The sequence below is a fragment of the Marmota monax genome, unplaced genomic scaffold, assembly GCF_021218885.2.
Source record: "Marmota monax isolate L192 unplaced genomic scaffold, Marmota_monax_Labrador192_F-V1.1 WCK01_AAM20220418_F8-fsc00131, whole genome shotgun sequence".
In the NCBI taxonomy this organism is placed as follows: domain Eukaryota; kingdom Metazoa; phylum Chordata; class Mammalia; order Rodentia; family Sciuridae; genus Marmota; species Marmota monax.
Genome location: NW_026693141.1, coordinates 4,341,285 through 4,478,833, shown reverse-complemented (window position 1 = coordinate 4,478,833; position 137,549 = coordinate 4,341,285). Strand labels below are relative to the sequence as shown.

The 137,549-nt window shown below is 37.7% G+C and overlaps 2 protein-coding genes and 1 long non-coding RNA gene across 4 annotated transcripts; 2 read left to right on the top strand and 1 right to left on the bottom strand.

The window, feature by feature from the left end:
* Positions 1–18,172: 18,172 nt before the first annotated feature.
* On the top strand, positions 18,173–80,224 carry Klhdc10 (kelch domain containing 10). The gene is made up of 10 exons (XM_046455065.2): positions 18,173–18,443; positions 46,781–46,867; positions 64,436–64,657; positions 66,073–66,227; positions 68,393–68,541; positions 69,983–70,067; positions 71,556–71,622; positions 72,148–72,195; positions 74,164–74,303; positions 75,220–80,224. The coding sequence occupies exons 1-10, from the start codon at positions 18,278–18,280 to the stop codon at positions 75,427–75,429; spliced, it is 1,329 nt and encodes a 442-aa protein (XP_046311021.1). The 5' UTR covers positions 18,173–18,277; the 3' UTR covers positions 75,430–80,224.
* A 5,450-nt stretch (positions 80,225–85,674) lies between these two features.
* Positions 85,675–96,217, top strand: LOC124099817 (uncharacterized). Its single transcript, XR_006854102.2, has 4 exons — positions 85,675–86,179; positions 91,027–91,142; positions 91,995–92,056; positions 95,410–96,217. It is a non-coding gene; the product is annotated as an uncharacterized LOC124099817 (long non-coding RNA).
* Positions 96,218–104,464: 8,247 nt separating this feature from the next.
* Tmem209 (transmembrane protein 209) lies at positions 104,465–137,214 on the bottom strand. Of its 2 annotated transcripts, none has more exons than XM_046455121.2 (15): positions 137,103–137,214; positions 135,994–136,130; positions 135,809–135,867; positions 134,799–134,930; positions 134,022–134,263; positions 128,274–128,475; positions 122,489–122,664; positions 121,798–121,869; positions 120,680–120,776; positions 117,227–117,352; positions 114,373–114,470; positions 112,394–112,508; positions 112,207–112,304; positions 110,377–110,450; positions 104,465–105,873 (listed from the first exon to the last, which is right to left on the bottom strand). In XM_046455121.2, the coding sequence occupies exons 1-15, from the start codon at positions 137,103–137,105 to the stop codon at positions 105,819–105,821; spliced, it is 1,686 nt and encodes a 561-aa protein (XP_046311077.1). In that variant the 5' UTR covers positions 137,106–137,214; the 3' UTR covers positions 104,465–105,818. The 2 variants fall into 2 exon arrangements, with proteins under 2 accessions (XP_046311077.1, XP_046311078.1); XM_046455122.2 differs by lacking the exon at positions 137,103–137,214 and adding an exon at positions 136,948–137,082.
* Between the last annotated feature and the right edge of the window lie 335 nt (positions 137,215–137,549).

Here is a 137,549-nt window from a genome sequence, read left to right as displayed (position 1 = left end):
AGGGATTCACACTAGTTCTCTATTACTGACCTATATTCCTGGACCCCTCCTACCGGGTGTTTTGTTTTTAGTACCAGGCATTGAACCCAGGGGTGCTTAACCACTGAGCCATATCCCCAGCCTTTTTTGGATTTTATTTAGGAACAGGGTCTCTCTGAGTTGCTTAGGGCCTGGATAAGTTGCTGAGGCTGGCTTTGAACTCAAGATCCTCCTGCCTCAGCCTCCCAAGTGGCTGGGATTACAGGCATGCGCCACTGTGCCTGGATCCTTCCTACAGTTTAAAAATTGTGATTATAAATGCTCCAAAGAAGACCCACCTAGGGTATAACAGGAAGACCTAATTTGGTTTGCAGTTTCTTCTGAGAGAATCAAGCTCAGAGCTGAGATAAATGAGATTGCAGAGAAGAAATTAAAACAGAATCTTCCAACACTTTAGTTTGGAAGACTGATGTGACTGAACAATGGTCAAAGAGGAAAGTGGGATTTCCTCTACTCTTCCAGCTCACTTTAATGGGCTCTTGACTCCTGTTTCCCACCCTTCGGGACCTGCAACCTATTGATCTAACTATCTTTCTACTGTTCCTAACTCCAACACCACTCCTGTTTCTTCTCTCCTTAGCCATCTTAAATTCATTATTAAATATTGTCATTGCATCTTTGCAAAATATGAACATCCGCTGAGGATTAGTTCATAGACTATTAAGGAATTACTGTTGATTTTCTTGAACCCGATAATGGTGTTGTGCTTATGTTTTTGTTTTTGTATGCTTGTGATACTGGGGATTGAACCCAGGGGCACTTAACCACTGAGCCACATGCCCAGCCCTGTTTTGTATTTTATTTAGAGATAGGGTTTCACTGAGTTGCTTAGGGCCTCACTAAGTTGCTGATGTTGATTTTGAATTCACAGTCCTCCTGCCTCTGCCTCCCAAGCCACTGGGATTATAAGCATGTGCCACTGCACCTGGCTTGACACATGTCTTGCTGAGTGGTTATGGTTTTTAAAAGTCTTTTTAATCATAAAGTATTTATGGGTGAACTGGTGTGATGTGTGGGATTTGCTTTGAAATTCACCAAAAGAAAGAAAGAAAACAGGAAAGAATAGATGAGAAAAGTTTGCAAAATGTTTTCAACAGTTGGATTTGTGTGATAAGAGTTATGGGGTTCATCATATTATTCTTTCTTCTATATAATATGTTTGACAGTATTGTAATAAAAATCAAAATAAAATAAATCAGGTTAAAATTACATTCTCTTGAATTCCCTTTCAATTTCCCTGAAGCTCTCTTGGTTTTGTTATTATTTCTTTGTTAAATTCGCACTGGTGATTGAACCCGGGAGTATTGAGCATGCTCTAGGGAAGCATTCTACTCTATGCCTTTTTTTTTTCTTTTACTTTTCTTTTTTGGTACTGTTACTGGGGATTAAACCCAGAGGTGCTTTATCACTGAGGTCCATCTTCAATTCTTTGTATTTTGGAGTTTTCCTAAATTGCTGAGGCTGACCTGGAACTTGTGATCCTCCTGCCTCAGCCACCTGAGTCACAGGATTGCAGGTGTGCATCTCTGCGCCAGATTATCATTCCTGTTTATAGCCCCAGCACTTTTTCCCAGCCTGAAAATTTAGTAGGCCCTCAGGCTGCGTGTGTGTGTGTGTGTGTGTGTGTTTTGCTTTGTCTTTTTTCTTTTTTGGAACTGGGAGTCAAACCCAGGGCTTTGCAAATGTGAGGCATAAGCTTTGCCACTGAGTTACATTTCAGCCCTGTGTGTGTGTTTTAATTATTACAATTATCTCCAACCACTAACCATGGTAGGAAGATTCCGTGGTAGGAAGAAGTCTAGAAAATAGGTGTACAGCCCATTCTACTACAGTTTTTGGGAGTTACAGGGTGCTAGATTCCATCTTCATTGTTCCCACACAATCCCCTCAGAACATTTGTGAAGCATTCTGATTTACCTGAAACACTCCATGGGGAAGACCTGCTTATCCTCAGACATAGCATCACCCCATTACAGATATCAAGAAAACTGCGCCTTAAGATGCTCTGTCTGACCCTTTTCCCTGCCGTTGTTGTATAAGCAGAGCTTGGGGAGTTGAGAAGTAGGGGAGAGAATTCTGTCTCTTTGTACATAATTCTCTGTATTTCCTGTGCTTCAGCGTGAGTGCAGGAATCTTCAGAGCACACAGGGTGGTATATTCTCACTGTCCTTTCCTTCTTGCTCAAGGTTCCCTTCTATTTAACAAAATTTACTGAACCACAGAATCCCTGCTTCAGAATAGTTTGTAAAGTAGTGAGTGGTTCATTAATCAACAAAGGTGGAGGGTGGGAGTGGTCATGGTATAGAGGGTCAGAAAGAATGCTTGATTATGGAAGTAAGACAAAAAACTCAAATAATTTTAATTCAGAGCAGGTCCAATACATACAAGGCAATGTGAGTGTGATCAGAGTTGGGAAGAAACTACCCTGGTCTAAGTTAGCACTTATTAATTGTTTACTTATTAATACGGAAAATATTTATTGAACACCTACTATGTACCAGGTACAGTTCTAGGTGCTGAGGACAGGCAAGGAGCTTAGATTCTAATCAGTGGTAGAATTCAAAAAGTTACAAGTGCTACAAATGGAAAAATATGAACTGTTGGTTCTTTTTGTCCTCATTTCAAGTTCTATGTACTCCAAAGTTATATTGGCTAGGAAAAAAACATGATCCTTTGAGTAACATGGACACTAAAATTTAAAAAAGGAAAGAAAAGACAAGAAAAGGAACTGAGTTCCACCCTATCCTTTTTTACAAAAGGTGCAGGGAAGCAGCTTTAGGCAAAAAAATTTTCTTGTTATCAAGTGAAGTTTAGGCTTTGTTTTTCATTTTGCAGTACAGGGGATTTAACTCAGAGGCACTTCCCCACTGAGCCACATCCCCCATAGTTTATTTATTTATTTATTTTAGCTGTCCGTGGACCTTATTTTATTCATTTATTTACATGTGATGCTGAGAATTGAACCCAGCGTGTCACACATGTGAAGCAAGCACTCTACCACTCAGCCAAAACCCCAGCCCCATACTTTATTTTATTTTAAATTTTTTTAGTTGTAAATGGATCTTTAAATTAATTAATTAATTAATTTGCTTATTTATATGCGGTCCTGAGGCTCGAACCCAGGGCTTCACACATGCCGGGCAAGTGCTCTATCAGTGAGCCACAACTCCAGCCCCATACTTTATATTTAATTTTAATTTTTAAAAATTTTGAGACAGGGGCTGGGGATGTGGCTCAAGCCGTAGCGCGCTCGCCTGGACTGCGTGCGGCCCGGGTTCGATCCTCAGCACCACATACAGACAAAGATGTTGTGTCCGCCAAAAACTAAAAAATAAATACTAAAAATTCTCTCTCTCTCTCTTAAAATAAATAAATAAATAAATAAAATACAGGTATTGTGTCCAACTACAACTAAAAAAAATATTTAAAAAAAAATTTTTGAGACAGGGTTTCACTAACTTGTCCAGCCTGGCCTCAAACCTTCAGTCCTCCTGCCTCAGTCTCCCGAGTAGCTGGGATTACAGACCTGTGCCACCATACCTGACTCACTATACTTTTTTTTTTTTAATAATTATTTTTTAGTTGTAGTTGGACACAATATCTTTATTTATTTATTTTTATGTGGTGCTGAGGATCGAACCCTAACCCTCCACCTGCTAGGTGAGTGCTCTACCGCTGAGTCATAACCTCAACCCCTATACTTTTTGATATCACAGAAGTCTCTGTTGATTTTGGTGTAAAGTAGGGAAAAAAAAAAAACCAACAGAACCTTTGTTTTCTTTCTTTCTTTCTTTCTCCCTTTTTTTTTGGGGGGGGACCAGGGATTGAACTCAAGGACACTGGACTACTGAGCCACATCCCTAGCCCTATTTTGTATTTTATTAGAGACAGGGTCTCATTGAGTTGCTTAGCACATTCTGTACAATCCCCTTAATGTGATAAATAAAAATTGAATACCTGCATTGATTTACACACGCATATGTAAATACATGAAAAAAAATCTGGAAGGATAGACATCAAACTATTAACAGGATTTGGGAAAGGAGAGTAATATTGTGGGGAGAGTGAAAGAGTTTAACTTTTTCTATATTTTCTTTTATTTATTGAAGAATATTTACAATAAAGATGCTTTTTTTTTCAATGCTGGGGATTGAACACAGGGCCTCATGCATGGTATGTAGTCGCTTTGCCACTGAGCCACATCCCAAGCCCTGCATTCATTATATTTTAAAATTAAAATTTAATTTAAAGACACAGTAGAGTTACCCAATGCTATAGTTGAAACATGTACCCCCAACAAGGTTCATGTGTTGGAAACTCCAAACTCATATGTTAATGATATTTGGAGGTGGGGCTTTAGCTAGGCAATTAGCATCAAGGGAGGTAATGGAGGGTGAACTTGGTGGCATTAATGGCTTTGTAAAAAGAGGAAGAGAGACCTGAGCTGGCCTGCTTGCTGTGTTTATCATGCATCCCTATCATGTTATGATGCAACAAGAAGGCCCTCACCAGAGGCCATGCCATGACCTTGAACTTCCCAGCCTTCAGAACTATGAGCTAAATAAACCTCAATTCTGTTTCTTTTTGTTGTTTTTGTTGTTATTTTTAGTTATACATAACTAAACCTCAATTCTTATAAGTTACTCAGTCTGCGTTATTCATTTATGACAACAGAAAATGGACTCAGACACCCATACATCTATTGGCTAATATGGGGATTATTAAAACATTATGTATCTTATTTCATTTCTCCTAGCTGACTAATTTAAAAGCTTTTTACTTCAAGGCTTTATTTATTTTTTAAAGATAATTGAACTTAATAGTTCGCAAAATTTTTCCAGGGAGCAATCTTCTAAGGTCAATTTAATGAAATGTGACTTGGTGTTTTAATCAAATTGTCTTGATCCCATTGTAGTTAAGTCAGTGTTATTGAAATCTGCATTAAATAAGTATCTAAACCAATTATTGCTGAAACTGGGAACTGGAAATAATATCTGGACTTCAAGTTCAATTATTGAAGATGTTAAAAAAAATGCCCTTTTTTAAATCTAGAACTTTCTATTAGGATTGCTGAAGGAAGTAAATACTCAAAAGTCTCATTCACATAAATTAAAAATCAGTTTTGTTTTCAAGCACTGGCTTTTTACTTGAAACATTAGGACACTGTGAAACTTACTCTTGGACAATCTGCTGTAATGTCAGGCTGGTTTCATTTGACATGGGAGCCTATTTAAATGCTACATGGCAGCCATCCTCCTCTTTTTATTAGCTTGTAATACCTAAAGTGATGATGCCAAGTTAAAAAAATTATTAAATAGCTTTTAAAAAATTAGTTCTGTTTTCGTTTTCCAGTTACAAAGCACCCTTATGAAAACATTGCTTTTATTTGTTTCTTTTTTGTTTGTTTATTTTTGCAGTTCTAGGAATTGAACCCAGGGTACCAAGCATGCTAGGCAAATATTCTACTACTGAGTCACATCCTCAGACCTGAGAATTATCTTTATAATTGATGGTTATAAAACCATGGGACTTACTTAGTATTAGAACTGTACTGCATTTAAATCATAGTCTAAGCAGGAATTCCAATCTTTAGTTTCATTCACACATCGTGTCACGTGGGAGATATTTGGGAACGGAGGTTTTATTCTTGAGGTTGTTGCCTATAGGCATCCCCCACCCATGGCAATGGAGAGACTCCCATATAAATTCTCAACCAATTTATTGAGCTTAAATGATCTTTGAAAACATAAATCTTTCTTTCTAAAGCCTTCAATGGCTTCTCGCTCCATTAGGATTCAATCAAAGCTCCTTGATGAGACTTACCTTTCCAATGTCATCTTAAGCAGAATTATTTAACTCCTTCCCCACTCCAGAATGAAATCGTGGTTTTACCTTTGTGTAGCAACACTCAAGCTCTTTCCCCAAAAACCTCAAAGCCAAATTTGGAGGAGGATAGAGGGAAGTCAGATGATTGGTCCGGAAATATTTATTCATTTCATTTTGGAGTTCTGGGGATCAAACCCAGGGACTCACACATGCGAGGCAGGCATTCTATCACAGAGCCATATCCCCAGCTCAAAATACTATTTGATAAAGAAAAATAAGTTCTAATGTTTATGACACAGTAGGCTGACTATAGTTTGCAACAATTTATTACCTATTTTATAAAGATCAAGAATGGAAGAGAGGAGTTTGAAATACCCCTACACAAAGAAATGGTTAAGTATTTAAGAATAAAATACTTAAGAATAAAATAGCTATTTTATCTGATCTGATTATTATAAATTGTAGAAGTTGTGGCTCAGTGGTAGAGTGCTCGCCTAGCATGCACAAGGGATTGGGTTCAATCCTCAGCACCACATAAATGTAAAATAAAGATATTGTGTCCACCTAAAACTTAAAAATAAATATTAAAAAAATAATTTGTATATGTGTATTGAATTATCACGTCATACCTCATAAATATGTATAATTGTGTGTCTTTTTTTTTTTTAGAAAGACAAGTTTAGTTCTTTCTGTCCAGAGGTATACATAAAAAACATATGGAAGTAACCCAACCTGGTGGTACATGCCTGTAATCCCAGCTGCTCAGAAGGCTGAGGCAGGAGGATCACAAGTTCAAAGCCAGCCTCAGCAACTTAGTGAGACCCTCTCAAGATAGAGTATTGAAAAAAAGAAAAACGGGGTGGGGATGTGGCTCAGTGGTTAAGCGCCCCTGGGTTCAATTAAAAATTTCAGATCCTTTTCTTAAACAGGGCTCAAGTTTTCCAGCTTGTGGAAATGTAAAACTTTGCTAAACATAATCATTACTTACTCCAATATTGATCAAATACCTGCCTAAGCATCAGGAGAGGGACATTAAAAGGTGCTATAGTCCATTGTTATGGTTTAAGTATTAGGAGTCCCCCAAAAGCTTGTGTGTGAAAAATGCAAGAAAGTTTAGACGTGAAATGATTAGGTTATGAGAGTTTTAACCTAATCAGTGCATTGATTCCCCTATAGGGATCGACTAGGTGGTAACTGTAGGTAGATAGGGGTGGTTGGAACAAATGGGTCACTGGGGTGCCTTTGGGGTATCTATTTTGTCCTTGTTGAGTGGAGCTCTCTCTCTGCTTCTTGGTACCATGTTCCTGGCTGCTTTTCTCCCTCACACTCTTCTGCAGTGATGTTCTGCCTGCCCTCCAGCACAGAGCAACGGAGTCGGACACGGATGGACCGAGGCTTCTGAAACAGCGAGGTCCCACACAAACTTTTTCTCCTGAAACTGTTCTTGTCAGGTCTTTTTGGTTACAGTGGTGGAACACCTGACTAAAACATCCACCTTGTCCTCCAGAGCACGGCTGTCCAACTTGAATATCTACGGGTAAGATTTTTCAAGATCTTCCAGGTTCCTTTTACACCCATCCCCCAAATCCCACATTTTTTCCCCTTTAAATTAAGATACTCTTTCTTTTTTCAGAACAGTTTTAGGATCACAACAAAATCGAATGGAAGGAAGAGTCTCCGCCTCCCCCCCCCCCCCCCCCCCCCCCCCGCCGTGCAGCCTCCTCCTCCTCCTCCTGCATCGATACCCCACACCGGTGTGTGGCTCATTTGTTATAAGCAAGGAACCAATAGTGACATGTCATTTTCAGCCAAGTCCACGTTAGTGCAATCTAGAATTGTTCTTTTAAGAACTAAATCTTTTTTTAATGAGGAAAAAATTCAAATACACACAAAAAGAGAGAAAATGAAAGTGGAATAACCATCACCTAGCTATATTAAGCATCAACTCACAGCTATCTTTGTTTTTTTTAGAATGATTTTTTTAAAAGTTGTTGATGGACCTTTATTTTATTTATTTATGTGGTGCTGAGATTCGAACACAGGGCCTCACACATACCAGGCAAGCGCTCTACCGCTGAGCCACAACCCCAGACCCTTTGTGTGTGTGTGTGTGTGTGTGTGTGTTAATGGGGACAGAACCCAGGGCTGCTCTACCAATGAGTTCCATCTCCATCCCTTTATATTTTTATATTTTTATTTTGAGACAGGGTCTTGGTAAATTGCTGGGGCAGGCCTTGAACTTTTGATCCTCCTGTGTCAGCCTCTTGGGTCACTAGGATCATAGGGTGGGCTACCTCTTCTGTCATCCTGTTTAGTCTGTACTCTCATCTTGCCTCCAAAGTCCTCCACCAATCCCGTCCCTGATTATTTTTAAGCACATTCTAGACATCATAGTGGCTTTTTTTTAACCTATGAATATCTCATTGTGCTTCTCTAAAAGATAATATCTCTTTTATACAAAACCTAAAAAGAGTAATGATTCCTCTTGTCCAATATTCAATTAAATTTTCCCATTTAAAAAACTAGTTGGTTTGTTCTAATTAATATGCAAACATTGCATTTGGTTAATAATGTCTCTTAAAACTCTATTATTCTGTAGATTCTCATTTCCTCTTTCTTTTCCTTGCAAAATGACATAATAGAAAATAGATTATAGAGATTCCTATAATGTATGTCTTGCAGATTATACCTGCCAAGTCTCTCTCTCTCTTTCTTTTTGGTACTGGGAATTGAACCTGGGGCACTCTCTAAACTATACCCCTGGGCCCCTCCTTCTTTTTTGGAGACAGACTTTCACTAAATTGCTGAAGCTGACCTTGAATTTGAGGTCTTCTTGCCTCAGCCTCCCAAATGGCTGGGATTATGGGATTATGAGAGTGTGCCATCATTCCAGGCCTCTTTTAACATTTTTTGTTCCATTTTTGTTTTTGCTTTTGGTGCTTGAGGTTGAACCCAAGGATTTATGATTGCTAAGCACAAGCTGTATCACTAAACCATCCACAGCCCTTCTCTAAATCTTTGTTTACTGTAAACTTGCAGGTAGAGCTAAAGGTTTTTTTTTTTTTTTTTTTTTTTAATATTAGAAAGTTGCATCCATCAATGTTTTTTTTTTTTTTTTTAAAGAGAGAGAGAGAGAGAGATAGAGAGAGAGAGAGAGAATGAATGAGAATTTCAATATTTATTTTTCAGTTTTTGGCGGATACAACATCTTTGTATGTGGTGCTGAGGATCGAACCCGGGCAGCACGCATGCCAGGCGAGCGCGCTACCGCTTGAGCCACATCCCCAGCCCGAGCTAAAGGTTTTATTTTATTCTGATTCATGTTTTTGATCAGACTACTTTATAGACAGATCATTGTGCATACTTCTATCAGCAGGTAGTACTGTGTGATAATTGGTTTTTGCTATGCTAGTAGACATTGATTATCATTGCCTAAATCTATTATTTCTTTTTTTTTTTTAAAGAAAGAGTGAGAGAGAGTGAGAAAGAGTGAGAGAATTTTAATATTTATTTTTTAGTATTTGGCGGACACAACATCTTTGTCTGTATGTGGTGCTGAGGATCGAACCCGGGCCGCACACATGCTAGGTGAGCGCGCTACCGCTTGAGCCACATCCCCAGCCCCTAAATCTATTATTTCATTGGAGGTTATCCCCTTTCCATTTCATCTTTGTTTTATTTCATTTTGTTTCTTGTGAAATTGACTTGTTGATGAGATTAAGCTAGATATTTTGGAGATTGTTCTTATGAATTTGTTCAGTTGTTTCCTATTAATCTAACTTCTTCCTTTGTCTCATGAAATTTCTATAAATTGAACATTAGAGCTTGAACCTTGATTAGATTCAAGTAAATATTTTTGGCAAGATTACTTCATAGGTGATATCATGTACTTACTTTGTCCTATTAGCACATATTACCTGGTATATCCTTATTTTGAAGACTCCTCTACAAATCATGTCATAGCCATCAATGTGTACCTACCTTTCCACACTAAAGAATATATAGTCATAACCGTTTCGAAGAATTTTAAAATAATTTAATAATTTATTTATTTAGTGTGTGTGTGTGTGTGTGTGTTTGTACTAGAAATTGAACCCAGGGGTACTTAATCACTGACCACATCTCCAGCCCTTTATATTTTTATTTGGAGACAGGGTCTTGCTAAGATGCTTAAGGCCTCTCTAAGTTGCTGAGGCTGCTTTTGAACCCTCCATTCTCCTGCCTCAGCCTCCAAATGATTCAAAGTTTTAAGAATAAATTATTCATTTTGTTTCTATAGTCTAAATTTGATTTCATGTATATATATATATATATATATATATATATATATATATATATATAAATATATCTGATGATTTGCAGTTGACTGGTTCTTTTTTAAAATTTTATTTATTATCTGTTATTGTTGTTACTTGCTAGGGTTGAAACCCAGGGTTTTGGTCATACTAAGCAAGTATGATTATTTTATTCAGGTTTTACATTGGTTTCTGTGACCAAAGGACCTGACAAGAACCATGCAGAAGGGGAAAGCTTATTTTTAGCTCATGGTTTCAGAGATTCAGGTCATGGTCACCCAACTCAATATCTCTGGGTTAAAGGTGAAATAAAACATCATGACAGAAGAGCTTGGTGGAGGAAAGCAGGTTAAGACTCGAAACCAGGAAGGAGGGAGGGAGGGAGGGAAAGAGTGAGAGAGAATGAACTCCAAACTATAAAATCTCAAAGCACACCCCCAGGGACCCACCTCCTCCAGCCACATAGTTACCTGCCTATAGTTATTGCCCAGTTAATCCCTATCAGAAGATTAACCCATTGATTAGGTTATACCTCTTAACCTAATCTTTTCACCTCTGAAAATTCTTTCATTGTCTCAAACATGAGTTTTTGGGGACAACTCTCATCCAAACCACATTGATGGTCTTATTTTTTGTACATTCTTTCCCCTCTTGCTGTTTTCATTAGGAAGATTTTCTAACATATATAAACTAGGCAGAAGAGTGCAATGAATCCTCGTGTACTCATCACCTGGCTTCAGTTTAGGCTGATGGTGTTTCATCTAATTCTTCATCCACTTCTCACATCTGTGTCATTTATGATTTTGTTCTTGAGATATAATTCTTATGCCTAAAATTTCCCCCCTTTTTATTTTTTGGTACTAGGCATTTAACCCAGGGGTACTCAACCATGACACATCTCTAGCCCTTTTAATTTTTTTTTTTAAGATGGGAGAAGAAACGACCCATCCCAAAAGGAAGGCCATACCCTAATGGGATTTTTTGGTACTGGGGATTGAACTCTCAGGGACACTCGACCGCTGAGTCAGATCCCCAACCCTGTTTTATATTTTATTTAGAGACAGGGTCTCACTGAGTTGCTTAATGCTTCGCCTTTGCTGATGCTGGTTTTGAACTTGTGACCCTCCTGTCTTAGCCTCCCAAGCTGCTGGGATTACAGGCGTGTGCCACTGTGCCTGGCTGTACATATTTTTGTATGTAAATATGTTTTAATTTCTCTTAGAGATTTACATTGGAGTGGAATTACTGGGTTTTGTATTATTTCAAAGCAAATGATTGACATATAATTTCATCCATGTATATTTCAGGATATATCTCTAAAAGATAAGGATTATTGTTAACATAACCACAAATCAGCTCTTAGCAAATATAAAAAAATATATATAATTCCTTACATCTTATCAGATCCTAATGTTGAGAAATTAGAAATCAACGTGACAAAAACCTACAAAAACTGAATAAATACATAGAAATTGAAAAATACACTTCTGAATGATGAATGAATGATAAAAGAAATTTAAATATTCTTAAACTAAAATGAGAATACAACATATCAGAACCTCTGGGACACTTTAAGAGGCAGCTCTAAGAGGAAATTTTATAGCTATGAGTGACTACATAAGAAAATCAGAAAGATTCCAAATAAACAATCTAAATATGCATCTCAAGGCCCTTGAAAAAGAAGAACAAACCAATTCTAAAACCAGTAGAAGGAAGGAAATAATTAAGATCAAAGTCAAACTCAATGAAATTTAGAATAAAAAAATACAAAGGATTAATGAAACAGAGTTGGTTTTTTGAAAAGATACACAAGATTGATAGGCTCTTAATCAACCTAACCAAAAGAAAAAGAGAAAAAACCCAAATTAATAAAATTATATATGAAAAAGGAGAAATCACCACAGACATCGCAGAAATCCAGTGGATCATTAGGAATTATTTTGAAAATTTATACTCCAATAAACTGGAAAACTTAGAAAAGTGTGTACATTTCTAATCAAATACGATCTGTCAAAACTGAATCAAGAGTACATACAAAACCTAAACAGACCAATAACTAGCAATGAGATAAAAGCAGTAATGAGATGCCTTCCAACAAAGAAAAGCCGAGGCCCAGCGTGGTGATGCATGCCTGTAATCCCAGAGGCTTGGCCAGGGAGTCTGACACAGGAGGATAATGAGTTCAAAGCCAGTCTAAGCAATGGTGAGGTGCTAAGCAACTCAGTGAGACCCTGTCTCTAAATAAAATACAAGATAGGGCTGGGAATGTGGCTCAGTGGTTGAGTGCCCCTGAATTCAATCCCTGGTACAAAAAAAAAAAGAAAAAGTTCAGGACTAATAAATTGTTAGCTGAATTCTACCAAGCCTTTAAAGAAAAACGAATGCCCAAACTCCTCAAATTATTCCATGAAATAGAAAAGGATAAATGCTTCTAAGTTCATTCTATGAAGCCAGTATTGCACTCATGCTAAAACCACATAAAAATACATTGAGGAAAGAAAACTACAGACTTGTATCCATGAGGAACTTAGATGTGTATGTATATATATATATATATAGTATATATATATATATATACATATATATGTATATATATATATATATAGTGTGTGGTGTGAAGTAACCTTTATTTATATTTTATTTATTTATTTGTTTATTTATATGTGGTGCTGAGGATTGAACCCAGTGCTTCACACATCCTAGGCAAGTGCTCTACCACTGAGCCCCAACCCCAGCCCCATAGATACAAAAATTCTTTTTTAAAAAATATTTTTTAAGAGAGAGAGAGAGAATTTTTTAATATTTATTTTTTAGTTTTCGGTGGACACAACATTTTTATTTTATTTTTATGTGGTACTAAGGATCGAACCCAGCATCCCGCACATGCCAGGTGAGGGCGTTATTGCTTGAGCCACATCCCCAGCCCCCCAAAATTCTTAATATAATATTAGCAAATCATGTTCAACAACATATAAAGAAGGTTATACACCGCAACCAAGTTAGTTTTATTCCAGAGATGCAAGGATGGTCTAACATTCACAAATTAATGAATATAATTCATCACATAAACAGAATTAAGGAAAAAAATAACTTAGTTATCTCAATAGATGCAGAGAAGTCCTTCAACAAAAGTCAGCACTCATTTATGATAAAAACATTGAAGAAACTAGGAATAGAAGAAACCTTGACATTATTAAGGCTATATATGAAAAACCCAAAGACAACCTCATAGTAAATGGGGAAAAACTGAAAGCATTTCCTTTAAATTTGTGGATAAGATGAGACTGTCTACTCTCATCACTTCTATTTAATGCTGTGCTACAATTCTATCCAGAACAATTAGGCAAAAGAAGGATATATAAAGGATAAAAATAGGAAAGGAAGAAGTCAAATTATCACTGTTTGGAGATGATAGGATCCTATAGCTAGAACTAATAAATACATTTGACAAGGTAACAGGTTCAAAATTAGCATACAAAAATCAAGAGCTTTCCTATATATACCAACAACAAATCTACTAAGAAAGAAAAGAAATTGGAGAAACCTAGGAATAAATCCTACCAAGGAGGCAAAAAACCTCTACAATGAAAACTATAGAATGTTGAAGAAAGAAATTGAAGAAGACCTCAGAAGATGGAAGACCTCCCATGTTCATGGATAGGCAGAATTATTATCGTTAAAATGACAATACTACCAAAAGCTAGGCTTTTTAATTTGATGCCATCCCATTGCAATCCCCATCAAAATACCAATTAAATTTTTCATAGAACTAGAAAAAGCAGTCCTAAAATTCATTTGGAAGAATAAAATACCCAGAATAGCCAAGGCAATTCTGAGCCAAAAAAGCAATGCTGGAGGCATCATAATACCTGACTTCCAATTATGCTACAGAGCTATAGTAATAAAAACTGCATGGTACTGTCATAAAATCAGACAATAGACAAATGATACAGAATAGAAGACCCAGAGACAAACCCACACATCTACAGTTATCCGATCCTTCATAAAGATCCCCCAAATATAGCTCTGTGGTAGAGTGCCTATGTATGAGGCATTGGGTTTGATCCTCAGCACCACATCAAAATAAATAAAGATATTGTGTCTATCTACAACTAAAAAAATATTTTAAAAAAGGATCCCAAAAACATACATCAGAGAAAGGACAGCCTTTTTAATAAATGGTGCTGGTTGTTCATATGTAGAAGAATGAAACAACACCCTTATCTCTCATCCTACAAAAAAAAATCAACTGAAAATGGATTAAAGATCTAGGAATTAGACCAGAAACTATGCAACTCCTAGAAGAAAATGTAGGGTTAACATTCCAGCATAGAGGCACAGGCAACAACTTTCTCAATAGGACCCCAGAAGCTTAGGAAATAATGTCAACAGTTGATAAATGGGATGGCATCAAATTAAAAGGTTTCTGCACAGCAAAGGAAACAATTAGGAATGTGAAGAGAGAACCCAGAGAATGAAAGAAAACTTTGCTAGCTACTCTTCTGGCAGAGTGTTAATATCTAGAATACTTAGAAAAGTCAAAAAACTTTACACCCAAAAAATCAAATAACTCAATTAATAAATGGGCAAATGAATGAAACAGACACTTCTCAAAAGAAGAAATACAAATGGCCAATAAATGTATGAAATAATAATGTTTGACATCATTAGCAATTAGGAAAGTGCAAACCAAAACTACCCTGAGATTCCATCTCACAGTAGTCAGAATGACAACCATCAACAATATAAATAATAATAAATGCTGGAGAGGATGTGTAGAAAAAGGAACACTTTTAAACTCTTGGTAGATTGTAAATTAGTTCAACCACTGTGGAAATCTGTATGGAAGTTCCTCAAATGACTGGGCATGAAACCACCATATGACCCAGCTATATCACTTCTCAATATTTATCCTGAAGAATTAAGTCATCATACTATAGTGATATACGCTTACTCATGTTTATAGCAGCACAATTCACAATAGCCAAATTATGGAACCAGCTTATGTACATTAATGGACAAATGGATAAAGAAGATGTAGTATATATACATAATGGAGTTTTACTTAGCAATAAAGAGAAATAAAATTATGTCATTTGCAGGAAAATGGATATGTCTAGAGACCATTATGTTAAGCAAAAAAAGTCAATCTCAGAAGGTTAAGGGTCATATATTTTCTCTCATATTCAGAAACTAGAGAGAGAAATGGAAAAGAAACAAGAGGGGATCTTATGAAAATCAAAAAGAGATAAGTAGAGGGATGAGACCAAGGTGAGGGAGGTAGGGAGGAAGGAGGAACTGGGGGAGGGAGTGATATTGACCAAATTATATTGTTATAATGTGTATTGTGTGTATGTACAAATATGTAACAACAAATCCTGTCACTATGTACAACTATAATGCACCAATAAAAAATGTGGGAAAGAGAAAAAAAGACTGGGGATGTAGTTCAGTGGTAGAGCACCCAAGAAAGAAATTTAGTGTTGGAATTTCCAATATTGTCATTAATGCTTTTTCCTCAGTTGATGTGAATCAGGATTCCTATAAGGTCCACTACAGCACTTGGTTGTTATGTTTTTAAGTCTCTCTTTTTTGACAAGTTCATTTATTAATTTTATTTCTTCTTCTTAAATATACATGATAGAATGTATTTTGACATATTATACACACATGGAATACAACTTATTCTAACTAGGATTCCATTTTTGTGGTTGAACATGATGTAGAGTTATACTGGTCATGTATAACTTGGTGGATGCGATTGATAAGGAACATAGGATCTTGACAACTTCACTGAGATGTAATTCACATACATAATTCAAGATTTAAAGTGAAATCAATCTTGTTTCATCTATTTTGCCATCCACTTCACCTTTCTCGAATTATTTAAAATTTCTTTAAGATATAATTGATATACCATATAATTCATCTTTTAAAAGTGTACATTATTTGGTGGTTTTTAATATATTTAAAAAGTTTTTAATATATTTACCATTGTGATTCAGTGATTTTTAGCATATTCACAAGGTGGAACACCCATCAGAAGTCTATTTAATTTGTAGATTTCCTCCTCTAAATTTCTTTTTTTCTTTCAATTTATTTATTGAAGAAACTTGCATGTTGTTGAATTTCTGTAGTAAACTTTGCTGTAGCATCTTTTAACATTCCTTTGTATTTCCTATAAATTGGTGTTGTATCTAGATGTCTGATGAGACTCAGGTTAAATTATTTTCTGCAAGATTTTCATAGTCATGTTTGTGTTCTTTTTTATTTTTTGGCAAAGGGGATTGAACCAGAGGCACTGAACCACTGATCCACATTTTCAACCCTTTTTAATATTTTATTTAGAGACAGGGTCTCACTGAGTTGCCTAGGGATTTGCTGAGTTGCTAGGGCTGGCTTTGAGCTCCCCACCCTCCTGCCACAGCCTCCTGAGCCGCTGGGATCACAGGTGTGTGCAACCACAACCTGCTATGTCTCGCCTCTCATTATGTGAGGTTAGCAGTGGTTAAAACTCAATGGGTAGATCTCTTAAATTTATTAGGGGCTGCAAAATGGTGGTATTCTATCAACCCTTGTTTATTTACTGTTTGGAATATTCCTATAAAAAGAACAATGTTATTCAGCTACACCTTGGTTATTGAGCGGTATAATTTCTTAATTTTGGTTTTCCTATCTTAGAGCCATAGGTCTATTTCTTTCAGGTCTCAAACATTTTCCTAAGCAGTGCTATGGGGAAATGTTCATGGTAACTTAATGGCTACGTACAGTACCTCTCTTTCCTGCAGAAACTGAACATAGGAAAATAACCACGCGGCGCCTGAAGGTGGCGATCTAAAACTTGTACATCAGGGTCTAAGGGTATTTGCCCTCAGCTTCGGCAGAGTTTCTCCCTTTTTCTCCGCAACACGTAAGGTTCTCTGATGTGAAACACCACGGGAGAAAAATCCATCAGATCCAAGAACCTCAAAAAGTTTTGTTTGCCTTAAGGAATTTATATGCTTTTTCCTTATTCGAAACATCGGTCTGTGTTTTCCCACTTGGAATTGCGCCCCCTAAATTCAAAGCCAAATTTTCTGTTCAATTTTGGAACAATAGGAATTTCTGATCTGCATATCTATATCTTTCTTCGATCTTGGTCATCCGTACCTGTTCCTGTCATTTATTTCACATTCTAATTCTTATTGTACACATTCTAAGCCGATTAACATTTTCTGCGAGCAAGAAGGGGTTGATTGAACAAAAACATTTACATGGCCATCAGTCATCTATGAGGATATCTTTTTCTTGGCACATACCGCCGGGTGTCATTTCAAAAAGCCTTTCCAATGTGATAAACCAGAACATGTTTCTCATCAGGGTTTTAATTGCTTCTATCATTACTGGTAAGACTGAACATTTTCCCATGTTTGTTAAAAGGTTTAAAGCTGTTTGCTTGGGATGTGGCTTATATCGGGATTAGTTCAGCTAGTCCCATGGAAAGACAAGACAAATGATGAAACCCAGGAATATCTCGTTTTTACATTCAAGCTTCGACTCCGCCCTGAGTTTTCCTCCCTTTCCCAGCGAGCCCTTTGTGTGTGCCAACAGTCAAGGGATGGGCTCTTCATCTGTAAACCTGGCAGCAAAGTGTGTCGCCCACAAATATGTGCATTATGTGCATTGCCTGCTTCTGAATGCAATGTTTATGGCAAAGAGTTCCCGAGTCCTAAACATGTCTGGAGAACAGCGGTCTCCGGGAGTCTTTAGGCAGGCGTGGCCTCGTTCATTCGGGCTTCGATTGGCCCGCCTGACCCGCAGGAGTCGAGGCTACGCGGGCTTGCTCAGCGCGGTGGATGCGATTGATAAGTGGCTGCTTCTGTCTTTCTCTCCCCACACTTTTTTTTTTAGCCATAGCTATGGTTACCACGTCTCTCTCCGCCTCCCTCCACCTACCAAGAAGACGACTGCCCATTGGCGCTCTGTCACCAAGGTCGTTAGTCATTGGTCCCTGGTGAGACCGGGCGCTCCCCCTTTCCCTGTCTCCCCGGTCTCTTGAGGAGCCCAGGAAGAAGGCTCCGCTGGTGCCGGCGGGTCAGGGACTGCCGGGACCAGGCTGCGGCAGTCGTTAGCGGGTCATGTCGGCCGCCCAGGGATGGGACAGGAACCGCCGGAGGGGAGGAGGAGCGGTCGGCGGTGGCGGCGGAGGTAGCGGGGCCGGCGGGGGCAGTGGGGGCAGCGGGGGTCGGGGGACTGGCCAGCTCAACCGCTTCGTGCAACTCTCCGGGCGGCCGCACCTGCCAGGTGAGTCGTGGGACTGGGTCGTGACAGCTTGCGGGTGCGGCGGGAAGGTGACTGCTCCCCTGTCTTTTCTCCCCGGCTTTCTTTTCCTTGGGAGAAGGAAAGGGAGGCCCCCACGCAAAGCAGAGAGAATGGGAATCAAAGAAAAGCAAAGGTGTCTTTGAGGTCAGGGAGGGAACGGGAGCACAACGAAGAAAAGTATTTTTTGCCCTGTCAGAAGCTTTCTGCGGAGAGTTCTGTCTCCTTCCCAAAGAGAGATCACTGTCTCGTTGACATTCCCAAATGTTTCGCTTACTCGGTTCCCAATCTCTTCCCCTTCCGCAGTTTGATCTTGTGAAAGAAAGACTTTGGCGCCTAGCTGTGGAATATTATGTCAAAAAAGAGTGTTAATTAAGGAAAAGAGACGGAAGAGCATTCCAAGGAGCGGTTTTGTTACACACACGCTCACACACAAAACAAAAAACCACCCATGTGTGTAAGAGTTGGGTATCTGAAACAGAAGAAAAGAGTATGTGTGTGGTGGGGGCGGGAGGGGGCTTGTTGTCTAGGGAATGTATGGGAAAGAGAACCAAGGGGATTAGGGAAAACTAGTTGAATTCTTAATATTTTGAAATGCCCAAAGATAGAACGGATAATAGTGTGTAGATTTTAAAGGAGGAAAACGAAAATCGAGAATATACTTGGTGACAAAATTTTGCTTTGTCTACGGTATAAAAACAACTGAGAATTGGAAAAATGTACCCAATACAATAATTTCGCGTTCTGGCGTGTAGTACCTTATCTTTGAATTGAAATGTCTTAAAAAACAAAACCAGATCAAGTTATTGCATGTGTGTAGACAGTTTTAAAGAGATCCATTTGTGAGTATTCCACATAATAGTAAGAAGGTATGGAATTGAATGATCACAGACTGTCAAATGTGATATCGGGCAAGCTTATTTTTACCAAGAGAACTGTTAGGAATGATGTTGTTAATCATTCACCATGTTTTTTTGTGAATCATGTTGAAATTTATTATATCAGTGATATGTTTGTTTTGCTGATGAGTTTTGAGAACATGATGGTTTTTTATTTGTTTGTTACTGTGCCTTGTATTTCAGTGTAGTTAATGATTAATTTGAAGATAACAAAGGAAATTTCACACATTTCAAAAGATAATTGCCTGTGTTTATGATAGTGTTATTGATGTGTTCTAGAAATGTACATTATTCCATTTCTTTGTGCCATTGAAATTAAATTGAGGCATTGGTAAATAGTCAAATATATAAAATACCAGGAGTTGGGCTGGAAGTGTTAGTATCAGATGGGGCATCCAGAATTGCCACATATGCAATCTTTAACATGGAGAAGAAGAAAGAAGTAATCTTTTTTCTTATTCCAAATTAATAACAAAACCTGAATTTTGAGTGTTGTAGCGTAGAAGATAAATATCTTGGCAAGGACTATTATCAGCTTGCCCTCTACCACTGCAATTTGTATTTCTTGGGTCATGGATTAATTATTATACAGTGGGTTTAATGTGGGCATCAGGTCTTTTAGAACCTGATTGGTGCACTTCCCCACTGCCACCATCTGAGGGCAGTGGAAGCCATGATTTCAGATAAGGCCTTAGGTGTGGAACTATTTCTGCATTCTCTTAGCACACAAGGCCAAAAACAGCTATTTGTCCAGAGGTAAAGATAAAATGTGTCCAAACTGTGAAAATTAGGAAAGTGGGGTCATCAGTCTCTTCTTTCTGCTTGCTTTTTCCTAACTGATACTTCATTTCTCCTTCCCTGTGGCCGTTTTTCCCTCATTCTCAAAATCGGGGAAATATCTGATATCTCAATATACACCTTGAAATTCTTTCATATTAATTCTTATTCTCCAAGGTACTACATTTTTCAGCCTTCTTACTTTTTCTTTGTATTCTATTTTGAGGTATTTCAAAAGATTTTGGGTGGTGGGGAAGAATAGGAATGTCTAGGCTTATTTTATGGCCGACCCTGGAGGTATAGCTTTTTTTTTTTTTTTTTTTTTTTAAATCACTGTAGGTAACTTTCTGTCTCCTTTAATTTCTAGTCCCATTTGACATTACTCATCCTTCTTTACCAAGATTTGTACACATTGGAGAAACCCTTTCTCTTCCTTTTTGCATCTCTACCCTATATCCAGCTCTCCATGAAACAAAACAGCATGGTCTTCATGGCGTGTACTTCTTTTCAGTGATACCCTCTTTGTCCATCCAATTATGCAAACCTGAAACTTGGGCAGCCCTGCTAATATTTTCCTCTCCCTCGCATTTCAGGCGTCATTACTCAAATTCCCTCATTTTAGGTCTCCCACAGTAGATTTCTAAGCAATCTCCCTGCTTCTGCTTTTGCCTTCCAGTTCAAATAGCATATCAATATCTTCACACATACACACACATGCACGCACGCACGTGCTTGTGCTATTTATGTAAAAAATGCAGTTTTATACATGCAAATACGTCACACTCATATAGATTTTAAAATTCTAAGTACATTGGCATTATATATAAGACATTGGGACTAGTGAATTTGATCTATTAGTTTGGTTCAGTTCCTATAGCCCCACTAACTCTGGACAAGCAGATAAAGTCAAGTTTTTTAGTGTGTAAAGTTGTGTCGACTCTGCATCCATTGTGAAAGCACAAACAATATTTTGTGAAGCTGAAACCTCCTTGCCTTTCTGCTCGTATATTAAATACAGTGGTGTTGATGTATTTGCCCCATAGACTAAGAAATTAATAGCTTCTTAGTCCTGGATAATTAGAAATCTCTGTGCACCCAGTAAGGAACAGGGAACAGTGCTTTTGTAGAATAGTATGCAGAGGGCAAGCAAGCTCAGAAGCAAGAAAATCGTGGGCTAATTGAATCCATGTTCCTATTATAATTTAACTGTGTGGGTTTGATTAAATGAAATATATTAGTTGAGAAAACAATTAAAAACATAATGGCAAACATAGGAAATGGAATACTAGCAAAGAGGAAGAAAATATAACAATTTGTAAAGCTGTGAAAAAATAATACCAAAATCATAAGTAATGTCTAAAATTCAAATGGTACAAAACAGCATATGGTAAGAGGCAAGTTTCTTTCTACATTTGACCTTAGCTAATTGGCTTCCTTCCCTAGAAACAAGCAATGATAAATTTCCTGTGTATTTTCCGGAATGGATGTGTGTGTGCCCGCGCGCGTAGATAGGAAGACTAAGATTTCTTTGTTTGGATGGGCATTTAAAATGTTAACAGTCTTGCTAAGACAGACAGTGATACAATGAATGTGCCTGTATGTATAGAATTTTGCACATAGTCTGAGTCTACGTTTAGGATAAATTCCTAGAAGTATAATTGCTGGGTCAAAATATAGTGTGTACTTTGATAAGATACCATCAAATTGCCCTCCATAGAGGTTGTGCCAGTTTATGTTCCACTGTCAGTTTTAAGAATGCTGGTGGCTTCCTTGTTCCCTTGGTAATGGAGTGGTTGTTAAACCTCCCCCCCCCCCCTTTTTTTTTTTTTTAAATAACCAGTTTAATAGTTTTCTTATCCATATTTTCAACAAGTATAAGAGCCATATTTGCCTTTATTTATAACGTCTCTTTATATTTTCTTATCCATTTCTTTTTTTGTTTTAAATGGAAATTTTACTTATTGTTTGATTGAAATGAGGTCTTGCTGTGTTGCCCAGGCTGTCTCCAACTCATGGGCTCAAGTGATCTTCTGCTGTAGCTTCCTGAATAGCTGGTACTGCAGGTGCGTGCCACCATGCCCAGCTTTTTATTCATTTTTTTTTCTTTCACTGAAAGGTTTTCTGTTGCTTATAGGAATTCTTATGTTTTGAGGAAATTAGTTCTCAGTTTTTAATATGAGTTGCAGATATTATACACGAGTTTTTCATTTGTGTTTTAACCTTGTTTGTGTATATTTTCAGCACAAATTTTAAAATGTAGTTAATTTTTTTAATATTTATTTTTTAGTTTTAGAGGCACACAATATCTTTATTTTTATGTAGTGTTGGGACCGAACCCAGTGCGTCATGCATGCTAGGCAAGCACTCTACCACTGAGCCACAACACTGCCCCAAAATGTAGTTAAATTTATCAGTGTTTTTTTACTTTCTAAAGTTTTGTATCATAAGAAAGATACAAATTCCAATTTGTATCTTTTCCTATTCCAATATTATTTCTAAAAATTAAAATGAATATTCTTATTGTTTTCCCTTGGTACTTAGATAATTTTATTTTTAAGTTAGATGTATCATCCGTACAAATATAAGTTAAGTATTGGGATAGGAATCCAATCTTTTTTTCAGGTAGCTACCTAGTTATCCCAGTATCCTATATTAAATGATCTCACTTTTTCCTACTGATTTGAAATCTTGACTATACTTTATTCCTACATGTAATTTGAGGTTACTATTGGACTTTTATCTACTTCTCAGAATTCTAGAAGTTTTTCTTATTTTCCAGGAAAACTTAGAATTAGCTAATCATGCCCCTCATATCCTGATTTTTTTTTTTTTCCTTGAGATGGTATCTCACTAGGTTGCTCAGGCTGGATCCGTCTTGTTTGGGCTCAAATAATCCTCCCAAGTGCTGGGACCACAGGCACAAGTTACACTTGGTTACTCTGTGGGTATATTGCTGATGGCACATTATATTTATAGACTGATTTAGAAATAGTTGATATTGTTTTGAGGTCCAAGTTCAAGGACAGAGTGTATATTCATTTTTTTCTCTCCAAGTTAGCATTCCTCAATAACTTTTTTGTTTTTAATTTTAAGAGGCATCTTATTAGGTTGCCCAGGCATGTCTGGAACCCTCCCAGACTCAAATGATCCTTTTGCCTCAGCCTCCTGAGTGCTAGGAGTACAGGGCCTGTGCACTATACCCGTCTCCTCAATGACATTTAATGTTTCTTTTTTTCTCCACATATTTATACATTTATTTTTCCTCCATACATTTATGCATTTATTCTTTGGTACTTAATCTTTTTTGTTATTATTATTATTATTTGGTGTGTGTGTGTGAGTTGGGGGAACAGGATCTCACCAAGTTGCTGAGGATGGCCTTGAACTAGTGATCCTCAAGTCTTTGAAGTCACTGGGATTACAGGTGTATGGTACCACACTCAGCCTTTTTTGTTGTTGTTATTGTAAGTGGAGTTTCTACTTCTGTTATCTTTTATATGATTGTTGGAATATGGGAAGGCTACCAAATTTTTTTTTTAAGGCTACCAATTTCCGAGTATTAATTTTATACAGTTGGAATTCTAATATTATGTGTAATTGTTTTTCTAGATAAAAACAATGACAGTTAAGTAATCGTATCATATCAAATAATGATAATCTATGTCTTCCTTTGCAGTTTTTATATTTATTTCCCTTTGTCAAATTGGTTTGGCTATTACATTTCAAATATATTAAATAAGATACTAGTAGACCTTTTTCCTGACTTCAGTAGGATGTTTTTAGTGCTTTTATATTAAGATTAGATCTAGCTTTGGATTGAAGTACATGTATTTTATGCATTAAAGTATTCAGTTGTTATCATTTAAAAAGTTTTCTTTTTTTAAATAAATGGGAATAAATTTTTCCAGTGCCTTTTCAGAATTTATGGGAATTAATGTATATTTTTTTTCTTTCTCTTTTTTTTGTTTTTGCAATGAATTGTTCTAATGAATTTACTGTTACTGAACTATATCCTTGCATTCCTGAATCAACTGCATTGTCACGGTGTATTACTATTTTAAATGTACTGCTGGGTTCCCTTTGCTAAACTTAGAAATTTTATGTCACTCCTTGTAAGCTAAATTGCTATTTTTAGTTTTCTTTTATTTTTGTTGGGTTATGCTTTTTTCATGGAAATTATTTCAGAGCTTTCTTTTTCTGTGTGTGTGTGTGTGTTGTTTTTTTCCCTGTCTGGTTAAATGTTATTAAAGTTAAAGGTTTGGTTAAAGTCCCTTTGCAATCATTTGGACCTTGTGTTTTTTTGTAGGAATGCAGTAGTAGCTGTTGGATAATTATATCTACTTCTATGATAATTTTGCTGCTAACAATTTATATGTTTGGGGGAATCTTTGATAATTTATATTATCCTAGAAAATTGTCCATTCCATTCAAATTTTCAAAATTGTGTGAAGTTGAGCAAGATATTCTTTTATTATTTAAAAAAAAAAAAGTGTTTTCCTGGGACTGAGGTTGTAACTCAGTGGTAGAGTGCTTGCCTTGCATGGGTGAGGCACTGGGTTCAATCCTTAGCACCACATAAAAATATTAAAAAAAAAAAAAGTTCTCTCCCGATAGGGCTCTACTCATTTAAACAATTTTTTTCCCTATATCTGATATTTACTTATTATCACTTCTTATCTTATATATGTGAGGCTTGGCCCTTTTCTTTCTATAACCAGAGTTCAGATTTCTAAAAATATGTTTTATTTTATTAATATTTTTCTTTCATTGTTTTAAATCCTTCCTTTAGTTTTTAATAGATTTCTTTTGTGGTGGTTTTCCTTTGTGGTACTAGGTATCTAACCAGGGCCTCATGTGTACGAGGCAAGCACTCTACCACCAAGCTATATCCCCAACCCTCATTGTGGTTTTTGATTGGTGTTTTTCTTGTGGCTAATGATATTAAGCATTTTTTCATATACTTGCTGGTTATTTGTATGTGTGGGTGATTTCCTCTTGGAAAAATATTCATTCAGATCCTGTGTCCAAGTTTTAATTGGGTTATTTGTTTTGTTGTTTATATATTCAGGTACAAGTTCCTTATCATATATATGGTTTGTAAATATTTTCTACAGTTCTGTGGTTGTCTTTTTACAAAGGATTTTAATTTTTGTGAAGTCTAGTATATCATTTTATTCTTTTGTTGCTCATGTTTTTGGTGTCCTATCTAAGAGTCCTTTGCCAAATACAAGGTCATGAAGACATCTCTGTGTTTTTCTCTAAGAGTTTTCTAGTTTTGCTGTTATATTTATGTCTTTGATCCATTTTGGATTAGCTTTTACATTTGGTGTGATGTGTAAGGGTTATCTCAACTGCCTATCTCATTGTCCTAGCAACATTTGTTTAAAAGATCTTCTTTCCCTTCTAATGGTCTTGCCACCCTTGTGAAAAATCAGTTGACTTTAAAAGCATTTGTTTATTTCTGGATTCTCAATTTTATTCCATTTTCTATATGTATACTCATGTGCCTGTAGCACACTGCCTCAATTATTATTGCTTTTTTTTAATATTTATTTTTTAGTATTTGGCGGACACACATCTTTGTCTGTATGTGGTGCTGAGGATTGAACCCAGGCCGCACGCATGCCAGGCGAGCGCACTACCGCTTGAGCCACATCCCCAGCCCCAATTATTATTGCTTTGTAGTAAGTTTTAAAATATCAGTCTTACTGTTTTACTCTTCTTTTTAAAAAAAAAAATATATATATATATATATATATATGTGTGTGTGTGTGTGTATATATATATATATTTTAGTTGTAGTTGGACATAATACCTTTATTTCATTTATTTATTTTATGTGGTGCTGAGGCTCTAACTCAGCACCTTGCAAGTGCTAGGTCAGTGCTCTACCATGAGCCACAATCCCAGCCCCTTTACTCTTCTTTTAAAGCATCATTTTAGCTATTCTGGGTACTTTGCAATTCCACATAAATTTAAGAATCATGTTGTCAATTTGTACAAAGAAGTCATTTGGGATCCTGATAGAAATTGCATTGAATTTTTAGATCAGTTTGGAAAATATTGCCATTTTGATAATGTTGTCTTCCAGTCCATGAACATGAGATAGTTCCCCATTTATTTAGCTCTTCTTTAATTTCTTCAACGATGTTTTGTGGTTTTCAGAGTCCACTGATGTTTTGCTTGCATTTTTCAATCCTGCTGTCTGTGTCTCTTGCTGTTTTCAGCAGTGTCGGCGCTTCCTTTGTGTTACTTCTGATAAAAGATTTCATTTCTGTATTGATTGAAGTTTTACACTTCCTTTCTGTTGCTCTGACTGCTTGTATTTCTTTTCTTTTTTACTTTTTCTTTTTCTTTTTTCCCCCCAAAGGGAAGCCTGGGAATTGAACCCTGGGGTGCTTTACCTCTGAGCTATACCCCCAGTCCCTTTTTTGTTTCTATTTGGAGACATGATCTGACAAAGTTGCTTAGGATCTCATTAAGTTGCTGAGGTTGGCCTCAAACTTGTGATGCTCCTTCCTCAGCCTGGGTCCCTGGGATTAAAACATGCCTAATTTCTTTCTCTTGTCTATCTTCCTTGAGTTAAAATCTCTTTATGTAATTTCTGCACTTGAGATATTACTAATTTTGGTGAAGCTTATTGTCTCCCACTTCCTATCACCACTGTTATAAAAGGAATATAAATTCATTACTAAATCTGAAAAATATAGAAAAATTGAAACCAGTGGAAATCATCCATAGTATATCAACATGTTAATATTTTATTTTCCTTTTAGTTCTTTATTAGTGAATTACTGAATACTATAAATAATTAAATATCACATTAGGAGCTTGAGATTCTCTTAAAACTGTTCAATATATAAATATTTTACTCACGAGGCTTGTTTATGTTTTCTGCTATTTTATTGATGGAATTTGTTTCTTCTCAGTTTTCTGTATGAATGATCTTTTATTTATTTTTTTTCCGGCCTATTTTACTTCTCTCTTCATAGCCAAGCTTTCAGAAAGAATAGACTTTGATGTTTTTTTTTTTTTTTTTTTTTAAATTTCTTTGATTTCTTCTCTTCAACAGAAAAGATTATAGGCTTACTTTAAGTCTTCATCTTTCCACTCAGGAACTCTTGTTAAAAATCTAGTAGATGCTTCGTCTTCATCCCAACCAGCTTTTCTAGTATTTGATTTTAACTACTTTTTATTCTAGATCCTGGGAGCACATTGTAATTAGACAAAATCCCTACTCATAAAGAGCTCTTAGTTATATTTTTGTTAATTGTGTGGGTTTAATTTAATTACATTAATTAAATTTATTTTTGGTACTGGGGATTGAACCCAGGGGCGCTCAACCACTGAACCACATCCCCAGCCCTTTTTATTATTATTTTACACAGAGTCTCATTAAGTTGCTGAGTGCCTCACTGGATTGGTAGGCACTCAACTTGTGATCCTCCTGCCTCAGCCTCCTGAGCTGCTGGGATTACAGGCTTGCATTACTGCACCTAGCTTCTTAGTTACCTTTTTATCTCTTGAACTTCCCATTAGTTTTCCTTTACATATCCCTTCATAATGGTATCCAAGAGTATATCTTTTTCATTTGTTATTTTTGCCTTCTTACTCTTTTATTTTTCCTGATAATGCCCAAATGTGTCTCCAACTCAGATTTCTCTTCTGGCTTCTTGGCCAATGGCTACTAGACATTTCCACCAAAAGACTGATAAGTACCTTAAATCCAGCATGTCCAGAAAACAGTTTCATCATCTTTCTTGTCAAACCTGTTCTTCCTGTGCTTCTTATCCTGACTAATGTTTTAATGGCTATATCATAGATTTAGTGAGTCAAATGAGAAACCTGGGAATCATATTAGATTCCTTCCTTTTTCTCACCCCTTATCCAGCTTAGTCAAAAAACTTGATTTTTTCATCCCTACCCTCTTTTCTTTGACCTTTCTATCTTTCCAACCTTATCATTTATGTTTTTGTTTTCTGCAATACTGGGGATTGAGCCCAGGACAATACTAGACAAGCACTTACCACTGAGCTACATCCCCCACCCTTTTTATTTTACATTTTTATTTTTATTTTACATTTTTATTTTCCAAGGTTGGCCTCAAACTTGGGATCCTCTTGTCTTAGCTTTCCAAGTACTTGCAGTTAATAGGTGTGTCACTATACCTGGCCTATGTTTTTCATTTTATATTTCATCTATATAGAAGAACTTGCAATTAGAGTACCATCCTCATAATTGTCCTCCAAGTCTTACCCACATGTTCTTTCAATTAATACAACATTTTTTTTGGTCATTTCTCTTTTAATGCAAATAATTTATTGAGTAGTTACTCTGGCTCTATTTTAAAGTATTTCATAAAAATTAACTTACTTATTCCTCATTATTTTCTGAGGTAAATAACTCTTACCTTTTTATGAAGAGGAAACTGAGACTTAGAGAAGCTCCCTAACTTGCTCAAAGTCTTTATTGCTGATCTATAGATGTCAGAATCAGGAATCACACCCAGTCCACTGGACTTTAAAGCCCCTGCTAGGAGCTGGGGAAGTAGCTTAGTGGTAGAGCTCTTTTCTAGCATGCACAAGGCCCTGGGTTCAATTCCTGCCACTGCAAAAGAAAAGAAAAGAAAAGAAAGAAAACCCATGTATTCTTCCTCTTTTTTGGCCACCATTTTGTTTTGTTTATAAAAAGGATCATAGTAGTTACCCTGAATTACAATTATTTGGTTTTGGGCTTGTGTGCTTACTAGTTATGGGCTCCTTAAAGGCAAAAAGTAATGTCTTCCTATCTGTGAATACCACCTGACTTGTAGCAGACTTTTATTAAATGTTAATTGGATGAATTAGTAATTGTCAGTATTTATAGTTATCCCTGCAAGAGAATGGAGCTTAGGTTATTTGACATTACATAAATCTATTTTATTTTTTACCTTGGAATTTAGCACATACAGTGTTCGTATGGCTTTTCCAAATACCTCCCGAAAATTTAAACTACAGTTTTAGGGACTGAGGGTATAACTCAATGGTACAGCATGTGCTTAAAGGGTGTGAGACCCTGAGTTCAATCTCTATCACTAAAAAAAGGTATGATTTTATGTTGAGTATTATCAGAAATGGCTGTACCATTCTTCCATCTTTTTTCAAAAAATATTTTTAGTTGTATATGGATACAATATATTTATTTATTTTTCTTTATGTGGTGCTGAGGAATGAACCAGGGCTGCACACATACTAGGTGAGTCCTCTACTACTGAGCCACAAGCCCAGCCCCCCCATCCTTCTATCTTGCCTTGATTTCATCTCCTCCTGCCTTTTCAAAAAATTTATATTATGATTACTTTTCTGTTCTATATGTTCATCTTCTTTATTTTTATTGAATTTTTCCTATAGCATTTGAACTTGCTTAAGTTTTCTCTCTGATCTCTTTCTTATGTAGCCGAGTTCAGGAAAGCATTGCCTAGAATTACTGTCTTCATTTGTCATACCCTTCCCATCACTTGTGTGAAAGGACTCCCACTAAAGTCACAAATAACTTTTGTGTGTCAAATCAAGTGGATGTTTTAACATCTCCATCTGACTTATCTCTCTTCATTTTGTCCTTTCCCCCTGGTTTCCCCGGTATCAGGTCTGGTTTTCTTTTTATGTGACTGACCTCACATCCTTGGTCTTCTTTGTTACCTCTTGCTCTTCTACCAGATTTTTATGAATTAGAGTCTCAAATCTTGGTCCTGTGTCCCCACTATTCTCTTTTCAGCTTATTTGAGGTGTTCTCTTCCAAATCCATAATTTTTTTTCTTTTTTTTTATTGGTTGTTCAAAACATTACAAAGCTCATGATATATCATCTTTCATACATTTGACTCAATTTCCCATTTTTACCCCAAATACAAATTGCAGAATCACATCAGTTACACACTCACGTTTTTACATAATGGCATATTAGTGACTGTTGTATTCTACCTTTCCTATCCCCTACTATCCCCCCTCCCCTCCCCTCCCATCTTCCCTCTCTACCTCATCTGCTGTTGTTCAATTCTCTCCCTTGTTCCCCCCCCTTTCCCCTCACAACCTCTTATATGTAATTTTGTGTAACATTGAGGGTCTCCTACCATTTCCATATGCTTTCCCTTCTCTCTCCCTTTCTCTCTCCCCACTCGTCTCTGTTTAGTGTTAATCTTTTCCTCATGCTCTTCCTCCCTGTTCTGTTCTTAGTTGCTCTCTTTATATCAAAGAAGACATTTGGCATTTGTTTTTTAAGGATTGGCTAGCTTCGCTTAGCATAATCTGTTCTAATGCCATCCATTTCCCTGCAAATTCTATGATTTTGTCATTTTTTAGTGCTGCGTAATACTCCATTGTGTATAGATGCCACATTTTTTTTATCCATTCATCTATTGAAGGGCATCTAGGTTGGTTCCACAGTCTAGCTATTGTGAATTGTGCCGCTATGATCATTGATGTGGCAGATCCCTATAGTGAGCTCTTTTAAGATCCTCAGGGAATAGTCCGAGAAGGGTGATAGCTGGGTCACATGGTGGATCCATTCCCAGCTTTCCCAGGAATCTCCATACTGCTTTCCAAATTGGCCTCACCAATTTGCAGTCCCACCAGCAGTGTACAAGTGTACCCTTTTCCCCACATCCTTGCCAGCACTTGTTGTTCTTTGACTTCATAATGGCTGCCAATCTTACTGGAGTGAGATGGTATCTTAGGGTGGTTTTGATTTGCATTTCTCTGACTGCTAGAAATGGTGAGCATTTTTTCATGTACTTGTTGATTGATTGTATGTCCTCCTCTGAGAAGTGTCTGTTCAGGTCCTTGGCCCATTTGTTGATTGGGTTACCAAATCCATAATTTGAAATTTCATTCATATACCATGTCCCTTTTTAACTTCTGCCAAAATCCCTCTTACGGGCCATGCACTTATTATACCACTTGTATTCAGTTTGCTGAAACTGAAATATGTGGTCTTTCTTTATTGTAAGGTTTGTGTCCTTTGATATCTCTTTTGCCTTTCTTGATCCTGTGGTCTGTATCCCTTGCTTTGTTTTCAGCAATGTCTGTGCCTCTGTTGTTACTTGTCATGAAGTTAGTTATTGGATAATTTTAGGCAGGGGAATGATGCAATATGATTTACATTTTTGAAAACTCCCTCTGGCTGCTAAATGGAGAATTGATTGTAGCAAATGGTGAACATGAAGATGGAGGCCATTTAGGAGACTGTTGCGGGTTTCTAAAAAGACATGGTCATTTGGATTAAGATACAGTGTATAGGTGGTGAGAAGGGGTTGGATATGAAATATATTTTGAAAGTAGCATTAGCAGGATTTTCTGTGAGATATGAATGAGAAGAATCATGATGATTCCCAAGGTTTGTCGTGAGCAATTAGATGGGTGATAGTGTTCTTGTATGAGATGGAAAAGACTGAATGGAACAGGATTATGGGAGTAAATCAAGATTTTTGTTTTAGTTTTGTTAAGCTTGAGATGTCTACTTGACCTCCAAGTAGAGGATACTGGGTAGCAATTTTCATATAATTTAGACTCAAGGGAAATGTGGAGGCTTGAATGTAAAATTTGATATTATTAGCATACAATGATATTTCAAACCATTGGATTGGATGAGATCATCAAAGGTAATTTTTTAGAAAAAATTGTGTAGAAAATTGTAACACTTGAAATTGAGAAGGAAAGGAAAAGCAGCAAAAGAGTTAAATTAAAGATAGGAGGAAGGCCGGAACTCCTTGGTTTCACAGATGATAAGAAAGTGTTTCAGGAAGGAGGGAGAGGTTACTTTGTCTGATATTGCCTGAGAACTTGAGGAAGATAAAGTTCTAAAATGGTGGACGCTATTACTAATAGTACAGTACTGTAGGCTATTACTATGGGTTTTGTAGGCTTTGTGGATTGACTCAGGAACATTAATTATTTACAGCATGGGAAAATATGTTCAGATTTTCAAAATAACAACTGACATATTAATTTAGAATTTAGAAATGCAGCCTAATTTTTAATAGCCTGTATACTTTGCTTTTTTTTTTTTTTAATATTGGGAATTGAACCTAAGGCCTCATGCATGGTAGGCAAGTGTTCTACTACTGAGCTACAGTTCTTTTTAATTTTTATTTTGAGACAGGGTCTTACTAAATTGCCCAGGCTGGCCTCCTGCATACCTGGCCTCCCTCATCTTTTTTTTTCTTTCTGGGGTACTAGGACGCTTTGAACTCAAAGGTGCTTAACCACTGAGCAACATCCCCAGCCCTTTTTATTTTTTATTCTGAGATAGGGTCTTGCTAAGGTGCTTAGGGACTTGCTAAATTACTGAAGCTGGCTTTGAACTTGCTTCTCCTGCCTCAGCCTCCTGAGCCACTGGGATTCCAGATGTGCACTACTGCATTGGGCCTCCCTCATCTATTTTTAAGGCCACTTCCCCTTCTTTTTAAAAATGACTTTAGTGGTTTTGAAACCTTAGTATCATTAGACTTTTACCTGTATAATGGGCAACTTGTAAAACATAAAGGTAATGCTTTTTTAAACATGTAAATATGACTTCCTGTTATTGAACTCATTTGTTTACACCCTAAAATTTTTTCATTGTTTTTTAAAACTGAAAGACATTGTGTAAACATAGTAAAATCTTATAGTATGTAAGGAGGGATGTGTTCCATTTGAGATCCCTTGTTCTCGGAGTCTTTGTCCCTAGAAGTATCATCTGTTAGAGTCTCTGGTCTGTCTTTCCAAAAATATAATTTATATATGTATTCATATGCATGTGTTACCTTTATTTTTAAACAAATTAGAGTACAACATTAGGTATTCTTTTTGCACCTATTTTTTTTAAAACTTAAAAATGTATTTTGGGAAAATTGTTCTGCATTAGCACATTTATATTTATCACATTCTTCTTCATGGCTGAAAGTATTATGTTGTATGGATGTACTATAATTTACCAGCCACCCAGTTGATAGATATTTAGATTTTTTCTGATTTCTACTATGTAAAAACATCGCTGCAATGCAAGGTGATAACTATTGACAACTTGCCCTTTGACATCTGTGTTTTAAAAGTGTACTTTAGATTATAGAGCTTTAAAACATATGTATCCCTTTGTTTTGCACAACCTTTCCCATCCAGCTTCTCTTTTAAGTCCTTATGTTTTATTCCCTTAATAATACTAGTTAGGCACTTTCATATTTACTTATAACCTATTAAGGGCTAGATGCTATTTCTGTCCCTGTTGTTTATAGGTAAAGAAGTCTAGGCAAAGGGTAAGACTTTGTCCAATGACATGTAGCAAGCAAGGGACAGAAACCAGGCAGAGTGTGGTTCTAAAATCCTTGCTCTTTACCACTCTGCTGCCCTCTTCTCTGTACCCTTTTCTTTCTTTCTTTTTTTTTCTTTTTGTATTGGGGATTGAACAGGGCACTTTAACACTGAGCTACATGTACCCCAATATTTTTTTTATGTTTTATTTTGAGAAAAGCTCTCATTAAGTTGCTGGGAGTCTCATCATGTTGCTGAGGCTCTGGCCTTGAACTTGGGGCCTCAGCCTCCTGAGTTACTGGGATTTCAGGTATGTGTGCCATCTTGCCTGGTTCTGTTCCCTTTCCTTCTCCGTTCTTTCTGTTACCATCACATTTAGGCTTTTATTACCTTAAACTGAACTATACTGATAATGTTTTTTGCCATTCTCAGGTTTTCTTTCCTGATCCATCTTGTAAGAATAAAATTAATCTTCCTAGTAAGGGACTGTAGTATTGCTTTCCAGATCAAAATCCTTCAGTGGCTTCCCGCCTCATTTAGAATCCAGCCCAATCTCATTCTCTTCCCTTTTATATTCTCTAGTCCTCATTAAATTTGTGTCTTGCTTTATTTAAGATATAAACATTGGGGTTGGGTGTTTTAGCTCAGTGGAAGAGTGCTTGCCTAGCATGTGTGAAGCCCTGGGTTCAATTCTCAGCACCACACAAAATAACTAAAATAGGGGTCCATCACCAACTAAAAAGTATTTTAAAAAAAGATATAAACATTGACTTGTCTGTAAGACTAGAAAGCAAAGAAAGAGAAGCTTGAGATTATAAATAATCTTTGGAGTTTCTTGAATTGTTTCCCTTTTTACACACAGTAGCTCCTTGCCATATGGTTTCATTAACAAACTGTCAACTCAATTAATTTGAACCAGATGTGTAATTGATCAAATGCTAACCACAAATATTTTGGTGTCACATAAAACAAATTACTTAAAAACATGTACAAACCCGAATATGAAATTTCTAATGTGTACTCTGAACTTGAGGTAAAATATATTTAGCTTTTACACACACATATATGAAGCCTTGAAAATCATTCAAGAATATAACATCTTAAAGTTAAATAAAAATTGGGGGTGGGGGCAGGTGTGGAGTATACAACCTGTAAACTTAGTGATTTGGGAGTGGGAGCCAGGAGGACTGAAGTTTGAGGCCAGCCTTGCAACTGAGTGAGACACTGTCTCAAAAAATAAAAAGGGCTGGAGATGTGGCTCAGTTGTTAAGCACCCCTGGGTTCAAAACCCAGTACCAACACCAAAAATATCTTTTTGGACTTTCTGGGCATGGTGGAAATTTTTTTTGTACCTAAATTATGATTTTAAGTCAAACTTACCTGTGATTTTATAGAAAAAAACACTTCAATGCAGAATAAATAAATAGAAATAAATACTTTTTTTAAAAAGTAATAAATAACACTTTTAGATACAATCATTTATCTGTTGGAATTTGCAGATTTTCTTTTGCTTAGTTCTGTAGTCTCACTTGCAGAAATAGGGAGGGGGATCCAGTGGCTCTAGAGAGGTAGGCATCTTTGGTGTTCTTTAAAAGGAGGGAGGTTGCAAATTTTTAGTTCAAAAGACATTATCATGATATATCAATTTAAAAATCCAGATTTCCTGTTTAGTATCCTACACCTACACTCCTTAGCACAAAGTCTTTACTTCAATGATTTTTTGGGGGGAGAAAGGTGATCCTCAGGACACTCAAGTATCCAGAAGCAACTGAAGACCAAATAATGTATTCTGAACATTTTTAAAATATATATTTTTTTTAGTTGTAGATAGACACAGGGTCTTGCTGGATGCTGAGGCTGCCCATGAACTTTCGATCCTCCTGCCTCAGCCTCCTAAGCCAGTAGGATTATAGGTGTGAGCTACCGCGTCCTCTTCATTTTTTTAAAACCTGGGGTCCATCAGTTCATGAGTTTATGGATGTTCTTCAAGAGATTATATTATATGTAAAAATTTATGAATATATCTGCATTTTTCTATGAAGAGAGCTAATGAGAGATACATATTTTATTTTTTTTTTTAATTTTAATATTTATTTTTTAGTTTTCGGCGGACACAACATCTTTGTTTGTATGTGGTGCTGAGGATCGAACCCGGGCCGCACACATGCCAGGCGAGCACGTTACTGCTTGAGCCACATCCCCAGCCCGAGATACATATTTTATATATATACATATTTTTATATATATATATATATATATATATATATATATATATACACACACACACACACACACACACATTTTTTTTTGGTATATATACACTTTTTTTTTTTTTTTAGTTTCATTGGAGACCAATGCCATCCTCCCAAAAGTTAAAATACCAGTCCTGCTGGGGTGGGCCTGGCACTTTTTGTTTTTGTTTTTATGTTATATATTTATTTTTAAAAATAAGCTCACAACAAGTCAGCTAATCTGGTGTCTTAGAAACCGTTACAAATAAGTAGTTATAAGGATCTTGGTATATTTGTGATTCCTTTAAGGATTGTAGAATTTTTAGTGCTTTGGAGACCATCTAGTATATATATATATGGTTCATAAGCCATATATAGTTAATTCTTCCTAAAAAAAGATTACACTGAGCCAAAGGATGGAGTTTTTATTTCAAAATGTATTTCAAAGCCTTAGCAGCCATTCATAAACATTAAGAATGTAATGACACTATTTTAAATCAGAGTGCTCCCAGGAATTTTTATGTTTATTAGATTCAGATTTAATATTTTAATCTAGCACAGGTTTATGAATTATAATACTTTCTGATTAATATATGTAAATATGTAAAAGTTCAGCTTGTTTCTTTAGAAGAAGAGTCTGAGAATTCAGTCATTCGTAAAGATAAGTAGTTTCAATATCACATCTGCCTGTGCCCCTTTGCTCCCCTAAAGACAAAAACTCAACTAATGAGACTATTTTTTCAGCAAAGGGATATTTGAATAACAAATATTATAAATCAAAATGACAAAGAATAATTTAAGATTTGAAAATATTGCTCAATGTGCTGTGATTGCTTCGTATGTGTAGAAGTTGTTCTATGACAGGCCTACCTTTTTATATAAAAACTGAATAGTGTTGGAGGAGGCAAGAGAATGAAGTGAAAGAAGCAAGATTGCAGCATGATGGGAAGGAGTTCAGTCAGCTGTGAGACTTTTTGTGAACAACAGAAATAAATAGCAAGCAACAGAGAAGGCAAGAACCAGAAGTTTCTATTCATTAATCCATTTGTTTCTCTCTTAAGAATAAAATTTTTTGAGATGATTTATAAACTGATACCTATGAAAATAGAATGTTTAAAATAAATATCTATAGTGTGGCTAAAGGTGGAAGAGATTATAGCATGTCTGATGTCTAGGGGCAAATAGTCACTTTGCCTCAATAACTTCTTAAAGTTCTATTTCTTGTGTTTGTGTTAGGGAAGTACCAGAGAAGAGAGTAAGTAGTCAACAGCTATTCACATCCTAGCTAGAAGATTCATAAAGGCATTAGAGTGCATGTTCAAGCTACCACAACAGTTGTTCTTAATCCATTTCTTAACTTCTAAAAACCCAAGGGATGGGAAATATTACCATTATTCTATTAGTTACAATGACTTACTATGGTTTTGGTTTTTAATGAGGAAGTGACATAGTATAATGGGGATAATACTAGAATCCTAGAAGAGAAGAGCAACTTCTTTGAGGGTTAGGGAGACTGTACCTACTTCTTGTTGAGAATCGCTGCCTTAATATTCATTATTTAACAAGTATTAAGTGCCTCTATTAGATGTATCTTTTCAGTTCCCCAAATTGCATTAACTAAGAGCATTATAGTGGTTAAGAGTAATTTAGGTTCAAAATGCATGAGTTTGAATTCCAAATTTTTCATTTGCTTCCTAAGTGTGCAAAATACTTTAATCTTATTGTGCCTTAGTTTCCTCATATGTAAATTGGGAATTATAACAGTATCTTTCTCATAGAATTAATGGAGAGGTAAGTTCTCTTAACAGTACTATTAAAGTTTGCACTTGTGACTAATCAAATCAGAACACAGGGCAATATAGCTTTCTAATTTATATTTTAGTTTGCACTTTTTCGGATAGCATTTTGTTTTAAAAATGACTTTGAGATGTAACTGTAGCCTCTAAGGAAGATTGTACATGAAAGAAGCTCAACAGAGCTAAGATATGGGTTCAGATTTTCTTGTGTTGAAAGGTGAAAGGTAGAAATTTAAAAATATGTATATGTAAGTGGTGGGCACAGGTACTCTATAAATGTTGATTCTTCTAAAATTTAAAAGAATGCTACTGGGGCTGGGGTTGTGGTTCAGTGGTAGAGCATTGCCTATCATGTGTGAGGCACTGGGTTGGATTCTTAGCACCTTATATAAATAAGTAAAAAATAAAGGTATTGTACCCATCTACAGCTAAAAATATTAAAAAAAATAAAGAATGCTAGTTATTTAACAGGTGGGTCATGCTAGCCCAAAGTTTGCCATTATGAAATTTTAAAAAAGATGTTTGTTCTCAATAGACCTTGTCCCATGGGTGCATTTGGGTAAAGTGAAGACTGGGTTTTAGACACTTAGCCTGGAGCTCTTATACAGTGAGCAACCAGTGCAACTCTGCAGTAATTCTGAATGTTATTAATTTATTTCCCTTTTGATTTTTTTTTTTTTTTTTGGTGTGTGTGTGTGTGTGGTGCTGGGGATTGAACCCAGGGACTTATACTTGCAAGGCAAGCACTCTACCAACTGAGCTGTATCCCCAGCCCTGCTTTTGAATTCTTTATAGATGCTGGATTGTATAGTTATACCACATGGCATAGCCTCCTAAGAAAGAATTTCTAGATTGTGTTCTCTATCAATAGTTTAATTATTACAGTGTTTATGATGTTTTAGATAAATAATTTTAAACATCATCTATCCTATATCCACTTAAATGCTTTTTAAATTCATATTTGTTTCTACTTGATTTTTATATTTTTTATTTTAAGATAATACAGGTTCCCGTGAAGTTTTAAGAAACAGTACTGAGAGATCCTTATATCCTTCATCCAGTTTCCCAGAATAATAGCATTTGTTAGTATTATACATTAATAAAGCAAGCAAATTGAAATTGATACAGTCCACTAACCTAACTCAGATTTCATTAGTTTTACATGCACTTCTTTGTGTGTGTTTGTGTTGAGTCTACATTTTTTTCCTGTGTAGATTTGTGTGACCACCACAGTCAAGACATGGAGCAATTCCATCACAAGCCTCCCTCTTGTTGTTACCCTTTTATAGTCATAGCCACTTCCCCTAGCAAACCCTTGGTGACTATTGATCTGTTCCCCATCTGTATAATTGTGTTATTTCAAGAATGTTGTATAAATAAAATCATATGATTCTGTAACCTTTTCACATTGACTTTTTTCATTCAGTATATCCACTTAAGAGTCTCCAAGTTGTTCACATATCAGTAGTTCATAGAGGTAACACAGTTTATTTAATTCATTCGCAGAAGGTCATTGGGTTCTTTTCATATTTTGGCTATTAGGAATAAAGTTGTTATGAACATTTGTATATATATTTTTGTGTGAACATAAATTTTCACTTCTCTGGGATAAGCCCAATAATGTAATCGCTGAGTTGTGTGGTAAGCACATTTAGTTTTGTAGGAAACTGCCATACCCTTTTTCAGAGTGGCTATACCATTCTGTTCCTACCAGCAATGTTAAGCCATCCAGTTTCTGTATGCTCACCAACATTTAGTGTTACCACTCTTTTAAAATTTTACCCATTCTGATGAATATATGGTCCCTAATCAGTTTTGATAAAACTGTATTTGGGCAAAAAAGAACAATTTTGCTGGTTTTAAGAAAGTCCAGATTAGCTGATGTTTCCGTGCCTTCATGTTACCATAGAATGAAACTCAGGTCAATTGACTTAGAAATTGGCCCCCAATAGTGTAGTCCTTTTGAATATTAGCATCACTGTCATCCACAAACCAAAGTCATCTTCATATTGTTATGTCCACAGGCAGTTTTGTTTTGCACATAAAAGGCACTTAATATGTATTTACAGAATAAATTTATATTGAGGAATGGATTTACTCATCTGTGAACATAGCAGTTACTATAAGGATGTTATAAAGTCCAACTATGTAGGAAGGATGGTTGCCAAGTCAGCTAGCCACAGGATTTTAGAGACTGAAAGAATGGTCCTTAAAAGGAAAAAGGCAATCAAAATCTCTCCTCTTCTGTATAGAGGCACCGTTTACTTAGATCTTCAGCTTCTCCAAGCAAGATTTTTAAATTTTCAACTAGGTGCAGTGGCAAAAACCTGTAATCCCAGCGGCTCTGGAGGCTGAGGCAGGAGGATCATAAGTTCAAGGCTAACCTCAGCAATTAAGGGATGCCCTAAGCAACTCAGTAAGACCCTTTCTCTAAATAAAAGATAAAATGGGGGGCTGGAGTTGTGGCTCAGTGGTAGAGCACTTGCCTTGCACATGTGAGGCACTGGCTTCGATCCTTAGCACCACATATAAATAAATAAAGATATTGTGTTCATTTAAAACTAAAGAAGAAAAAAGAAAAGAAAAAGGACTGGAGATATTGCTCAGTGGTTAAGGCCCCTGAGTTCAATCCCCATTCTCCCCCCCCCCCCCGCAAAAAAAAAAAAAAAGGATTTTGTAATTTTCAGTGTAAAGATCTTACACATTATTTGTTAAATTTATTCATAGATATTTTATGGTACTTTTTACTATTTGGTAACTTTTGATGCTATTATAAATAACACTTTAAATTTTTCATTTCATAATTATTTGTTGATAATTTAGAGGAATACACTTTTATCTTTGGATATTAACTTTGTATCCAGCAACTTTCTAAATTTACTTCTTGGTTCTAATTGTTGATTCTTTGGGATTTTCTACTTAAGGAACCATGTCATCTATAAATAACAATTTTACTTCTTTCATTTCAGTCTCTAGTCCTTTTATTTTTGCTTTTCTTGTCTTATAACTCTAGCTTGACTTTTCAGTACTTTTTATTGAGAGAACTGAGCATGCTTGTCTGGTTTCTGACCTCCAGTGAAAGTGTTCAGTATTAAGTATAATGTCAACTATAGGTTAATGATGTTCTTCTTCTTCTTTTTTTTAAATCAGGTTGAAGAAATTTTTTTTTCTTACTTTACTTAGTATTGAATTTTATCGAAAGCATTTTCTGAATCCATTGAGATTACCATATGTTTTTTCTTATTCCATTAAGGTATCCATTAATTAATAATACATTAATACATTGTATTAATACATTAATACATTAATTAATACATTAATACATTGATTAATTTTGGGGTGTTAAATCAACCTTACATTCTTGGAATAATTTTATTTGCTCATGACATATTAACCTTTTTATGTAACTTCAGTTTGATTTACTAATTTTTTTTAGAATTTTTGGGAAATGTTTATAAAGGATATTGACCTATAACTTTTAATGTTCTTAACAGGTTTTGATATCAGGATTCTAATCTCATAAATGACTTTTTTTTTTTATTCTTTGAAAATGTTTGTGTCTTACTTAAATACTTAGAGGAACTCACCATTGCAATGTTTTATACGATTCTAAAATTTGTATTTATCTAAAACCTGTATTATCACTTTCTATATCCTTTTCTGAACACAAAGTCTTTAACATTCTTCAGCTTTCCCTTCTCAAAACTCCTCTTTGTATTCCTGCAGGTACTTCTGTTGATATCATCTGAATCAAGAGTTTTGAATGTTAATAGTAAAGTTTTGTCCTTCTTTTTTCCCCCTTATCTGTGTTTATTTAGACTTGAAGTTTCTTCTGTTTACTCTTTTCTTATGCCTTGTTATTCTTAGATTATTATTTATTATTTTATTCCATATATATATCTTTGAATTCCCCCCAAACCCCCCACAGTACTGGAGATTGAACCCAGGAACCTTCAGCCTTTGAGCTACATCCCCAGCTCTTTATTATATTTTAAGACAAGGTCTCACTAAGTTTCCTAGCCTGGTCTTGAACTTGAGATCCATCTGCCTTGGTGCTCTGCTCCCCTCTATGTAGTTAAGTTACAAATGTGTGCTATTGTGACTGGCATTTTTTAGTAAAGATTCTGAGAGAAGCAAACTTTTGTGTACTTGCACATCCATAGTATCTTTTTCTCCTATCTTTGAACAAGAGTTTGGGTAGGTTTAGAATTCTAGATTTAAAAGTGTATCTCGTTGTCCCAGTAACATTTGTTGAAAAGATGATTAATTCCCCACTGAATAATCTTGTCACATTGTCAAAAATCAATAGATTAGCTGGGTGTGATGGCCATGCCTGTAATCTCAGTGGCTTGGGAGGCTGAGGCAGGAGGATCTCGAGTTCAAAGCCAGCCCCAGCAATTTAGTGAGGCCCTAAGCAATTTAGTGAGACCCTGTCTCAAAAAATAAAAAGGGCTGGGGATGTTGCTCAGTGGTTAAGTGCCTGTGGGTTAAAATCTCAGTACCAGTAAAAAAGGGAGTTCATAACCCACTTGAATCGAATGTATGAAATATGATATGTCGAGTTTTGTGAAGTTTTGAATAACCAATAAAAAAAAATCTCAGTACCAGAAAACAAACAAACAAACAAGGACAGTGGACTGCGCTGGATGCCATTGGTGCTCACCTGTGATTCCAGTGACCAGTGACCAGTGAGAGGCTGAGGCTTGAGGCCAGCTTGAGCAATTTAGTGAAAACCTGTCTCAAAATAAAAAAGGGTCAGGGAGGTAGGTAGCTCTGTGATAGAGTGCTTACCTAACATTTGAAAGGCCCTGTATTTGATCCCAAGTCCTACAGAAAACACAAACAAACAAAAAATTAAAATAAAACAAAAAATGAAAATTAAAAATCAATAGCCAAATGCATGGTGCACTCCTGTGATCCCAATTACATAGGGAGGCTAATGCAGGAGGATTGCAAGTTTGAGGCCAGCCTGGGCAATTTAGTAAGACCCAGTCTCAAGATAAAATCTTAAAAAGGGATGGGGGATGTAGCTCTGGTAAAGTGCCCTGGGTTCAGTCCCTAATACTGGAGGGAAAAACCAATAGACATAGTGTCTGAGTTTACTTCTGAACCCTCATTTCTGTTCTGTTGATCTGTATTTCTGCCTTTATGCTATTACTACAGTTTTGAATGCAGTTATCTTTGTAGTAAGTTTGAAATCAGGAAGTACAGGTCTTCCAGCTTCAAAATTGTTTTGGTATTCTGGGTTCCTTGCATTTCCACATGAAGTTGAGGATTAATCTGTTCATTCAGCAAAGAAAAAAAAAATAGCACGAGAGTGCTCCATTCTCCATTCTCTTTAGTATCTTAACTTTTAAAATACTTTCTACTTTTTCACGTTTGGATCTTAGGTTTATGCTCACTCATCCTTATTGGAGAGTCCTTGTTAGCCTTCTGTGAATGTCACATCTATCTATTGTAACAGGTCCCCACTGATAGTGGGAAGGGATGAGAGGGCAATGACACTGAACGTGTGATGAGATGAAGTGTATCAGTATGCCAGTCCTCTTTAGCATAGCTTTCCTTTATTCTGCCTAATTGTTAATATTCACACAGACAGGGCTCTGTTCTGTCTGTCCAAGCGTTTACACTCATTGTTCCTTCCCACACAGGACTCTTGTTGTCTGTTGCCACAATTCCCATCTGGGAGCAAATACCTCTATTCCACAACTCTTGACTTAAACAGGTGGAATGGGTGGAAGAGGTTAATCTGCTGTGTAACTTCTGTGTCACCCTCAACTAATTGTACTGTAAATTTTGTAAATTGTTTCAATTTTTCCTGCTGTCTTCCATCTCTGGGCTTATTTTACCCTGTGAACTTCTACCATTTGTCCTAGCCCTTTATTCTGGGAGTGTAGTATTCTAGTTTCCTCCTTCAGTCTGATTTTATCAGCTTTTCATCTTGTAGTGATTCCTCATAGTATTAGTCTTGCTTTCTTTTCTTTTCTTTTTTTTTTAACGTGTGTAAAAGCTTTTTTTTTTTTTTTTGCTTTCTTTTGATTATGGATTTTTTTTAATGGCTTTGTGTTATTTATGAGATGGGGGAAGCTGAGTTTGCTTGCAGTGTGTTTAGCTATCACCTTGATCCACTCAGTGACTCTGTATGTTGTCTTTATGGTGAAGTAAACGTACCAAAAGAAGAAAAAAAAATTTAAAAACTTCCAAAAAATATTGATGAAATAATTGAAGAAATTATGTTTTTTATTTTGATGAAGGTTGCAAGCAATCACAAATACAGTTTGGCAGTTTGAATGCATAAAATGAAAACTTTCATGAACAAAAGTTAAGACTAGCAGTGTATATGAAATTGAACAGGCATGTGTTTCTTAAAAAAAAAAAAAAGAGTAAATACATGTTTGTTAGTGCTAACCTGCTATTTGCTGGTTTACCTTTTTTCCTGCTTTTTGAGAAAGAAGAAAGGTGGGTTCCGAAGTCAGTGTGTACCTTGCCTGAATAACCTCCATAGAGACAACTTTAGAACTTGCCCATGACGGTCATGTTGGTTGTGAGAGAGAAATATGCCAAAAGTGTTTGAAAGAAGCTCTGAGAAAACATTTAAAAAAGGATCTTTTTTTTTTTTTTCTTTGCAGTGCTGGAGATTGAACTCAGGGTCTTGCACATGCTGGGCAAGAGTTCTACCACTGAGCTACACCCAGCCCAAAAAAGGATCTTTGATTACAGCTTTGGTTCATTAATTTTCAGTGTCATTTCCTCAGTAGTATTCTAAAGTAGTTTTAGATTTCAAATGGCAAATAAAATAATATGTTATAAAGCTTTCAGGTAACACATAAGGCGATGATTATCCCAACCCAATCATAACCACTATTAACACTTTTTTGTATGTTTCTTTCCAGTATTTTTAAAATCATACTTTAAAAAAATTACAGTAGTGTTGTATTGTTTTTCTTCTAGTCCAAAATAATGCCTATTCAGTGAGAGAGCTTAGAAAATAAAGACTAGCACAAAGGGGAAAAAATAGAAATCACTCCTAATAACCACCCAAAGATAACCACAATTAAAATTTGATGTATATTCTTCCAGTACTTTTTTATAAATATACACACTTTTTTCTGTACTAAAATATCACACTCTAATACAATTTTATAACTTGTTCATTTGCAATAGATTGTGAATGCCTTGTCATGTTAATAAACAGACATATATACTATTTTTAAGTGGTTAATAGAATATGAACATATTTAAGTATGTTTATTTAGCATACTTACTTAACCATCTCCCTATCATTGGACATTGAAAATGTTTCTAATTTGTTACCATTATAAGTAAACCATAGTTAATATCTTTGTCCATACATCTTTCTATGCATCTATGATTGTTTCTTTAGGAATAGATTCCTAGAAGTGGAATAGCTGGGTCAAAGGGTATGTACATTTTAACACTTTTGATACATAAAAATGTCAAATTTTAAGCTGATCACTTGTTAATAATCTGTCTTGTATTGCTACCTAATTGTTTTATGTGTGTCTTGTCTCCCTGATTAGAACATAAGCTTCTAGAGGGTAAGGGAAGTTTCTTACAGTGTGGCTTCCAGTGTTGGATTCAGGAGCCATCAACACATATCTTATTGATTGAAAGCAGTGTTTCTCCAGACTTTTGGATGTCATAAACTTATAAACTCAAACATATATTTATTTATTTTAAAGTAGACATAACCTTGCAAGTATTCTATTTTTCTAAGAAAGAGTATTAAAAAACAAAACCAATTACCATTTTATGTCACTATTATCCCATAAAATACAAAATATTGAATAAGAAAAAGTTTCAGATCTGTGAGAAATGGATAGGACTTAAAGCAACATTTTAGCTTTTTGAAAAACTTACTTCCTTGTCCATATTTTTCTCATTTTGTGTTGGGTTGGGGATCTTCATCTTAGCCTAGTGGTAGACTGTAGACCAATATTTGGGAACCACTGATTTAAAGATTTAGAGAATTAAAAGATAAACCCTTTGAAAGATAAATAAGTCTCCCCTTTACCCACAAATCCATTTCTCCACAATATTAAGGGCTTGTATGCAGGTAATGGCATTTCATTACACAGAATTTGTGTATCTCCATGTATAAATTCTTTAGTAAGCAAACTAGACCTCACTGATGGACATTGAAATATACCTCCAATTGCCAAAAACAAAGACTATTCTTTTTCTAGGGAATTTGAGACAGGGTAAGTGTGGTATAGTACAAGAAGGCAGGTTTTAGACTCAGAATGCCTAGGTTTGAGTTGTGATTCTGGCATTCATTTACTTAATTTTTCTTTGGCTTTCTTACTTATAAAATGATGATAATATCTTGTTCAGAGTATTTTGACAGTTTCCGTTACAGCACTTACTTGATTATAATGTTGTTATTTGCTTATACATCTGCCTTCCTCACCAGAGCCTATGCTCTTAAGGATAGGAGTCATATCCATCTTTTGCAACCCTGGATTGTAGCACAGGGATCTAGGCATAGCAGGTGCTTGATAAAATGACTATTGAATCAGTACAGGATTGTTGTGAGAATTATATGAGGAAATATATGTGAAAGTTCTTTTTAGCTTTATTCACGATACAAACATTAATTGTTGTTATTGTCAGTAAGAGCTATCCTTGGGAGCTCTCGAAACTTTGGGAAGAGAGAAAAATCACCCCATTTAATAGTTTCATAAATGCATTGCATTTTTTTCTGTTCTATAAGAAAACAAGTTTTAATTGGGGTTAATAACAAGCTAATGCATTTCCTGAGAAGGCAGATGAACTTCCTCCACTCCCTGGAAATGCCAAGATAGTAAATGTTTGTTCTGTTTGGTTGCTATCATATAATTTTAATTATAAGATCAACTTACTTTGTGCTTAAAAGATGGTGACCATTGATTTATAACTAATAAAATAAGGGTACCGAGCCGTGAAGACAACAGGAGCCTATGTTATGCCCAGTTAGTGTGGGGTAGGGCTCCTTTTTTGACATTCACTGACCTAAGAAAAATATGTTGTTTCTAATCTGTTTGCAAAGCTTCTGGTAAATTTTTGCCACAAGATGGCATTGGTGATTACTGAGTGCACGTACTATTGAACCAATCCCCCAGAAAGGTGCACACAATTGTTTACATTCTTGTGGGGATAAGAGTTTAAAATTTTTATCACTGCTTATATTAATTTAATTTTGACTTCCAAAACAGAATTAAATGCTACTGTACATCACTTTCTTTCTGTATTCAAGTATTGTTTTGTTTCCTGTTTTTCTGTCTTTATAACTACAGTAACTGTATTATTTGCCATGTGTTGTATGTGTCTGACTTATTGCTGATAATTGTGGTAACAGGTAAGAAGAAAATACGATGGGACCCAGTTAGGAGGCGCTTCATTCAGTCCTGTCCCATCATAAGGATCCCTAACAGGTTTTTGAGAGGTGGGTGATAACTAGCAAGAGATCTGTGCTTCATATGGGTTAAAGGGGACTTTGAATGAATTTTCTAAATCCAAAACTGTTTTCTTAAAAAATTGTCTTGAATAGCTAAATTTGAAGTAAGAAAAGTCTAGAACTTAGTTTTAAACCTGTGCTTCATATTGTCCACTGTTAGAACTGTAATTATAAGTTTTGGGAAGTTAGAATCTCTTAATATATATTAGATGGTAGAAATAAATCATCTCATTGATATCAGTGGTGTTCCACTGTAACTATATTAGAACTTTGAGTAAATAATCCATAAAATATGAATGTAGGAACAATTTTATAGATATGATTCCAAGGAAAAAATAAAAGATTAATTTATGTGATAGTATAAAATATCCCTTTTATGTTAGATCCCATCAATAAAAAGATAAGGGGGACATATTTGTATCAAATAGTTAATATCATGAGTATATAAAGAATTCTTATAAATCAATGTTAAAAGCAAATGCCCACAAGCAAAATAGGTAAAGAAATGTGAATAATTAATTCATAAAAAAGAAATGCCAATATATATTGATATATATCAATATATATATTTATTTTCACTGTTGTAAACATGACAACTAAAAATATAAGATGTTTTCATTTGCTAGGGTTGGCATACACTAATTATATGGGAAAACAATGCTCAGATGGAAGAAGTATAAATTTTATGCAGCCTTTCTGGATTCAATTTGGCAAAATGTATCAGAAACCTTAAAAATGTTTATACCCTTTGACTTGCAGTTCTTAGATTTACACATGTCACATTCCTTTTACTTTTTATTTTTTCCACCAAAATGTATCCAATAATTATGAAAAAAAATCTGGGGAGTTGGGGTTGTGGGTCAGGGGTAGAGCATACACCTAACAGATGTGAGGCACTGGGTTCCATCCTCAGTACCACATAAAAATAAAATAAAGGGCTGGGGTTGTGGCTCAGTGGTAGATTGCTTGCCTAGCATATGTGAGGCACTGGGTTTGATTCTCAGCACTGCATATAAATTAATAAAAAATAAAGGTCCATTGACAATTAAAATTTTTTTTAAAAAATAAAATAAAAGTATTGTGTCCACCTACAACTAAAAAGTATATTTAATTTTTCTTTTTTAAAAAAGAAAGAAAATCTCAGAGGATTGAAAATTCTAGTTCACACTGTTTTTCTAGATATAACAAATTGTCAGACAAGCATGTTGTAATTTAGACTTCATTAAATTACTTATAAACCAGTATATCTAATTTTAACTGAAGAGATTAAAACAAAAACCTAAGAAAAAATCCTGCAGCTGCTATAGAAGTTTCTGTATCTAGTGCCTAACCTATTTTTAGCAGCCAAGCTCCGGAGCATGAAAAGAATAAAACCAGGCCTAAATGGATCAAGATATGATTAAATAGTGTAGCATGCCACCTTTTAGAGTAAAATAATGTTATTGATAAAAATTAAGAGGTAATTTTAGCAGCATGTGATAGAAAAACCATTGTATACTTGTGGCCAAGCAGGCATCTAATTCTATAAAATATTTTCTTTATTTATAAATTGGAATGCTAATTTATTGATTCACAGTGAGAAATCTAACTTGGGCTGAATGAAGCATAAATTAAACTTTATTATTTAAATATATTATTTATGTTTAATCTTATTATAATTATGCTTACTAAATATAAGCATAATCAGTTTAATTAGGATATAGAATTCAGTATAATAATATAAAAATATAAACATAAAAAAGGAGTTAGCGAAATCACTGGTTATATTTGGATGGTGGGATTTTATTTTGTATAGTCTCTGTTTTTCCAATTTTTTAATCATGGAAAAAAAGATTGCACAGGTAAGTTTCATATTATTGGTTATTTGTAATCCCTAAATGCAAACAATGGCTGAGAAAGCTGGTCTTAGACAGTTCTGAGAAGAGTGAGTAGTAGTAAACAGCAGTAGCAGTCAAGATCATCAAGGACCTCCTTTAAATCAGTGGCCTTGTCTTAGTGCTCACCTTCTTTGAGCTGTTTGTAGTATTTGATGCTATGAACCAACTGCACTTTCTTAAATTTTTCTCTTCTTTTGGGTTGCATTGCTATAGGGTCCTAGATGTTTTCTTCTACCCTTTGGTTATTCATTCTGTTTCCTTCACTAGCTTCTTTCTTCCTACCCACTGAAGGTGGGTATTGGCTCCGTGTTCTGTCCTTTCCATGATCTCCCTTGGTTGTCTCATCAACTTCCTCAGGTTTAACTATCTTCATTTGTTCATTTGTTCATTCTTTCGTTCTTTCTCAGTTGCTTCCTGTATGTCAGGCACTGTCCTAGCTTGATGACGTATAGACGTAGAGAATCAGGTAAACAGACAATTACAAAGGAATTTGAGCATAATTCTTTGTGATAAGTGTTGCAGTGAGGCATTGTGGCAAAAGGGTACACAGAAGAGGTTCCTGGCTCAGCTTCAGGGGAGGAGGGGGAGAAAGGAGTGGCCCTCAGGATGACTTTTCAGAAGGGATGTGTTTATAGACTAGATGTTAGCAAGGGAAGGTTGGAGTGTTCCTAACCACTGGGACCAACAAGTTGCTTGAGTAAAGGCATTTACTCAATTAGCATAGTAGGAAAGGGGTGGGCAGAAGCTGGAGAGGGCCTGGCTCTAGTGGACACCAGTCAAGGAAAGTTCACGATCATATTTGGTTTTTTAGCCAGAGGAGAGATTTAATTGAAAGACCAGTTACAAAATTATCACAGTTATCAAGGTGAGAAATGACAAAGCCTGATTTAAGGTAGTTATAGTAGGAATGGAGGGTAGGGGATTGATTTGGGGGGGGGGTGAATTAGATAAGATTTAGTGATTAATTGAAGAGGAGGGAAGAATCAAAAAAGACACCATAGTGTCTTCACTAGGTGTTATGTAGGTAGACAAGAGGGTCAGGGTTAGGAAACACATGATAATTCAGGTTCATCTCTGCAAACTAACAGTAGTTCATCATTTAAACATTTAGTCTAAAAGTTTTTTGTTTTTCCCAGAAAAACCTCTTTGGTAGGCCCATTTCCACTTTGATTCTCTAATACTTAGTCTTAAGGATTATTTCCAGGGAAACTTCCCTGGCAAACCTGACCCCTCTTTGTTCTTGTGGTACCGTGTGTACCTACCTGTACTAACATTTATCTCATGGAATTATAGTTATTTCTTATCTGGGCCTCCCATTAGACTGTAAGCTCTGTAAGGGCAGGGACTGTGGGACAGTGCCTCTCATTTCTTTATCTCTAGTTTGTAGCATAGTGCATGTGTGTTTGAGTTGAATTATTTAAAAGGCTGCTGTCAGGGAATAGGATGGGTCTAAAGTTTTAGTATGTTCTCAGCTTCTCTCTGGTGGTTGTGACAGTGAACTAATGAACTGTTAAGAACATGAAAATGCTATTGTTTAATTTTTCATTAGGTTTTTTTCTTTTTAACTTATCTACACTTTGGAAATAGCCACTTTTAAGCCTCTCATTTTGGGAATCCTTTACCTTACCTCTTTTGGTGATTGAAGAGTTTCATTTGGCCTACTTTCTGACACTAGATTTCTTCACTAGATCCCGCATCTTCTCAAAATATATTTCTACCATTAAAAGTGAACAGTTCTGATGTAGTAAAAACGGTGGGTTTCCATCATGAAATAATGAACTGAAAGTACCCATTTACCTCTTCTACTTCTCAGGTATCACTAAAAATGGCAAAACAAATATAAGACAATGAATAAATCATAATTATATTTAACAAAAAAGGGGGGGGGGCTTTAAAGCCAGATTATTTGTGTCTGAATCCAGGCTCTGCTGTTCGCCAATTGTGTGACGTTGGGCAAGTTGCTTATTCTTATTTTTTTATTGCCTCAGTTTTCTTATCTATAAAATTAGGATGATGATAGGTGATGATAATACTTTGTATCTCCTAAAATTATGAAAATCAAGAGAAATAATGTATATAAAACACTTGGAATTTTTTACATTTAGCAAATGTGGAATTGATGTTAGCTGCTATCATTATTTTTATTGTTATAATACCAGGAATTTGGGGGCTAAGGCTGTGGCTCAGTGGTAGAGCACTTGCCTCACACATGTGAAGCACTGGGTTCGATCCTCAGCACCACATAAAAAATAAATGAATGAATAAAGATATTGTGTCCATCTGCAGCTAAAAATAAAAAATAAAAAAAAATAATACCAGGAATTTTAAGGAATTTCTGGGTAATCAAAAGTAATTGGAATTATTTTGATTAGGAAACCAGCACCAAATAAAATGCAATCCAAAATAGATTCTCCTGCTGCATGATGAAGTCAGAGAATCTCTTAGTAGGTCTCTTTCCCCAAACTCTAAATATAAAGTTAACAAGTTTAAGAAGAGGGATCAGGTTTGGGGATGATAAAACAATAGGGTAAATAAGTAAAGAACTGCCTACAAAACAGCTGCTTCTCCTACTTCCTCTCTCCCTCCTTTGCTATGAAAGAGCTCTAGCGATGGCATTGGTTCCTAAGATGAGGCATAAGAACAGCTTTTCAAGCAAAGAAGGGGGTTTACCTTGAGGTGGTTTGGGGGTAGGCATTCTAAGCAGGATCTGGAACTAGAAAAAGTGCACAACACAGATCTTTAAATAATGAACTTCCACCATAGATTGGGTGAGAAGGGTGGGACCCTACAATATAAATACAGTCTACCTTATTTTGGCAGCAAAAAGGAAAACAAACTGCTTTCTTTTTCTATACTTCTAAAGGGAAACCTGTCTGTTCACATACTGCTTACCTGCAGAGACCCACAAAAATTTCATTTGCATGTTTTGAAGACAGATAGACATAGCTGTTGAGAAAAAATGCTTATTTCTTATAAGTACTAAGTAGTATATGGTCCTTTCATTTATTAATATGAATAGGTGATCAAGGCTTACCAGAACTTTGGAGGAAAACAATTTGGAAGAGGGTGACTAAGATGAACAATTAAAACAACCACCTCGTGGTACTGTGATGATAATATGATAGTAGAATGTAACTTTAGGAAATCCTAATCACAAAAGATATCCTCACAGAGCCAAGAAGTGAATTGCATCCGTAAATAAAAAGTCAGCTGTTGGGAACTCGGATTGTGGCTCAGTGGCAAAGCGCTTGGCTGGTGCCTATGAGGCACTGGGTTTGAGCCTCAGCACCACATAAAAATAAATAGATAAAATAAAGGTATTGTGTGCATCTACAACTAAAAAAGATATATATATATCAACTGCCATAGATAAGAAGTAAAAGCTGATGCACTGGTATGTGTGCCTGTGGTCCTAACTACTGGAAGCCTGAGGCAGGAGGATCACCTGAGCCCCAGAGTTCAAGGCCAGACTGGGCAATGTAGTAAGATCCCATCTCAAACAAAATAGAACAGTTCTATTAGTTCTGTATTGAAAAACTGAAATATTTTATTGCTGAAATAAAAATTAGAAGTTAAATAATAGTCATGCTTAAATCCAGTCACTTTCATGAAATTAAAATAAAAGAAATATGCAGACCATGAAGTAAGAAAACCAATAGAAACTACATGAGGAAAATTCATGCTTTAAGGATAGATCTAAATGATAAAAATCCATTTCATAGGAAATTGAAAGTAAAGATCAGACTCTTGAAGGAAGAAAATACAGAAAAAATATTTTCCGATACTAAAGAAAGATTGAGTTTTCAAGTATGAAGGTTGTACCAAGGTCCAAGCTGGAAAATACAAGAACAAACCAACAAAAAGCACCGTTCTGTATGTTACTGAACTGCTTATGATTCCAGAGGTAGAAAACAAGTTACATAGAAAGATAATCAGACTGGCATGGTTTTCTTACCTATAGTATCAACTGCTAAAAGATAAATATGTTAAGTGTTCTAAGTGGAAATTATTTAGGAGATCAATTTTTTACCTAGCCTCACTAATATTTTAGTGCAGGTCAGATCAAAGTAAATAAGAACTCTGAAAGTTTATGACATATACACATTTTGGGAAAAAAAAATTTGAAGAGATACAGTAAAGTGAAAAAAAAAAAGATTTGGATATAAGTAGCACTAGTGGGCATTAAAACAGTACAATTTAGAATTGCATCTGAATAAAGATACCATGAAGCCTAGTACAATAGTTAAAGAGATATCTAAGAATATAGCAGAATAATACGAGTGTGTGTGTGTGTGTGTGTGTGTGTGTGTGAGAGAGAGAGAGAGAGAGAGAGAGACAGAGAGTGAGTATATATATGATATTTTGTAACTAAAACAAATTTGGAGTATTAATATTAAAGATCTTATACTTGGGGCTGGGGTTGTGGCTCAGCAGTAGAGTGTTTGCCTCACACGTGTAAGGCACTGGGTTCAATCCTCAGCACCACATAAAAATAAATAAAGTAAAAGTATTTTGTCCATCTACAACTAAAAGAATATTTTTTAAAAAAAGATCTTAGACTTTTGGTTTTAAAATATACAAATGGGGATGGGGTTGTAGCTTGGTGGTAAAGCACTTGCCTAGCACATGTAAGGCACTGGGTTTGATCTTCAGCACTACATAAAAATATATAAATAAAGGAATTGTGTCCATCTATAACTTAAAAAATTTTTAAATAAATAGATAAATATACAAGTGTAATATCTACTTATTAAAATTTCAAATAATATGGAAAGAGGGTAAAAGCAAGCATCCTTATTGCAAGTATGCACACACACACACACACACACAATGAATTTGTACAAATCAGTGAAAAAAACAAAACTATCTTAATAGAAGAATACCGAAGAGATTTGAGCAGACAGTTGCCCAAAAGGAAAAATGTAAAAGGCCAATAAAAAGACTGCCATGACAATAGCAGGTATTGGCATGGGTGTAGAACAGCAGGAGTAGAACAGCAGGAATTCTCACATGCTACTGGTGGATGTATAAATTCATACAACCATATTGACCTTATCAAGTAAAATACAGATTTCCATTAAGATTCAATTCTATTTCTAGGTTAATAGGTAAGAGAAATGTGGGCCTATGTACCTGAAAATATGTACAAAAATGTTTATAGCAACATTATAAGCCACAAACTTAAAATTATCCAAATGTCCATTCACAAAACTTAAACTGAAAAAGTAAATTGTAATAGATATTCATATAAAGAAATAATATTTGCAATGGAAAAACATTGATGAATCTCAGGAGGCTGAGGCAGGAGGATTGAAAATTTCAGGCCAGCCTCAGCAACTTAGTAAGACCCTGTTTCAAAACAAGAAATAAAAGATCTAGGGATATATTCAGTAACGCATCCCTGGGTTCAATCCCTGGTACCCAAATCCCCAAACTCCATAATCACAAATTTAAAAACCCAAAAGAATACATATTCTATCATTCCATTCAAATACACTTCAAAACAAGGCCAAAATAAAAAGTATTATTTAGGGATGCATATCTATGTTGAATAAAGCTATAAGAAGCTTGACACAGTGATATATGCCTGTAATTCCAGCTACTCAGAAGGCTGAGGCACGAAGATAAAGGGCCAGTCATAGCAATTTAGAAAGATCCTGTATCAAAATGAAAGAGAAAAGGGGCTGAGGATGCAGTTCAGTGGTAGAATCACCAGCACCCCCCACCCCCACACACACAAAGTTTTATGATAAAAATCTCCTTTAAAAGTTACCTCTAGGGCTGGGGATGTGGCTCAAGCGGTAATGTGCTCGCCTGGCATGCGCGGGGTACTGGGTTCGATCCTCAGCACCACATAAAATAAAAAATAAAAGATGTTGTGTCCACCGAAAACTGAAAAATAAATATTAAAAAATTCTCTCTCTTCTCTCTCTCTCTTAAAAAAAAAAAGTTACCTTTAGTAGTGAAGGGGGTGAGTCAGTGAGTGTTCATATCAAGAAGGGCAGGCAAGGGGTTCCAGGTGCTGTCAATAGTCTGTTTCTTGATCTCAAGAAACATGTTCCCTTTTTAGTGATTTATTAAACTCGACATTTATGTGTTTTTCTATTTCTTGACCTAAGTGATGATTACATGTTCCTTTTTAAATAATATGTAAAATTCTACATTTATATATACGTACATTTCTATGCATGTGTTAAATTTCACAGTAAAAAGGAACTAAATAATAAAAGCAAGGTCTTTTTCCTGTGTGCACAACTTACTCCCCTTTTCAGAGGTAACCACCATTAATAGGCCTGTTTCTTTGCAGACATGGTTTATTCTAAACGTTAATAGAAAATAAAACTTTTGTTTTCCAGAATGCATTAAGATACATATAAGATGTCAAGGATACATTTAAATAAAAAATAAATAAATAAAAATCAAATGGAGGGCTGGGGATGTGGCTCAAGCGGTAGCGCGCTCGCCTGGCATGCGTGCGGCCCGGGTTCGATCTTCAGCACCACATACAAACAAAGATGTTGTCTCCGCCGAAAACTAAAAAATAAACATTAAAAAAAATTCTTTAAAAAAAAAATCAAATGGAGTTTATCTGTGGATTATATTTAAAGGAAAAAGTGTGATTTTTCTGATATCAAAAAAGCATTTAATTAAGTTTGATATTCTGTGTTCATTGTTGAAATAAAGGTAGGCCCTTATATATGCACTCTTCAAAACAAATTTTATTTTTATTTTATATATATATGTATGTGTATATATATATGCATACATTATATATGATACAATACCTTTATTTTATTTATTTACTTTTATGTGGTGCTGAGAATCGAACCCAGAGTGTCACATGTGCTAGGCAAGTGCTGTACCACTGAGCTACAACCACAGCACCAAATTTTATTTTATTTATTTTTATTTTTAAATATTTTTTAGTTGTAGATGGACACAATACCTTTCTTTTCTTTTCTTTTCTTTTCTTTCCTCCTTCCCTCCCTCCCTCCCTCCCTGAGGATGGAACCCCGTGCCTCACACATGCTAGGCAAGTGCTCTACCACTGAGCCACAACCCCAGCAAAATTTTATTTTTTAAATAACCATACCCTTGGTCTGGCATGGTGGCACACACCTATAATCTAGCTACTGGGGAGCCTAAGGGGGGAGAACCACAAGTTTAAGACCAGCCTCAGCAATGTAAGATCCTGTCTCAAAATAAAAAGAACGGGGGATGTAGCTTAGTGGTAAAGTGCCTCTGGATTTAATCCCGTGTATGTGTGTGTGTATAAATTAATTATAAATTGATAATTTAAAATCAGTTTTTTTTTTAAATATTTATTTATTTTTTTAGTTTTCAGTGGACACAACATCTTTGTTTGTATGTGGTGCTGAGGATCGAACCCTAAAATCAGTTTATAGGGCTGGGGATGTGGCTCAAGCGGTAGCGCTCTCGCCTGGCATGCGTGCGGCCCGGGTTCGATCCTCAGCACCACATACAAAGATGTTGTGTCTGCCGAAAACTAAAAAATAAATATTAAAATTCCCCACCCCTCTCCTCTCTCTCTATCTTTAAAAATAAATAAATAAATAAAATCAGTTTATACATATATTTGTAAATTGATAAAAATGCTGGGGATGTAGTTCAGTGGTAGACCACTTGCCCTAGCATACGTGAGACCCTGGGTTCAATCCTTAGTTCTGCAGACAATAACAACAACAACAAAACAAACATACCTTTTCTGGTAAGGAAAAAAATTCATAGTCATCTAGGTATTGAAAAAAATTATTGTATTGTTAACATGTTTATAAGAAACCAATAGCCAACATCATATCTAACAGTGAAACATGCAAATATCTATCCTCATTTGAAAAAAGAGACAGAAATGCTCATTGTCATCTCCACTATTCAGCTAGAGGTTTCAGCTAAAATAACAGAAAAAAACCAAAAGGGGAAAAAAAGTAAAAAGGTCCATATATTGGAGAGAAAGGGCTGAAAATCATGATTAATAGTAATCTGATTTGATTTTCTACCTATAAAATTTGAGATAATTAATGATTGCCACTAGAGTTCAGAAAATAAAACATTTTTAATTTAATTTTTATTCCATAAATTGTAATAAAAATTACAATTTCAAAATGGAAGAAATATCAGTGGAGTAGAGAAAAAGGTGGTTGAGGGGGAGGGAGGATGGATGGGATATGGAAGAAGAGTGGAATGAATCTGACCTAACTTGCCTGTGTACATATATGAATATACCACTGTGAATCTCACCATTATGTATATCACTAAATTTTTAAAAAGTAAATAGCAGAAGGATCCGTAGAGTAGAGGGAAGGGGATGGGGTGGGAGGAGGGAAGTAGTACTAAGGACTGAATTAGAGCAAACTATATTCCATGCTTTTATAATTTATGTCAAAATGAATTCTGATGTTATATATAACTAAAAAGAACCAATAAAAAAAACTGCAAGAATCATAAAAAAATTTCTGTACCCTTCATCCAGACTTCCCAAATGTTAACATTTTATCTCATTTGCTTTATCCTGTTCCTTCTTTCCCCTTATGCATAACTCATAGGAACATAAACAGGCATATATGTATTGTTTTTCTGTTTAAGCTATTTGGGAGTGAGTTGCAGTTTCTTAGGCTTTGCCTTCGTGTGTGTGTGTTTGTATGTGTGTCTGTGTGTGTATGATTGGGGGTTGAACCCAGGGTCTCAAGCATGCTAGGCAAGCACTCTACCAATGAGCTGTATCTCCAGCCTTTTCTTTCTTCCTTCCTATTTTTTCCTCTCTCCTTCTCTTCCTTCATCTCTCCCTTTCTCTCTCTCTCTCCCTCTCTCTCTCTCTTCTCTTTTCTTCCTTCCTCCCTCCCTTCCTCCCACTCTCCCTCTTTCCCTTTCTTTCTTTCTCTTGATAAGTTACCTAGCTGGCCTCAAACTTGCCATGGAACTGCCTCAGCCAATTGAGGAGCTGGGATTATAGATGTGGACAATGCATTGAACTCTGACTTAGTCTTTTTTGACATTGATATTTTTGAACAATTATAGAATAGTCTATATACTGGTTATAGACTGTTCCTTAGTTTGGGCTTGTCTGATGTTTTATCATGATTACATTCTCCTCATGCATTTTGGGCAGGACTACCCCTGAAGTAATGCTGTGCTCATCTTATTGAAGTGATGTTGACTGATTTGTCCCATTACTGGGGATGTTAACTTTGATCACCTGGATAAGATGCTGTCTGCCCAAGGCACTTTTTATAGATTTAACAAACTGAAATTCATTGCAAGAGTAAATGGAAAAAAATAGCCAAGAAGTTTTTGAAAAAAGTAATAGGAAATTTTGTCCTACTCAATATTGAAAGATACTTCAAAGCTATAATAATTAGAACGGTAGTTTAATGCTATAGAAATAGGTGAATGGACAGTGAAACTGAATAGAGCCCAGAAGCCAATGTATATATATATGCATCATTTTAGTAAAGGTGCACCTAGAGCATGACAGCTATCTCAAGGATGCTTTGCTCAGCACTTGAAACTAATTTATGCTAACACTACAGTTTGTGATAGCAAGTTTCTTTTATTACTGCTGTCATAGACAATAAGATAACCGTATCCTAAGAAGCTAAGAGCTCTTTGTATATGCATCTCATACTGGATGTGGAGCTCCTGTGGTAGGAGACCCTTACATAACCAATAAGTAATATTGTGGGCTAGCATGAATGGATTGCTTTGGTCTTGAGCTGCCTGGGCTCTGGGAGCAGTAAAAAATTCTGCCCACTGATTGAGGGCAGGAGTCCGCTGAACCAGGCTTCCTTGGCTTTCCTGTCCAGGCTTCCAGGGGCACAACTGAAGACGTGTCTTTTATTGGAGAGATAATGGTGTATTTGGAAATAAGTGACCAATTATATATCTTTAAGCCATTTTGTATTTATTTATTTATTTATTTTTAATTAGTTGTTGATGGACCTTTATTTTATTTACTTGTAGGTGGTGCTGAGAATCGAACCCAGTGCCTCACACATTCTAGGCAAGCGTGCTACACTGAGCCACAACCCCAACCCAATATTTTGTATTTATAATTAGTACTTTTAGCAACAAAAGTTTTTTTATTTTTATTTTTTTAAATGCCCTCAGCACAAACGGTGAATGGCACATTTGGAGGTGGCTATATCTTTTAAGTAACAGACTTATTAAGCAATAAGTGTTATGTGCTACTTTATCTGTAAGCTTCTACATTTAAGATTGTGATGTGGCTTTATACTTATTATATATATATATGTGTATTTATATATAATTTAGATTATATATACATGTACATTCTTTAAGAGCAGTGAATTTTGTGCCCATGCTGATTAGACTTGAATATTAGGAGTTTCCTAATCCTACTTTAGAACCGTGAATTTATATGGAATAGGGATGGCATTTCAAGTGAGTGTAGTAGAGATGGCTATCCTTAAGTGGTTTGAGGACAATAGCCTATCCATTTTTTTGGATAGGGCCCTACCTCATGTAATACTAAAAAAAAGTTTTGAGTATAAATTTAAATTCTGAATATAAAATCAAAACTATGAAATAACTGGAAATAAATAACTATTTTATAATGGTGCATATATAAATAAAATATTAAAGCAAGGGAGCTATAAAAAATTGAGGGATTCAATTACACAAAACCTCTGTATGCTAAAAAATACCATAAACAAAATTAAAAGACAAGAAGTAAGCTGGAAGAAAAAAAATAATTTCTTAAAATCTGTGAGAAGATAACCTAATAAAAAAAGTGGGCGAAAGATATGATAAGGCAATTCCTAAAAGAAAAAATATAAATGGGCCAGTAAACATGTGAACTAGTAAAATCAGGGAAACGCAAATTAACCTGGCATCAATTTGTGCTCATCAGATTGGCACAAATGAAAAGGTTAAAGAGGGCGTGAATAAATAGATATTTCCATACACATTGCTGGGAGTATAAATTGGTCATCTTTTTGGAGAGCAGTGTAGCTCTATAACAATATTGTGTCTGTAATAATTTCAAATGGGTATTCCCTTAACCCAGAAATTCGACTTCCAGGAACACTCATACATTTGCATATGAATATGTAGAGAAAGCTTTGTAATAATGAAAATATTGAGAACAACCTAATCATCTGTCATATTATCTCACACAGCTAGTTTCATTCTGCCTCTGGGCTAGAAATTAAAACCTATTTCCCTGGTTACCATAAGTTCCTGCTTACTCCCTGGGGTTAAGAACAGTGCCTGCGAATGGAAAGAGAATATGACTCAGATAACCCAGGTACACAACCCTGCAACTGCCTGGTCTCCTCTAGCTAGTGAGTTTACCTCTGACCCTGGTGTTGTGTCACATGCCTGTAATCCCAGCAACTCAGGAGGCTGAGGCAGGAGGATAGATAGTTCCAGGCCAGCTTCAGCAACTTAATGAGACTCTGTTTCAAAATAAAAAAGGCTAGGGATGTAGCTCAGTGGTAAAGCATCCCTATGTTCAATCCCCAGTAATCCTCCCAATTAAAAAAAATGTTTATCTCTGTGTATAGATAATTTTTCTTTTCATTTTGTTGGTGCTGGATTTGGAACCCAGGGTCTCACACATTCCAGCCAAGTACTCAACCACTAAACCATATCTCGGCACACACATACTCCCCAGCCTCTGATGATTGAACTCAGGGGTGCTCTACTACTGAGCTACTTTCCTACCCTTTTTCCTGTGTTTTTATTTAAAACAGGATCTAAGTTGGTAAGGCTGGCTTTAAACTTGTGATCCTCCTGCCTCAGATTCCTGTGTCACTGGGATTCCTGGTATGTGCCACCATACAGGGCTCTAACCCCATTTTTTTTTTAACTTCTGTTTTTTTTTTTTTTTTTTTTTTTAAGGTGTAGTTGTACACAATGACTTTATTTTATTTATTTATTTTTGTGTGGTGCTGAGGATTGAACCCAGGTCCACACATGTGCTAGGTGAGTGCTCTACCGCTAAGCCACAACCCCAGCCCCTACTTCTGCATTTTTTAATAGGCATTCCCAAACCAAGTAACCCAATTCTATGGGTGATTTTATTAACAGCAAGGTAGTTTTTAAGAAAGGGATTTGTACATGGAGAATTTGGGAGAGCATTCGGAGACCTACTTTAGACTCTAAAACCCAGTTTCATTTTTGTCAATGTTGAGGAGCATATGCTGTATTCCATATAATGAAAATTAATGCTTAATATCCATGGTATTCACCCTGACAAATACCTCTGATTTATTAAAAATGAAGTGGCTCTCTAATATGTTAATCGCTCTTGGCTATAAATATGAGAAAGAAATCTAGTTTCTGACTAGAAAAAGAGGAGTGAGTCACCTGTGTACTCCCAGCTGTGAAACTCCTTGACAGGATGGTTAACATTTATCAAACATAGATCAGATGCTCTTTACTCAGTAGTTTAATTTGCATAGATCATGAAATTATTAACAGAGGCCAATAATAATTGGGTTAGACTTGCACTGTCCAATAGAAATATTATGTGGGGAAAAAGTTTTGTAAGTAGCCACATGAACAGTAAAAAAAAAAGTGATGTATATTTGAGATATTATTTCAACATGCAATCAACATAAAGACTAGAATTTCATTTTCTTTTTGGAGGTCTTTGAAATCCAGTGGGTTTAACGTAGTCTCAGTTGGACTAGCCACATTTCAAGTGTCTAATAGCCATATGTGGCTAGTGCCTGGCTATGGCATTGACCAACGAAGGGCCAGACTGTAAGCTCTAGAGGACATAGATAGTAATTGGTTTATCGTTGTATACCAGGAGCTGGTATACCATAGTACGTAGCTGCTGTCCAACAACATTTTTTAAATTATTTTTTATTTGTAGTTGGACACATACCTTTATTTTATTTATTTTTATGTCGTGCTGAGGATCGAACCCAGGGCTTCACACATGCTAGATAAGTGCTCTACTTCTGAACCACAACCCCAGCCCCCAATAACATTTTTGACTCAATGAGTGGATGAATGAACAAACATAAAATCATTATCTCATTGACTCAACTGTAATCCATGTGACTGAGTCATGTTTGTTACAGAAATAATTGGTAGTAAACGTATAATACCTTTCTTGCTGTATGGTCATTTAGAGAAAAATCTAGAATATGTTGTATTTCTTTTCATATTTGCTCAAAAATAGCTTTAAAAATTATCTACTGGCTGCAGATAATAGAACAAATAACAGAATTCTTTGAGTTCCTTTGAGTGTAATTGTGATTGTCTTGATATTAGTTCTTGGAAGCATTGCTGTCTTTTTTTCCCTGCGAGACTGAGGATTGAACTCGGGGCTTTATACATGTTAGGCAAGCACTTCATCACTGAGCTACATCCCTAGCCCATTATAAAATTTTATTTTGAGACAGGGTCTCACTAAATTGGCAAGACTGGCCTCAAACTTGCCCATTCTCTTGCCCCAGCCTCCCAAGTAGCTGGGATTATGGGCATGAGCTACTACACCTGATTTGCATTGTGTCTTGAGAAGACCATTTCATAATCTAATACCTATCCCCTAGATCATATCTTTCTCTCCCTTCCCCCTTCTCACCTTCTCTTTCTCCCTCTCTTCTTTTTTGGTTTGGTGGGGGAGATTGACCCTATGGCCTCACACAAACTAAGCACATACTCTACCACTGAGCCCCATCATCTGTCTCTTAAGCATAATAATATCAAAGTCCACAGAGAGTGGGACACTGTTTTGATGATCCCTGTCACTGTTGACTTTTACCAGAATTGAAGTCAACCAAACTTTGGACCTGTTAATATATCTCCAACTATTTTAGGTGTTGTGGGTGATATAGGATAATTATTACACATGATCTTTGTCTTTGAGCTATTCTCTATTTGGAGAGGAAAACAAGCTGATTAAATGAGTGGAGTAGAATTAAATGCAAATTAGCTGGTTCCTAACTTTGATCAGTGTTTTTCTTTGTGCCTAGGCTTGGTTATAGGAAGGTGAATACAAATACTTTCCTCTTCCCTCAAATAGTTCACAGCCTTCTGGAAAGATGCATATTTAAACCAATACACATTTTAACATAAATAAATCTGTAAAGTACAGTAATAATATCCCCACATATAGATGAGGAGGCTGAGGCTCAGTAAAGGTCAGTGACTTGCTCAAGGTAGAAGACAGAAAGAACCTGGATTCAGACCTGGATATGAGAAGGGTACTTGGCTCTTTCTTCCATACCACACTCTTCTGTTTTCAGAGCCCTAGAAAGAGAAACTGAATTCTTCATTTAAGGTAAATTGTGGCTCATTGGTAATTACACCAACTGATTTTAGTTTACTGCATGTTATATTCATGTATTTACATGGTTATCTTTTTAATTGTATACATCTACCTTAGAATATGAGGAGTATGGTCCCAAATCAGAAGGGCCCTAGGTCCTTAATGAGAAAGGGCTGCAAGGGATATTTGGAGGCATTTTATCTACTAGGGACTGAAGGGCCAGGCCAAGAATAAGGGAAGGACTCTGGGTTTCCCAAAAAGAGGGGCAAGAGAGAGAAAATAGGCCTTAAAATCCTGGGCCAAGGTCTTGGTCTTTGAGCAGTAAGGAACCATCAAATTTTTAGTTGCTCTAGATCTGTGCAAAATTTCTTTTCAGTTCTTATTTAAAAGCATACCCTAGAAAGTGGGATTTTGATTTTTAAAAAATAATGTAAGGCCTATATTAGGTTGGTGATGTTTATCAAATGTCTAACAGTACCCTACATATTAATTAATATTATACTGGAATCTATTACTAACATGTGAAAGTAGGTTAATCTTTAGGATAATAGACAGCTACAGTAGTGTATTGTTCTATCCCATATATATTTAAGGATCTTTGTTCTATAGTTCTTTAAGGGTTTATGTGGATTAATATAAAATTTGTAAGGATAATAGAAATAATATAAAGTTTTGGGTTTTTTTTAACTCTAAAATAAACTTAAAGTATATTTTAGTGAACTAGTTGATATAATTTAAACCTCAGAGAGCTTTCAAATATAAATTATAGAAATATCTTTTCTTAGTCTTACTTTTAATAGAATGAAAAATATTATTTGAGATACATGTAAGGATATTCTTTGTTAAATATCTGGAACTGTATTTAAATTTAAAATTTTTCTTTGACCCCTTGAAAGCCAGTTTTCTTTTAAAGTATATAAGTATATATTGTGGAAAAATCATAGATTTATGTGTGTGTATTTTTATTTATACATGACTCATTCACATTTGTGGTTATATTTATGTAGTTCTCTAATATTCACAGTTTAGTTTGCCTGTGTTTTTTTCTCTAAGGAAATAAGAAATTTATCCTGTTAGTTTTTAGATTACCAAGCCTCATTTCTTTCTTTTCTTGAAAATTCCAAGTTGTCAGCCATTTTCTTGAGTTTATCATGCTATGCAACCTTCCTTGGGAAATATCTTTTTACAGTTACTAAAATTTAAAAGTAGTCATATGAAATAAAAATGGAGACTAGCTCCTTAAATCTTAAGTAGTATGTGCGAATGTATAAAATAACCTAAACAAATGAAAAGTACATCCATGTTATAAATCTTACCTGATTCCCTTTTAAAGCTCAAATGGTTGTTATCCAGTTTTGTTTGTGCTTTCTATCTGGTGGGCCACTTGTGGAAAACGGTCTTCTTCTCTCCTAGGCCACAGACCTCCACCAGCACGCAGTGGACATCGTTGTGTGGCAGATAATACCAATCTGTATGTGTTTGGAGGTTATAACCCAGACTATGATGAATCGGGAGGGCCAGATAATGAAGACTATCCTCTCTTCAGGGAGCTTTGGAGGTATCATTTTGCAACAGGAGTATGGCACCAGATGGGCACAGATGGCTACATGCCCCGGGAATTGGCATCTATGTCACGTGAGTGCAAACAGTTTTGAATTTTTTGTTTTATGAAATATCTGAGAGTCCAGGTTCACTATCTACATGTTCCTTGTTAATAATTTATAACATTGTAATATGTTAAACCTTTTTAATATGCATTTTACTCTGGTAATAATATAGCGTGGTGATTTAGAATTAAGTCCTGAGTTTGAATCCATTTATATATCATTTTACTGCCAGATGTTTTAGCTTTAATTTCCTTACCTATAAAATTGGATTAATAATATCTCAGAGGTTTTAATAAAAAGCATCATAATATGCAAGGCAAAATGTATTCAGAGATCAATAAATGGGGTTATAATGATGAGAGTAAATAGCTATTGAAATACTTAACACACATTATCTGTTTAATCCTTACAGCATCCCTGTGATGCAGTTACTACAGTGATTGCCATTTGTACAAATGAAGAAACTGAGACTTTTAGAGAGTCCCTAAGGTTAATGGTTAAGAGTGAAGGTTCTGGAGCCAAACCGCCTGGGATTAAATCCCAGCTTGGCAAGGTTCTTTTTAGGAAACCCTCAGCAAGTTATTTGAACTGCTCTCCACCTCTGTTTAATCATCTATAAAAATGGGAGAGATAATAATAGTTCCTGCCTCGTAAAGTTGCTGTGAAAATAAAGTTAAGTTAGGGAAGTTAAATATCTTCTGAAGGTCACAGACAACTCTTGCTGGCTCTAGAGCCCAGCTGTTGACCACTATAGTGTATCAGTTTAAAATATGGTTTTTTAAAAAAGCCACTGAAATAATTCAGTGGTATTATTTTGAGAGATGGAGAAAACAGGCATGAGAGAGAGAAAGAAAAGGGGGAGAGAGAAAGGAGAACGTGTGTGTTGGTGGGGTGGCAGGAACAGAAGAGAGAGTGTTCCCTACAGGATATTAGTATGCAGTATATTAGTATAGTAGTATTTGATAAGGGATTAAGATGTCAGAAACCACAATTTAAATGTGGAGATCATTTCTCTGACACACACTGAATGATCCTGTACTCTCTTCATCCTGAGTCCCCTGGGGTTTATGATATTTTTGGTTTTCCTCTACTTTATCACATACTTGAACTGTCTTGAGCAACAGTGGCATATTATAGTTCATAGAACTCAGCATTGCTGTATACATGGCATTTAATAGATTTCATAGATACATACTGACTGTGTTATCATACTCCTAATGGTGAAACTATATGATATAGTCCACACAGTATGAATTATACCTTTTTCTGCAGAACTTTATAGTAGTTAGATGTTGGGTTGCTTATTAGATAAAATAGCCAATGGTTGGGCTAGCTTACAAGATCACTAGACATTTTTTAGTTTTTCAGCTATTCTGAGTTTGTGTGGGAACACATTCCAGGTAGCCAGCCAATACGTAAATGGAATTTGTGCTTCCTTCTCAGTTGTGCTGCATGGAAACAACCTGTTAGTGTTTGGAGGTACGGGCATTCCATTTGGTGAGAGCAACGGCAATGATGTCCATGTCTGTAATGTGAAGTACAAGAGATGGGCTTTACTCAGCTGTCGGGGGAAGAAACCCAGTCGTATATATGGACAGGTAACAGTCTGGCCAGTTACTGTGGTTGTATGTTCATATTTTTCTAGCGGTGTCAGGATATTTATATTGCCACTTTTTTAAGGGGGATGGTTACTGAGGATTGAACCTGGGGTGCTCTACCACTGAGCTACATACATCCCTAGTCCTTTTTTGTTTTGTTTTTAATTTCCAATTTTGAGACAGGATCATGCTAAATTATTGAGGCTGGCCTTGAACTTGCAATCCTTCTGCTCCAGACTCCCGAGTTTGTAGGATTACAGGCACGCAACATGCTGCTGGTCTTTTTTAAAAATGGAGAATGAATTCAGTATGATTAATATTTGATTTTTCAGTTCTGATGTGAAACTTTAATTTTGCCATTTCTCTCCTTTTTCCTTCACTCTTTGTTTCTAATCCAGTTTAGGGCCATCATCTAGGCCTGTTTGGAAGTTTCTTTAAATGTTAGAACCTCACCTCATCTCCACACCAAATGAGAGACTGGGCTCTAGGACGGTCTGCAACCTGTCATTTTTAGAATGATGGGCGAGAAGGCTCTTCATAGAATCCTAAGTAGTACAGTAGATGATCCCTATACTTGGTTAAGAGGCTTTTACATGAGCTTAAACATTGTGCAGGTTAGTTTAGGTTCCAGTGCTTCAACCTTAGATTTGCAAAGTTTTATCCAGGAAGATAGGGAGCTGCCCACTCTAGAGATTCTTTGAAAATAATGGACTAAGTCAAAATACCACGGTTTGATTTCTTTATTGACTAACTGGTACTGGTACTTATAAACAGCTTGTGAACTTTAACTTTGAAAGGGGCACATACTGGACCATACTCTCTATCCGACCACAGTGATAACGATAGCTGAATTTATATTGAAGAAGAGATTGATGGACGCTATTGTGTTCCTGAGACTGCCAACTCTAGCCTTCCTATCTACAGAATTCTCATGGCTTATTTTCATCTCTGCTTTTGCTTCTTGAGAACATTTTTCTTCAGATTGCTTAGAAAGAGAAGTAGCTTTCAGTGGAAATGTTCATGTCATGATCTATACATTCTTGACTAGGACTCTAAGAATCATTTCTCCTTGCCTTTCTAGGTAGAATTCACAAAACTTTACCATTCTAAAGGGAATCTCCAGGTTCTAAAAATATTACCTAGATTCCTCAAAATCTTTACTCCTTTGAGAGTCTGATATTTATTTTTTATTATTCTGAGACAAGGTGTCTTGCTGTATTGCCCAGATTGGCCTCTGTTTCTTGGGCTTAAGCAATTGTCCTGCCTCAGCTCTCTAAGTAACTGGGACTACAGGCATGTACCACTGACCCAGCTTTAGGGTCTGTTTTTTTTTTTTTTTAATATATTTTTGTTGTAGATGAGCACAATACCTTTATTTATTTTTATGTGGTGCTGAGGATCGAACACAGTGCCTCATAACTGTGAGGTAAGTGCTTTACCCCTGAGCCACAATCCCAGCCCTGGGTCTGGTATTTTTAATGGTTAAAAAGTAAAAGAGATCTGGGTGCAGCAGCGCACACCTATAATCCCAGGCGCTCCGGAAGCTGAGGCAGGAGGATTGCCAGTTCAAAACCAGCCTCAGCAACTTAAAGCTGAGCAACTTAGCGAGACCCTGTCTCTAAATAAAAAACAAAACAAACAAACAAACAAAAAAGGGTTGGAGATATAGCTCAGTGGTTGAGTGCCCCTGGGTTTAATCCCCAGTAAACAAACAAACAAAGTTCAAGAGAATTTCATAAAACCTGATTTGGGGCATTTAACAGGTTTACATTTTGTAATCAAATGTTAAGTCATTCTTGGGCTGGGGTTGTGGCTCAGTGGTAGAGCACTTGCCTCACATGCATGAGGCACTGGGTTCCATCCTCAGCACCACATAAAAATAAAAAAAGAGGGGCTGGGGATGTGGCTCAAGCAGTAGCGCGCTCGCTTGGCATGCGTGCGGCCCGGGTTCGATCCTCAGCACCACATACAAACAAAAATGTTGTATCTGCCGAAAACTAAAAAATAAATATTAAAAAATTCTCACTCTCTCTTTCACTCTCTCTCTCTCACTCTCACTCTCTCTTTAAAAAAAAAGATATTGTGTCCATCTATAACTAAAAAGATATATATATTTTTAAAAAGTGTTAACAAGTCATTCTTGTCTACTTTTCCTTGTTACCCAGGCAATGGCTATCATCAATGGCTCCCTTTATGTCTTTGGAGGGACAACTGGCTATATTTACAGCACAGACCTGCACAAGTTAGATCTCAATACCAGAGAGTGGACACAACTGAAACCAAACAACCTATCCTGTGACCTGCCAGAAGAGAGGTAAGCTTCTAATATTAAAGCATACTAAGATTGGATCTCTTTAGAATATTGGTAATGTGAAGAAAATCCAATGCCCTGATTACAATAGTTAATTGGCTGTGAGATCTCAGGTCAGCAGTAAAGAAAGGTATTCTAGTGAGAAAATGACATTTTCCCCTGAACTGTAAAGTGTTTTCATGTTATTTCCTTTTACACTTTTTAACTTTCTGTAATACTTTGAAGAAGAAACCAATGGTAGCAAAAGTTCGTATTGGTGATCAATGAATGTTGATTGGATGGGTGGATGGGTGAAAAAGATTATTTGTTTTAAATGCTCTGTTAAACATTCCAATGTCACATAGTTCTCTCTAGTGGCTTTCTACTAGTAGTCCTAGACCTTTCACTTTCCTTTCCTAATAATAGTTGCCTCTTAGAATTCCTTAAAAAACTTGAAATCATTTCCCCTCAAGTTTAAATTTTTTTTATTCATTGTTTAGACTATCCAGTGTCTCTTCTTTGCCTTTAAACAAAATGGCTATGGATGCTAAGGAAGCACCTATAATATTTATCTTTTGTATGGTATATTAGTGGGTGATTATCGCAAAACTCCCATGAGAAGACTTGGGAGACAGCCTGATACTGGAATGATTTCAATGAAATTTATTTTATCCGCACTAGATTTTTTAGGGAAAGAAGGAAGTAGATTTCAAAGTAGTTTCACCTGGTTGCCTTCTTTGAATCATTTTATGGACATATTATAAATTATTTCAGCTTTTAGCTAGACTAGACTGCCTGGATAAAAATCCTGGTAGATATTTCATATCACAGTTCTATATAGCATAGTTTTCTGCAAAATAAGGGTTCTAATTTGAAAACTCACAGTATAGGGTCTCTAATTAAGATCACTTTTTAAAACTCCATAAAAAGACTGAGCTCAGGGGTGAGTGCTTGCCTAGCATATATGAGCCCCTGAGTTCAGTCCCCAGCACTGCAAAAATAAAACTGTAACCATTTCCCCCTTATGCAAAGTTATCACAAAAAGATGTTAGAAAATACAAATAAGCAAAAATGAAAAAAATTTAAAAATTAAATTTAGAGATTACTAGGATTAACATTTTAGGTTATATCTTATAGTCATTTTCTATGTGTATTGCATATCTATACATTTTTAATGAGATTATGGCCTGTCTACTTTGATGTAACTGTTTGGTTTTTCAGTAAATATCACGAAAAGAGGTTCTCAATATATTAATCTCCTTGGTGCCTACATTCTTATTGATTGTATATTAACCCATTTATGTGTATTCTGTAATTCATTTAACCAGTTTTCACTGTGGTTAAACACTTAGGTTATTCCCAGTAATTTTTATTATAAATAATGATGAAATAAAAATATTATAGCTAAACCTTAGTTAGATCATTTTTAACTTAATTAAAAATATTTTGGGGGGTATATTTTCAGGTACAGACATGAAATTGCTCATGATGGGCAGAGGATTTACATCTTGGGAGGTGGTACTTCCTGGACAGCTTATTCCTTAAACAAGGTACATTAAAAAAAAAAAAAAGAAAAAGAAAAGGATAGGGAGAAGAATAGACAGAGGCATGTATCTTACTAAGCGAAATAATTCTATTGCTTTAGGTATTTTAATTTTCAAGCATCTTCCTCATCAACACCTGCTTTGTGGTAGATGCTTTTTATAATATAAGGCTGAATTCTGCTCCCGATACTCTTCAGTTGACAGTTGCATTTATCACACACTGAGAATATATTATGAAAATTATCCCTTTATGCTGGATGAGGAAAATGACTAGAAGGGAAGTATAGTAGCTTGAATGGGGCAATGAATTAGAATCAGAATCAGGATCCTCACAATGTCACATCCCTCTCATTGTCGATGCTAAAAAGAATAGACATTTTTAGGAATACACATGACTAATTTTAGAAAGCTGAGTTCTGAAGAGCTTTTATTCACCCATCCTTGTGGCATTTCTGAAATGTCATGGTTACATATCCCAAGGGAAATCTCAATTAGGCAACAGAGTTCTTGGTGTGCTTTGAAACATTATTGAACTTTTCAAGTTTTGTCAAAGCTATATTCCCATATTTCCTTACCAAAGCTTGCTTTAAAATGATACATATTCACTGTAGAAAATGTGGAAGTTACAGAGCAGATAGCACACAGAAGAAAATCAAGTGTCATGTGCACTTCTACTTTTTATTCCACTTTTTTTTTCCTGTGAATTTAAAAAAATTGTTTTCATATATGTGCTTAATTTTCAACTGCCCTATTTTATTTAATATGGAAAGATCAGAAGCTGGGTGTGGTGGTACATGCTAGTAATCCTAGCTGCTAGAAAAACTGAGTCAGGAGGATCCCAAGTTCAAGGCTAGTCTGGGCAGTTTATCAAGACGTTATCTTAAAATAAAAAATAAGGGCTGGGGCTGTAGCTCAGTGGTAGAGTGCTTGCCTAGCGTGCATGAGGCACTGGGTTCCATCCTCAGCACCACATAAAAAAAAATTAAATAAAGATATTGTGTCCACCTAAAACTAAAAAATAAATATTAAAAAAAAAAACGCAAAATAAAAGGTGGTGGGAATGTAGTTCAGTGGTAAAGTAGCCCAGGTTTAATCTTTGGTATTATGGGGTGGGGTGGGGTGAGGAGGGAAAAAAAAAAAAAGGAAAGACCAGAGAAAAGCAAAGGAAAAGAATTTTTTTCAACCCAGAATATTTGCGTAGGCTGTTGTTAAAAATTCAGTTTTCTGGGGCTGGAGATTAAATAAAGATATTGTGTCTACCTATTGGTAGAGTGTTTGCCTAGCATGCACAAGGTCCTGGGTTCAATCCTCAGCGCCACAAAAAAAAAGAAAAAAAAATAAGTTATTCTATATGGGAAATCTCTGTTCCTTGTGCTCAGTTTTTTTAAAAACTGCTCTAAAAAATATGTCTATTTAAAAAAAAAAAAACATTTTCAGGCTAATTAAAATTGCAAGTTATTTATCTGTATATATGTTCTTTTTTTCCCGCCCAAGATACATGCATACAACCTTGAAACCAATGCATGGGAGGAAATTGCAACAAAACCTCATGAAAAAATAGGTAAATTAAAAGTATTAATTCATTTAACAAATTTATTTTATACTTTTACTTGTGTTTTTTTTGGGGGGGGGTAATTTTCTTGAGTTACATGGCAAGTAAAATATCTGTTTAACTGATATTAGAAATCACTTCTTCCTTAGCACAATTATTCTTTCTTAGCAATTGAGCAAAGAATTTTACCAGGGATTATCGAATTCTGTGGCAGAAGTGGGGAAATGTGGGTGGGAAGAGAAATCAAGATCTCCCTAACTCTTCATGAGTAAAAGGGTTGGGGAAAGCCACTAGTAACCCCTGTCCCTGCACCCCACTTTGTTCCCCGGCATCTTAGCATTGTCTGCTATAAAGAGAGAAGTTTTGATGGCTTTTGAAATAAGGAAGGATTGGAAGGACTAGTCAATGTTTGCTTAATACAAAAAAGGGATTGTTTTGAGTTATTTACAAATATGTCTTTCACTGTGTCATATCAACATCATTCCTTATCTTTCTGGGAATAATGGAATTTCTGTTTTTATGTGTGTTTGGCAGGTTTTCCTGCAGCCCGAAGATGTCACAGTTGTGTTCAAATAAAAAATGGTAAGGATTCTAAATAATATTTTGATCCATTTCTGTAATTGTATCTGCTGAGAATGACTTATTTCTTAATGATAATTTCTCAAAAGAGGTTCATAACTTTGGGAAGAATCTATTTCTGATAGTTTAAACTTAAAGGGAAAACTATAGAGTCATGCCTCTCTTAGCAATTGTTATGATGTAAACTAGTGTCTGGATTCCTTCAGTTATCAGAGAACTCAAAAATTGGCAATAAATAAGCTTTTATTGTACACCTAATCTTTCAGCATCTGACCTCAATAGATATCTGTGGTTACGTTTATAACACGGTGATTGCTTATATAGTGGAAACCTTGGTAGATATTGTATTAAAATGATAGTAACTCCTTCAGAGTATTATTTCATAAAGTTTATCCTGTTCTCTGACTAATGTCAAATAGAACTCAGTTCATTCTTTGGCCATATTATAACAAAGGCATTGTATGGCTTCAGAAAGCAGTAGCAGCTCCTTTATCTGAGTGTGATAATGACTCTTTTTGGGATACTTCCTGTCTTTTCATTTACAGTTTATTTTATTCTTTGATATACTTCCTCAAGTGCTTCCCCCACTCCAGGAAGGTGTATATAAATGAGCCGGATAGACTGTATCTTTTCAACAGCTTAGTTCATATTTAACCAGAATTATTCTACCATTTCTAGTACAGAGGGGCTTTTTGTTATGCTCTGCTTTGGGGATAGGATATATAGATACTGTCATTGTTCAGCTTTGCCTCTCTGAGAATGGAGCTGTTCTTAAAAGGTTTCCTTGAATCCTAACCAAAAAAATTGTGATGTATTTTATAGTTTAATTAATTATTGGTTTAAACTTGATTTAGACCTGAATTAAGATATTTATTCATTTGATTCTTTGAAGCCAAGCACCATACAAATGGAATTCAGCCTTGATTCTGGGCGTTTAGTTAGACTGTTCACATAGTCTTTATTACAAGTTGACTAACTAGTTAGAACTAAATGGTTTTACAAAAACAAAATTAAAATTCCACCTTTCCTTTGGGGAAAATTGTGTTTCTGACAAAGAGCTGTACAGATCAAATAGAGCTTCAGAATATCTTCTTTCAACTAAAGAAAGCCTAGAAGAACTTCTTTTGTGTCCCCAAGCTGCACATTGCACTGAGTACTTCTCAGGTTAAATGTCTACAGGGAAAGTGAGCGCAGCAGTGTACACCTGTAATCCCAGTGATTACAGAAGCTGAGGGAGGAAGATTGCAAGTTCCAGGCCAGACTCAGCAACTTAGAGAGACCCTCAACAACTTTACGAGACCCTGTTTCAAAAAATAAAAAGGACTGGAGATGTGGCTCAGAAGTAAACAGCTCCTGGGTTCAATCCCCAGTATGAGAAAGGGGGAATCCATATAGAGGACATTAGTCTCTGTGGGCAAATAAATGTACGTACTTTCCAGAACATTATTTAAAAGAAGAACTTGGCAACTGGAGATCTATAGATGTGTTTTGTTTGGCTCCTATGTGCATTAAATTTCTTTTGAATTAGTGGCCAATACTTATAATTAAAATACTTCATTAGAAAAAAAAAATCCAGATTTTCATCTTCTCTTGAAAAATGGAAGATCTGGTAGTTACTAATCATAGCCAGCTCTCTTTTAGAACATGAGTACTCCTATATATTGTACTGAGACTTCCTGTCATTTATTTCCCCTCAACCCCTTGCCTGGAACCTAGAGGTATTTGAATTTGAAAGGCTTGATATGAAAACTTCCTAAAAAGCTTTAGCCCCTGCCCCCCAAAGACTCTTCCAACACAGTATCCCAATTCTGTTGAAGGACAAGCCAGTAGCATGATGGACCACACAGCTGAAGTCCTCTCTCTTATGGGGCAATCCCCTTAACTGTCAGCCAGCCTTGTGATCTGTTGTAAATCATGCTGTAGCTTTGGCCCTTTTCCTTTGTGTGATCTTGGCCTTCTCTTTTTTGATAGATGTATTCATTTGTGGGGGCTATAATGGAGAAGTGATCCTGGGAGATATCTGGAAGTTGAATCTGCAGACATTTCAATGGGTGAAGCTTCCTGCTACCATGCCAGAGCCAGTTTATTTTCACTGTGCAGCTGTTACACCAGTAAGTTCTTATTTTTGTATCTTCCTTATGTAGTTGTAGATGATAAGAAAATCTTTTAGAAAAAAAATGCCGATATTGGCAAACCTTGAATTAAGAATTGTTTTTAAAAGTTCCTTTTGAAGCTAGCCTTTCCTCTGAGAAAAGAGGAGGAAAATACCAACATACCCAAGTTTAAACAAACAACATAAATGTAAAAGAAACACTACATATGGCATTTAGGTCCTGGCAGTGATATCAAAGGTGTTTCCTGAGAGGGTAAAATAACTTTATTCTCCTGTACCATATTATTGAATATGTCACTGCAGAGACCTTTATTTTCAATTTTGTATTCCCAACATTTAGCATTTGGGGTACTTAGAATAGTGAAAATTTAATGGCTGGGGTTGTGGCTTAGTGGTAGAGCGCTTGCCTAGCATGTGTGAGACACTGGGTTCAATTCTCAACACTGCGTGTAAATAAATGAATAAAATAAAGGTCCATCAACATCTAAAAAAAAAGTTTTTAAAAATTTAATGTTAGTTAATAGTGAAGTTTTTTGTTGTTGAAGTAAAACACACACACACACACACATACACATACACACACCTATAGTTTTTTTTTTTAGTAACCCATTCATTTTTTTAAACTCTGTTGATTTCTGTATATGTTGGGATCAGTGAAAACTTCTTTTCTTTTTTTAAATTTTTTTATTTTTTCTTAGACCTGGGATCCAGCCCAGGGCCTTTTACATGCTAGGCAAGTACTCTACCATTGAGCTAGCTACATGCACAGCCTGAGAAATTCTGTTTCAACTCATTGGATTTAATTTGCTATGGTTTATTTGTTTTGTTAATTTTTTTCTTGCTGAGTCTTCAGCACTGGTGTCTATTTCTCTTCCGTTTGAATTTGTCCTCTTTTGATTGCCATTTGTTCATAGGCTGGTTGCATGTACATTCATGGAGGAGTGGTGAACATCCACGAAAACAAGCGGACTGGGTCTTTGTTTAAGATCTGGCTGGTGGTACCTAGCTTGCTGGAACTGGCATGGGAGAAGCTGCTCGCGGCCTTCCCCAACCTAGCAAACCTCTCCCAAATACAGCTTCTGCACCTTGGACTAACACAGGGACTCATCGAGCGCTTGAAATGAGGATATCTGGACTGTTCATTGATGCTGGAAATGTTAATTTAAAGAGACTCCTTTATTTATGGGCAGTGTAGGATGTGCTACAAAGAGAATTGGTTACCCTGATCAAGGCCTTATTCAGAAAATACATCAGATGCCTTTCTGTAAATTGGTTTTTAAGTTTATGGACATCTCACTTTTCCATGTGCTTTCTTCTTTGCTTCTCTTCCTCCTGCCTCAATACATACCCACATACTCACATACTTTCTCTTTCTTGATGGAGTTGAGGGAAAGTTTAAAAGTACTTTAATAATGTCATTGATCAAGATAAGATAAAGAAATTTTTTAAAAGGAATTCTGGGCATAATGACCATGTCAACCAATGCTCTACAGATTAAAACATCATCAACAAAAACAAAAATAAAAACGTAGTAACAGCTACAAGTAGTTTGGGGGATAGATTGAGAAAACTAACCTTGAGAATCTTGCAGGTTATTCTTAAAAACCAGGATGTTTAACTTGGTATTTTCAAGGTGTGTCTGAGTAGTTGGATTGCATGGCAGCAGTGATTGACATCTTGCTGCATGTATACCTAAGCTTAACCTTTGACTTTGGAGGAAAGTTAAGCAGCACAGTAACTCCTGGTTAATGATATCTTTTCTCTTCCTTACGGTGCCAGCAGTTGTTAGAGTTGGTTTGTCCAGGAGACTTCTATGTGAGTTGTGGTCTTTGTTGTTGCTCTTAGAAATTATGGCACCAAGAATATTTTAAATTGAGAAATTTAATGTTGTTCAAGTTCTTCTTTCTGGGCAGTTTTGAAATTCTCCTGTGCTTATCTCTCTGACTTCTTCATGGGGAAGAAATGTGTGGTGTAAATGGCCACAGAACAGGAGAGCAGGCAAAGAGCGCCTTCAGATTTGATAACTTGGCTTCTGTTCGGAATGATGGCCTTTGACTGTCACACTGGCCATTTCCTTTTCAAATCTTGCTTCTTTTCTAATCTGTGGACCATGTACCTGCCATTTCCTTAGGCAGTTGGTCCTCAAATTTCCCCGAAGCTTGCTCTGTCTCCTTTTCTGTCTGCTTTAATGCGCATGGTGCTGAAATTGTGTAATAATTGGATAAGTGGTCTTGAGGGAAAAGCCACAGGTCATCCTTCCTGAAACCCAAGTATCAGATACTTAGCGCAAGGAAGGAATTTGCTTTCTCGTGTGTGAAATTTTAGTTCTGATTTGTTAGTTTTAAAAAGAAAAATGACATGAGTTTTCACTTGTTTTGCCAGCAGGCTGCTAGAGAGGTTGAGCAGTCGCTTGCCATGAGCATTTAGATGTGCACAGGTGTTCTCAAAGGTGCTGAAGCATGCAAGAAGGCACAGTGCTGAACCTCCCGCCATCCCCTCACAGAGGGAGATTCATGTGAGAGATGTGGGACACATTTTTCTTTAAGTGCCTCTTTTTCACTTAGCTTTTAAAGTGATTCTTTTTTTTTTCCCCCCATTACCCCAGAAGGGATCTCTTTAGCTTATGTGTGGATTTAAAAATCACCTTTGACTTATTATGGATAAAAAGATACCATCTAGTGTTCAGTTCTGGGGAAGAGAAACTGCGGCCTATAGACTTGGACTCTTAACTTCTAGGCCTTATTATATCCCATTCTTGTTGGGTTGTGTCAGAGGAACCTGTATTCTGCAGAGTCTTGTAATAAACACTTATCTGTGAATCTGGGTCCTTCCTGGGGAGTAAGGAATGTGAGGGAGAGGCAGGAAAAGGACAGCTCCTCTAGGGGTCCCCTGCCCCCACCTCTTGCCATTCCCAATCAGTGAGGCATTTAACCTCTTACCACCCACTGCTAGGCTTGTTCCTCAGAGGAGCTCTCTCCAGAGCTTTGATGCATGACGTCAGCCTGCCTCTGGGCATTTGTTGGGATTACATCCGAAACCAACCAAGTCATGCTGTCTAGGGTGGCAAAAGGATTTTTTCCATTGATTTTTGCAGGGACCAAAGACTGAATGCTTAGCTTCTATGCCTAGACTTCCCTGGTCCTTGGAATATTAGCAGGTCTCTGGCTCTGCTGCACCAGAAAGCTGGAGAGAGAGGGGATCTGAAACAGTCCACACTTGCCAGCATCCTTTTTAAGCCTTCCGAGGGCAGTTTTCTTTGAGATAGATCTTGGAGGCCTGACATTGAAGACCTTGCATGTGACATTTTCATGAAAGTGCACATCCTTAGTCTACGGTGTCTTCTTTGAATATAACACTTGTGAAAATTATGTAGTATGACCAGCTCTGAGTGCTATTCACATGCACAAGTTCTGAATGCCAAATGAGACTGTGTGTATGGTGATTTAAATGAAGATGACTGGACTTTTATGTAACAGTCACCAGGCATTTTAGTATACCTATAACCAGCACTTGGAATTCCCGACACCATTACTTGATGTGGGAAAGCTTGTGCCTGATGCTCCTCTGCCTCTTTGAGGTATTCCCAGTCATCTTCCTACAGTCTGGAAATTGAAGTGCAATATATAGAAACACATATGGATATATACAGATTATATAGAGGATGTGACTATAAAGCAGCTACACTACTTTTTTGTATCTGTGTTGGTGAAGCCAGCTCATTGCTTTAGAGTAAACTTATGCCTAGAATTTTTGATGTGATCAGCTGGCTTAAGCTAAATCTTGGTAAAGCTGGATTTTCAAGTCCATATTTTCTTACTCCAGGTCATAGAGACTTATTGTTCCCTGGGTTTGTTAGAGTTGAGAATTTTTTTCCCCAGTCACCTCTTTATACTATCTCATGTTTGTGTGTTTTGCCCAGGAACAAGGAAGTGTTTCCTACATGGGGAATCAAAACCTAATATTTGGCACTATCAGTTTTTTCACGTATACACTATTTATCTGGGAATGTAATACCTTATTAAATGATGAAAATGATGCTTTTTTTTCATTTAATAAAGTATTTTCCACACCCTGGAGAAACTACAGACTGATAAAGGTTAGAATAAAATGTTAACTGTTCTTCAGGAGCCAAATAAAATCCTTTCCATTGGCAGATTCTTCTTTTTTCAGGGTCTTAATGACATGATGTAAAAATTTGCTCTATACCATTCCTGTCCATTACATAACTAGATTTAAAAGTATAATAATAAACATATTAACATTTCTAAGCAAAAGGTACATTGACAGTGACCTTTGGTTACCCACAGTAGCAAGAGTAAAGCACAGATAATTGAAATCCATAGATAATAGTCAGTGTTTCAACTTTTCTATCAAACAATTAATTCCTTTGTATTTCTTCTCCCTCCCGTCCCTGTGCCAAACGCACCTCCTTTTCAATGGAATGAGTAGTTAGAAAAGGGAAAGGAAGACCCCCAGAGGGGCTGGCAAGCAGCGTACACAAGAGCAGCCTGGTTAGCTACACTTGGTCCACCTGGCACTGCTGAACACTGAGTGGAGGAGCCACAGGTGCAGTCCCGAGTTTAGCTGTCACTCTTCAGCATCATCTCCTGCCCTGAGTTCTAGGCTGTCGCTCTTCAATTACCAAAGAACTCGGCACCTGTGGGAAGAAAAAAGCTGTGTATGACACAGGAAATTCCATCATTTGAACACATTGCTTTGACTCTTGACGAGTCCTTGCTTTTTTTGTTGTTGTTGTTTTTTGTTTTCCTTTGGAGATACCTTCTCCAGTTATATCTCCCAATTGCCTGGCATATAGGAAAGGTTGGTCTGTCCTTTCTGACTATGTTGGTCTTTACAGCCTATAATACCAGTTGATTTTCATGTGGTCTTACAGATGTTTAGAAAGTAGCACAGGTTACCGGATTGTTTATCTGCCAGCATTCTGATGTAGCACAAAAGCCATTGTTGCTTCCTTTTTTTTTTTTTCGTCCCATTTTTCTGGCATTGAGCTCCGGGGTAGATGAGGGTTTATGGTCTTATGACCATAAGTTCCAAAAACTGGTCACCGTTGGTTTAAATTGCTTTGGTTCCTCAAATACCTTGGGACTCTAGGAGCTTTGGCAGGGCCTGAGGTAGGCTCAGTAGAGTTCTGGAACCTCCATATGTCGCCACCAGATTATATCCAGCAATGAAATTTCCCTTCTATCGTCGTGAAATTTGGTGGAAAGTGACCTCTTCCCTTGTCTGGTGTTATAAACAGAAGTTCTGAGTTGTGCTTCAAAAGTGGTACCACCTTTTGGTGTAATTTTTATGTTTTCAATTTTTAATTTTTACTTTTTGAGATGTTTTTTAAAGGCCCTGCTTAGTCAATGTACAGGGTGAGTCAAAGACAGTTTTCAGAGAAATAGCAAGTTCACCAGGTAGTAGTAATTGCTATTTTACTAGTTACACGTATAGAATACAAAGGAAGCGTCAGGAGACACTCTGACTCTCTAAAGCCACTTCCTGGTGCAGAGTCTATGCAGGGAGAGCCCAGGCACCTCCCAGTAAAGATACTTGCCAGTGACAAGTCATTGACTGGAAGAATCCAGACAAGAAAGGGAAGCCTGTCTCTGAAACTGTCTCTGAGGGGTGAGCCTAGGCCGAGCTCTTCTGCAGGGTATGCTTAGGCCACACACAATGCTTGCCTTACTTTAAAGCTTTTGCCACAGTCTTGTTAAATAGTGTGAAAGTCCTTTTGCAGTCTGGTGTGCATGCCTTATGACCAGGACAGCTTTTCCACCTTCCCTGGTTTCCTACAATCAAGTGGGAAATGTAGTGAATTTACCCTGAAATGTCCAATCTGTATTTATGTACCTTGTCAGTGTTTTCCTGTTGGTTTTCTAAAACAATCTGATCAATAAATCTTATCCAAATCTATTTGGTTCAAGTCCACCTTGATTGTCTGACAGTCATTTGTATGTATATGGACTCACCTGTTTGACATAAGCATCAATCCCACCATCTCCATCAATCCCTTTACCATCTCCCTGTGGGTTAGCTTTTTTCTGTAATATCTGAGAGTCATCTGCCTCCTGGGGGTCCTTCCGTCTGCTCACCATCTGGAACTCCTGGACATGTAGTAGTTCGCTCAGGAGAAAGCTACTCCCTCCACAAGGACCTCAGCAAGGAAGCAGCTGCCCATCCTGTATTCTCCAAACAACTGCTGGGCAAGTTTGTATGGGTACATCAAGAGTTTTTCGAAGGGTTGGGGGAGATTCAGATAATTTGAAAGGAAAATGGAAATCTCTACATAGAGAGTCATAGGACTTTATAGTCCAAGGGAAAAGCCATCACAGGAGGAGAGCCCCGTGCAGGGGGCTTTTCAGGGGATGAAACCATAGTTCCTGCCTCTGGCCTTAGTCTTCCAGATGCTGCTTCTCCAAAACTTGTCACCCCGAATCCACTAAGTCCAGAGTAGGCAAGGACATTCCAAGTCTGGTCACTTTTAAGGTCTCCCTTCCAGAATTGCAAATATACCTCTTAATTTTCAATGTTTCTATTGGCTAATTATGGATCAAACATACCTTCCAAGGATAAGTAAGCTTAGATACTACAATGTAAATCTACAAGGAAAAAGAAACAATTTCTTCCTATTTACCCACCTTACAGTTAATACTTGACATGTATCACAAGTTGTCTTCTCCCCCACCACCTCTTCAAAAATGTACTCCCTTCAGATCTACCAGAATTAAGAAGTAAGCCCCCCTGTACCTTTAGATTTCAATGAGTCAGAGCTTTGAAATGGACTCTTATTTGCTTCTGACTGGGTTCTTAGACATTTAGCCCCATCTTGGCCTAGAGGAAGAGGTTTCAGTGGGGTGGTTTTTTCTTCCAGTTACATTTATGATTCTAGTTTGTCAGGCTGCTGTTACTGAGCTATCATGATTGAACAGTACAACACATTCCCTTGCAGGTAATCTTCCTCGGTTGTTGCTTGAAGGGAGAGGACACTGGCAAAACCACCCAGTTTCTGTAGTGCTTTCAGATGAAAGGCCTAGGTTCTGAACCAGTAGTGCTTTCTGCAGTGATGGAAATGTTCAGTATCTGCACCATCCACTGGGGTGGTGGCCACTAGCCATGTGTAACTATTGTGGCTGAGGAACTGAATTTTGAATTTGGTAATTTAAATTTTTTTAAATGTAAATAACCACATGTGGTTACCTATTAGGACAATTCTAGAAAGAGATGACCCAGGGATTGGGACACCAGGGCTCTGCTCTTGGCCCAGTTCATAATAATCCTGTTTTGAATGCAACTCATTTTACTTTGGGCCTTGGTTAACTCATTGGTCAAAGAGGAGGTTTGCTAGATAATCCCCCACATCCCTTTCAGATTCAACATTTTGCCATTAGGATGCTTGGCCAAAGGCCTGGAGCATCCATCTATACAGCGCTAGGCCTGGAATAGAGTTACTTCTGCACCTTGATTTGATACTAAGATAGTTGGTCCCACTGTGGTGCTTGGTGGCCTGCAGCACAGGCCAGGCAGTTCCTTCATGAGTGCCACAGTCTGGATCCCTACTTGTGAGGTGCAGGCTCTGAGTATGAGTGCTGTGGATAGAGTAGGAAATAGAACAAGGCCAGCTGCCAGGCCCACCCTGACCCACTGTTTCCAAAATGTGGTGCATGGTTGTTAAAAATACAGATTCCTGGGCTGGGGATGTGGCTCAAGCGATAGCGTGCTCGCCTGGCATGAGTGCGGTCCGGGTTCGATCCTCAGCACCACATACAAACAAAGATGTTGTATCCGCCGAAAACTAAAAAATAAATATTAAAAAAAAATACAGATTCCTGGGTCCAAATCACAGAGATTCAGTATAGTAGATGTGTTGTTTTAACAAACTCAGTTGATTTGGATTTAGCTGGCTTAAGACATTTGGGAATCCTGTCATAATTGTCCAGCATGGAACTCTAGAGCCAAGAGTGAATATCACCAGCCCTTGCCCTGTCAGAACTCAGTGTCAAGATGACACACTGGCCACACATATTTATCTCTTCCCCTTCTTGGAGAGCCAATGAAATGGCTTTAGTTTCCTCCTAAAATGGAACTAATAATAATAATATCCTATCTCTTGACATTCTTGTGGGGCTTAAATGAGTAGCTGTGTACACATTACATGGTTATTGACCTACTGCTGCTCTTGGTAGCTGATGAAAGTGAAATATTTACTATAAAGTAGAAAATTAACCAATAAGGAAACTAAACATAAGATGAGGAGGAGAGGTGGGGATATAAAGGAGTCAAGTCCTCCATTCCACAGCAAAACAGGGGATACCTGGAATGTCTCAAATTGAAGCAATGAGCAGGACATGGTTGTACAAGTCTGTGTTCCTAGAGATTTGGGAGACTAAGGCAGGAGGATAGCAAGTTTGAGATCACTGTAGGCAACTTAGTCCCTGTCTGAACATTTTTTTAAGAATGTTAAAAGGGGCTGGGAGTGTAGTTTGGTAGAAGAGTGTCTCTAGGTTAAGTCACTGGTACTATGAAAAGGGGGTGGGGGATTGGGGGCGGGGGTAGAGGGAGAGAGAAAGAATGAAAGAAAGAAATGAGCTGTATGTAATACTATGAATGTGGGTTTCTTCTAAGTGAGACTTTCAGATTGGGTGACTCAAAGAGTATTAGTCTCTCATTATTCAGATTCAGCTCCACTGGCATTTGAGAATTTTTAACTTAATAACCAATCCTAGAGGTTAGTGAGAAGAAAAAAAAGAGCAAGGGAGGGGCTTTTTAAAAATACACGGTTAGGGGCACCATGGCACAAGCCTGTAATTCCAGTGCTTGGGAGGCTGAGGCAGGAGAATCACAAGTTTGAGGCCAGCCCCAGCAACTTAGCAAAATCCTGTCTCAAAATAAAAAATAAAATGCCTGGAGATATAGCTCCAATACAGGAAGCCTGGGTTAAATCCCCAGTACCTAACAAAACATAAACAAAAATCACAAACTGGCTGGGTGCCGAGGCAGCTCAGGAGCCTGAGGCAGGAGGATCGTGAGTTGAAAGCCAGCCTCAGCAATTTAGTGAGGCCCTAAGCAACTCAATGAGACTGTCTCTAAATAAAGTATAAAAAGAGTGGGGATGTTGCTCAGTGGTTAAGCACTCTGGATTCAATCCCTGGTCTCCCCCCCCAAAAAAAAAAAAAAAAGAAAAATCACAATTTGTCAGTTTAAGTGTGGTCCTATCCTGTTGCCCAGTCTGTTCCTTACCATCGTTTATTCAAGAACAAGGGCAGAGTTTTTTTTGTTCTTTGATACACTCCATAGCCAGGTAAGAGGAGGACCCTGGGGGTTTCTTAGTGGCATACCAAGCATACCCAGTGATTTGCTCATTTTGCCCAGGGTCCTGCCAATGCAACCTTGAATGCAAAAAGTGAGACAGATCAACTGGAAGGCGCAGGCAGCCTGGCAGGAAGGAACGGCAAGACCTGAGTCAAGGGGCAACAAGCCCTGCAGCCCAGCTCCAGCCCCAGGAAAGAGAAGACTAGAGATGACTGGGAGCGCTAGCCATTTACTGTTTGGGGACTCCACACTAGGCGGGGATCTTTAGAACAGTATTTATTGCAAATGGCATCTGTGAGAAGAGAAAACAGCTGTCATTCAGTTTGTCACCTCAGAGGCCCACAGACAGATCAGTTTATCCTTCTTATACTAAAGCTGCTTGGCTTCTGGAGCTGAGGAGGCTCTTACCATGACTGCCAAGGGTGTGTCCCCAAATCTTCTCCACCCCTTGTAAGGAAGCAAACTTACCTAGCGCACAACCCCAAAGAAATCTGCTGCACCTGGAGTTTGTTTTTTTGTGTTTGTGTTTTTTGGTACTGGGGATTGATCCCTGGGGCGCTTATCCACTCAATCCCCAAACCTTTTTTACAAAATTTGAGACGGGTCTCAAGCTCAATTGCTCAGGCTGGCCTCGAACTTGCAAATCTCCTGCCTCAGGCTTCTGAGTCGCTGGGATTACAGGTGGTCAGCACCACACCCAGCATGCATCTGGCTCTTATTTATCACCAGAACCAGGTCATCCTGAAGACAACCAAGATCAGAATATGGTTCAGGGTGTCAGCATCTGTCCCTTGCTCATCCTGCACTACCCACAAAGACATGATCCCTAAGAACGATGACCATGGAGGTTGCTCAGAGCTACTTGCACAATGGGACGTTCAGGCCTAGATCGCCCGCTTTCCATCTGCTTCTGCACCCCACCACACCCGCAAGCTGTGCCTTGGTAGCCCAGCATTCTCTTCTCAGCCAATCTGTAGAGGAACGTATGCCTGGAAATCCTAGCCCCATTTCACTGATTGGTAGGCCAAGGCTAGCCATGGTAAGTGGTTTGCCAAGGGAGTTCCCTGGCCCTCAAAGCCCAGAGAAAGGATGAGCAGCCTCTGATCCTAAGAAGGCACATGCTTAAGAACTCGCATCCTTCCTGCACCCTCCCCGCCCGGTTGCCGATTAACCTGCATCGCCACCAACAGGGCTCTCAAAAAGGGACACTTCCCGGGGTGGGCGGAGCTCACGGCGGAGCAGCCTAGCAGCACCGTGAAGCCCGGGACTGGTCGGTGAAGCTGTGCTGCTAGCGGTGCGCGGGGAGTCCCCAAAGCGCCACCTTGCCCGCAGCCGCCCACCTGCCCCCGATCCTTGCCAGCTGGGGCAGGATGCCCGCCGCACACATAGCTGGAGAGCAAAAGTCGCGGTTTTCAAGTCGCAACAAGATGGCCTCGTGCTCGCGCCAAGTCGTCTCCAAAAAGCCTTGCGGGGTGGCTTCTCTGCCGCCCCCTAGCGAGCAGCGGAGCCCGGCGGTGCTCCGCCAGGAGGTGGCCACCGCTTCGGGGAGGCTAAGCGGTGGCCCTTGTTTGGGCCGCTGCTAACTGAGCACACGATACTGCCCTGCCCCCGGGCGGGGCTAGATGCACCCGGGACACGGCGCTGCCTTCAGGGAGCTTCCATGGGAGGAGGGGAGGAGGCTGACCAGGAGCAGTGTGGAAAGTTCTCGAAAGCCTCCAAGGACCGAGCCACCGTACTCGAGGGTGCTGGAAAGTGGCACACTCCATCTGTTTCCAGACACAGTACCCAGCTCTAGGTGCCTTCAGGTGCCACGTCCCAGGGGAAGCCCAGGAAGGGGCGTGGGAAGTGAGGAAGGAGAGGCAGCGGGCAGCTGTGGCATCGCTGGTCACTTAGCCTAACAGCACGGGAAGCTTTCAGCCCAACAGCCACACCCAAGGGCCCCTCTGGCGCCACAGGGAGCGTGCCAGCAGGAGGCAAGCCCCTGGTCCCGGCCACTTTAGGCCTGGGCACCCGGGGTGCTCAGTCACCCACCCTGAGCACGGACTCTTTTTTTTTTATTTTATTTTTTTTTAATATTTATTTTTTAGTTCTCGGCGGATACAACATCTTTGTTTGTATGTGGTGCTGAGGATCGAACCCGGGCCGCACGCATGCCAGGCGAGCGCGCTACCGCTTGAGCCACATCCCCAGCCCCAACGGACTCTTGCATAGTGACATCCTTCAGGACAAACAGCCCACAACTTGGGGCAGCTCCTGTAGAGGCTACCCAGAGCCAGGCCCCGGCAGGAAGGGAGACAAGGACCCTGTGAGGAACTGGGGCAGGGGCTTGGCATGGAAGTCTCGGACCCTCTCCATTAAAGCTGCTCAGGGACCAGAGCCACTCTTCGGAGCTTACGCAGCCCCGGCCACCAGACTGCAGAGGGCGGCTCCCAGTGCGGGAGGGGGAGCCACTCCGAACCGGAATGATCTGGTTTAGGGCGGGCTGGCTCTCCCTCCTCCTCTTTGCCGCCCACCCCTTCTCCCGCGACAGGCTGATTTCTGCCGCAGTCCCTGACCAAGGTAAACAGGGGGGAGGTGGGGAGGAAAGAAGGCTCTGTTTCCATGGCAACCCAGAGGGCGGTCGACACGGCTCTCCGATGTGTGCGTGTAATTTCTGAGGGAAAAAAAAGATTCACTGCAAAAGCCTTTACCGTGGTCGCGGTGGGAGTCATTCTGGAACACTACATGGGCCTGGTGTTGGGGGGAGAGGGGACCTTGGGCACCCTAGTGGAGTGGCAGATGAGCCAGGGCCTGGGGACAGAGACACCCCAGGAGTGGGTTTGCACCAAAAATGCAGTCATCGACCCAAGAAACAGAAAACAGATACCAAAGTCCCAGACCTTCCCACTCCCACCTCACTGCCCTTTTCCAGAAAGCCTTTCCAAGGGGCAGCCACGTAGCTGGGACCAAGAGACCCAGGGACTCAGGCCCGAACAAGAGTCTGTGTGAAACAGAGAGATCCCTAGTTCCCCATCTCAGAGAGCGGGCAGGACACTGCTCCCCTGGGAGCACCTGGCTGGCCCCATCTTACTCCTCAAGACCTGTCCTGTTTTTCTGGAGCCTGATCCCTCAGTATGGGATCAATGGCTGCTGGAAGAGGTGAGCCTCAGGGAACAACGGAATAACTCCTGCTTGAAATCGTGGGTGTGGGTCTCAGGGGTTACCCCCTCCCATCCTGAAGGCCAAGACTGTCACCATGTCACTCTCCAGTAGTTGAATGAAGTCTCTACTGACGGAAGCCATATCACCAAAGCCCTTCTCTCAGGAGCAACCTGAAGGGGGTCAGACACCTCTCAAGACTTCCTGTCAGATTCCTCAGAAACTCATTCCATTCCTGACCTGTGTGTGGGAGAGGGAGCTGTGGGTGGGTAAGCTTCCTGTCCCAGCAAAGCTGAGTGAACCTGAGTAGCTTCCACCTGCCCCTGACTTAGCAGCAGGGATGCTGGCCAGAAGCTGGATTCTTCTAGCTCAGTTTCCCCTGGCTAGACAACAACCCCCTCTGGCAGTGAGGCTTCTAGGCTCAGGAAATCCAGGCCTCAGGCCTCCTCTCTTAACATAAGACCTCAGATGCTTGTGGTCTTCCTGGGAGATACCTTCAGGAAAGAACCAAGGGCAAAGACAAGAAAAGGCAAATAGGCCTGCTTTTCCCTTGCAAAAATCCAGAAATGCCACATCTCAGATCTTTCCATGGCCCACAGATTCCAAACTTCCCTAACTTGAACACCTACCTCGTCTCTTGGCTCACTCCAGCCAGAGGTCTCCCTGCTGCTCCTTAGTCAGGCACACTCCCTCTTGAGGCCTAGGCACTGGTGGCTGGCTCTGCCTGGAATGCTGTCCTCCATACTTACACCATCAGTTCTTTATTTCCTCAACTTCAGTTCTTTATTCAAATGTCATCTCAGTGAGGCAGAGCCACGGCGAGGGTATCACCATGAGGTCACCAAACCTTGATGCCTTGATTTTAAGTTGTATCTATACCCTCTCCTCCCCTAGCCCTGTCCTCTTCCCATCTCACTTTGTGATCATCTTGTTGTTGTCTGACTCCCTCTGTAAAATGGAAGTGCTGTGAGGACCGGAATCATCTGCCTTGTTCTTGTGCTCTCTGGAGCCTCACTCTTGGATGGATGGATGGATGGTAGGTTAGTCAACTTTTCATCACAGTGACCAAAATCCCTGACAAGAACAACTTGGAAGAGGAAAAGATTATTTTGAGCTGACAATTTCAGAGATTTAGTCCATAGAGGGCCAACTCCGTTGCTCTGGGACCAAGGTAAGAAAGCGCATCACGGTGGAAAGCCTAGCAATGGAGCACTGCTCACCTTGTGGCAGCAGGAAACCAGAGAAAGGAAGGAGTGGCAGGGAAAATGCACCCTTCCGGGGCACACCCCCAGTGACCACCTCCTCCATCCATGCCCTACCTACCTACAGTTACCACCCGGTCAATCCATTCAAACTAGGATGGGCTAATTAGATCACAGCTCTCATCTGATCATTCCACCTCCATTCCTGTAGTAACAGGAGCTTTTGGGGGAACTTCATATCAAAACTATAACAGTAGATAAATGGGACCACAGGTTCAGCAGGTTTTGTCCTCCAGACAAGTGAGACCTGTGCCTTAAGATAGGCATACACAGAGATGTACAAGGGTTACTACTAAATCAAAAAAGCAGCAAACTAGCTTTAACAAAAAGACTAAAAGTAGATACTGCTACTTCTACCAAGCTTGGTAGCTCCAGCCTGGCTTTAAGGTCCTATGCAACAGTATCTCTAGCACCATTGGAGTGCCAGGGTCCTGCCCACTGGGTTCAGCAGGGTGGAAGACAATAGCTCAGGTATGCTCCTGCCCCACACCAAGGAATTTTTGGGATTGCGCAGAGTTAGTGGCAGTGAGAGAGACCCAGCCCTATGCATTGGGCGGAGATGCAGGGGTGAGGGAGAAGGGGAGGGGACCATCTCTCAGACTCATGCTGGCTTTTCTCTCAGGGATATCTGCAACCAGGGGCTGTGCGTGCTCCTCTGCTTCATGAGGCTCCTAACTAACCAGTAATAGCAGGTTCTAACAGTTCCATCAGTCAAAACTTCCACTTGCAGCATGAGTCACCTTCAATTTCCTGCCTGCCTCCTTCTTTTCTGATTGACCTGATAAATTCAGGACAGCTTTTATTGCTTTTGGCAAAAAAAAAAAAAAAAAAAACTGCCATTAAGATTTACAGAGCCCAAAGCTGGTACAATGTAATCTTCAGAGTAATTTACACAGTGAGTTTCAAAAGATGAAAAGTTAGCATTTCAGAGGTAATTTCATAAAAAGGATTATCAGATTAATCACTATGTCAATTTAATAGTGGTGTCTAAAATAATTAATTAGCTTTTCTTGAAGTCAGCAATGCAAAAATGGACTTAGAAGGAATACAAATGGCCATGCCAAACGTAAGTATGTTTTGGGCAATAGATCTTGAGAAAACTCTTGCTGGAATTGCCTGCTTGGCAGAGTGTCGGGCGTGGGTGCACTGGCACAGAGTAAGAAATTGAAAGCTACTGGAGCATCCGGGTCTCTAGGAAAGCCTCTGTATTTGACTGCAGGAGGCTTGTCCCTGCTGCTGAGCGAAGGCTGACCTGCCACATGTTGAATGGTCCTGCGACACCTGGAAATTGTGTCTAACCAAGTCGACAGGCGTGTTGACAGGTTGCTGTGATGGAACATGGAGGTGTGAATTGCATCTGACTTGTGAAATTACCTGTGATCGCTCCAAGATGGGATACAGTCAACTCTGCCCAGGCTAGTTATCAACGCTGTCCTCAAGGCTCCATGGCGGCCACGTGTCAGGGCAAGTTAGGTCCTTAGTGGTGTGGTGGGCTGAATGATATCCCTTCCAAAATAGATATGTTCGAGTCCTAAACTACAGCACCTTATTTGGAAATAGGGTCTCCGCAAAGAGGATCAAATTAAAATGAAGTCATTAGAATGAGCCCTAATCCAACATGAATGTTAACCTTACAAAATGGGTAAATATGGACACACACACACACACACACACACACACAGGTAGAGCAATATGCAAATGTGAAGGTAGAGTTTGAGGTAATATGTCTACAAGCTGATGAACATCAAAGATTGCCAGCAAACCTCTAGAAGTGAGGAGGGAAGCATGGACCCAACTGCCCCTCACAAGGAACTAACCCTGCTGACACCTCCATTTTAGACTTCAAGCACCTAGAATTATGGGAGAATAAATGTCTCTCATTTGAGTCATCCAGGGGACTATACAATGGGGCATCGTGGAAAGTCAAGACTTGGGTGGTAGTGTTTTTGATGTTTTGGTATTTCTTTAATAAAACTTTCTCATTAAAAAAATTTAAGCACAGATTTTACATAATGGGATGATGTGACAATTCTGGGTGGGAGGTACAAGTGTTGTCTATGCCATTCTCTAGGTTTTCTTTTAAAGAATTAAGTCAAAAAGAGCTGCTTTCTTCTGGGCTTGCTGAACTCATAGGCTCTGAGCCTGAAACTGTGGGGGGCCATGTCCTGAGGAGAACAGCCCAGCAGGCAGAAGGGTTCTGATGACCACCTGGGCCCCACTGAAAAGGTTGTGAAGATCAAGTACAAGAATTATAAAAGGGTGATCAGAAAAGTGTCTGGTAGGAGTCTTGTGAGACACTGCTAGGACCACAAAGCCACATTTAAGAGCTTGTGGAACATGTGGTTCCAGCCACATGAGCTGCCCCACACCCTCACATGCCTTGAGCCAATGCCAACATCAGGAGGGCTCTTCCCAGGATCACTACTCACCTTCAGGGAGATATTTTCCTCACCACTTCACACCTCAGATGGACCTCTCCAACCTGAGTGGGCCAGAGTGCTACCCAGGGTGATAATGGCCAGTTCCTCCAAAAGGGCACCATTGGTCAAGAGGCCTTAGTTACTCAGCAAGTACCAGGGAGTAGTTTCCACAGCTTGTAAAGAGCCCAGGGTGGAGCAGCGAGATGAAAGGGGAGCCAGCCAAGTGGCTCAGTCTGCAAGAGTATCATTTGGTGGGAAGATTGACCTCAAACTGCTTCCTCAACAGCCCTTTTGGGGAAAGCAGATCCCAAGCTGCCTCCTCACAGTGCTTCCAAGGCCGGCTCCAGTTTCCATCCTGCCTCCCAAAGGTTCTCCACTCCCCTTTTTCTCTTTTTCCTGGGGACACAAAAGTTAGGGCACCATTGCCAGAGGAGCATGTGTGGGAATCTTCTACTGTGGGTTGTGCTCCCAGGTCTAGACATTTAGACTCCCTCTCTGTGGCTCCTAGAGAAGGGGCAGGCCAGTTTGTGCCACTAGAGTGCTCCCAGACTGTTGGGCAGTTTGCCTCTTCATCTTTCTTCCACAGATTTAGCGTCGGGTTCTTCCCCTTGAGAGAAAGGTGGCTTCAAGAAGAGCAGTGGCACGTCCTAGATTCAGGCTTGGGGGAAGAATGAGGTGAACTTTCTTGTTTCATCTACCAAGGTAATTTATTTTCTCCTTTTAGACTTTTCCATACTGTTCCTCTGGGGGGCCTTCTTTGAGGGCCTAGAAATGCCAACACTTCCTGACAAGGGCATGTTGGAATTTTTGACCTGCAATAGGAAACTGAAGGGGGCTGGCTTAGGGTGGGGACAGTGGGATGAGGAAAGCCAGTGATGTTTTGGATATAAGTTGTTCAGAGGCATAAATCTTCTGCATTTGGGAAGTCATTTGGGGGTAAATTTGGAACCTGAAATGGTGCCCTTGCTCACTCTTCCCTGGGAGGAAAGGCAGGCCCATGTGGGGCCATTCACTCCCCATCCACTCTGGCAAGGTCACTTTGTAAGGGCCAGCTGGTAGCTTCCTTGTTATTGCAAAGTGATTTAATTCTTTAATGTTCTATGGATTAAAGTCCTTCTTACATTTCAAAAGACCATATGGGAGCCAAATAATATGGCTTGTTTTGTTTTTCAGTTCTGGGGATGGAACTCAGGGTCTTACACATGCCAGGCAAACGCTCTGCCACTGAGCTACACGTCCAGCTCCAATATGGCCGTTTTGGTTTTCTTTTAATGAGACCATGAATAGGATAGCACTGAGATGGCAAAGATGGCTGCTGGGTGCCCTGGGACTTGTTGCCCAGAGGGCTTGGTAAGCCCTGAATTACTTTCATCCTCATCCCTGCAGGGAGTGTTGTCAGTCCCTATTTTCCAGAAGATTCTTGTAATGATTTCTGCAAGACTTTGCACTTTACAGGTTTCAGTTAAAATTTGATTCAACATGAGGGTAGGGGGAGGTGAAAGGCTTGAGAAACCTTAGATCATGAAAGCCCTCAAGACCTCTTGCTCCCACCAGGGGCTGCTTGGCTTTGAAGACATGCTGTCCCTCTCCCAGATTCTGCTCTCTGAAGTCTCATGGTGAGTCGCAGCACCAGGGCCTCTCCCTGCAGAAGGGTGCTCTCACTGCTGCTGGGCGTGACAGGAAGCAGTGGGGTGAGGGCTGGGAGGGCTGAGCACTGAGGCCAGGCAAAGTGACCAGACTCACAAGCCCCCACCCACCCACCTAGAAGATGAAGACATGGGTGCTACCTGCTGCTGCCTCCGCTGTGTCTTCTTTTGCTCTGGATCTGCCGGAAGGAGCCTGGCCCTCATCTTCACATGGGGAGGGCAGGTGGGCCAGACAAGGCAGGTCACCCCAGGAAGGGGCGGCTGCCTAGCTGAAGGTATGTGGTCCATTGCAAAGAGGGCTTCCTCCACACATGGCTCTGAGGGTCCTCCAGGCCCTCTCTAAGTGACCATTTTGTTTCAGCAAATACTTTAGCACAGACTGAGGGCAAAGCTCCCATACCAGGGGCTGGGTGTGGTGTAGTGGTACAGCCTATGCTAAGCACACATGAATCCTGGGCCAGCACGTGCGCGTGCGCACACACACACACAGACACACGCACACACACACACATACACACTATACCCACATTAGGTACTGGGAAAAGGAAACAAGAAAAAAACGGGAAATGGGTCTACTCTCAAGGATATAAAATGATTAAGAAACAAATCCACTCACAAAATGGTGCAGTGTGATGCAGGCTAATCAGAGGTTCAAGAATGGGCCGGGTGCAGTGGCACATGCCTATAATTCCAGCAGCTTGGGAGACTGAGGCAGGAGGATTGCAAGTTCAAAGCCAGCCTCAGCAAAAGTGAGGTGCTAAGCAACTCAGTGAGACCCTGTCTCTAAATAAAATACAAAATAGGGCTGGGGATGTGGCTCAGTGGTCAAGAGCCCCTGAGTTCAATTCCTGGTTAACCCTCTACCCCACCCCCACCCCCCAAAAAATTCAAGAATGTTAGCACACAAGGATGACAGTAACCCATAGAGGTGACTGCTGCCACCTCTGAAAGTACACACTGGCAAGTGGTGACCCACACAGAGCAGGCAGGGGTTTGTGTGAACCCAACCGACTGCAGCCATGGCGCTCAGGCCTGAGTGTGAGGAAGAGCTATTGGGATCTTGAGGTGCAGGTGGTGAGGCGCCAACCTAGAGGTTCTCAGTCAGTAAACTGAGTCAGGCCTGAACCTGCACTTTACATAAAACCCACAGATGGATTCTGCTCTAAGCCAGTCTGCAAACCACACTTTAAGAACCACAATCAGGAATTCAAACCAAAGCCCCTCCCTAGAGCAGTCCCAGGGGGCAAAATAAATGGGGATATTTCCCATGGTTTGACTCCAGCTACCAGGCAGCACCCTCCGTGGCTCAGTACCACACATATACACTTCGTACTACACACACCACACCCCTCACAACCCACCACACACACCACCAACCACACCCCCCACACCCCACAAACCACACACACACCTCACACCACACACACCACAAACCAGAACACACAGACACACCTTACACACCATAAATACCACACACACACTCTCACAAACCTCCATACACCTCACAAACCACACGCATACCACACCCATATATACCCCCCCACCCCCACCAAATATACCAGGAGCCCATTCACTCCTGGCCTCCAGTGAATCTGTGACTTGAACAGGCCAAGTTTGTCACCCACGCCATGAGGCAGCAAGGAGACAAGGGTCCTGACCATGACTCACTCTCTGCACGTCTTTGCCATTAGAGAGAAACTGCGTCAGTGCCTCACACTGGCTCAGGCTGCGCAGAAGAGTGAAGGCCCCTGGCTGTTGTTCCTTTACCAGCTCTGCTGTCAGGGGGCCTCGTACCTCAGCACTGAGATTTATTGATCTCATTTTGCAGACGGAGAAAATGGATACAGGGAAAGAAAGTGATCAGCCAAAGGTGAAGCAGACAAGGCCCTGAGCAGATTAAGTGTTCAATAAATCCGCAGACTGACGCAGAGGGCAGGGGAGGGATGCTGAGTGCCAGAGGCCAGATCCCCTCCCGCAGTGTCTAGCAGCGGGGGAAAGATGGGGCGTGCAGCACCCCTGGCTCTTCCCTGTCCTGGGGCTAGCTGAGGAGAGGGGTGGCCTCCAGCTTCCCAACCCCCTCTCCCCACCCTGTTTCTGGCAGGAGACGGCAAACAGAAGGGATCACCACAAGGGCATGTAAAACTTCCTGGTCCTTTGGGGCTGTTGGCACAACTTGAAAGGCTACACCTGGCATGTGGCATCTGAGTTACTGCCCACATCCAAAGGGTACCTCAGAAGAGCCGGCAGCACCTTGCCTGAACAGCCACAAGGGTCAGGATGGCACGACCACTGTGGCCCTTCATCCCTCTCCTTGCCCAGGTCCTATGCAGGGGGTAGCATTAGGAGCAGAAGCTCCTAAGAAATGGCAGCTCCAGGGGAGTGCTGGTTCATCCTGGGGCCTCTTGTGGCAGGTTCCCTCACTACAGTTGGGGTCTTCTCTGCCCATGGCCACCCTGTCCCCATTCCTACCCTTTCAGGGACCTCTAACTAGAATTCAGTGAAATGTCAACCTGGGTTTCATGTGGGTGAGGAAGAGAGGTCAGTCAGCTCTGGAAAACACTGGCCAGGAGTGCAGCTGCAGGATGAGGGACCTGGCCACCTGAGAACCACTGCAGTTCTCAGCCCATGGTAGGGAATTAAAACCAGCTGTTTCTTTTGCCCACAACTCAACGTATCATGGAAAACTAGTGACCTAAATGTCATCAGAGAGGCAGCATGGCTGTGTTGGGGGGCCATGGCTGCCTTGGGCTTCCCTGGCCAGGGCCACACTTAGAGTACCTCTGTATGAGTCTCTAGAGTGCCTTTTCCCTCCAGGTTGAGGACAACCATGTTCTCTCTGGGTCTCTGTCCTGCCAGATTCTCCTCTTTGCAGTAGGTGGGCCTGGGCCTTGCTGTCCTCCTCAGGGCTGGCCCAGGTGAAAGGAGTGCTGTGGGGGGACACTGGCTGCTCCTGCTTCCCTCACAGCTCAAAGAACCTAGAAACCAGAAGCCTTCAGTCTATGGAGGTGGCCAGGGCAGTGGGGAGCAATACTGCCTGTTAGCTCAGGGTCTGCTCAGAGCCATGAAAAGAAAAGCAAGCAAGGCCCAGAGGCAGAGCTGTCACGCGACTCTGAATTCAAGCCAGGAGCAGGTGGCCATTAGAAGCCAGGTTCCAGGCTCATCCTCTAGAGGCCCCATGGGAGCCCTGGCCCCCTTTCTGGTACCAGCTGTGCAGCCTGGCATGGAGCCATACCCAGGAGGGCGCACAGCGTGTGGGGCTGCCAGGGGACTGGATGCGAGACTCACTCCCCACTTGCTAATCACTCCCTTCTCCTCCGCCTCAGTTCTCGCACAACCTGCCTGCCCCTGGAGGAAAGCGTGCCCATCTGACACCTCGCCCGCCTGCCCCTGGCTCCCTGTGGCACATTCATCTGTCCTTGTCGCTCTTCTGCTCTATATTAACCCCAGGGCCTAGTCCGTCCCCTCCTCCTCCTGCCTTCCCCAGGATGAAGGTCTGTTGCCTGCCCCCAGCTCCATCCCAGTGAGCCTGCACCCAGGCTAGGTCCAGCCAGGAAGGCCTCCTGCAGCCTCTCCAGCCATCTTGGGGTAGACTCTGAGTGGTTCAAAGGGAGCTAGAATCAGCACCGTGATCAACTCTCCTTCCTCAGCCACCATGAGGTCGTCCCATCACTTCCACTCAAGGGAGGCAAGGACTGGGCAGCCTCTTGTCTCTTTGACCAGAAGCTGAAAGAACAGTCTGACCCAAGGAGGCAATGGGAGGTCCCAGGAGTGTCAGACCAGACTGGTGACCCGGCACCAGAGAGCCAGCATGATGGGAAAGGAGAGGAGAAAAGAGTACAGCAGCCTGGTTCCTCAGATGCCAGGACCAAGCAGGGCGGGGGCACTCCAGGCCTTCTGTGGGCTTTCAGGCCTTTTGTAAAACGACAGTCCAACTGCTTGATCTCTAAAACCACTTCTAAGTTTTCCTGAGCCATGACAAGAAGAAAAAGCATCTTAACTAAAAGCTGAAGCAGCCAGAAAAGCCAACACTACCTGCTTGTGATACTCCTGCCTCAGCCTTCTGAACTACTGGGACTGCAGGTGTTTGCCACTGTGCCCAGATGGGTTGTAATTTTGACCTATAACATAGCAGGAAAAATATAAACCCTTGAACTAAAGGAGTCAGAAAAACATGCTGTTTGTTGCATAAATTCACAGTAGAAATTTGTGGAGTTGCTTTTTGTGTGTACGTGTGTGTGTTTGTGTGTGTGTGTGTGTGTGTGTTTCTGGGGATTGAATCCAGAGGCACTCTAACACTGTGCTATATTCCCAACCCTTTTAATTTTGAGACAAAATTGGTTGATCACGGTGGCTTTGAATTTGTGATCCTCCTGCCTCAGCCTCCTGAATTAGTGGGATTACAAGCATCCATCATGGTGTCTGGCTACATAGTTAGTGAACAGTTCCTCTGACAGGAGGATGAAGTCAGGGTTCCATTCTACAGGGGTTGTTAGTTGGGGCACAGATAGTAAGTTGAATTTTAGGTATGTGCAATGAAGGGTTGGAAAGGGTGAGGTGATGGCATGTCACATGCCATGAAAATGAATGCAGAAGTGATATTTTGACAGAGATCTTTTTTGCCCCAGTGCTGGGGATGGAACCCAGGGCCTTCTGCTGGCTAGGCAAGTACTCTACCACACTCCCAGCCCAGAGAGTTTTTTTTTTTTTTGGATAGAGATCTTAATGAAGACAGGAAGGAATTGGTAAAGATAGCCAAGGGAAGAACATTCTGAGGATGATTACATCCAAGGTGTTCTGCCTAAGGTAAGGATCTCCTACTTAAGATTCAGATTTCTGACAATCCATTGCCATCTTCACGTGGATGTTCCAATAGCAGCTCAAGGGTGACATGGTTAAAATTTCTCTTCTGCTCCACTCCTTTTCCTTCCTCACTGCTGTTATTTGTGCCACCATCTTTTCAACCACTGAGACTGAAACCTCGAGTTGTGTGCACTGGTTGTGGTCATCCTTCAACTAATGCTCTCTCTTCGTTGCCACCTCAGGAAGCCAGGCCCTGGGTTACTACAGTAGCCTCCTCAAAGAAAGCCCCTCTCTCATCAGCTGTTCTCGCTCTGGTCCACCTGCAGGACTGTGGGCAGAGCCACCCTCCTTCAGCACTGCTTTGAGTTTCTGCTCCACAAGCTTCAGGGTATCTCCTAATAACATTTGTGATCCTTCCTATAGTACTTCAGACCCCGTTTTCCATTCAGTCCCATCATCCCATGTGCCCCTAAACCCAGCTCAGATTGGCTTCTCTATAGTTTTCTAGAGACATCTTTTCCTGTTTTCATGTCTTGACTCCTACTTCTTCCTTCTACTAAAATCCAGATGCCACCTCTTGCATGAATCCTCTCCCATTAGATTCTCACTTACAAGAACTTTCCCTTCTCTTAATCTGTAAAATTTTATTTGTACCCCTTTTCTTCTTATCTAGATTTTTTTTTCAATTTTAAAGGCAATATAACATTGAAAAGTACTTTAGGGGGGAAAAAAACCCCTGAAAACAGAAAAACAATCTTCTATATTCCCACTTCAACAAGTGAGTTCATATTTGGATATTTTCTTCTAGTTCTTGGTGATATGCGTGCATATTTTAAAAAAATATTTTATTTTTTTATTTATAGGTGGACACAACGTCTTTATTTTACTTTATGTGGTGCTGAGGATTGAACTCAGTGCCTCACGCATGCTAGGCGCGCACTCTACTTCTGAGTCACAACGCCAGCCCTGCATGAATATTTTTACATAATTGTTGTCATGGTAGACACACAACTTTGATTTTTCATTTCTTTTTAATATTTATTTTTTAGTTTTAGTGGACACAATACCTTTTTTATTTTTGTGTGGTCCTGAGGATCGAACCCAGTGCCTCATGCATGCCAAGGCAAGCGTCCTACCACTGAGCTACAACCCCAGCCCCCCGTTTTCATTTCTATCCAACATTTCTACCATCATTCTACATAGTCTTTCAAAGCCATTTTTTTAAAGGATCAAAATAAAAGTCTACTAATGTTTCATTATGTTGTCTCAAGCTTGTATCTCATAGAATTGTGTACTGTGATTTATTAAATAATTTTATCACTGGGCATTAGGATGGGTCGTATTAAGCTATTACACACTAGAAGCTATTTGAGAGGAAGAAGGCTACCTTATGTTCTCTTTGTATTCCTAGCACCTAGCAAAGTACTTCAATCAGTATTTACTGGATAGATGGATAAATAATAAATACATACAATAAATACCTTAGGCATAACTATTTTTTTTCTGTTGAATAGAAGAAAATTTCCTAGGATCAATGAATTAAAGAATACAAATACACATTTTTTGCATTTCACATTGACACTGTATTTTCTAAAAATGGGCATGTATACATATGTGTATATATCCCATGTTACCTTCACACTGTGTGTTGGGGCATTTCTCCATTGAGTAGTGGTGGTGGTGGGAGTCTATGTTTCCTCTACTTAAGATTGGGCAGTTCTTAGGCTGGGACCGTGACTCAGCAGTAGAGTACTCGCCTAGCATGTGTAAGGCCCTGGGTTTGATCCTTAGCACCACATACAAATAAATAACATAAAGGTATTATGTCCAACTACAACTAAAAAATAAATATTAAAAAAAAATTGGGCAGTTCTTGAGCTTGGGCTGTATGTAGCTCAGTGGTAGAATGCCTGCCTTGCATGTGTGAGGCACTGGGTTTGATCCTCAGCACCACATAAAAATAAAAATCTACAACTAAAAAGAAAATATTTTTTAAAAGTATGTTTAAAAAAAAAAGATTGGGCAGCTCTTTGTAGCTGCCTTAATTGACAGAAGCAGAAGAAACACTGTGAAACTTCTAAGGATGTTTGTTATTAGCTCCTTCCCTCTTCTTGTTTTCTCTCACTTAGGACATTTGCTCTGGGAACCCAGCCACCATGTTATGAGGAAGCCCATATCACACATGGAGGCCAAAGTGCTCTGTTTATATCCTGTTAGGACCCCCATAAACAGAGTATAAATAGGTCTTAAGATGATTCAGTCTTCCAGCCAAAGACATTGTGGAGCAGAAAGGGGCCAACCCCTTTTGAGGCCTGTCTGAATTCCTGATCCATAGGAAAATACTAAATGGCTATTTTATTGTTGTTTTGTGATAATTTGTTATGGAGCTGGAGTGACTGGAATACACATGTAGTTTCACTTTACCCTGATGGTTGTACTAGTTTGCACTGCCTACAGAAGAGGGATATGGCAGATTCACCACAACCTCAGGCACTGGCTTGGTTTCTTTGGGGATACCTCTCTCATGAGATCTCATCTTTACTTCTAAACTGTCAGTTCCTTGAGGGGGATATATCATTGCATTCTTGCTTACAGTCCTTGGTGGAGTTCATGGTTGGCAGTTGGTACATGCGTGTACATTTGTTCAAAATACAGGTAAACGAGAGCAAGCATTTGTGAGATTATCCTGACCAGGGGACTCAGCCTATGACTAGATTGGACTGCAGATGGCAGATAAATAGCTCACAACAAACAAACAAAAAACCCACTAGTCCAATTAGAAATGTACTTGGAGGTAATTCTCCAGTGTTTCAAGAAAAAGAATCAGGGTATCCTGTGACTAGGTCAGAATATTTCCAGCCATCAGGACTACATCTCAACCTGATCCAGTTCTCAGAGGGCTTGTAAGATGTCACCAATTTTGCACATTGCAGAGAAACTACCAGTAGATATCTTAAGATGCCTTTTTCTTTCTAGTCAATTATACATCTTTTTTAAAAAATATTTTTTTAGTTGTTGATGGACACAATATATTTTTATTTGTTTTTATGTGGTGCTGAGGATCAAACCCAGGGCCTCATGCGTATGAGACAAGCGCTCTAACACTGAGCCACAACCCCAACCCTAGATCCTTTTTTTTTTTTTTTAAATTATTTACTTTTATGTGGTGCTAAGGATGGAACCCAGTGCCTCACACATGCCAGGCAAGTGCTCTACCACTGAGCTACAACCACAGCCCCATTTATAGATCCTTTACTACTGAATCAATTTCCATATAGCCTCATCAACAGGAGGGCATGGAACTGGAGTGGACCCTTTGGTCTTCTTTTCAGAGTTTAGCTCCTACTGCCAATTGTCAGTTCCTTGCTTCTTTTCTCTACACCCTTCTACCTACTAGGCAGAGAACTCTTCATGGTCTTCAACAGAGAAGACACATTCATCCAAATTCCAGTTCAAGAAAAGGAAAGGTCTGCTTTTCAAGTGAATTGTTTGCTTAGCCAAATTATTAACTCAACAAATACTTACTGAGCACCTTGCATGCACTTTCCCTCAAAGACCTCCAGTTTTCTTCAGAGATTTGTTTTTGCAGTGCTCTAACACTGCACTTGCCAGGGGAGGGGCAGGAGGAGCACATCAGAAATGTCTGTATGTTCTCACCAACACAAACTACTAGGAGTGGGGAAGTGGGGAAATAAAGATGGGGTAGGGGGAAGAAGCAATTTTTTCAGATACGGCAAGCAAGCAGTTTAAATTAAAGATAATTTTTCTGACCACACAGAAAATATCTAGTGTCTTACTTAAGAGACATCATATTGTAGGATGTAGATTTGCCTCCAAGTTTTTTAAAAATTTTATTTATTCTAATTTATTATATATGACAGCAGAATGCAATTCAATTCATATTACATGAATAGAGCACAATTTTTCACATCTCTTGTTGTACACAAAGTAGAGTCACACAATTTGTGTTTTCATATATGTACTTAGGGTAATGATGTCTGTCTCATTCCATCGTCTTTTCTATCCCCCGTCCCCTCCCTTTCCTATGCTTCCCTTTGCCCTATCTAAAGTTCCTCTATTTCTCCCACACACACACCCCCGCCCCCATCCTCATTATGAATCAGCATCCTTATATCAGAGACAATGTTTGGTTTTCTGGGATTTGCCTCAGAGTTTGATCAAAGCCACTTGGCCTAAGCAGAGTCTAACCACTACTTTAAGGTCCTTAACTTCTGGAATTTCCAAGACGGGCATAAGAAGAACATGAAGAACTCATGAAGAACACTGAACTGACAGCAGAGCATTGTACTTGAATTTATTTTTAAGGGTTGTCAGCTAATTTGCGATGGAAGCCTTGTAACACCTCCAGCCACCAGGTTTCAGGGCTGATGATTTCAGTATCTCTTACAGGAGGCAGCAGGACCCCTCCAGCCGCAGGCTGTCCTGCCACAACACCCCTCCCTGTCAGAAACACAGGGGCCTTTCTTCAGAGCTGGAGTTCAGTAAACTGGTGCCTGTATTCTGGGCCAAAACCATCACAGGGCTGCCTGATTCCAGTCTACATGCCATGTGTTTGAGGAAGAGTCACACCCAGCTGCTGCTCCTGGAAAAACAAGTTTTGCCCCCACTAGAGTAGATTGTCACCTTCTGACTTTCCTCCTATGGGATGCAGTTCATGAAAGCAGAGTCTGATTCTGAGTTGTTATTTTTTCCTTCTAGTTTAGAAGTGGAATAGGAAGGAGGCATTTCTTGGTATACCATAAAGCCCAGCCTTCAGGACACAAGGGTGGTTTTGTCTGTGTGGGGCCAAGTCTGAAGTGGGGAGGCAGAGAGGGAGCAGAAGGTAGACACAGCTGGGCTGAGCCAGCTGGGGTGGGGTGTAAGTTTTAAAGTCATGAATATCTCCATCTCTGCATGATCCAAGAATGAGAGTTACTTTCCAATGCCAAAGGGGCCATTCCCTAGATTTACATTAACTTGTTATTTTGAAAAACTTTTCAAAGTAATTTTCTTTACCTGCTTTTAGGCACTGTCATTCATTATTATGCCTGTATGTTCTCACCAACACTTCCTGATTATCTCTGAGGTATAAAGAGTATTTGTATCTCTCTCAGAAATTCCTAACGTGAAAGTTTAGTTCCCTGCCCCAATTAGTGACAGAGCTCAGTCCCTACCTGTCCATTCAGGCCAGCATCTCTTCTAGGCAGAATAATTTAAGGATATTGACTTTGGCCTGGGGTGGGGGCAGGAATTTCATCCATATCAGTGTCTGGTATAGTCTGGATGTGAACTGTTAAGAAATACCTTTGGGTATTTCTGTCCCTCTGTGGTACACCTGGGCCATCTCCATCCTGCTGTTGGGCTGCTTCTTCCTAAGCCTGTCAGAGTGCCCCTTCTGTGGAAGCCATAATCTGTCCCACCCCAGGTCACTGAAGTTCATTCAATGTGGAAATTAAATTACTGATGACTGTCCAGGGATCAAATGAGGGAGGTGGCAAAGAGCTGATGCCTAATAATCCTGCAGACATGACAGAAAGTGCTGGCAGACCCAGTGACTTAGGCAGTGTTGCAGGGGCCAAAGAACAGCAGGTGCTGGCTGTGCAAACTGCTCATATTCTACTGGGCAGACAAGGCCCTATATGGATCCTTCCCAGAAGCCTTCCTGCCAGAGCCTGCTTATGTTCCAACACTTTTGCCCCAACTCTTAGTCCAGGGGCAGCGATGATTAGAGATATCTAGAGGGATGGGTAGGCTCTCCTGGAACCTCACAGCAATCCCTGTAGTATCTGGAACAATATACTGCTGTGAATAGGTGCAGGGACTTCACCCCCATCACTGAGGAAGACATGGCTCAGCTGCATCAATTACCTAATGCTTTACTTTTCAAGTAGTGCTGCTGCTTTCCCTTGCCAGGCCGGGAATGATTCCTCCTCCTCAGGCCTTGCCTCACCACAAAAGGAAAGCTAGCATGCTTGGCTGGCTCACAGGTGTACTTCAGAAAGGAGGATGCACACCTTTTCCAAAAGGTAGCTTTACCCATCAAGTATTCTCGAACAGCAGCGTTTATAGCTCCAACTAGTAAAAACTCAGTTCTGTGTGAAGAGGAGATGTGATCTGATACCTACTGTTGTACTAAAAGTCATTTTTGAGTCCATTTGTATGGCTGCTGAGTGCCAAAAAAGGGGCACAGATTCTGCCCTTGGGGAGAATGCGTGCCAGCTGGTGTAGTTAGGATGAGGTCCAAACAGCAGGTTTAATCAGAGAGAGTCTCAAGGCAGGGGGAGAGTGTGCGATGGGAGGGGAATCCCCAGAGAGTTGATGAGGATGAGCAGGAGGGAGCAGGCAGAGAACCCAGCAAGCAGGGAGCAGCCTGCACTGGCTGAAGCCAAGGATTTGGTTGCTGAAGGCCAGGTTGGGGCCAGATTGTGGAGGGCTTTAAATGTCAAGCTAAGGAATTTATCAGGGGAATAAAATGATCAAACAGGTGTTTCAGGAAGATAAATTTGAAGAGAATGTGTAGGATGAATTGGAAAATCTGGAAGCATGGCAACAATTAGGAGACTGTGAGATTAATTAGGCTGTTGCAGTAATCCTGTGTGAGTTGATAAGTGTGTAAATGAGCAGAGTGGTGGCAGAAATGGAAGGGGACAGCTGCAAGAGACATTGTTAAGAAAGAATGGATGAGGTTTGCTGCCTGATTGGATTGGGGACCCAGGGAGCTCAAGGAATCAAAGATGACACCAGAGTTTTGAGGATGGGCAACTGGTAGTACAAAGAACAGAGAAAGGGATGATAGAAGAGGGAGCGAGTTTTGGCAGATGTGAATTCAGTTCCAGATGTAGACAGTCTACACAATCCCCAACTGGAAATGTCTGACAGGTAACCGGAAATGTAACACCAGAGCTCAGGAGAGATGTGGTGCCTGGTGATGATCTCAGGAATCAGGCAGAGAAGTGATAAATGAAGCTGTGGAATGAATGAGATCGCTAAGGAAAAGCATATATAGTGAAACAGTACCAAAGACTGCCCTTTGAGCAATGTTCACATGTAAATGATTTATATTACAAGGCTAAGTTTAGAAAATGTCCCCTTCCATGTTACACGTTTTCACCATCAAAATATCAGTTTAAAGTATGCATGAGCTTGAGAAAGCAAAGCAACAAAGTATTGTTATGTCTCAGGAGGAATTGAATTATAAATGAAGTATGCTCAAGAACAAATGTGGTTTAAGTAAAGGCTGGTACTGACAGAGGAAGAAAAGACAAATGACATAGTGCACATAATCTAAATTAGTGGATCTGACCTCACAAGGATTCAAGCAATTAAAAAAAACTTGTGACATATATCCTAGAAATAACATTTACTTAGAGATATTAGTAGATACTGACTCATTTTAACACAAGGACCAAAACATTTGCTATCTTTGGGGCTGGGGTTATAGTTCAGGAAGAGAGTGTGTGTTTAGCATGCATGAGGCTCTGGATTCAATCCTCAGTAGCAGCAGCAGCAGCAGCAGCAGCAACAACCCCCACCCACCCACCCAAAAAGAGGAAGGAAAGAAGACAAATACAAACTGGCTAAAACATTTGCAAAGAAAAGTTAATGTAAGAAAGCTATACCTAGAGTCTAGCCACACTGCAGACAAAACACTTTTTTTTAAACACAGTCTTATGTATTATTAAAAATTTTCTTTGGACTGCTTTTAATAAAGTATACACAACAGCACTGTAGATTAACAGCATAGCAGTTGCTATTCCATGACATCCGGATAACTTTTGAAAACATATTTAAATGTTAACATGTTCTTATATTTAACATAATTAAATATTATTTTCCTTTAAAATGTCATACTAAATATACTGAACATATTGAAAACAGTTAAAAGTTCCTTTCTTTTTGACATCAACTTTTAAAAACAGAAACAGCTTTTTTGAAAAACAATTTACAAATTATACAAAAGGGGACGCATATATAATACTTTAGAAGATATTGGTTTAAGCCACTTTCAGGTTTGCAGAAAGGTCATGGAAGCAGCAGTCTCTAATAAAATGTCAATCAAGAAAAGCATATGCCACTGCTGGCAACGTCATATACAAGTAGAAAATAAAGATGGAGAGTCAAGCAAAACTTAAAACTCGGTATCTTCTCATTCTAGATATTCTAAAATACTGTATCTAAAAACTTTAAATGAATAGGATATCACTATAATCTTAAAGAACGGAAATAACAGCAAAATACTATGGAACAGTGAAACTGAGTTGTTAAAACCAAAGCAGTCAACAGTTTTCTTAATGTCTCAAACTCTTAACTAAAATCCAAATAGTTAGTTCTACCAACTAAATTTAATCTTAGTGCTGACATTTTAAAATGCTTACACTGTCGAGCCTCTTTTAATAATATTTTGAAAACACACATGGACTAATTAAAACATAACTTAGAAACTAATTTCATTTCTTTGAATACGAGCTTTAGACTGATTTGCAGAACACTGGGAAAACAGATAAAACAAACTAAATTAGCAATTTTCTTTTTTAAGTACTTATACTACTGAATAACATAACTAAAAACCATATTTGTGGTGGAAGAATGAGGTAGATCATTCTTATTACAAAGAAAAAGGGTTCTTAAATTTATTTAATTAAAGGAACTGCTCTACTTTGTGTCAACAAAAATCCAAAGGGTTACAGTTTTATAGTCAATTCAAATTTCTGAAATGCAACATAAAATCAAAGATAATGTGTTTAAAGTAGAAGATATAGAGTATATTTTCACAAGAAAGTTTCACAATAGCTATTTTTTTTGGTTAAATCTAAGGAATCTATAACATATACACATATGTATCTTATTTCAGGAGAGGGAGTGACTCAAAGATGCTTAGATTCAGCTTGGTTCAATAAAATAAAAGTCCAAATGTTTGGAATTAAATAACCAACTACTCGCCAAAAATCCATAAGATATTCACACCAGATAGACCAAGATTAACTCTCCTATAAAGAGAAAAAACAAAACAAGTTTTAGCAGAACTGCTTACCAAGCATTTAAGGTCTTTAACTAACAACAAAAACAAGAATCCGTATAAGGAATATATGTTTAATTGATGACATTTAATGCTACTTGGCAATGAACCATGTCACACATGGCTTATCAGGTAAATTCTAGTAACAGTAATTACTTTCTTAACTGTGCTTAATACCCAAGTTTACAATAAATAGATTTAGGGAGCGTTGAAAATTAATTTTTCAGTGGACTTTGAGAACTATTATACCACATAATAAAGAGAGCTAACAGAATAACTTCAGTAAATAAGATTAAAGAGTCAATTAAATTTTAAAAAGTGGAGTCTATAGAGATGAGGCCTCTTAGAGACTTTTATTTGCTTGACTTGAATTAGGCATTTACTAATTATTAGGGAGAAATGCTTTGGTAAGTTTGCATGTTTATTATTAATAGACTTTTTAAAATTTTTTTTTTAGATATTGATGAACCTTTATTTTATCCCTATTTATACATAGTGCTGAGAATTGAACCCATTGCCTCACACGTGCTAGGCAAGCACTCCACCACTGAGCCACAACGCCAGCTCCTATTAATTGATCTTAAACCATATTTCATATTATACAAATACAAATCTACGCTAGAGAGTGATATAAATATATTGGAAGTACAAGGGGAATAGAAAATAGAAGGACTATAAAAGAGATAAATCACTCATCTAACAAAACAAGAAATCAACAGAGAATGTCTAAAAGTGAAGACTGAAGAAAGTGCTGTATACCTTTATTGTTTGGAACTATGAGAGTCATAAACTTTTAGCACTATATGACTTTAGAAATTATGAGAATGTATTAAGTGATAAAAATTAAAAACATAGCTATATTACCAAAAATACCTTCAAGCTGGGCATAGTGGTGCAAACCTGTAATCCAAACTACAGGAGACTGAGGTAGAAGGATTGCAAGTTTGAGGTCAGTCTGGGCAACTCAATAAGACTCTGTCCCAAAATAAAAATTAAAAGTGGAGATGTAGCTCAGTGGTAGAGCAACACTGAGTTCAAGCCCTAGTACCAAAAAGTAAATAAATACAAAATCAAAATTAAAAATTGGCTTAGAAATGTAGCTCAGTGGTAAAGCACTCCTGGGTTCAATCCCTGGTCTCCCCAGCCCTACTTCACTGCCCACCGACTCCTGGCCAAAAAAAAAAAAGGAGGATTGAGGATGTAGTTTACTAGCAGAACATCCCTGGCCTCAATCTCCACTACAGCAAAACAAAACAATGCTTCAAAATAGGTAATTTGTCAAATGTGATGCCCTATTTTTTCATAACCTGCTAATGCAAACAATTAAATTTCATTTGCTAGGAAGAAATATTCTAATTTAGGCTTGATTGTTTATGAAGTTAAGCATCTTTTGGTAGTTATTAGGCATGTGCACAATACTTTTCTGCAAAAAAAGTCTTTGATATTGTTGCTATTTTTCTATATTTTAATTTTCTACTTAATTATATGCATTCTTTATATGTGATGGATATTAACTTGAGTTTGCTGTATGTAATGCAGTATGTAATGCCTTGTCTCAGGTTGTCATTTATCACTAAATTTTATTTATGATGTCTTCTGCTAAACAGAACATTTAAGTTACTGTGCAATTTTTTCCCCCTCTTTTGGAAGTAAAACATTTATCTATTTCCAGGAACTGCACAAATGTCTGGCATTGAACTGATAATAGATTTGGATTATCTGAAGCTTTAAGGTCATGATTCCAAATAGACTTTATTTGAGCTATTCAACTGCCTTTAAGTTATAGGATGGTAGTTTTTAACTACTCAAATGATTTAGAAAGCATAATAAAAGATACGTCAATCACATTAAAAAGTTTTTTTTTTTAATATTTATTTTTTTAGGTGTAGATGGACACAACATAATACCTTTATTTTTATGTGGTGCTGAGGATGGAACCCAGGCCTCTCCTGTGCTAGGCAAGCGTTCTACTGCTGAGCTACAATCCCAGCCCATAAAAAGGTTTTTAATTTCAAAGTTTTTCCCCCTTTGTTAAAAATAAATAAACAAACAAACAAATTAAAACAAACAGCTAGGCATGGTGGCATATGCCTGTAATCCCAGCAGCTGGAAAAGCTGAGGCAGGAGTATGGTGAGTTCAAAGCTAGCCTTGGCAACTCAGCAAGATCCTGTCTCAAAATAATATAAAAAGGGCTGGGGATATGGCTCAGTGGTTAAGTGCCCTATAATCCCTGGTACCCTCCCAATATAATAATAATAGTAATAATAATAATAATAAATAAATAAAAAAGAATGAAGAAGGTTGGGGTTGTGGCTCAGGGGTACAGTGCTCGCCTAGCATGTGTGAAGCACTGGGTTCGATCCTCAGCACCAGATAAAAATAAATAAATAAAGTTATTGTATCCATCTACAACTAAAAATAATAAAGAAGAATGAAGAGCTGTGTTAGTTTACATGCCCTGCAAAAGTTATTTTCCTGTCTTATACTAAAAATATGTATTATAAAAAAAGATAATAAATGTTTATATTGGTTTATAAATTTACATTCATATCTATTTAAATTTTTTTTTTTTTTTTGTAATTGTAGATAGACAGAACACTGGGCCACAACCCCAGCCCTCATATCTGTCTTATCTTTTGCATCTAATATATTTAAGGACAGCAGCTTTGCTTCTCTAGAGTATTGTTGTTCAACAGAAATGCAATATGATGTACGCCTCAAATGCAGGCCATAAATAATTTGAAATTCTTGGGCTGGGGATGTGGCTCAAGCGGTAGCGCGCTCGCCTGGCATGTGTGCGGCCCGGGTTCGATCCTCAGCACCACATACAGACAAAGATGTTGTGTCTGCCGAAAACTAAAAAATAAATATTAAAAAATTCAAAAAAAAAAAAATTGAAATTCTCTAGTAGAAACCTAAGTAAAAAGAAATTATCATTACTGTGGTAGTGGGAATTGAACCCAGGCCTCGTGCATGCTACGGAAGGGCTCTACCACTGAGCTGTATCCCCAGCCCTTTTTACTTTGAGTTAGGGTACTGCTAAGTTGTCCAGGATGGCCCCAAACTTTGATCCTTTTGCCTCAGCCTCCGAACTAGAATTACAGGCATGTACCTCTGTACCTGGCATAATTTTAAGAGTATATTTTATTTAACTCAATACATCCAAAGTTGTATTTCATATAACTACTATACAAAATTACTAAGATGATACTCTCTTTGATAGTCTTTGAAATCTGGTATACATTTTACACTAGCATCTCAATTTACACTAGCTATGTTCTGAGTGCTCAATGCAGTTTAGTTCTGGAACATGAGTAACCTCTAAATTATGAACAGGATGCTTAAACAAAATCTTTTTAAACAAAGGCATGCCTATCAGAAGCAGAGCTGGCCAAATACCTTTCGGTTGAAGCCCTTCCCTTTACATTTCATCAGCCTTCGATGGCAGAACTAGGCTCAGAATCCAGGTCTTCAGGCTTAATCTTTCGATTCCCAGATCAGCAGGGGTCAACGTATTTCAAATATTGTTTGATATACTAAAATTCTGAATCATTAAAATGACAATACCACAATGTAATACTATGTGAGCTCCATTACCAAGCTAAAAACTTTAATGCAGTGGCGGGGAGCCGCGGCACATGCTTATAATCCCAATGGCTTGTGAGGCCGAGTCAGGAGGTTCACAAGTTCAAAGCCAGCCTCAGCAAAAGTAATACGCTAAGCAACTCAGTGAGACCCTGTCTCTAAATAAAATACCAAACAGGGCTGGGGATGTGGCTCACTGGTTGAGAGTCCCTGAATTCAATCCCCAGTACCCTCCCAAAAAACCCAAAAAAACTTCAATGGACTAGTTTGTCTATCCCAGTTAACAATACTTTGGAGTGGGTACCAACTTAGTTCTCTGCAAGTACAAACATTTTACGGAATACTTTGTGTCTGAGAGGAAATAATGGACTCCCAAGGTTTTTTTTTCCCCCTAGTTTTCAAGTGGCAAAAGCCTGATTCCACCTCCTATCCCCTGTACTGGGGAAGAACCCCTGGGGTGCTTTACGATAGAACTACATCCCTCAGCCCTTTAAATTTTTATTTTTTAATTTTTAAAATTCCAAGACAGGGTTTCACTAAGTTGCCCACTTTGGCCTTAAAACTGTGAGCCTCCTGCCTCTGTCTCCTTAATAGCCACTGTGCTGGCTATAAGCCCAATTTTTATCTATCTCAGAGCTATTCCCCCAGGAGACACAAGTGTAAAGCCAATGATGTGGTCTAGTTGCCTTTCACCAATTAACAAATGGAGGTTCTGAGGAGTTAACGGACTTGCCCAAGATGGGATAGTCTGTGAATGACAGGGCTGAGCTAGTAATAGAAACTGCACTGAAGGTTCAGTTCACTAATCAGGTGATATTGCCGCCTACAGAATCTTAATATGAGAAGAAAAACAGTAAATAAATTAAGTATTTATGTTTAAATACCTACCCAAGCATTCCTGACTCTTTGGTCTTTATGATGTAGAGGAACATTAACAAAGTATGAAACATATTATTTCTGCCCTAGAACCAAGACAAAAAAGAAAATTTAAATTAATCTAAAAAAATTCAGTCTGGCAGATAAATGCAGATCTTATCAATTCATATCCTACCACTCAGAATTCCACATAATTCAGATTTTCCTTCCTTCATTAAACAAAACGTCTACACTTTGTGTGAGGAAATGGGAATATTTGTGGCAAGTTAAGACAGAAAGGGTACACATAATTCAGGAGCTTTAATATCAAGTAGGAAAAGCAGGCAGAAAATGAAGAGATACAACAGAGTGCGAGGAAATATTATGAGGGTTGTAGGATACTATGGGAACACTAGAAGGCATCTACCCTAGACCAGCAAGGCAGAGACCTCCTCAAGGGAAAGATTTAAAAGCCGAGACCCAAAACATAAACAAAAAGTTAACATTTTGAGAGTTCCATGCATAGTAACAGCACTGAGAGAGGCCTGGAGAGTTACTCTGAAACGGGTGCCCCTGTATGCTACACACAAAAAGTGCTCTATGCCCTAAACTCATACATGAACAAGTATGAGAATTTAAAAAGCTTTTAGTCATTCTTCAAAACACATTACATCATGCCTTAATATGCAAACAACAGGTTAAATATAAATTTATTTTATCTACAAGGGACTACTAGGCAATTTTGCTAGCTCTAAAAACAAACTATTATTTTGTAATTGTTGGTCTATAAAAATAGCAAATTTACATTTTCAATTTACAGATTAACTTTTTTTATTTTTTAGTTGTAGTTGGACACAATACCTTTATTTCACTCATTTATTTTTTATGTGGTGCTGAGGATCGAACCCAGGGTCTCGCGCATGCGAGATGAGCGCTCTACCGCTGAGCCACAACCCCTGCCCCTTACAGATTAACTTTTATCTCCTTATCCTGATTTAGGTTGTTTTTACTCAAGAAACTGAAGATGTGTAATCACATCTTTTTTTTTTTGTACTGAGGATTTAACCCACAGGTGTTTTAACATTGAGTCACATCCCAAGCTATTTTTTTTTTTTTTGAGACAGGGTTTCACTAAGTTGCTGTAGGTAGCCTCAAACTTGGATCCTCCTGACTCAGTCTCCCAAGTTGCTGGGATTACACATGTGCACCACCATGCTTGGCTAATGTTTTTTATAGCTATTAAGTAGTATTTCTATGGAATAGGAAATTATAATATAAAGTTAATTTTAAAAGCAGAACAATGATTTTTAACCCACAAAAAGTACACAAAAAGATCAAAATGAAAGTTTCTAAAAGGTAATACACTAAAATGTTAACTATAGCTGCCTCTGAATGAGTAGTTTTTCTTACTTTTATAGTCAAAAGAAAAGAATAATATAAAGAAACACATTTCCCCTAATTTAAAACTCTTACTGGGGGGGCTGGGGATGTGGCTCAAGCGGTAGCGCGCTCGCCTGGCATGCGTGCGGCCCGGGTTCGATCCTCAGCACCACATACAGACAAAGATGTTGTGTCTGCCAAATACTTAAAAATATAAATATTAAAACTCTTACTGGGGCTGGGGATGTGGCTCAAGCGGTAGTGTGCTTGCCTGGCATGCGCAGGGTGCTGGGTTCAATCCTCAGCACCACATAAAAATAAAATAAAGATGTTGTGTCTACTGAAAACTAAAAAATAAATATTAAAATAATAATAATAAAAAAAACTCTTACTATTCTCCAAACAGATACTAATTTTAAAACATTATCAAAATAAGTCACCCATGACCTTCTGTAACAATGACTTCTCTATATGTAGAAATACCTTTGGAAGATTGTAAACATGACGCTGGTAGATTAGCTCATAATGTGGAGGATTGATAGCACTCTGATAAATGCAAAAAACATTCTCATTTGTAACATCTGTAAAGAAAAATGTTACATTAAAAAACTAAACACCAGACATATTTCATGCGAAAATCTCAACACATTCTTTTAGGAGAGGTCTATACCTGGTTTATTTGGTGTCTGAACAAAGTGCTGAGAAGTAAATGTTTTTCCATCAGGGTACTTGGGATGTGGAGGTAATCTGGAATCAAGGTAGGTGCAAAATACATGCATGATGATCTGAAGATGAGAAAACAATTGTTCAAAGTTAACATGAAATCTAGTATGCATGTATCCCTTACAAAGTTTTCCCTCAAGAGAGAATTAGCAAAATTGCTTTGAAGAAGTCATGCTTAAGATACAATTTATAAAATGAAAAGATAAAAAAAATCATAATTCAGGTAGCATATCTACTCTTTTAAAAGTATTATTTCAAAAGTATTATTTTCAATAAAGATAAGGATTTTACTAATAGAATCATTTCCTCTTTAATCGTACACTATGTTTAAGAAGGGAGGCTAGGCTTAGTTCAAATAATCCACTAAAAATTTAAAATAAAAAAATGTATTTACCATCATTAAGTGTAAATTTTGATGTAAAGGTTTCCTTTTCAAATTAAAAAAAACATGAAATATTCTAGCCTACAAAGGTACCATTATCTCATTATCTGTGTGTTAGGGAGTGGGGGTCATATACGGTAGGGACAGTTTAAACACCAAACTTCTCTACCCTAAATATTTAATGTTTTTTTTTTTTTAATATTTTTTTTAGCTGTAGGTGGACACATTACCTTTTTATTTTATTTATGTGGTGCTGAGGATCGAACCCAGGGCCTCACACATGCGAGACGAATGCTCTACCGCTGACCCACAGCCCTAGCCCCTTTTTTTGTTTTTTCATAAACCAAAAGCATCCAGAAAACAAAACAAAATGAAATAAAGCCACCTAGAAAAGCAGGATATTTCTTGGTTTTTTTGTTCAGTGGATCATTCATACTCATTAACTCAGCAAAACCAAGATAAAATGCAAATATATCCAATTCTCAACTTGAATATCAACATTTAAAACTTAATTTTCACACATAATTATTAGATAAAAAGAAAAGGAAAAAGGATTTTGAAAAACTCTTTTAAGTGTAACAAAAACTTATATGCTCTTTAATCTGGTAAATTTGATGCTAGAAATCTTTCTTAAAGTGTTGATCTCAGATAAGAAAGAAATAAGCACGATAATATTCCTTGCAACATTAAGATAGAAAAACAAAAATTCTTTCCCCACCACAAGTTTCCTATGACCAATATAGAACAGTTAAATGACAGTGTGTAAAAACAAAAAAATTCTTACATATTGCAAAAAATGAAAAAAAAATCAGGCTACATAATTTTATGTACAGGAATGATTACAGTATGATAAAAACATTAAAAAATAGGACCACCTAAGTACACGGGAAAAAAATGTACAAAAGTATTAACCAGTTAGGTTGAGACACTGGGCCTACCATAATTCATTAAGTTTCAAAATTCTTCTTTTTTTAAATATTTTTTTCAGTTGTTTATGGACTTTTATTTTATTCATTTATTTATATGTGGTGCTGAGAATCAAACCCAGTGCCTCACACATGCTAGGCAAGTGTTCTACCACTGAGCCACAACCCCAGCCCTCAAAATTCTTTTTTTTTTTTAATATTTATTTTTTAGTTTTAGGTGGACACAATATCTTTTTTTTTTTTTTTACTATTGAGATGTGTTTTTATTCTATTTGCAGATAAGATAAAGGGGAAAAATGAAACAGAATGAAATTTTAAAAAATTAAAACACAGTGTCTATTTTAAATTAAATTCATCCAAGAAATTCTGAATTTTTTTCTGTGTCTGTTGTGGGAGGCACCCTTTATACAGGGACACAATATCTTTATTTTTTTTTTTTATGTGGTGCTGAGGATCGAACCCAGTGCCACGCATGCCATGCGAGTGCGCTACCACTTGAGCCACATCCTGAGCCCTCAAAATTCTTTTTAAATACCTATTTTTACAATGGAAAAACAAAACCACCAGTCTAGTATCCAAAATATTAAACTGAAAAAAAAAATTCAATTAAGGTCTTACAGCAGAATCAGTGGGCAGATCTGTATCCCATTTTCGTCCTTTGAAGTCTCCACCTCTATTCCATCTAAACGAGCTCATACAGCCTCCCTGAGAAAGTTCTGTGTAAACAAAGACAACATTAAAAAAGTTAAAGAGTTCAATTCACAATAGCTAAACTGTGGAACCAACCTAGATGACCTTCAATAGATGAATGGATAGAGAAACTGTGATATATATATACAACGGAATATTCAGACTTAAAGAAGAATGAAATTATGGCATTTGCAAATAAATGAACGGAATTGGAGAATATCATGCTAAGCGAAAATAATAAACCAATCCCCCCAAAACAAAGGCCAAATGTTTTCTCTGGTAAGTGGACTGGGGGCAAGGGAAGAATGGAGGAACTTTGGATTGGGCAGAGGGGAGAGAAAGGAGAGGAGGGGATGTGTGTGTGGTTTCTCATGGTGGAATGAGACCGACATTATTACTCTATGTATGGGTATGATCACACGAATGGTGTGATTCTACATCACATACAACCAGAGAAATGAAAAACTGTGCTCCATTTGTGTAAAAAAGAAAAAAAAAAAAAGCTAGAGGATGGAGATATAGCTTAGTGGTATGGTGCTTCCCTAGCATGTGCAACACTTAAAAACAAAAGATAAAATTAAAAAGCTAAAGACATGCCAAAAAAAAAAGGCTAAAGGATTACAATAAGCACATCATCTTAAAAACCTGAACAAAATATCCAAAATAAACACAGAATATGAAAGATCAAATTAAACATCACTATGAAAAAAGTATTAGACAAATCTAAAATGTGGGATAAGAACCCTGGATTCTTCAAAAGTCATTGAACAACTGGGAAATCTGAATATGGACTTTAGATTAGATGGTATTATAGAAAGGTTAGTTTTTAAAGTGTGATAACTATTATCATGACTACATAAAAGTTATATTCTTTTATCTATGTAGGTTTTGTGGTGCTGGGGAATGACCCAAGGGCCTTACACTGGAGAGGCAAGTGCTCTTACCACCAAGCTGCACCCACAGCCCTAAAAGCTTATTTTTAGCAAGATGCATGCTGAAAAAGTAAATGTAATGATATCTGCAATGTTACTTCTAAATGGTACAGGAAAAAAAAAAAAAGTATATGCACCAGAGAAAGACAATAAGACAATCAAAGGTGGCAAAATGTTTCTAAATGTTCAATCCTGGTGGTACAGTGTTCATCACATTCTTTTAAAATTCTTTGTATATTTGATATGTCATATTGTATATATACACATATATTTACCTTATATGTATATATATATGTGTGTCTGTATGAATATATTTACACATTGTTTTTGGATATACAAACACCCTGCCATCTATGAGGCAATCTTGCCAAAAACTCTGAACCCAAGTTGACAGGAACCACAGAAAACGGAGGGAGGGTCATGTAAAATTATACCATGGATATGCTCAATAAAACCCAGACCAAGGGCAATTCTATAGGGCAAACAATCTAGTCTTTCAACAAATACACTGCAAGGGGTTTGAGGGGAGAATGAACAGGAACCCTAAAGCCTAAAAGAAATTTTATTTGGGGCTGGGGTTGTGGCTTAGCAGTAGAGCACTCACCTAACACATGCATGGCCCTGAGTCTGATCCTCAGCACCATATCAAAATAAATAAAATAAAGGTATTGTGTCCAACCAACTACAACTAAAAAATAATATTAAAGAAATTTTATTTGAACTTATATAGACTGGACAGTTCATGAAATAAAGGAAACGTTAAAAATATTAGGTGTGATAACTATGTTGTACTTAGGTGTAGCTGAGTGGTTTTTGGTTTTGGTTTTAAATTTTTATAATACTGGGGATTGAACTCAGGGGTACTTTACACTGAACTACACCCCCATCCCTTCTTATATTTTACTTTGAGATAGGATTTTGCTAATCAGTTGCCTAGGCTGGCATTGAACTTGTGATCCTTCTGCCTTAGCTTCTGGAGTAACTGGGATTAAGGCTGTGTCACTCACCATGCCTCCCTGAATGATGGTATTTTAAAGTCTTCATCTTTTAGAGACATTAGGAAATATTTATAGGTAACTGGTAAGGATATATAGAATTTGCTTTAAAGGCAGAAAGTAGGTGGGGGGATACGTATGGACGGGGTAAGGGTTGCCCAGAGATTTGTGGATGGTGTTAAGGCGGGGTGATGTGTACAAAAGGGTTGTGCAGACTATTCTTCCTAGATTTGTATGATTGAAATTCTCCATATGTGAAAAGTTCTTACAAAGTCTTAAAAAATGCTTATTCATGAACCCCAAATTCAAACATTTTCAAATTAAGATTTATGATAAATATGAATAATAAAATACTATTTTTAATACTTATTTTAGGGAGGAGAACATTTTACAATGTTTATCCAAATTACAAAGAATTCATAAGAATACAACAGAAACATAAGGTAGCAAAATATTAAATAGGAATGATAAAAATTAAGAAAGATAAAGGTCAGCATGTTGATATTATATAAAGAATGTTGTAATGGCACCCATTCTTGATATCTAAGAGTAGAAAATAAGTGAAATATTAACTTGACCCCATTTGGCTCATATTTAAGATTCCTATTCAAAATAAAATTATTATTAACACATTCAAGGCTTTTATTTTGACAATTCTGAGCACATAAGATAAAGGATCCAAGAGTTTTTCAGGCATAAGCCTTCATTTAGCCTTAATTAAATATATATTCAAAACATAAGATCATGGTTACACTTAATTTTTTCTAAAAAATGTTTCTCTTTATTTTTCTTCATTTATAAAATCCCAATGTCATGAAGAAGCTCTCATTTTTTCCCATTCAAGTTAATAGTTACCTTTGATTCTCTCAAACAAGTATTCCTGATTTGGTGTTAGGTCTAGATACTGCACAATTGTATTCAGAGTTGGAATGAGAGGGGCTTTGACCAGGGCAGCCTGTTTCAAGCTGGTAATACTGGCCTCTGTTAAAAACAAAATACAGAGAACACAGATTATTCTTCAGGGGCTCTCAGAATGCTCTTCTTCATGTGTTCAAAACAGCTGATTCGTCACTACTTTCAGGTCTTCACACAAGTCAATAATGTCTTCTATGACATTCTATTGCAGATTTTTGACTGTCCTCTGTAAATAATAACAACAGTAATATCCTCCTGTGTGGTTTTTCCTTTTTAGCACTAATCATTTTATTTTTATTGCCTGTCTCACCTAATAAAGAAAGTTTAAAGAGGGAAGGGATTTGGGCTGTTTTCTGGGCAATTGTATTCCCAATGCATATGAGTATCGATTACTCAAGTACTCAAAAGATGTTGAAGGATAAATAAAAGCAATAATAATTTATCTTAATTTGTGTTATGCACTTTATCTACAATTTATCACTTCAGGCAAGAAGGCCTGGTTAAGGACCCCCCTGCCCCAGCAAAGAAGCAAACAAAATCCATTTTGACAAATCTATAAACAAGTAATATGTAGAAGATTTTCATGGTATATGTATAAATAGACACATGACAGCTTTCAAAATAAACTGCATTAGAAGTTGGCTGTTATGCCAGGATCAGCAGACTTTATGATAATCATTTCTCTTTTATAATAAAAGACAACTAAGAAATGAAATTAAAAAAGTCAAAAAAATTCGAAAATGTCCAACCTTACTAGTAATACCTGATGTTGGGAAAAGGCATTCTTATATATATAAAACACATAAACTGGTATATGCTTTTTGAAAGGAATACTCATTTTGTTAAACAACTCTAAAGAAATTATCTTAAGGAAATGATTTTAAATGTATACCAAAATTTAGGTAAAAGGAAATTCACTACAGTATTACTAATAATAGTAAAACTCTCCTAAATTTTAGATAACAGAGATTTGCTAAATACAATAGATAACAAATGTAAATAAGAAATACAGTCTAGCCATAAAAATAATGCTGGAGAATATTTAACAAAATGGAAAAATATGACAAAACAACATAATCTCTATTTAATTAAAAATATGTTCATATGTATTATATACACATATTTCTCAGTTTCTAAATATGTGCTTTTCACATTTCTTAAATTATAATACAAATTACAATTGTTATATATAGGTAATATAGTTCCTTCGAACATAATAATTGGTTGTGACATAAAAAAACAATTTTTTATTTTTTGTAGTTATAGATGGACAGAATGTCTTTACTTTGTTTATTTTTATGTGGTGCTGAGGATCGAACCCAGTGCCTCACACATGTTAGGCAAGTGCTCTGCCACTGAGCTACAGCCCCAGGTCCCATATATATCTTTTGTAGTCATCAACCAAAGTAATTTTATTTTTATTTTTTTAATATTTTTGAGAGAGACAGAGAGAGAGAGAGAGAGAGAGAGAGAGATTTTTTAATATTTATTTTTTAGTTTTCAGCGGACACAACATCTTTCTTTGTATGTGGTGCTGAGGATCAAACCCAGGCCGCCAGGCGAGCGTGCTACCGTTTGAGCCACATCTCCAGCCCCGTAATTTTATTTTTTAACAAGCCCATCACAGTAGTAACATATTGTGATACATATCTATCTTTATAACTCATAAAGAAAGCTCCAGTGGGGCCTGGAGGCAAATATCTGTAATCCTAGCAGCTTAGGAGGCTGAGACAGGAGGATGGCAAGTTGAAAGACAGCCTCAGCAACTTAGTGAGACTCTGATCAACTCAACAAGACCCTGTCTCTAAATAAAATATAAAAAAGAGCTGAGGATGTGGCTCAGTGGTTAAGCGCCCCTGGTTTAATCCCCAGTACCTCTGCCCACCCCCAAAAAAGGATTAAGCATAAATTCACTAACATTACCAAGACCAAGAAATTATTCATTCTGGCCTTGGAGCCAGAGAGGTCTGACCCCAAATCACTGCTCTGTGTGCTGGGTAATTTATTTAACCTCTCTGGGTGTCAGTAGCCTCATTCAGAAAATGGAGCAATACCAGCTTCCAAGCAATAAGAACATGTGTTAATTACATATGAAATATCTGGATACTGAATAAATACTTCAGGAATGCACATTTCTATTTTTAGTCCAAAGAATAAAGATTGAATAAAAGATGTTCAGTGTAAATGAGTGCTAATGCATAATCCTAAATACTGTATTTCAAGGAGAAATTTAATCTATAGGAGGAGCTGGCTAAAATATTCATTTTTCATTTTGAAATCTAGTTGCTTAATGGTAAATAAGTGTAATATATATTTTTCAGGCAAATTATATCACAAAGTACATTAGTTTGTTATCTATTTATTTATTTAGGTACTGGGGATTGGACCCAGGGATGTTTTACCCCTGAGCTACATCCCCAGCCCTTTTTATTTTTTATTTTCAGACAGGGTCTTTCTAAATTGCTGAGGCTGTCCTCAAACTTGTGATCCTCTTGACTAAGCCCTCTGAGTCACTGGGATTACAGGTGTGTGCTATAATACCCAGAGAGTTTTATTTTTTTGGAACTGGGAATCAAACCCAGATGCTTTACCACTGAGCTACATTCCCAGTCACTTTTTGAGACAGTGTCTCACTAAATTGCTTAGGACCTTACTAAGTTGTTGAAGTTGGTCTTGAATTTGCCACCCTCCTGCCTTAGCCTTCTTAGCTGCTGGGATTACCAGTATGCACCACAGCACTCAGCCTACTTTTAAGTAGTGACTTATGTCCACATAAACACTTGCACAGGGCTGTTCACAACAGCGTTATTCATAGTAGGCAAAATGGAAACAATCCAAATACCTATCAACTAATGAATGAATAAATAAAATACAGAAGATGCATTTTGAATACCACTTGGCCACATTAAGAAATGAAGTACTGATAAATACAACCACATATATAAACATTGAGAACATAAGAACATATGTGAAAGAAACCAGTCACAAAGAACCACACATTGTATGACACCATTTAAATGAAATATCCCAAACAGGCCTACCCATAGACAGAAAATAGACTGATACTTGCAAAGGGCTGGAGAAAATTTACAAAATAGGGGTGACTGCTATTGGGGTGTGGAATTTCTTTTTTGGGTGATAAAATGTTCTAAAATTGATAGTGGAGATAGTTGTATAACCCAAACTGCTGGACTGCACATTTAAAATGTGCTAACTATATGGTAGTCAAATTATATAAAGCTGTTACATTTTTTAAAAAATCATATTATAGTAATTTAGTTTTCTTCACCTGAAGATAACAAAGGAAGTTTTTAATAGGCCATTATAAGAAGGTAGTTTCTACTTGGCTGATTTATTGAAAGTAAATGAAATGCTGAATTCTACTGCACATACCTCCTATTTGTAGCTCCGGACAACCCATTCGTCTCATCTGGGTGCTGACAGACTCAATCTCTTGTACAAGTGGCACCAATATTGTCTCATTGATCCACTAAGAAGAAATAAGGTATATATTTTTTATACATAATTCAAAAATATTTCTCCAATAATTATTTTCATTTTTATAAGCAACTCTTTAAGAATTTTTTACTGGCTTGAATATTAACAGAACCATAAAGTACAGTGAAAAAGAATAAAAGTAGCTGCTACCTGAAGTCTAGAGTTAAATATGCAAATAGATGGGGTTGTGGCTCAGTGGGAGAGTGCTCGCCTAGCATGTGTGAGGCCCTGGGTTCGATCCTCAGCACCACATAAAAATAAATCCATAAAATAAAGGTATTGTGTCCAACTGCAACTAAAAAATAAATATTTAAAAAAAATTATAGTAAATGAATAAAAACTGAGTACAAGTTATTTTGATATAATTCGAGAAGATGGAGAGAAGCTGGATGATTGTTTAAAGATGCAGCAGCAGCCGCCACTACTATAAAATATAGTAAAGCTACCTGTAGTGAAGGAGGGGTTAAGGCACCCATAGAACCTGGAACACACAAGTGCTACAGAGAGTGGGGCAAAAGGACAGGGTTGAAAACAGAAACTAATCCCCTCTGGATATAGGAGAATTGACCTACAGGCCAAAATTAGAGGGCTCTTCTATACAGAAATCAATGAAATTATATATTCTGAAGTATCTTCAAGGATATGTCATCTAAATATTAAATTTTCTGAGGACAAGGTTCCTCTTAATTGTTTCCCTCACAATTCTAGGTACATAATAGAATGACAGAAAAATTTTCTGGAAAATACAACTGAAAAATTGGAAAAGGAAAGAGGATCCTCGTGGTTAAATATACTATTTATCTTCTCTAAATGCACTGATTTACTAAATACGGAAGGAAAAACAATCTCATGAAAACCAACAGCATAAGGTGAACGTCATATTTATTCTTATGTATGTACCATTCACATTATACTTTTAATAACAATTAATGTTAACATTCTAATAATTGACTCTGATAGACACTTTGCATATGAAGTGACAAATATGTCCTAACAGTAATGTCAGAACTTACATTTCTAAACTTAGCTGTCCAAGAATCCATGTGATCAAGAAGTTGTCTATTCATAGTCACTCTTGCCCAAACCTATTAAAAATATGTTTAAGATAAACAGTGAGGAAAAATCTTGCCAAAAATCATTCTTTCCTGCACCTTCAAAAATATTTGAAGTTTGAAAAAAATCTCCCAAAACATCAATATTCATTTAATTAGTATTCCATAATTTAAAACTTATTCTCTCATGGCTATTATTCACACACAAATATATCTTTTAAAGTTCCTTATGTTGGTAAGTTTAAAGAACACTTTTCTTGCTTTTAAGAACAAAATAAAAATACCATGTTTGGTACTAAACTGATAAAGTTACAGAATGCCAAATGTTCTAATCCAAATGTATTTTGAAACCAAGAGTCTGGTATATGTTAAGTACAATTAGATACCTGAGAGGCTTTCTATAATGTAAGTAAAAAAAAATTTTAGGCAGAGCCTTAATGTCAACTATGTGTCATAGAGAGTAAAAATGTACAACATAATTTAGTTTTTGGTACACAAAGTAAAACAGGAGCCTTTCCACTGTTTAATGAGTGCCAGATTTATAGTTCTATCTAGCAAAAGTGGAGATTATAGAAAAAAAAATGATCCAGGAGTAGACAACCTTCTAGCGATCTAGAAATCATAAATATTGTCATTGTAATTTTCCATTTACCTCTTCTGCAGCTTGTTTAGAACTGAGATCAGCTTCATCTTTGTTAGCACATGGGGCCTGAGACCTACAGGCAAGTTGATACTGAAATTTCTTTAAAGTTTGTGCATAATCCCCCATAGAACGACTATAGTTCCAGAAAGTAGGACTAGTAGAAGGAGACGAAGAATCTGGGCTTCCTACAATAAGAAATTGAAATAATTTAAGTCTGTTGTAATTTTTACATCTGACTGTTATCCTCAAACACTGGGCAGTCATGTAGCTAGGCAATGACAAAGAATTAGAAGACAGACAATCATAAAGCATTTCTTCTTCCCTGCTCCCCAACATTATCTTCTCTTTAGAGAGCATGCATTTCTTATGTTAAAAATTAAAAAGGACATTTTCTGAGCATTATCAACTTAAGAACCATAATAATTATAAGTGATTGAAAGTGTTTATATTTGTTGTAAAATTAAGCTTGTTTCATTCTGTAAGACTTTTAAATGATTCAGTGAGAAACAAACAAATTTCTTCAGCAAATAAACAGGTTAAGCAAGTTCTTCACCTGATTTTTAGAAGCCCCTGCTAAATGGAATGACTACAACCTCCTATTAATAGACTACTCTCTGGGCTATGGGCTAAACTTACTCATCCCTGCCCTAACTGTGTTTTATTTACTAGCCTATTTTACTTACCATTCCTGTGTTGATTAAAAGACTATCTGCAGATTACACTTCTATATTTATAACAAAATTCATAAATTTACTTTTAGGAAGTGTCAAAAAATTTACGTTTAGGGGCTGGGGTTGTGGCTCAGTGATAGAGCACTTGCCTCCACACATGAGCCACTGGGTTTGATCCTCAGCACCACATAAAAATAAATAAATAAAATAAAGATATTGTGCCCATCTACAACTAAAAAAATATTTTAAAAAACCTACATTTAGGAATCTACTCCTTCAGAGGCTTAATTATACAGAGTACTCATCACACTTGAGAGTTATAATCAGTCTGATTTCTCAAAAAGAATCTGAGTTCCCTGAGGGCAGGGAATATTTTTTCTCCTAGCACCTAGCACAGTGACTGAATAAATAAGCAAGTTTCCAGTGACAAATATACTAGGGCTTTTTTTTTAGTTCAACAGATATCAGTAACATCAACTAAGAATTTATACTCACACATAAAAATCACAAATAGAAACTTTTTTTTTTTGCCTTAAAAAAGTTTTAAGATGAGTGACTACAAAACATTAAAATTGGTTTTCCTGTGATGTTTATACACACAAATGATGAGAAATCATGAAAGAGAAATGTGGCAACATTTCAATTCACTGTAAAGGCTGGCCAGTTTTGTGCCATGATGAATGTAATGTTTCATGCTGGCATAAAAATTTAGTTATGTGAAGAAACATCATACTTCACGTGAAACTAATTTCCAAGTAGGAAATAGAATAGGAAGGTAAGAAATATGGTCATGATGCAGCATAAAAGGTTATCCTGTTTTGATTAATCATTTTGAGTATTAACTTTAAAAATGATAATCAAGCTTTCTGTGAAAAGCTTGAACTTGAAGGGCTAGGGATGTAATTCAGTGGTTGAGCACTTGCCTAGCATGTGTAAGATCCTGGCCTCAATGCCTAATACCACACAAATATATACATACACACATTTGAATTTCCATCTAGCCTTCTATTAGGCAAAGCACTAATAAAACTACTGAAAATTAAGGTTTTTCTTACCAAAACAAACAAAAACCACACAAATCACTAAGGAACAAGCCTCCAAGCAAAATAGGCAAAAAGACAAAAGTGTCAGTAGTTAACTTTCAAGAACTTTTGAAATAGAGAAACTAAAGACAAGACACTCTATAAAAATCAGACATATTTGAAAAGAACCAAATAAGACTAAAAAATGAAAAACAAAACAAAAACACACCTAACTAAACTTTAAAAATTTTATGACACACGCCTGTAATCCCAGGAGGGAGGCTGAGGCAGGAGGACCTCGAGCTCAAAGCCAGTCTCAGGAACTTCGTGAGACCTTGTCTCAAACAAAAAATAAAAAGGGCTAGGGATGTGGCTCAGTAGTTAAGTGCCCCTAGATTCAATCTCCAGTATGTTTAAAAAAAAAAAAAAAAAAAGATTCAATGAGTTAAAAAACACACAACCAAAGTAACTAAAATAAGTAAAGTAAGCTCAGAGGCAAAACAGAGTTGTTCTTTAGAGAATGCCAAAACTAGTCAACATAAAAGAAAGGAAAATACAGAAATTCTAGTATTTCATTTTGCAACCATCATTGTATTAACCCACTAAGGGAAGCTACAGTCACTAGATGAACAGGAGATAAAAGGATCCAATTTTATATTACCAACGAAGGGACAAAATGCTATCTTGTATCTTCTGATGGGAAACACTGAAAACATGTCACCACCTAAGCTGTATGCCCACCAGAAAATATTTAACCTGAATCTAACAATGAGAAAATGATTATACAAACCCAAATTTGCAAAACAACAGCACAATCTCTTCAAAATGCTAATGTCATAGAAGACAAACATATAATTCCAAAGCAAACATGCAAATTTCTAGATTAAAGAAGACAAAAGGGCCAGGCATAGTGGTGCATGCCTGTAATACCAGGGACTGAGGAAGCTGAGGCAGGAGGATTACACGTTTAAAGCAACTTAGTGAGAACTGTCTCAAAATTTTTTTTTAAAAAAGGGGACTGGGGATGTGGCTCAGTGGTTAAGCCCCTCTGGTTTCAATCTGTGTACCAAAAAAAAGGACAAAAGAATCGTTAATAACTAAATGTAATGTGATCCTTCATCAGTAAAAGAAAAAGTTACAAAAGTCATTATTAAGACAACTGGATTAATGTGTCTATGAGTAAAGAAGTATTTCAAGTATGATAATCATATTGTAGTTATAAAGGAAAATATCCATGTTCTTAGAAGATGCATGTGATATATTCAAGAATGAAGTGGCAGGGGGCTCACAACTTTTTTTCAAATGCTTTAGCAGAAAAGTGTATGTGTGTGGGCACATATGAGTGAGAGACACTGAGCACCTAGTTTCTCACTAATGGAGAAAGGAGTTATGGATAGGGAAAGGGAGGGGCTAGGAGAAACCCTTTGTAGGTGAATTGGAATTAAGGTAAAATATAAGCTATTTTCTAGCTGTATGTTCTAAGGACCTAGAGTACTGATACTCAGTAACAATAGTGGTCACACCAAGAACCTAGCTATTCACTTCTAAATACCATTCTTCACTAAAGAAATTTGGATTTCTGAGGTAAAGAGAATAATCCCAGTACTAGCCAGGGAAAGTAAAGGATGAGTCTGGAATATTTTGTGATACTAGAAACTATCTGAGGGGAAAAAGTACTCAAAGAATGCCATGTCAAAAGATACATAAATGCGGGGCTGGGGAAGTGGCTCAAGTGGTAACACGCTCGCCTGGCAAGCGCGGGGCACTGGGTTCGATCCTCAGCACCACATAAAAATAAAAATAAAAAAAAAAATAAAGATGTTGTGTCCACCGAAAACTAAAAAATAAATATTAAAAAAAAAAAGATACATTAATGGGCTGTGGCTCAGTGGTATAGCACTTACCTAGCATGTGTGAGGCACTAGGTTTGATCCTCAGCACCATGTTAAAAATAAACAAATAAACAAAATAAGGTATTTAAGAAAAAAAAAAAAAAAGAATACAGAAACTAGTTTAAGAGGACCTCACTAGCCAACCTGGGACAATGCAACTATCAAAATAAATGACCTAATTGATGAGAATAAAAAGCATTATCTTTTCTTTTGAAGTAAAATGCTATTTAGTAACTAGAATGACACAAATAAATTTAAAGGTCATAACATAATAGTGTGACTGTACTTACTATCACTGAATTGCACACTTAAAATAGTTAAGTCTTATGTAAATTTTATCACAGTAAAAAACATGAGAGAGATGGAATGATGCCATCAGAAAGTCTCTGTAACATTTAACATAGCAATAATTCATTTAGGAAAGAATATTTAAAGAATAGGTATAGACCTAGATATACCAGGAAAATATTAACCAAAAATATTAATGTTAATTTGTTAATATCAGACAAAACAGATTTTAAGGCAAATATAAAAATAAAAGACACAATTCACCAGAAAATTAACTGTTCTGAATTTATAGGTACTTAACATAATCTCATACATTTAGCAACCTGACAGGATTATGAATATTTTATTGAAGAATATCAGTGGGAGGTTTTGATATACTTTCTTAACAAATGATAGATCAAGCAGAAAAAAATTAGTAAGATAAAGAGTTTTAAGAATATTATCAAGAACCTTAACCAATAAACACATATCGGGACCAAAATTAAGAGACTATGCATTCTTTTGAATACACCCAAAAACCATTTACAAAAAATGGCCACGCTACCACATAGCAACCTAAAAGCAAGTCTAAAAGAAAGAGGAAAAGAAATAAAAAAAGAAAACTCCCAGACATTAATAGATATAGATCAGAATCTCTAGTCACACAGTACAATTAACTTAGGGGGAAATGAAGATAATCAGGTCTCTTCAGGCTTGAAAATTAAAAGTGACACCAATAACACTTGCAAACAACAACAGCACTTCTAAATAAACTTCTACGGGTTGAGGAAAAAATAAAATGAAGTCTGAAAATCACAAACATGTGTAGAGGTTGTTTTGTGTTATACCCTATATCATTTTCAGTAGACTTGAAATACCTTAAAATCTAAAGATAAAAAAGCATGTATCAAAAGTAATAAGATAATATTGATTTGTTTCTTTGACATTTGTGGCATTCTCAGGCAGAATTAAATTAAAACTCCCTAGAGAGATTTCAAGCGACACAAAGAGCCATGGTCCAATAACTTGGCTTCCTCACCATGGCTGCGCTTTAGCACCTAATGTGTTTTCTGTGAAAGTTCCTGAGGGGGAAAAATCATTACTCAGTTCAATAATCTAATTTGGTTTCAAATAATTGACTTTGTAATAATCAAATCCTCTACAAATAGATTAAGATTTGCTAACTTTCCTTCCCTAGATAAACTACATAGGCTTTAAGAAAATAATAAAAGACAAATTTTTAAACGTTCTGAAAAATAGCAGCATTTTTAGGGTAAATACATACTTCTTCCTCAACCTGCCCTGCCACATCAGCATTCCAAAGGATTACCTCAAAAGAGACAAATATTATTTGAATAAACTTTGCCATGCACTGCTTCAAAACGTTATTTTATAGCCTCAACTTTTAATTTTTTTTTTGCAGTACTGGGGATTAAACTCAGGACCTTGCACAAGCTAGTCAAGTTCTCTATTGCTAAGTTACACCCTCAGTGTCCCCCACCCCAGGGTCTTTTGTTTTCTTTTAATTTTGAGATAAGTTCTAAGATGCCCAGGCTGGCCTCAAACTTGTGAGCCTCCCGCCTCAGCCTCCTGGGAATTCGGATTATAGGTGTGTGCCAATAAACCCTGGCCTAGCCTCGGCTTGAAACAGAAATTTTAACTTGCATTATACAAAAAGGCTTTCAACCTTACTGTAGATAAAAGGCTCAAGGCATCTCAAGCTATTGTATCTTAACTTCTTAAAATTTGATGAGTGCTAATTCCAAATGCATAAAATTATTACATATAAAGCAATACAAAATGTGTCTGTCTCTTAAACTACACAAATTATATTAGTAAAAGAGACAAAAATACATAGAGGCATCAAAATAATGAAAACAACACATTAAGGATTATGTACAATGACAACAAAAAATATTTGCATTAGAAATAAATTGTGTACCCAGCTTAACTCTATGCTGCTTCTCTTCTTCACTTCTAAGAAAAGTGTCCAAAGTCCGCAGGTCTGTCATGTAGTCCTCTTTGTCAGTAGGTGAGTTATAGACAGTGGGTGAAGAACGGTATCGAGATCTCAAGCCGCTGCTCTCCACTGGGCCAACAGTGGTAGGGTACGGAGAAGAAGGAGAAGGACTAAAGCCTGCCAACTATACAAAATAAAAAAAAACTTTAGTTTATTTTTCCTTAACTGAAATTTATTTTTGTTGTTATTTCTTTTTTATTTATTTATACTGTGGTTTCAACCTAGGGGTTCTTTATCAGTGAGCTATATCCCAATCCCTTTTGGTTTTCCACAGGGTCTCCACAAAGTTGCCAAGGTTGGCCTTATAGACTCCCAAGTCACTGAGTTATAGGCATGCACCACAATACATGGCTTATTTTTAACTTAAAAGTAACACACCTATTCAATGGTCAAAATCTAGAACATTCACAACACCAAATGCTGGTGAGGTTGTAGAACAATAGGGACTCTCATTCATTGCTGATGGGAATGTAAAATGGTATAGCCACTTTGCAACAGTTGGGTGGTTTCTTACAAAAGTTAAACATCCTCTTACCATACCATCTAGTAATTGTACTCTTTCGTATTTACACAAAACTTATGTCCATACAAAAAACCTGCATATGGATGTTCATAGCAGCTTTATTCATAATTGCCAAAATTTGGAATCAACCAAGATGTCTTTCAGAAGGTAAATGAGTATATTACTCAAGAAACAAGCTATCAGATTATGAAGATATGGAGGAACCTTAAATGCATATTCCTAAGTGAAAGAAGCCAATCTGAAAGGCTACATATGTGTAAGTTCAAATATATAACATTTCAGAAAAGGCAAAATATGGAGGAAATAAAAAGATCAGTGGTTATAAGAAATCTGGAGGGAAAGAGGGATGAATTAAGTGAACTATAGGGGACTTTCTTCTGTATGATGCTATACTGGTGGATATATATGTTATTATGTATTTGTCCAAACCCATAGAATGTGTCAATTAATGTAGGTTCCTCAATTGTAATAAATATGCCACTCTGATATTGGTGAGGGGTATTTTTACAAGAGGAGTTATGGGACATCTCTGTACCTTCCTACCAATTTTGCTGCAAACACAAACTAAAAAAAGTAATAGGTATTTCAAAAAGTTTAATGAAGAAAATAGGTAATATTTATAACCTCACTATCCAGAGATAATTTAACCCTTTCTCACGTTTCTTTTCTATTTTGAAATCTTTAAAATGTACATAGCTATTTCAATGTATTTGTATTTACATAATTAAGACAATACTATTTGGCTTTATATACTTTCTAAAAAAGTTACCCAAGTGTTTCCTGTATCTCTTAAAAATATTATTTGCATTACCATACATTTTAATACACAAATATAACAATTTATTATTATATGCTTATTCTGTATATTTGGATTGTCTGCAAGTTTTGGCTACTGTAAATAGTGTTAATATTGAACACTGTTATACATACATCTTTGCTTGAATTTGTGATCATTTTCTTTAGGATAGATTTCTGAAACTAAATTTATTTGGCTAAAGCATATGAACTTTTAAAAATACATATTCCCACCTATTAAATGAAATGTTACCCTAAATCATGTTCCTATCAGAGAATAATAGATAGGAATACCATATAACTATATGTCTATCAGAAGTACTACTTTAGTTTACTTGATATACAAGAATATTTTGTTATAAATGTACATTTAATTATCATTTCCTTATCCTCACAAAATTAAACACTATAAATACAATTACTAGTCACCTATATTACCTGTTAACTGTTTGCTTAAGTATTGACAATTTTTTCTATTGCATTTCATGATCAATTCGTATTAGTTTATAATAAATTTATTACAGGTCTTATAATTATTTAATGCTGTTCAAAAATAAAAGTGTTAATCCCCTTTCACACTGATATCTCTTTTTTTAAGTTAACATCAATTCCTTTTATATACTATGATTATATCTGGGGTACTATTTTTCTTTTTTTTAGATATACATGACAGTCAAGTATATTTTGACATATTATACATACATGTAGTATAACTTCCCATTCTTAAGGTTGTACCTGATGTGGAGTTACACTGGTCACTTATTCACATATGAACACAGGAAAGTTATATCCGATTCATTCTACTGTCTTTCCTATTCCTATCCCCCATCCCTTCCCTTCATTTCCCTTTGTCTAATCCAATGAACTTCTATTCCCCTTCACCCAATTTATTGGATACTGTTGTATTTAATTGGTCTATTTTTGGTTAAGGGCCCATATACTTAAAAAAGTAAAACAGATGTTATAGCTTTAACATCTATAGGGATATACCCTAACTCTTAGTAAAAACTTTCCTGGCTCCCAGAGGAGCAGAGTAACACATGCCTACAATCCTTGTGACTCAGGAGGACTGCAAATTCCAGGCCAGCCTCCGCAACTTAGTGAGACCCTCAACCACTTATGGAGACCCTGTCTTAAAATAAAAGTAAAAAAATAAAAGGTACAGGGATATAGCTAAGGGGTGAAGCACTGAGTTCCATCCCCAATACAAAATTTTAAAAAAACCCAAACAAAATCTTTCCTGGCTTCCCCCCCACACACACATTAATGTTCTCTCTTCATTTAGCATCTTTTATATTTCATAGTAATATACATATATTTTCATATAGGACCTATATACTTCTATAGCTCAATCTTGGAATGTTTATATTTTTACACAATTATAGGAATTTTGAAATCCCCTTGGATCTAACTGAATAATGCTTTATATGATTATAAGCTACTGATTTTGGATACTTACCTTATATCCAGCTACTTAATGAAAGGGTTTTTTGTTGTTTTAGTACTGAGCATTGTCTAACACTAGTCACATCCCTAGTACTTTTTATTTTGTATTTTGAGACAGAGTTTCACTAAGATGCTGAGGCTGGCCTTGAATTTGCAATCATCCTGTCTCAGCCTCCTGAGTTGCTGGGATTACAGGTGTTCACCACCACACGTGGTTTATAACCAAAGTATTTAATATTAAAATGGATGCTTTTAGAAAATAGTTTTTAAAAATTTAGTTTTGGGTTGGTAGAAGTGCTTGTCTATGAGGTGCAAAATCCTGGGTTTAAACCCCAGCACTACAAAAATAAAGAAATAAAGAAAAGAAAAATTTAGTTTTTATACAGATTCTTGAATAGAATATGCTAATAGAGTTCTTGTTCTGATAGAATAAACCACCTGGTCATCGATTATCCTTTATTTTAGAAAAAAATCAGCATCTTAATATTCTATGAATTTAAAGGTTATTTATGATTTTCACAAATAAATTTGTCCTGTTGTATTTTTTGAGCTTTTAAAGTATTATTTCTGTCCCTAAAGTTAACAGAAAATATAGTTTTTCTAATTCCATGGACTTTGCAAAAAGAAAGGTGCAGTATTCGATGTATTTATCAAGGTGGACTTTTTAAACATTGTTCAAATCTTTTGTGTCTTTATTTGTTGCCTACTTTATTGGACATAGGTTGATAATACTAAAGTCTTCTACAATAATTCTGTTTATTAATCTCTTCATATTTCTGCTTTATATATATTATATACATACATTTTAGTATCTTTATTTATTTATTTTTATGTGGTGCTGAGGATTGAACCCAGGGCTTCGTACGTGCTAGGCAAGAGCTGTACCACTAAGCCAAAACCTCAGCCCCTCTGCTTTATATTTTATGATGCTATATTATTCAACATATAAAGATTGTGACTATTGTATCTTCCCAATGTATCATTTCCTTCATCAATTTAAAATGACATTTTGTCCAATATAATGCATTCTCCCTTAAAGTTATACTTTGATAACATTGCCACCTTATTGTTTTTCTGATACGTCATCATAAAAGTGTAACTTTGTCACTTTTACTATGACATTTTCCTGATATACTTTTTAAGATTTTAAAACAAGAAAGATAATAAGGTGAAAAATCTTAATTTATAATTTTTTTCTATCTAATTTGTATATGGTAAAATGTACAGGGCAGAAAAGATGACTGCAAAAGATTGTGTAGCAAAAGTGAGCAAGAAAAGACTGCTTCATTAAAAATAAACATTATATTGATGTTTTGGTAGGAGGCATCTCTACTACTTTTGTTGTACAGACAGAATATAAGCTGTAATGTACCTGATTTTGTAGCAAAAAAGCAACATTTGACATTTTTGGTCAACTCTCTTAATATAGACTATCCACAGTGAAATTGCTACATAAAGAACCAAAAAGAGGGGCTGGGATTATGGCTCAGTGGTAGAGCACTTGCCCACCACGTGCAGGGGCCTGGGTTCGATCCTCAGCACCATACAAAAATAAATAAATAAAATAAAGATATTGTGTCCAGCTACAACCTAAAAATAGATATATATATAAAAAATAGAACCAAAGAGACATATGGAAACAGGATGGCCCAGATTACATATAATATAAATGAGAAATCACAAGTCAGTGATAATGAAAATAATGTATGAAAATTGGAGCAACATAAATTTCAGCAAAAACAAAAATAAAGGGCTGGGGATGTGGCTCAAGTGGTAGTGTGCTCGCCTGGCATGCGTGAGGTGCTGGGTTTGATCCTCAACACCTCATAAAAATAAAATAAAATAAAGATATTGTGTCCACCTAAAACTAAAAAATAAATATTTAAAAAATAAAATAAAATCCTCACCTGTGTGTTTGTGTGTGTATACATATTTGTGTTTATGTGTGGGGTACTGGGGACTGAACCTTGTAGCAGCGTGCATTACCATTGAACTACATCTTAGATCTTTATTTTGAAATGGGTCTTGCTAAGTTGCAGAAGCTGCCCTCAAACTTCTGATCTAACTGCCTCAGTCTCCTCCAGTTACTGGGTTTACATATACACCACCATACCCAGCAAAAACCCTTAATTACACCACTGAAAGGGAGAAAATCAACTGGCAAAGTAAGGGAAATTTCTAAATTTAGGAAAGAAAAAAACCACAAGAGGACAAACAGAATTGACTATTATAATTTTTAAAATCTCTATATGTATATTTTCGAAAATCCCATAATTAAAATACCAACTTAGAAGGAAAAAATTAGAGGGTACAGATCCAAAGACACGTGGGTAAAGAATGAGAACCTTGCAAAAAATATACATTAAGCTACAATAGACTATTTTCATTTTTCTTATCAGCAGAAATTTATAAAAAATTGATTAACTTGATAATCAAAGGTATGATAAAATGAATACTCTTAAACATTTCTGTGACAATATAACCTGGTACAATTCTTTTGAGTAGCCACCTATTCCCTTTAAATTATCAGGAACTTTATAAACATTTAGTGCAAATTAATAACAGCATTTGTGATAGTGGGGATAGAATCCAGGGTCTTGTGTATGCAAGATAAGCACTCTACCACTGATCTATACCACTAGTTCTCTTTCATATTAAGAGGTTGTTTAAAAATCTTTTGATTAGGTATCAGGATTAAACCTAGGGGTGCTTTACCACTGAGCTACATCCCCAGTCCTTTTTATTTTGAGACAAGCTTGAAACTCAACCTTGCAATCCTCCTGCCTCAACTTCCCAAGCAGTTGAGATTACACGCATGTATCACCATGCTTGGTGGGACTACATTATTTTCAATGTACCTCCCAATTCTAAAATAAAGTGACTGGCCAAGAGAAAAGTGTCATTACCTTATTGTAAGTGCTGACAGGTGAGTAGGTCACTCCAGGGCTGTAAGAACCACTGCCACCTGAGGACAGACCTTGCAGTTGAGGGCTATATCCAGTCATACAGCTGGTGGTGAACTTGGGACTGGTACTAGGTGAACGAGATGGACTATAACTCAATACACTCTGACCCTGAATTGGAGGGGAAGATGGAGAGGGGGGGATTTGGGGAGATGCCAGATCATGTGGAGGAGTAGTCTGTACAACTAGAAGGAGAAGAAAAAAAAAATTTTTATACACATGCATATGCACATGTGCATGCACGCGCACACACACACACACACAAACACATACGTGTATGTATTTTAAAATTTTTTTTTTGTTTTTAATGAAACAGATTTTAAGAAACTCAAACCTCTCTTTCAGGAAAGAAAGCAACAGAAGAATCTGGTTGTTAAATTATATAAAATATTATTACTAAAGGGCACAGATTAGTTGTTTACCCTTTCCAGAGTTCAAAATAAGAAATTGATTTCAATGCAAGATTTAGTCATTTAATTGTAATTGAACAATGGAACAAACTTCCATGACGTTGCTGAATGCCAGTTCCATTCAATTTATAGAAACGGGAACAATAATCATTGGTCTGAAGACAGTTTACTATAGATCTGCTCAATATAGTTGAACCAGAAGGATTTCTAAGTCCCTTCTAGTTCTGAGTCTATGAAAAGGAAAAATTAACTTATAAAAGATTTATTTCTAACCTTATCCTCACCTCTGCAAGAGATATAATATACTCACCAGTTGTTTTTAGCCCTAAAAGTGTTTGTTGTCCAGGGCTAACTACAAGACTTGTTGGGGCCACAGTATATTTGAAGTATCTCCAAAAATCAAATAAGGCATTAAGGCTGAAGAGAGATGCAAGGGCAAGCTCTGGAAAAGAACAATAATTTATTTTAAAAAGGAGGGGGTATATGTTGATGGGTGGGGTGGACAAAAACCCTCCATATTTTAGCACATTAACAACAAAATTGAAAACTACCTGACAACAGCTACCATTTAAGGAATATCTATTAGGTATACAGAATTTATCAATGAGTTTCAAACTATCACTAATCCTTACAACCTTGTATAAGAGATAGCTTTACCCTCCTTCTAATCATTAATCAATAGTCAGAGGCCAAATTCTTTTTTTTTTGGGGGGGGGTGGGGATTAGGGATTGAACCCAGGGGTGTTTTACCACTGAGCCATATCCCCAGCCCTTTTTTTTATATTTTATTTTGAGTCAGCATCTAACTACGTTGCTTAGAACCTTGCTAAATTGCTGAGGGTGGCTTTGAACTTGTGATTCTCCTGCTTCAGCCACCAGAAGTGTTGCGATTATAGGCATGTGCTACCATGCCCAGCCCAAATGACTTTTATAAGACTATACATCTAGTTAGTGAGCCGTGATTCTAATTTAGGTCTGCACATTCCAAATCCTTTGCTCTTTCACTTTGCATACCAGCTCTCATGGCAGATTGTAGACTAATGAGTCCAGACTATGAACTTTACTTTAACATCTATAAGGGACCCTTTATACTCAAGGATTATGGAAAAGCAGACAAAAGAAGAGGAAAGGGTGAGGAAATTAAGGAAAGCATCCAGTGGAGTAGAAATCTGAACTAATTCTTGAAAATGTGGAGACAGCATTTCAGGAGACCAACAAATATAAATTTCAACTTCCCCAAACTTAATATTTTTTCACAGACTCATAATTACCTGGAATTGTATTGTTTATTAGTTTGATTGTTTACTAGAAATTACTTACCAATATACCAGAGGGGCCAGTAAGTCACATTATAATATGAACTAATCAATTTTCCAGTCCTGAAAAAATTAGAAAGTGTTTTCAATTAAAAAAACAAAAACTCCGAAAATCAAAACACATACAAAAAACTATGGAACCAACCATTGGCTGCTTAAATTTTCACCTTTTTTGGCTGATTAACTTACATTTCAGTATATATCATTCCAGCCACTGATACATTTAGGAGTCCCCAGGCTAAAACCACTTTTCTGGCTTCTGTTTCTTTTCTCATCTTGATGGTTCTGTCAATAAGGGAAGCACTAGGGCTTGCCTCTCCTTGCATCTATTCAAAGTAAAATCACAGGAATTAAGTCAAAAGAAACTACTTTTCCATGTAAGAAATAAAAACTTTTGTGTCCTTCATGAAGTAAAAATTGTTCTTTCCTTCATCTTTAAAAATACCTAACCAAAAAATGTATCTAGTATCACTGTATGTAAAGAGAACCCTAAATTACATCTTCTTTGGCACCACAGGGAAATCAAGAGAGAACTGGCTTGTTCTTTCAGAGAATAATTCAATACTTTAGTTAATAAAAATGTCTTTTTTTTTTTTCTAATTTAGGGGTTGGTTATTATGTCTGCAAATATTCCACCTTTTGTTTTTGGGGTATGTCACAAGTACAGCAAGGGTATAGTTTTTTAAAAATTATTAAAACTCAATATACCCCAAATTTGGGAGAAAATATTCCGTACGCCATGTAAATCATGAAGACTCTTTCTTCATCCTAACGCAGAAGCTCTCATTACGTCCTACCTTAAATAACCCTGCACTGGGACTTATATAAGCCAGGGATCTCCATTTTGTGTACTGATAAAGTTGAAGGTTTTACATTAGACGGCGGGTACCTATGGTGTGAAAGGAACCAGAGGAAGAGAGGACAGTGTATTCGGTTTTGTTTCACATGGGGATTTATGTTTCCTTTTTTTTGTTTTTTCCTGCTAAACTCAAACTTAACAGGCAAGTGGAAAACGTGTTCCAGTTACAGGAGTCGTATCCCATAGAGAATACTACAGTACCCTTCCCGCCCTTCAGTCCGCTTCACAACTCCCCAGTGCAAAGTGCTTCCCTCCCAGGATCCCTCAGTACAAACTTTAGTCACCCCTAATGTTTCTTTCCTCCCTTTCACTAAAAGTGATGGGACGCCTAGCAGTATCTTCCCTTGGCTGAAACCCGTGCAGATCAGTAGGCGCGGAACTCCCAAAGCCCGCGTGGACTCCACGTCCAGGAAGCACAAAGACTACCCCAAGAACGCACCATGTTCTTCGCCCGGAAGTCGCGGACTCGCGCCACTCCTAATTGCACATGCGCGAAACCAAGCGCTAAGGCCAAACCGGGAGTCTGGCTGGTCTACAGTTACCGGAAGAACTGGGCCGTCTCTTCTCGCGAGAAGCGGCGGGGGTGGGGGGAGGTGCGGAGGGACCGGGCTCGTGCGTTACCAGGGAAACAGCTCGGATTGGTAGTTACCACTAAGTTGCAGGGAGAAAGCTGAACAGCAAAATTCAGACCAGGTTCTGAAGTCGCAGTAAAAAGTAATAACTATAACAAGATGAATTTTGTATATATTAACATGATTTTAGCTTCCTTAGGGCTTTTATGTACTTACATTTGTAAGCAGATTTTATTTAGTAGGGTGGCTAATTTTCTGGATAGAGTGTGCATGATGGGTCTGGGCATGATGGGTCTGGACACGATGAGCAAAGA

Coding starts and splice junctions, on each gene's coding strand:
- Klhdc10 (XM_046455065.2), top strand. CDS start 18,278: ATGTCGGCCGCCCAGGGATGGGACAGGAACCGCCGGAGGGGAGGAGGA. Junction 71,623..72,147: donor AAAACCTCATGAAAAAATAG/GTAAATTAAAAG, acceptor TGTGTTTGGCAG/GTTTTCCTGCAGCCCGAAGA. Junction 72,196..74,163: donor TTGTGTTCAAATAAAAAATG/GTAAGGATTCTA, acceptor CTTTTTTGATAG/ATGTATTCATTTGTGGGGGC.
- Tmem209 (XM_046455121.2), bottom strand. Junction 134,931..135,808: donor CTGGCCCCTCTGGTATATTG/GTAAGTAATTTC, acceptor GTTCTTTTCCAG/AGCTTGCCCTTGCATCTCTC. Junction 121,870..122,488: donor CTAAACAAGCTGCAGAAGAG/GTAAATGGAAAA, acceptor TATTTTTAATAG/GTTTGGGCAAGAGTGACTAT.